At 44.7% G+C, this 123,413-nt stretch overlaps 1 protein-coding gene and 1 pseudogene across 2 annotated transcripts; both read left to right on the top strand.

The window, feature by feature from the left end:
• Positions 1–1,890: 1,890 nt before the first annotated feature.
• Positions 1,891–16,761, top strand: LOC136506013 (achilleol B synthase-like). 2 transcript variants are annotated; one of them, XM_066501141.1, is made up of 11 exons: positions 1,891–2,000; positions 2,580–2,702; positions 2,810–2,932; positions 5,592–5,612; positions 6,671–6,727; positions 12,531–12,577; positions 12,670–12,813; positions 12,901–13,078; positions 14,410–14,484; positions 14,801–14,884; positions 16,395–16,761. In XM_066501141.1, the coding sequence occupies exons 1-11, from the start codon at positions 1,896–1,898 to the stop codon at positions 16,509–16,511; spliced, it is 1,074 nt and encodes a 357-aa protein (XP_066357238.1). In that variant the 5' UTR covers positions 1,891–1,895; the 3' UTR covers positions 16,512–16,761. The 2 variants fall into 2 exon arrangements, with proteins under 2 accessions (XP_066357238.1, XP_066357237.1); XM_066501140.1 differs by having other exon boundaries at positions 5,592–5,690.
• An 11,212-nt stretch (positions 16,762–27,973) lies between these two features.
• Positions 27,974–116,849, top strand: LOC136504565 (achilleol B synthase-like; annotated as a pseudogene).
• The last annotated feature ends 6,564 nt before the right edge of the window (positions 116,850–123,413 follow it).

The raw sequence follows: 123,413 nt of genomic DNA, 5'->3' as shown, positions 1-123,413 counted from the left end.
GCTACGTTTAGAACAACTAGGATTATAAGCTGGCCCTCACCCTCCTAAACTTCCATGGTGGTACTAAACCCACGAACCACAACTCCGTTGTGCCACTTGGGCCACATGGGCAAACTTCACCACTACTACATGCTACTAACGGGCAAGGGTGTTACACCACTGCTTTGACTTCACTAGTGGGCACCCTTCCTGGTGTCTATCATACAATCCACTACTACAACTAGTCATCACTTTGGGAGATACCATGGGCAATATTCCTCCAGCGTCTCAACATTAGTGATTGTTCGGTTAAGACTTTATTGTCTGGCGTGTTCTATTAGACTATCTGGCGTGTGCGGTTTCTGCACAGTACACTTCATTGTTTGACTATGTTTATTCATGAGTCTTTGTGCTACTTCTTCTCTTGCACCCCTAGGACCTATTATATTCTTTCTACTACCTTTTAATACATATGTTAGTCCTAGTGCTCATGTTGTTATCTCAATCACCAGGACCATTCATGATCATGCAATGACCACATGATTCTTACATAAGGAGATGAGCAAGAGGGTGAAAACATGGGATAAGCAATTTTCCATGGTATTGGCTGGCTAACTACAACCACTAGTATACATAGGAAATCAACAATGGATATGCTTGTGATCACCAAGGCTCTATTGCCCCTTGGCTCTTGGGCTACAACCACAAAGGTGGGCGCACCTAGCTAGACTACCTACTTGCAAACCAACTATGATTCTCATAAGTCATCACTAGCCTCTCTCCTTGTCACCTGATATCTTCTTCACTTGAGCTTGGTGTCATCAAGATAAGGGTCTCTACATCCCCTCACAAGCTTCTTGGTGCCGCTCTACAAAAATCAAGGGGGCCAATAGTCTTGAGGGGTTCAAGTCCCCAGGCACTAGTGCACTAATATCATATGATTATATTGGATTAATCCTAGACAACTGTTAGTTTCTACCTTGACTAAAACCATTTGTGTTGGTGAAAGGAGCAAATGGCCTCGAGAGGGTGGAGGTGAATTGAGACCCATAAAATTCAAAGCAACAACCTTAAATTAATTAAACTACTGCAACAACTAGCAAGAACCAGCCCAAGAACTAAGCAAAGATCACACTAAGATGTGTCGACAGGGCATAATGTAAGCCAAGTCCTTAGTCCATGAACATTGCAATAGGTCCTTAGATTGTGGAAATTAAATCTAGCTAATATATCACACTAACACAAAATCAAGTTGAAGGGATCATGACACCTAAGAGGGGTATGAATTTGGCAACATAAACTAATGGCCTCAAAAACCTACTTATCAAAATCTATGCAAAATACTATCTAGATATGTACTAAAGTTTTGCTAAGTGTTGCTAAGAACACCAAGGGATGGCTGTAAATCCTCATCAATATCAGTAGATTCTTCATGACCACGAGCCAAATTACTTGCAAAGACTTTCGGGGCAGTTACCTCTAATGAAACTTCATGAAACTCTACTCCCTTTGTACTATAATATAATGCATTCAAAAAAATTTAAGACAAGTTGAGGGGAATACTTAAATGACGAATGTATTCATGGATTGAACCCAATTATGGAGTTTCAACTCAAATTGGTTTCCTTTTTAACAAACTTTGCCAAATCTAAACATAGACACCATGTATCATGCATTATATTCCAGTACAAATTTTAAAAGTCATAATGCACTATATTTCAGGACAGAGAGAGTACTTAAGTGGTAGATTAGGAAGGGCATATTTTTCAGTGGCACATGCACAACTACTTCATTGTTCTCCACTATAATATGGTTTCTTTAAGAGCAATAGTCTATAACTTTCTCTGTATTTTTCTTTTCCATACCAAAACTGATGAAATCTAACATTCTACTTCATTTATGATTAGGCACTAAACATGATTTGTCGTTGGGCTGAAAACCCAAATTCAGATGCGCTCAAGCGACATATTCCAAGGATACATGATTATTTGTGGATTGCTGAAGATGGAATGAAAACCAAAGTATTGTATATTTTATTCCAACTATTCTTGTAGTTTCATGCATTTGCCCTAGATCCCCTTTCTCTCTACTTTTAGAACGGATAAATCGGATATTAAATAACTGGCATGTGATTGGACGTCTCATCATTAACTGTTCTAAGCTAATTAAATCCCATCTAAATACAACCTTATATGATAGGACAAACCTCATGTTCCTTTAATTATTATTTCATAATAACAATTTGGTATAGTCCTCTACAACAAAAGTGTTATCAAAGGTACATGCATTAAATTTCCATTTCACATTAAAGCATTCTTTCATATTTAGATTTTAAAACAACCACAAAAACAAGAAAATTACTGACTCAGACTTCTTTATTCTTACGAAAAAGTGTCTTAAAGGTGGAGAGGTGGATTGTTGTAAATAGTTGTCCTTTCCTTTCTTTGATTGTATTGTGGATGGCAGAAAAAATAATTTATTTAGATTGCTTAATAATTTCTTACTTTTTTCTCTAGATTTATTCCTCGTCGTGGAAGATGTTGTATTACTTGTATTCAGGAGTTCTTTAATAAAACTTTGATGTGCCATTCTGATTGTAGATATACAATGGCACCCATAACTGGGAGTTAGCACTTATAATCCAGGCCTTGTTATCAGCAGATGCTGCCAATGAATATGGTCCAACCATTGAGAGGGCTATGGCATACATAAAGAGAGCACAAGTCTGTTGCTTACCACATCTTCTCGGTTTATCCTACAAAATAACAATTAATTAGATACAAAATTATTTTTTTCTTCATGGATATTTATACTGTTCTTTAACAAACAGGTTACTACAAACCCTCCAGGGAACCCAAGTTATTGGTTCCGGCATAGATCAAAAGGATCATGGCCACTTTCAACTGTAGACAATGGCTGGGCTTCATCGGACACTAGTGCTGAAGCAACTAAGGTCAGCACAAGAAGCTTAATTATAGTTTAGTATTTTGTTTTGATATAGATATAGATAGATAGATAGATAGATAGAGAGAGAGAGAGGGGGGGGGGGGGGGAGAGAGAAGTTAGGAGGGTTGCCAACCCGCGCCATTCAATTGTCCTGGTGGTACGTAGTTGTAACACAATGTGTCCAAAATCTGCTTATATGGCCCATCTCCGCAGTAGAACGGGCCTGCATACCGTAGCACATCTCTTACACTTTTGTCCTCGTTTTGCATAAAAAGGTTAATCCGAATGTGCTAAGTTTGGAATGACAAGGATTATAAGCTGGACCTCACCTTTCTGAACTTTCAAGGTGGTACTAAACCCACCAACTACAACTCCTCATGTGCCATGGGCCAACTTCACAACTACTACAAGCTTTTAATGGACAGCTTTGTTACATTCATCCCCTTTAAGGGTTGACGCCCTCGACAGCTCACCACATACATAGCAGATTTTCAGGACCACCTTTTATACACCCCTCGATGGGCACATGCATTAAGGGTTGATGCTCTGATAACATCTGTAACATCCTGTGTCTAAAATCTTCTTATATGGCCTAGCTCCGCATGTGGAACGGGTGCGTAGCATCTCTTTTGCACTTTCGTCCTCGCTTCGTGTAAAAGAGTTAACCTGGATGTACTACATTTAGAACGACAGGGATTATAAGCTAGAATGACAAGGATTATAAGCTGGCCCTTACCCTCCTAAACTTTTAAGATGATACTAAATTCACTAACTATAGGTTCTCATGTGCCACATGGGCCATGCATGAGCTAACAACACAACTACTATAGGGTAGTAACGGACCGGGGTGTCGCTGTAGTGCTTCACGCCTCCTGCTTGGGTACTAAGGACTGAAGCCAGTGTGGCAGTGACAGGGCCATCTTCATCTTGTTGCATTGTGTTGGTGGCCGACGAGTCGACGAAGGTCAACAGCCTTGTGCGATGCCATGGCGGCCCGATGCTTGCCGGATTGGCGTGTCGTTGCATGACAATCGTATGCGGGTACAAGACTAACATGTCCTGTTGTCATTTGTCAGCCTGTTAAAAAATATCCGTACTGTGCCAGAACGGCTGCTGGATTCACTGCCTCCATGCCTTTCTGGATTCCTAGTCTCACGTCCACCTCTTTGTTCGAGCTGGGCCGCGCAGGTACTCTGTCCGAAAAAAAAGAATATAATTATAAGTTACGGTACCCGTTAAAGTGGTTCAGGTTTGATCAAGTTTCTAATGATAATATCTATATTTGTGGCTTTAAATTAATTTATTATAAAAATATATTTTAGAATTAATCTAATAATATTTATTTGATATCATAAATATTAATATTTTTATCTATAATATAATTGATTAAAATTAAGATACTATGTATGACGTTACATTCATTCTGGGGATGGAGGGAGAACTGCTAAAGTCTTTGCTTTGTCCTCGTCCCATGTTGCTTGGTTGTGCGTGGCTGCTAATTTCTGCAGCCTTCCCTATGCATTGGAAGGCCCGATCGGTTGGAAGGCGTCGAACAAGTGGCAACATGACTGCCAGTTCCTGCAGACCATGAGGGTATAGCCATGAGGGTGGGCCAATATGTTTCTTCTCTTGTCCAAAGACGGCTTAGCGAGACCTATATATCTTGTCTTGGATCTCTCTCGTTCTGTTCGTGACAAGAGTAGTGGCGAACGAACGGCCAGGGTGTGCCCAGTTGTCATGCACCCTAGTTTGATGAAGACATACGTTGAGATCACAGACATTCAGCACTAATCGGGCAAGCAGAGATTTAGTGGTTTGGTGGTCAACAACTTGCGTTTTCAAGACTGCGCATGGCCATATGCCCGTCTCGACTGTTTGCCTGGACGTTTTTGCCTGGTTCGTATGAGCTCGGCCAGGGTAGGTAGAGGCTGGTCTAGTAGGTGCAGTTTGCTGCGTTTGGTAGACTAGACAGGGATCTTACTTGTTTGCCTGCGCAGCGGTATGTGGTCACCTTGGAGTAGGATGTGGTACCCAATTCTTTCCCTTCTCTTCTTGCAGACATTTGTACGAACAGGTTGAAGGCACACAGCCGTTCATGGCTGCAGCCATACCGCCGCCGTCCATGGCAACCACCTGCTCGTCCATGTCGTTGGCCGCGGCGCTCGTCTTCGCGCCTATCTCACTGTCGACCCCTGTGCGCCTATAAATATGTACGGCAGCCGATTGAGACAACCAGTTAATCAAAGACACAGTTACTACAACATTTTCCATTTGCAAAACCTAGTCTCAATTCAAATTTCTATCATCTCTCTGTCTCGACAATGACTTGAGAAGTTCTAAGTGGCATTGCCAACTTTAGAGCAACCCTTGGTGTGCGCTAACCTCGATGCGTTCCACCCGGCCAAAAGCGTCGCTAGATTTTTATGGTTCCGTCGGAAATTTGGGTGGACCGGTCTCTAGAACCAAGTGATCTTGTTTTTGCTGGCAGAGCCACGAGTTCATCTTTTTATGATCTACATGTTCTAGTGTTTTGTTTTGTGGTTATCCTTTGAGGGAACACTAAAACAAAAACATAAAGCAAACGAAACATAGAACGAAATTCACAGTTTATACACACCACCATATATATACATGACTTGACAAATTTGTTTCTTTTCTTGAAATAGGCAATGCTGTTGCTCTCCAAGGTATATCCCAAACTCGTTGAAAATTCAAACGGAGATGGATGGATGTTTAATGCTGTTGATTGCCTACTTTCATTTATGGTATGATTCTATAAAGCATTTATTTAGACTGAAATATTTATTTGTCAAGATCGTACAAAAAAAATACTGATCGAGTCTTGCATCAACCCCATGGTAAGTGAACACATTAGAATATTTTTTATTGGTAATCGATATTTGTTAAGGATATGAATGTTGACGCATAACCAAATCTTCTATCCATATTATTTATGCCGTGCTAACTGTAAGGATACGTTAGCAAAGGAATATGAAAACAGATAAATATTTTTTATCTACCAGGGTGAACTGTTAGACATGCATAAGTCATATCCCCATTTGAAACAAAATATCTACCATTCTCATGGGCATCAAAATTTTCTCCTCTATCACAACTTTGTTTAAGTTTATTTAACAAATCACAATCATATTGTTATCATGAAATGCCCTTAGAGTCATGAGAATGTTGTTTCCAACAAATCAGTACTTTCCGTGAATATGTACCTACCTATAATTTGATTCGCAATACTTATTTTGTCAGTGGGATAATGAAAGAAAAAGAATGTCATCCTCGGTTTGAACTAATTCAAACTTTTGCAAGTTTGACTGAATTTATAGCAAATAATATCAAGATCTGTATCTCCAAAGAGGTTTCTCGTGAAAATATATTTGATTATCCATCTATAATACTCATTATGCATCATAAATATTACTAATTTTTTTTTATAAATAATTGGTCATAGTTGCGATGGATTGACTCCTCGAAAACCAAGAATGACATTCTTTTTGGGAGCATATTATTACTAAAAATTCTTTATAAAATGTAGCTTTCATTTATTGCCTATTTTCATTTATAGTTGGACTTTATGCACATCAATCTATGGTTAGTTTGACTTCTCTATTAACACAATTTATATTCAGCTTATTTTGTGGATGAGACTTTAGGATTTAATACAATTACATTAGTAGTTTTATTTATTCGAATGCAATATTTCACTAATAAAAGGCTCTGTTTTCATCTACAGAACAAAGATGGTTCAGTTTGTACATTTGAATGCCAAAGAACTTATTCTTGGCTAGAGGTGAGTATGTTTTGCGAAGTTGCATGCTGTTGAAAAAACAAAAATAGGACTTTGTAAGAATGTTTACATCTATGTGCAATAATGAAAATCAGTAGCATATCATCTTCTAAAATGTCTCCAAGTGAGAACATGGAGTTTATGAACAACTTGATTTGCTTATTGTTTTGGAAAGAAAAGTAGCACATAACCTCTTCAAAAACAAGATAAAAATATTCGATAGTTATTTTGCAATATTGGACTCGACCGGTTGGGAAAATCAACATAATGTTTTATCTCTAGAGCTCATGAATACACATTTTGATGCAAAAAAAACTTGGTAAGCAAACACCTGTAGGTCGGATCAAGCAGTTTATGAGCATCTGATAAATAATCCAAACTACCCAACAATATTGTTCATAAAAGTTGTCATTGCATTTTGATAGAGGTCTGGTCATGCCACTACTACAAAAAGCATATGTAGCAATGCCTCCTTTTTTCTTAGGGGCGGCTCAGTTTAAAACCGCCCCTACAAATGGTTCCCAAAACGAGCCACCCCTACAAATGCATTTGTAGGGGTTGCTAATATTTTCAGCCGCCCTTAGAAATGGCCCGCACCGAATAGTAAAAATTATATATTGAAATTTGAATTTTTCAAATATCCTCGGATGGAGAAATGCCGAAACAAAAGTTATAGATCTCAAAAAGTTATACAACTTTGTAGTTGATAACTTTTTCATTTGAACTCATCTTGCCAAGGAAAACTACGTTTGAATTTCTCAGATTTGAATTTGAATTTTTTAAACGACCTCAGATGGAGAAACAACCAAAACAAGAGTTGTAGATCTCGAATAGTTATACAATTTTATAGTTGATAATTTTTTCATTTGAAATCATCTACCTAAGGAAAACTACTTTTGAGTTTTCTAAATTTAAAATTTGAATTTCAAACGACTTCGGATGGACAAACAAGGAAGTAGTAGTTCTCGAAAAGTTATACAACTTTGTAGTTGATAAGGTTTTCATTTGAAAGCATCTAGCTAAGGATAATTATGTCTAAATTTCCTACATTTAAAATTTGTATTTTTCGAATGACATCGGATGGAGAAACGACCAAAACCAAAGTTGTAGATCCCAAAAAGGTATACAACTTTGTAGTTGATAATATTTTCATTTAAATTCGTTTAGAGTCTCAAACACTCATTTTGAATTCGGTTGAGTATAATATGAGGAGAAAGAATATCTGGTATAGACACAAGTGAGTGTGAGGTGCAGTGGTTAGAGGAGTAATGTGCGGTGCAGTTGCCACGAAAAATCATGCAAGGCACGGGAGTGTGGCTGCCCGGTGTGGTCTTGATTTTTTTTAAATAGATTTGTAAGGGTGACTCATTTTTCAGCCACCCTACAAACCAATTTGTAAGGGTGGCTGGCCAACCACCACCGATGGTGGGTAGGGGCGGTTAGCCTAGCCGCCCCTACAAACCATCTAGAACTGCCCCTGCAGTGCCTCCCTGGCGTAGTGTGCCATTCTAGATTATGTCTTATTAAAACCAAGATTACATAAAAAATACTTCCTCCAATAATTGTAAACATAAGTCCATTTAGGTTTATCTTAAGTTAAACTCTTTTAGAACTGACTATAGATATTTAAAATTTTACATAGATTAACATACATATGATTGGTAGTAAATTCATTAAGAAAAATACTTTCATTAATATGCATCTCTATTCTATCATATTTTTATATATATTCTTAATCAAAGTTTGAAATTTTGAGTTAGGAGATACCTAGATGGAATTATATTTGTGAATGTAGGAAACAATAGGAAGGTTGATTATGATATTCTTGTTACCTTCCTAAATTTCAAATTTACGAAGATCAATTTTACAATGCTAGCAAAGTTGTCATCCCAACTTAAAGGTGCATTCATAAACAAAAAGAAAATGATCATTGATTGAGATAAATATTTTGTAACTAGTGAAATGTCTCTGTATTTCTATTGGCAAACAAAATCATTTGTATTAGTCAAAATTGTTCGGATCACAATTTTACATCTAATTGTGAAATGTCGATAACTTTTGCAATAAGTAATTTAGCAATTATTTGTTCTTCTATCTGAACAATACTAAATTACATTTATTTTGCTTAGTAAGTGATTTCAAATTGAGAATGAACGGGCCATCAATCAAAAGTAGCAGTGAAGGGCCTGAGTCAAGGAAATTTGTGTAACATTTATATGTGTTAGCATTGGACTCAAAGGATACATTATTTTTCAACATTTTGTTGACACATAAATGTGACAAACACTGAGAACTGAACGTGCATCTGCAATGGCGAATTTTGTGTCCTTTCTTTAGAAACTAGATGGTTCTAGTTTTAGGAAACCCGATGGTCTAGTATTCTTGGTTTAGCTGAGGATGGGTGTATCATTATTTTATTGCAAAGAACAACGAGTTATATAGAAAACAAGCAAATGATACCTACCATACTTACATAATATATGAAAGCCTAATTCCCCAAGTAAACTAGCAAAGACCATTCACTACCAAAATGGTGAAGTTCTCCTAGTGTTTTTAAGTAGTAGTAAAACACTACCACTAGTCATAGCACATAGTAATCCTCACTAGGAGGCATTTGGTAGAGAAAGTTTATACTAAATGTTGAATGCTAAAACACTAGGAGAACACCACATCACTAGGAGAAGTTTTAAATTCTGGTTGTGATTAAAGCTCTCGCCCGGGAGGCTAGACACAAAGCAACATATGTGCACCATCTATGGTAATTTATGATTACGAAAACTGTTTGAACAAATGTTTTCGGTTGCGGGACTACTCAACTTGAGAGATCAAACTAACTTGGGTTTTACAGTTGAGGGATACACCCAAACCAATGATTTAATGGTTGAGGGAGAGAACGAACCTGGGTTTTAGTGTTTAGGTTATGAGTTTTAGAGTTAGGGTTTGCAGTTTAGGGATTAGGGTTTAGCAAGGTTGTGATTTTTGGGCTGGGAGTTTGGAGTTTTGGTTTGGTGTCTTCATAATAACTAATTTACTATCGCAACTTATTGGTACTAAAACACTTTTTAGTTTATGATAATTTGGGTTATGAAATTCCTTTGATTTATTGTTGCAACTTATGCTACAAAAATAATCAATATAGATTATTCCAAATAGCATTTAATGTTACTTGTCAACTTTAAACTACACACGTGGACCTAGCCGTGCACATTGTAATGAATAGATTAATATTTCTTTATAATAACAAATTTACAAATGCATCATGAGTGATTAAACTTGTTTGTATTTATACTATTACTACTAGTAGAAAATGGTATATTACTCCTGAACTCCACCATATGCACATGCACCTACCCTTGCACGTTGCGTTGAAATACCATTACATCTTCACAGAAAAATTTACTAGCAAACTTTTCCAAAAAAATCCTTTAAATTTATAATATTGTTCCTTATAATATGTGATATTACTTAAGTGCTCCTTAAATCCAGCCCATACACATGCACCTTGCCTTGTACATCATAAATTAATCACAATAATTAATGTACTACTATAACATCTGCTTCTAAAACACCTTTTAATTTATAATATTTTCCATGTAGTATGTGATACTGCACCTTAACTCTAACTTTTCATATGCACCCTGCCTTGCACATTCCACCAAAAATACTATTACTACTCGGTTAAGGGTTTTAGGATTTTGGTCTAGGGTTTTGGGTTCAAGTTCATAGTTTTGCATGTTGGGTTTAGGGTTTAAAGTCTTGTATTTAAATTGTGCGGTTTCACGGTTTAGAGTTTATGGTTTACGGTGGTGTTTTGGAATTAGTGTTTAGAGTTTATTCAGGGTTCTAAGTATGGTATTGGAGTCTAGTGTGGTAATGTTTTGTGGTTTCAAGTTTGGTATTTGGGTTCTATGGTTTATTGTTTAGAGTTTAGGTGGCACATATCGCAGTAGTAAATATTTTCAACATAAAATATTGGTGGCATGTAGCTATGTGAATTATAGATAATATAGTAGAGAAAATTAGTTATTATAATGCCAATAGTAAAATTTTAAATGACAAGAGTAATTTTAAAAGTGTAAATGACCAAAACCAATGAAAATTGCAGATAGAAGTGAGTTGCAACATCACTACCTTAAACACAATTATCTATTAGTTCAAAATATTAAATTTTTATCAACTAACTGTAAGAAAATAAACTATAACGACTAAGCCATCTTATGATTACTACTACCTCTATCACCCAAGATTCTTTGGAACACATACTACTCTAATTATTTTCCAACATAGTGATAAATTCCAATTTTTAAGAATCTACAACTACTATTCATATTTCAGTTAAATTTCTCCAACATTTCTCCTCAAACATATTATTTTCATTCAAATAAAACATCATCAAATTATGAGAAAAATATTTCTAGAGAACAGAACTCTATACAACTGAACTCCCTTATTTATTTGCTTTGCACATAATATAATTCATTTCTCTTCTAATCATGGAATATTCCTTTTTCATTACATTAAAAACTCGAGAAAGTATTATTTTCCATCATATTTTTTTTGCCAGACACATGGCCATGACAGTATTAGGAATTTTCAACAAATGACAATGAACAAATCACACATCTAATCTTTAAATGGATCATGGAATTTACTACCATAAATCTCTTGCACACCTGATTGTCATTTAGCTTTGCAACAATATTAAATGATTCAACATTACTAGAATCTTCCTTATTGACACCACTCCACATTTCCATGCCACCATGTATCTTGAAACAACTAATGAAATAATGGGTGCAAGTTTGACCTAGCTTCCTTTGCCTTGGAATCTCATTTTAAGGTTCCATGCATACATTTCTCCCTGAAGTCTTTCCCATGCTATCCTGCATTCATGCATGCCATAATTGAGCCCTCGAATTCCTCGTTGATTGCTTGCACACATGTCCCACTTTGGAGTGATCCAAACTTAGGTGCTGAACTTGCCTCAAACTATAATAAGTTACTCAAACGTAATCAGTTACAAATGCACACCTCTAGCAAACTCAAAGTTACTACTCCAAAATCAAAGATTATGGTTGTCTATAACATAGCTTCATTGTTAAAAACACTAGATAAAAATCATGGTTTGAGATGAAAAAATTGTCAGGATGAATCCAATCCAACGATAAATTGTTTTGAGGCACAATGTGATCAAATTTCACTGCTTGGAGATTCAAATGCCATAAGATTTCTTGTGTTAAGGAAAGAAGAAGGGTTGCCACCAGAATTTACTACTTGGCGATACAAACCAGTGGATTTACTCCATATGTGATGATTTACAGCTGCCCATATAGGTTTATACAGTTGTAGAGGTTAATTTTTACGTTGTGAGATGAGCGACTTTATGGATGGGGATGCCGAGGTGGTATATAGCTATATATGAACATAGTTATATGAATATAGGCCACTGGTGAATTCAGAAGTTAATTGGGACATCATGAAAAGGTGAAACATATATTCAGACTAGGGGTAATATTAATGGATCACAATTTTACTAGGTCAATGGGTATTGTTGCTTAGCAAAAAAATTATTTTGTTACTCTATCACCTTATTTTACGGAGTCCATATATAGCACAAGTTATCAATAAAACCACAACGTATAGCATTGTTAATAAATATTCAAAATTATCACGATGTTAGCCACTAATAACGATATTGAAAATAACAAAGAAAAAAATACTTTTTTAGGAAACAGGAATGAGTACTTTATATATTCTGATAATATAGCTCCATGTAGACTGACATTTGTTTCATTTGGCATCCTAGATTCTGAATCCTTTGGAGAGTTTTCGAAATATTGTCGCCGATTACCCGTAAGAACAATGATGACTCTTCTAAATATGAATCTCATGTTGCCATTTCAATTTGTTTTGAAAACTATATCACTCAATTCATCCATTGGCAGAACGGTTGAATGCACATCCTCAGTGTTGCAGTCTTTGATATTATTTGGGGATTTTAATTCAGAGTACCGCAGCAATGAAATAAAAGAAAATGTTAACAAAGCTGCCGTATTTATTGAGAGCAATCAAAACAAGGATGGATCCTGGTTTGTATGAAAGCATCTTCTATTTTGTATGAATTATCTTTTTTTGCTCTATGTCTAATAATGACTAAATAAACAATTACCTGCAAGGTACGGCACTTGGGGAATATGTTTTGTCTATGGGACCCTCTATGCGATAAAAGGCTTAGTTGCTGCTGGAAGAAATTATGAGAACAATATTTGCATTAGGAAAGCATGTAATTTTTTGCTCTCAATACAACTCAAAACTGGTGGCTGGGCAGAGAGCTATCATTCCTGTGAAAGACAGGTGAAGAACAATATTTCATTTTACATAGATCATGTCATCAGTTACTTAGCAACAGCCATGAACTCATATGTATAGAGAGCACCCTATCAAAGAAAGAGCCTAAGACATATGCGTGTCTATTCACAAAGTTTTGGTTTCAATTTGCATAGACATATTCATTTCGTTACTACAAATTACAAAAAGATGAGTACTCAATTGTCATTAGGTCTGTTTGGAGACGTGTCACACACACACACACACCGCATGGGAAAGGTCCAACTAGGAATGGGTGGGCCGAGCCTGCTGAGGAAGAGACTCAAACTGGACGAGGTACATGGACTACTTCGAAGACAAGATATCGACTAGATAGCCTTGGGAGCCAAGAAAATTGTATTGGTCCACTCAACCCGATAGGATTTTCCTTAACAAACTAGGAAACCATATGTTGTTGACGGAGAACAACTTAAATACAAACCATTTTAAACTGAATTAACTAAAACAAACAGTAAAATAGGAAGCAATGAGATGAGAATATGTGCGAAACCAGCCTTCTGTCGTTTCGCACGCGTATGTAGAAACGGTGAAACTTTTTGGTTATAAATCACTTGCTGGAAAGACCATTTGGAAGTGATTAAGCTGATTCTCACCAGAAACTAAAACGTTTCTTCTATCCAAACGCACCCTAAATATGTTTCGTGTTTTACCCCCTCTAATTCCTTGCACACAAAAAATTGATCTACTTGTCGGACAGAAAATCCTATCACACGCGCACGCACACACACACAGACACACACACACACAAGCCAGCCACAATAAATTATTCTATAGCCACTTTGAATTACCATAAAAGACTGTACTAAGTAACAAGATTACTATAACTCCTCCTAAATGATTTACTATAATATATGCTAAATATCACCATGAGTTATAGTAACACATGTATTGTAAATATGTAGTCACATTATCGTAAAACTAGTCCTCCCCCCCGTTCCAATTTATAAGTCGCTTTGACATTTTTTATACACCCATTTTGCTATGCATCTAGATATAATAATATGTCTAGATACATAGCTAAATTGACGAACCAAAAAGTCAAAGCGACTTATAATTTGAAACGAAGGGAGTACAAACATTATCGTAAATTGAGGTGGCCATAGAATAAGTTATTCTATGGCCAGCAATAGATTAGCCTGAAAGAGTTCTAAGTGCAACCATCGAAGGCATTGAACTAAGTTACCTAGCATTTTCAAAGTTTGTTAACTCATTTACATGGTTTTTTCAGAATACTATCAATTTCCTTATAGCTAGTAGTGATCCTAATCCTAGAAAACACTTGTTTTGATGATGCGCAGGTCTATGTAGAGGGTCTTAGCACTCATGCTGTACAGACTGCTTGGGCGATGCTAGCTTTGATTTATGCTGGACAGGTTTTATTTCTTGATCACATATATGTCATTTAGTGCATAGGACTACTCCCTTGTTACAAAAAACAATGCAATGTATTTATATGTAATCAATCATCACAACATTTACGAATTGCAAATACCTCGATGTGTTAGGTTCATCTCAAAAATATTTTCGTAATGATATTGGTTTACTAGATTCATCAAATAAAAATATGTTTGTGTTTTATATCATCTTGGTATCCAAAGCATCACTGTCGACTACTAGTTGGAGTACCATTAATTATTTATAAATACATGTTGATTGCATCCACCTTTCTATTCTAATTTGTACAATTAGATGGAAAGGGACCCAACGCCATTACATCGAGCAGCAAAAGTATTGATTAATATGCAACTGGAGACAGGAGACTATCCTCAACAAGTGAGTTTTCCAAACATTGTTACGATGCAAAAGAAAAAATGTACTCTCTCTCATCATGAATATAAGTCTGTTTTAGTTTTTCCTAAGGTCAAAGTTTTCTAACTTTGACCAGCAATGCATAAAAGTTTGTATGATCATGATTGCAGAAATATTGCGCTGCAAAAATCATGTAATTTCACAATGTATAATGCTTTTCATTTAATGTTATTTATTTTTGTAGACATACTAGATGGACTTATATTTATGATCATCGGTAGTATGAGCAATCTATTTGTTATGTCTGAGCCCAACTATGTGCCCCTCTTGATTTTGAGAGAACTCTACTTAGGACCTGTTTGGCAGGGCTCCAGCTTTGAAAACATAGCTCCAGAGCAGGTGCTCCACCATTGGAGCAGCTCTACGGTGGAGCTGAGCTCCCACCAAACCGTCGGATAGAGCTCCAACTTTGAGATGGATTCATTTGTAATTTTTGAAACACAAATAAGGACTAAAATAAAAAAGCATCTCCTTCTTCCCTCTAGCATGCGGCAGACCGAGGGAGGGGCCGTGCCCGAGGACGCCGGGGCCAGCGCGGCATGGGGAGGGGCGCGGCCAGGCCCGAGGCTGCCACGGCCGTCGCGAGGGCATGCAGCCATGCCTGAGGCCGGCGCGACCTGGTGTGAGCTCAGCGCTCAAGCATGAGGCGGGGTGGGGCCGGGGTCGAGATGTAGGGTGCAAGGCGAGGCGGGGCTGGGTCGCCACAGCCAGCGCTACCGGCGGCATGGCTAGCGCGGCCGACGGCGGCCATGTTTGCCTGAGCGAGCACGCGCTGAGGGCGCAGGGACGGGGCCAGCGAGCGAGGTGTCGGAGGAAAAATAAAGAAAGAAGCATGGAATGTTTATTTTCCACTAATTAGTGGCAGTGGTAGGTAATTTCCACCAACTTCACAAAATTAGAGTTTTAAGAGCACCCCTTGAGGTGCTCCATGGATTTGGTGGATCTGGGATCTAGATCCATGTTTTTGGCAGATCTGGAGTTCGCGGAGCTGGGGCGATTGGCTGAAAAAAATGGGAGAGAGCTGTTTTTTAGGATCTGGAGCTGCGTGGAGCTCTGCCAAACACCCCCTTACTGATTCCCTATGGCCTAGACAAGGGGGTGTTTACTCTTATTTTGGTGATCCTATGCAGAAGCTAGGTATTTTCATGTTTATTATTCAATTATTCTACTATCACATTCCTAGGTAATGGCCTCTTAGATAGCTGTATTGGTTAAGTTTCAATGATGGGTGCCTTTGAGATTTCAATCAATTGCATTGTGTGTTCTGCATATATATAGTAGACAGGTCATATATATACTATTATATGTTTAGCTAGTTAGTTCCTACATTGCATGTTCATAGTTTTATTTTGTGCCTATAACTTATTGGAGATATCTCACCCTAGAATTATTACCTTGTAAGAGAAAAAAGTGTCGCCATTACATTTCCCATAACCTACCATCACTGACCATTTCTTTTGCATTTTGATTATAGGAACATGTTGGCAACACCAACTCCTCTGTTTACTTCAACTACCCCAACTACCGTATTTTGTTCCCTGTTTGGGCTCTTGGAGAGTATCACCGCAAAGTACTTGCCAAGAGTAATTGAAGGGACCCCATGCAATGCAAAAATATCATATGTAGTATTATGTCACATATTAAAGGAAAATTATATTGGAATCAATAAAACCACTTGTATTTTCTATCATGAAATGTAATTGGGTAGCCACATACAAGATTGCAGTGGGCCATGTAATCATGTATAAGTATTGATTATGATGTATGCATACTATTCTGAACACCCTGATCACAAATAAGTAAATTCGATTTGTGTACAATCAAATTATCTAGACTTTGTAATTTCAGAACAACATATATTTTATATACTTCATAAACATGGTGCCACATGCATGTAATACTTTGGCCCATTAGTGTCCTGGATTCGGGTCGTTATTATGGAAAAGTGTAAATATGCAGTAAATCCTAATAATCTATTAATTGCTTCATGGTTTCTGTTCCATGTAGAATAAATTGATAGCCTTAAGACAGAGATTATATTATTAAGCACTGCATCCTTCATAAAAGCAGCAGGAAAAATGTTGTAACAACAACAACTGCAGGACTACTAAACAGTTGGTGCTTCCAGTCTATAACTCTATATTGATTTCAGATTTTGGTCTCGTGCAACTCTTTGTCATGATTTGTATAGAGCAAACTCTGCTTCTAGCTTTCTTTTTCCAAGAACCGGCAATCACACATTAGTAGAGAGTTCATTTTTACGTGGCATCATAACCACACTACCTCTTTCTTTGTCAAACACTCAACCTATAAGTTCAAATTTGCATACAAATTACAAATCAAAGGCGACATCACCAGAATATTATCTCTTTCAATAAAGTATAATCTAGTAGATAAGCCATAAATATTGGCCATAAGCTGGATGTCATGGGAAAGTTTTAGGTTTAAAATGTTTTATGAACCCCACAACTGCCTACCATAACCATATGCCGTGATATTAGGTTAGGGCATGTTTGTTCTAGCTTTTTGTTGGCTTCTTCCAACCAGAAGCAAGAAACTGAAACAAACATCCTAGCTGTTTGAGCTAGATTTTGAAAACTTGTAAATCTAGCTTCTGAGGAAACATACTAAAAGCTAAAAACCACACTAAGAGGAACTTTTTTGGCTTTTGGGTGTGCTGAGAAGCTTTAAAAAAATATTATAAAATTCAATAGCAAAAAGCTAGCAGCCAAAATCCCAAAGTTCGAAAGCCAGCTTCTAAGCCAAAAGCCCAAAAACTGTAGCTCAAACAAAAAGACCCTTAAGGTGCTAGCGGACTTTGCATGAGTAGGATAGCGGGCCAAACCCCATGGTAAAAGGGGTGACGGGTGCCTAGTTAAGTTAGGGTGGACTTGATTTTATAGAGGGTGTTCAATTGGCTAGCTAATGATGTCACTTGTGCTTTGTTTTCTTGTCCTTTCTCTATAATTTCTACTAGTATCTCATATAATTAAGAATTGGGTCTTTTTGCTATATCTCCATCTCTTTTGTTCTTTTTATTATTGCCTACTAAACATTTAGTTCATCCCCAAATTATGCCATACAAATACCGAGTTAATTGTAAGAGTTTTGCTCCAGTAGACCTCCTAAAAAAGTTTGCACGAATCCCATTTGGATCCATTCATTTTGGAGGAATTGGAATCTACTTAATGGACTAGGCTATTTGGCTTGGAATTTGACATTCTACAACTTTCCAAAGTTCACATATAAGTCTGTCTCAAATTCATAGGGTGGGAGATGGAAGTTGATTCTGTAGATCACCAACGCTATGTTTCTACTCTGCAAATTATAGCACGTTGTTTGGCTCACTCCCCTACAACAGAAATACAACACATAAGTATCTCCCTTGTATGGCCAATACTAGTATACAAATATATTCCACATACAACCATATTAACTTAATTAATTTGTACCTAAATTAATTGTTGGCCGCATGAGAATGATGGAATTAGCAAGAGATTGGAATATCCATATTGTGCTTTATTTTGGCTCAAACGTCTACTATTAGCATTGAGTATCTTGATACCATTTACATGATAGTTGAATGTAACTCATTTTACACTATAGTTGAATGTAACTGATTAACAAATAGTATGATCCATAGTTGAATGTAACTGATTAACAAATAGTATGATCCATAGTTGAATGTAACTGATTAACAAGTATTTTTGGCACTACCTTGTGTTTTAGTACAATATTTTTTTTTGCGACTTGTGTTTTACTACAATATATATGTGAAGTCTGCATACAGAAGCTTAGACTGGTAGAAATGACCCATTGTTTTGTAAGGTATACACATGCATTTTTGTCATATCTTGCAACGCACGAGCATTCACCTATCGAATGAATTAAAGGTGTTCATATAGGTGATGATTTGGCATCAATGGCTATAAATGGTTGTATGCAGAATCAGAAATCAGTAAGTGGTAACAGTACAACACACATTTAAACTCAAACTATTGTGGCATTACTTTTTCCAATGCAAGTTGCAACACGTTTAAACATGAATTATTGTGATATTGTTTTTTTTTGTTGCAACGCACGGGCATGACCTAGTGTTTTAAAAACATGAGCCATGTAAATATCTTATTCTCTTATGTTTGTTTAGGCCACCTTTTGTTGAGATTGTCAGATTCCATGTAACTTATGAAAAGTTTCATGAGGCCCTGAAGCCTAGAGGGAAAATGATAACAATGTCATGACATTGTGGACAAATGAATTCAATCATGTCTGCTTTGAAGCTTCCATACATGGCATCAATGTTTTAAAGAAATTTGCCTTCAACGTTGTGTACACGGTAAGCTTTGTAGGGCCAAGATGGTGGACTAGAGGGGGTGAATAGTCCTTTCTAAAGCTAATTGTGCTGGCTAACCGAAACAAATGTGGAATTAAACTAATCGGTCTAGCCAAGCCTACACCCCTCTATCTATCTATCACAGAAGCACCTTATAAAAGATCCTAACTGAACAACTAAGGTGCCAAGCTAGTGGGAGCTCACCTACACAATTCTAGTTAGCAAGGTCACATAAATCTATGCAACTAGCTAGTCAACTAAGCACACCGTGAGCTCCTACACGTACCAATGAGCACAAGCACAAGCACAAAGCAAACAACACTAGCACTACTCACCTAGCTAAGCTATGTGCAAAAGCTAAACTAGAGAGTAAACTACTTAGCTACACAAGCTAAGGGAGCCACTAGTTAACTACACAAGAAAACTAGCTACACAAGAGTAACAACACAAGCACAAAGTATGAACAAGTAAATACAAGCTTGTGTTAGGGAATTGCAAACCAACGGGAAGATGGTGACACAATAATTTTTATTCTAAGGTTCGATGGTTTGCCAACCACTTAATCCCCATTGAGGACAGCCCAAGGTTGTCACCGAGCCTCTTGCTATTGGTGGCCCGCAAGCCTACTCTCACCTCTTAATGTGTGCTCACACAAGAGCTCTATCACTTTGATCTGGCCGGTCCACTTGATGCTTTTCACACCTCGCTTTTAGTACAGTTGCTCTTCGCGATCTCCCGCTGGGCAAGCACAACACCCCTAACAATGCAGTCACTTCTAGCACACCGCACAACCTTTGTGTGTGCTACGGCAGAGCCCTCAAGCCTCCAAGCCATCTATGAGGTTGCAACCTCCAAGAGCAACAAGCCCTCAAGCTTGCTAACCAGCCCCTAGTGCCACTAGATGCTATCTCTCTCAAGCAAATGCACTAAATCATCACTCCAATCTCACATTGAATCACAATCTCAACTATGCAACAGAGTGGAGTAGTTAATTTTGGCACTCCTATGTGTGGGAGGGTTCACAAAGTCCCCAGCACCCTCAAACACCCAGCTACACACTCTATTTAAAAGCCACCAACCAAAACTACTCATTGCCAACTTGCTGCAGATTCTATGCCCGCACTAGACTACAGCACCAGACCTCCCCAATGGTCAATTTCCAATGGCTCCAAAAATAGCCATTGGCACTATTCCGCATCTGGTGCACCTATCCGGTGCTCACCAGACAGCACCGGAGAGTGCAATGCCTCAACTGCGTGCCAAACACATTCTCTGGCAGAATGGTGCGGTGTGAGCTCCGGTGCTCGCACTGGACACGTCTGGTGGGTGCTTTTGAACTTCCTACGCTCGACAGACACACACCAGACCTCTGCAGTCAGTATCCAGTGCACACCAGAGAGCATTATGTGTGCCTCTAAAACTCCTCGGCTCTCAACCCTTTAGCAGATGTTCGGTGGTCACTCCGGTGACCACATCGGACACCTCTGGTGCGGCAAAAGTTAGCACAATGAGCTTTGTTTCAAACCCCTTTTTTAAATGTGCTAACTCCTCAAGAGTACCACCAACTTGTCCATGTGAGTTAGCCCTTCACAAGCATTTTCAAAGGGTTTTCACTTGCACCTTTCCACGCCACTCAGTCTAAATGCATCGCAAGTTAGACCGACCTAGTGGCACTAGATAACCATTTAGCTCACAGAAAACCTCTCTTGTTAGTACAACTATCTATCCTAAACTTGGTCAAGCACTTCTCTACTCAACCTTTGATTGGTTAAATGAAATGCCCTATAAATATACCTTTGCCTTGTGCATTCCATTTCATCTCCTCCGTCTGTTATGCCACACAAGCATCCAACCTCCATCTTCATCAAATGATGAACAATGATCAGCCATAGGTGTAGCCAACCATGCTACCTTTGATCGTTGCCCATAGCACGAAGTTCCTTCATCACTCTCCATCAAGCCACTTGATTATGAACACACATCAACACTTGGCTTGATCTCTTGTAGATGATATGATCCACTTCATGTCATCACATGGGGTTACTAGTTCATCGATCGCAAGTTCGCTTGCTCTTCACCGCTACAACCTGTCCATCAGTGCCAAGTCCTTGCTCTAGCTTCATCGCCACACGGTTCGTCGCACCTGAGCCTCTGACTTGCCCTTCACACTAGCAACCCGATCCTTCATAGCCAATCCATGTCTCTTGATGTTCTCTACCTAGCCACATGGCACCGCCTTTGCAAACAGAGACCCTCGCCCATGCCCTTCACCGCGAAACCCTCACTTCAAGATGCCACTTTTATATGTAGGGGCCCTCGTAGGCCCGGCTAAAGCTCGGGCAAGGTGACCCCTCTTAGAACCACTGAATCATCGGGGCCAGTCCCCGATACACCCTCGACTGGCCCTCGCCCGCGTGTCCCTTCGGACCTCCTCAGAACAAGTGCTTCGGCTTTTGTGTCTTGTAGGTCCCGAAGTTAGCTGTGTGACTGGCCAACGCCCGAGAACCCTCGAAGCCACCCCAGCAACGTCATTATGGAAGATGGCAACGGATGATCCCCCAAGCGGGAGACCCTAACAGCGTTAAGTGGGCAGTTGAAGTCGAGGCGTCAAATTACCAGAACGTCCCTAATCTTTGTAAGAGTTCCCCCATTCAAATCTGGGTAATCGTAGTTTTATCGTCCCTAGGTATGGCCCATAAATACCTGGCGGGGCTGACTATAGAGATGGTGATTTAATGGTCATTTACTCCTGAGTTTATTGCATTCCCCTTTGTGCAACCTTCGCTAGTCAACCTTTCTTTTCTCCTATGAGACACCCTTGGCCTCCACCTCGCGGATTCCCGATGAGAGTTTGGAGGCCAAGCGAAGCCCCCACACCCTAGCTTATTTAGTAATGTTGGAATTTGTTTTATGTTTTGTTGTGATTTATTTTGCTGATATGTTTTGCAATTGTTTTAAGCCATGTTTCATTATTTTAATATTGACCCATCTCTATTTAGTGTCTATTATTGATATCGGTTATCACTGCCGGGTGAAGTTATTAACCGGAAGTGATAATAGAGCATCAATGCTAGGTTAAGATGTGAACCGGCAGTGATATCTTTTTCAAACATATATTGGAAATTTCTATTGCCTGCCCTCCAGTCTTTGTCCATAGCGCCAACATTTCATCTCCCTCACGCAGCGTTCTCCGTGAGTGTGTTAATTTCAGTAGAGTTTGCCACCACTGTAGACGCCCTCTTTGCCGAGTGCTGGGGGCACTCGGCAAAGCCAGCCAAGCACTCGGCAAAGGCTTTGCCGAGTGCCGCACTCGGCAAAGGTCTCTCGGCAAAGATTTTATCGGCAAAAATTCCTTTGCCGAGTGCCAAAAATCGACACTCGGCAAAGTCTTTGCCGAGTGCCAAGCCCGCACTCGGCAAAAAAATAACTGCCGTCAACATTTGACGCCGGCTTTGCCGAGTGCCTAGGGACTAGCACTCGGCAAAATTTGAATTTTTGCCGAGAGCCAGGGCTCAGCACTCGGCAAAGAAACCATTTTTTTTAAAAAAAATCTTTTTAAAAATAGTCTTTGCCGAGTGGTACCACCTGGCACTCGGCAAAATTGACCTCTTTTGCCGAGTGCCAGGCTGTGGCACTCGGCAAAACTGGGGAAGTGGCTGTTTTTGCAGCATTTTTTTTCCAGCTTTGCCGAGTGCCACACCCCTGGCACTCGGCAAAGACTTCTTTGCCCAGTGTTGGCACTGGGCAAAGCTAGGAAATTTGCTATTTTTTTTGTTTGTTGCTTTCCTTCGAAAGCAAACACGCAAAACTCATATATAATATATGAGACAGCACATAGGCATTTAGCATCACACAAAATGCATACATAATCCATCACATACATCCATAATACATCACAAGCACATCCAACATCCATCACAAGCACATCCTCCTGCATAATCCATCACACGCACATCCAATGTGCAAATCCATGACAACATCTAAGAAGTCTTCATCCAACACAAGTCCTAGATCAAGAAAAGTCAATGAAACATGAAGGGGCACCACCTACTGCCACTGATCCCAATGGGAGCCTGAAGGGGCACCTCCGTGCGGTGGTGGACCTGTCCAGCCGGGGTGTGTGTGCTGAGACGAAGGAGTCGGGTTCGAACCCGACGACTGTTGCTGCACAAAGGAGAATTGAATTCATTAGTATCTACACAAGCTAAAGGACTTGATCAACCATATATATACTCACCGGAGTGCCTAGAGCCAGAGGAGTAGGAGGCACAACTGGAGCGAGCAGCGACTGGGGCACCACCACACCCGGGAGAGTGGTGCCGAGGCTCGACATGAATGAGAACATGTCCTGCATCCTCTGCGCCTCGGCCGCCCTCTGGGCCCTCAGGACCTCCCACTCGGCCCTCTCGGCCTCCCTCTGGGCCCTCTCCCTCTCCCTCTCGACCACATACATACTACTAACACTAAAACTATGAACAACAACTACAACTACTACTGTCACTACGACTTACTAACTAATACTAACACTACTAATTAACTACTACTACTAACACTACTACTTACTAACTAATACTAACATTAGGGCATACCTTGCCAGCGAGAATGCGAAGACCGAGGGCCGGCGACGACAACGGGGACGACCGCTACGGCGTGAGGGATCGACGAACTGAGGCGGCACCTTTCTTCTCATCTCTTCTCCTCTTCTCCTCTTCTCCCCTTCTCCTTCTCTCCTCCCCTCCTCCTCTCTTCTCCCCTGCCTCCTTCTCCCCCCTTCTCCTTCCTCTCCTCCTCCTCCTCCCTTCTCTTTCTTCTTCTTCCTCCTCCCCTTCTTCTCCTTCCTCCTTTCCTTCCTCCTCTTCCTCCTACCCTCCTCCTCCTTCCTACTGCGGGCGCGGCGGGCGCGGGGCCGGAGTAAAGGACTACATGGATGTGCAATGAAACCTTTTTTTTTGAATCGTGTATAGCAAAACCGTGGACCTCAAGACTCAACTAAAACTTGCACCGAACCGGAGACCGTTCTTTTGGCACGCCCACAGAGGCACAGACCACGGCCATGCGGCGGCACAGCCACAGCACTATCAGCGTTCAGCGGCAGGCCAAGCGGCGCGATGTGGACTGCTCTCTGGTCCCCCCCCTTCCGTCTCGTCTCCACAGCAACTGTGGCCCAAAAAGAACCCAGGCCCGCATGCAAGCCGTTCTGGGCCTACAGGAAGAACCGCCGTTTGCATGATGCGCTGGGCCGACCATGCGTCTTCTTCAGAGTATGGCGAGGTCCAATGAGATTGAATGGGCCGTCTTCTGCGCTTCATTCCAGGCAGGAAGGCACTGCGGCCTATGGAGCAGGCGGCGGCGGCGCACCGGTGAATCGGCTGCGCGAGCAGGGCCTGTGTGCCTGAACCTGAAGGCTTGGACTTGGACACCAATGTGACTGTGAAACAAGCTGAAGATCTGCGACCGATAGTGAACTTCATCTGCAACAGCTCCAGACCTTGTTTTCAGTTTACACGTCGCTTGAAAATTGCTTGAAAGTTTCTATGCCTTGCCTACCTGTGAATGCTATTATGAAATTTGCATACTTCGAACTCGCATGTTTTTTTTTACCATGGACTTTCGTCTGAACTGGTTTGAAACTTGTATTCCCGGCATCCAAACAGGTGATCAATCGTTCTCAGATGTCGAATCCTACAAACCGCTTAAGCTTTTCAAAGCCACGAGGCACGAGCCCTACAAAGCCACAGCCATAAATTCATATTTGAAGTTAAAATACGAGGCCACGTGTAGCGCGACATGTTATGCAAATGCTGAAAGGCGACAACTAGAGCGATGTATCAACCACTTCTGTATTTATTATTGGCTAGGTAGCGTACTCGTGCGTTGCTACGGGATAACTAACAATTTATATTAAAAACACACGGATCGTACGATAAGATAACAATACTGTAAAAATTAAATACCAACGTTAAAGTGACATTTAATCCAAAAAGTAAAGTTTATGAATTTAACACAGTCACGGAGTGCGCGGCGTCGCAGGCTCACAAACTCTACTTTATAGACCTTTCCGTGATGCGGCTAAGATAATATTTTATATTGGTAGAAAGAAATCTCCGATATCCATTTCTTTCATTGTAATCCATTTATCTGGACAATGTTTGAGGTGAGGGCACGGTTACAGTTTTTAGTAGATTTGCGATATTCTCCGAAGCTATGAGATGATTGATGTCTTGCAATGATCCTTTCATTAATTTAGTTTTCTATCTATGTTTAATTGTTTATTCAGTCTATTTTATAGGCACGCCGGTAGATAATGGATGACAAAATTCAAGCATCCATAATTTATCTCTTTGACTTTGAGCATGAGTTTTGTTTTTATTTTTAATTGATATATTGTCCTTTTGTTTTTACCGTAGCGTTAGCACGGGCATGCATGAAAAACGAAGATGTCTTTACACTGCAGAAATCTTTCAAGAAGATCATGCATAGATTATTCTTGTATTGATTATTATATATATACAATCACCTAAATATTCTAATTAAACTATAAAATTTTGAATTAGGATACGAGGTAAGACATGCAAACAGATATTTCAAAACTACCCGTAGAGTCCAAAGAACTTAATAAATAAATTCTTTTGGAGGCAATGCAAATTCTCTCTAATCTTTCATTTAGTGTAGTTAGTGTTATCATAGTACCCGCATGTATTCATGGGCAATAAATCATGGACAAAACGTGGATACTTTTTGGTGCGACATTCCAACATGGGTCCATCGTCCTGCCAATATTCTTGAGGCAGATCACATAAAGGATGAGAGTCCCTCTACGAGATTGCACACAAGAGACTCAAACTTATATCTGATCATGATAATGTTGAATTGCTTTGCATCAAAAGCATCGGCAATGATAAATGGGGACATAGGTTTTTAGTATGCATAGTGGAGGAAAACTCAACCTTGGTCTTCTCAGCAGCTTTTCTGAGCCTTTGCAGTGCTCACTTGTCCTTACTCAGATAGTCAAGAGGTGCATCAAGGTGTCACCATTAGTTGCCTTGACCTGAAAAATGTGTCGAAATTAAGAATTACAACACCTAATTCAACATCTTGGAACAAACACTTAAGTTGATACCTTATTCTACAATATATGTCTATGTGAAATAGTTCTAAAGGCACACATATTTATACAGTGAGTATAACATACTTTGTTTTAAAATTTTATGAGAGATTTTTTAAGACACGCAGTATTATCCATGTGACAGGCACTAATATTTACATATATACTCGAACCTGTGTGTACAGGATTATATGAAGATGCAGCGGAACTTATTCATGGATTTATTGGCGCATGAAAGAAATGGATATCGGAGAATTCTTTCTGCCGATATAAAATATTATCTTAGCCATATCACGAAAAAGTCTATACAGTAGAGTTTGTGAGCCTGCGACGCCGCGCTCTCCGTGACTGTGTTAATTTCATGAACTTTGCTTTTTGAATTAAATGCCACTTTAACGTCGGTATTTAATTTAACAGTATTATTATCTTATCGTGCGATCCGTGTGCTTTTAGTATAAAAGATTTAGTTGTCCCGTAGTAACGCATGGGCACGCTACCTAGTTGAATATAAAAGGAGGGAACTGGCTGCATTCGTACATATAATGTACGTTAGTTAAGGTTTTGTTTGAATTAACTCAGTTCGCGAACTAATAGTAATAACTAAACGTGGCATATATCGAATTCTTTTGGCCACTGCTTGTGTGCAGAAGCAAAAAACATCCCAACCGCGCTTGCCCAAATTTGAGTATTTGAAGTAATAAACCTTTGAAGAACATCAACGTACCTCCCTTCCAGAGATTGTGTCGAATCCAACCTAGAGCCTCGGAACCCAGCATCTTTTCCTGGACGGGCTTTACTTCGGATGCATCGGTAGCAATATCAACGATCTCCAATCGATGGACCAAGTCGTATGGATCCCCGTACAATGGCTCAGACATGTAGACTTTGTTCTCCTTATACTTAGATACACTTGTTCCACTGAAGCTTTTATTGAAATGTTTAGACACGAACAGTGTCTGATCACCGATGTCCCTCACCCTGGACCACTCCGACGTACGGTCGTGGAGGTTGCACTTGTAGATCGCGCTGCTGTAGGTGAAGCTCTGTGTCTCGTGGAACGTGCTCACCATGGCACCCACAATGTGCAGCTCACCGTTTGATTCCAGGTAGCTGCGGTGGTAGAGCCCCGCAGGTGGCGACAGCGATGGCAGCTGCGTCGTGGTTGGAGTAGCGCCGGCGGCGTTGCTGCTGCAGATGGAGATTTCTCCAGTATAGTTGATCGCCAAGAACTTGTCTTGGCAGTGGGCGATGGACGCCACGGAGAACTCCAGTTTGGTGTCGAGTAGCGTCCATGCGCTGTCGACTCCAACCCGGCAGAACGCAACCTCCGTGGAGCACCCAAGCATGGCCATGGCCACGCACTCGCGGCCGGCGGCGTCAGGCGGCACTGAGAGTACGATCTCACGGAAGAACACGTCAAACATCCGATATGATAGGGACTAAAAATTAGGAGGGGAAACCAAACACCCCCTAACTATATATATATATATATATATATATATATATATATATATATATATATATATATATATATATAAATGTGTCCCTCTACATACATGTATAAATTCGGTGCGAGGAAGCACACAGATGATATCATATCGGTAGTCTCATAACAACCGTGTTTAAGCTTGTCCAGAAGGAGGTTTCGTTGAGGCGAGGTAGAGGACCCCGCCGGCCATGTGGAGGCTAAAGTTCGAAGAGGGAGGAGGGCCATGGATGCAGACGGTGAGTGACTTCCATGGCCGGCAGGTATGGGAGTTCGACCCGGACGCCGGCACCGACGAGAGGAGCGCAGCAAGGTGGAGCAGCTTCGCCGGACGTTCACGGAGAACCGCTTCCGAAGGAGGGAATCGCAGGACCTCCTCATGCGTATGCAGGTTTAAATATAAATAAAGAATGTATTTTATAAAAGCTAAGTAGGCTCACCTTACGCTACGTATGAAGGTATGATACAGTTGTTAGACTGTTGTTGATGCTGCTTCTATATTGCGGTACGTGTGATTTGATGGGCAGTTGACTGGAAACAAACATCTGCATGCGGATATGCCCGCCGCCACCAAGATAGAGTATGGCGACGAGGTGACGGAAGAAACTTTGCAGGAGTCGCTGAGACGAGCGCTCGGTTGGATGTCTGCTCTCCAAGCCGAAGATGGTCACTGGCCTGGTGACTTCAGTGGGATTATGTACCTGCTGCCGTTCTGGGTTCGTATTAATTCCTGTGTCTCGTCGACGATTGCACTTGCTCAGTTAGTTGGCTCCTAGTAGTACATGCATGCCGACCTTCTTCGGCTGTGATTGCTGCAGCAGCATTCACTCAGAACTTCAACAGTTTTTCATGTACAAAATAAAAAACTGCAGCCAAATTCACTCGTGCTACCTACCTGTCGTAATAATAACGTCATCTTTTGTTTTACAGATTTTCGCACTGCACATCACAGGATCGGTCGATGCTGTCCTGTCGAAAGAGCATATACGTGAGATATGCCGCCATATCTACAACCATCAGGTACCTACGACCACTATTTTTGACAATATTGTTACTCATGTATACTTCCTCCGTTCTAAATTATAAGTCGTTTTGATTTTTTTCGATAAATCTATTTTATTATGCATCTAGATATAATAATATGTCTAGGTACATGGTAAAATGGATGTACCAGAAAAGTTACAGTGAATTATAATTTGGAACAGAGAGTATAATACAATAAAAAGACGCACGCGAGCACGTCCTGTCCTCCCATCACACCAACTCCACCAAGCATATTAATTTTTTTCACGACCATACCCAAGCACGTTTTTAACTCACCATGCATATTTATGCTCAGAACGAGGACGGCGGATGGGGCTTCAATATTTTGGACGAGAGCGCTATGTTTTCCACGTGCTTAAACTACACCACCTTGAGGCTTCTCGGCGAGGTACAAAAGGACGAAAACGATGGACTAGCTAAAGGTCGAGCATGGATCCTATCCCATGGAACTGCAACTGCAGCATCACAGTGGGGAAAGATATTACTCTCGGTATGACTCACAGGCAAAGTAAATAATAATAACATGCTTTTATATTTGTGTTATTCTAATATGAGTACCTAGGCAGTCCTGTTAGAGAGTAAACCGGCCCGTGGGCCTGCCGACCCAGGCTCACCACCTTGAGTAATACATCTAGTATTCTCTCATTCACACTCTCTCCCATGGTATGAGAGACCTCTGTGGTCAGCAGCGTATCGCTCGCCCGCTCTGCCGCAGCCGCGCGTGACCACTGACCCGCGCTCGCTCCACCACGCGCGCTCGTCTGCCCGATCCTGGCGCGGCTTCTTCCCTCCCAGCCGCACGTGGTCAAAGCCGCGCCCAATCCTCTCCCAGCGCACCGCACGATCCCCGCGTGCCCCCCGCGCGCGAGTCGTCGCTTGCTCCTCCCCGCTCCCCTTCCTGCGCAGCCCATTCCACTCACGCCCATCGCGCGGAGCGCCCCCCACCCTAGCCAGCCCGCGCGCACCATCTCCTGCGCTACCTGAGCCGCTCGCGATCCCCCACCCGCGCCCTCCTGATCCGCATGTGGACCTCCGCTCCTACCATCCCGCATGGCCCTGCTCCACTCGCCACTCTCCCACCCAATCGCCGTCGCTGAGTTTGTCTCCCTCGCCGGCCCCTGATAGTAGTCGTGCACAACTACCAGTGCCGCTCCGCCTGCGCTCATCATGTGCGAGACCGACGCCGAGCGCGCCCTCCGCCTCCAGCGCGAGCGCGAGGCCGCGTAGGTCGCCGCTCGTGAGGCCGAGGCTGCCCGCAAGGCTGCCACGAATCGTGTCCCTGCCCTCGACGCCTACGAGGCCCAGCACGCCGCCGTCCACGCCCAAGCCCTTGCTGTCCTCAACATCAAAGTGCTGGTTCCCGTGGTGTTGGATCGTGCCGCGAACAACTACAGTTGATGGCACACCCTCTTCCTTATCGTCTTTGACAAGTATGCCCTGTTAGTTGATCTCCACCAATAGCCCCAATGGCCTATTGGGCCCTTGCCTCTGCTCCCTGACTGGGGGAGCCCAACCCTAACTGGTTGGTGGGCTCCTGTCGCATAGCACATATATAGAGGAGTGGGGAACTGGGCTCGGGTCACGAGGTTGAACGGAGCCGCCACCCACCTACACAGAAAACACTAATCCGATCCTAAAGAGGTGCTGCCAGCGACGGGATGTGCCCGACCACCGCCGTCGGCCCACTGCAGGGTCACCACCGGACCACCGTCTCTCCACCAGCGCCACTGGACTTCACCGCCACCACGCTGGACGTCTTCTACACTGCGGCACCGGCATCCACTCGCTACGGTGCATCTACCGAGAAGACAAGGAGAGGCTTACCGGATCTACGGTTACACACACAGAGGTAATCACTGATTCTAACAATGGTACCAGAGCTAGGTTGCCTCTGTGTAACCTTAACCCTAATCGGGTAAAAGAAGAAAGAAAGAGTGACCGGGGTGGCGGAAGTCACTGTCTACCGGTCGCCACCGCCACCGCGCGGGGAAGAGATGCCGCACCGCCGTTCTCACCGGCGCACGGCAAGAACAGAACAGATCCAGTTTGGATCTAAAGAAAGAAGAAGAAGAGTGGGTTCGGATTTGGCCGAACCCTAAGACCTAACCCTAATTTTAACCACATCCCAAATCGGGTTAATCCCAAAAGAAGAAAGGGAAGAGGGAAGAAGGGGAAGGAATCAGTCTCGGGAAAAAGAACAGTGAACCCAATTCGGATGAACCATCCTCATCCCAATCGGAATCAAATCCGAAAAGAAAAGAAATCAAAGAAAAGAAAAATCCAAAGAAAGAATAAGAACAAGGGTCGGAACCCTAACCCTAACCCTAGTTTCCCATTTGGATGAACAAGCGAAAAGAAAAGAAAGAAGATACGACCCACCCCAATCGGTCAAACAAAGAAAAGCAAACAAGATCTAGATCCGATTGGGAAACAAGGGAAAAAGAAAATAGTGAAACCCCATCCCCAAACCCTAACCCCGAACCGAAAAGAACTAGGGGAAGGTCGGATTCCAATCCCTAGATCTAAACCTTTGTTCGGATAAGAGAAAAGGAGATACAAATCCAAAAGGGGAAGGGGTGGATCTACCTCACCGTGCGTTGGGATGTCCCTTCGCCGACGTGGGAGAAGAAGCCGAGCCGGGGAAGCTAGATCGCTGGGCTCGGCTAAGGAAGCGCCGCGGCCAGGCCACTCGATGGCGGCGTGCTCACCCGTTGGGGAGCACGCGCGCCGGTGAGGGGGCCGGCGACGGTGCCATGGCCGCTCCATCGTCGTCGCTCTTGCTTCGCTGGCTCTCGGTGTCTCACTGTGGCGGCGCTGTTGCGCTGAGGTGGAGAGAGGAGAGAGCGGCGAAGAAGAGAGAGAAGCAGACGGAGAGAAATGAAGCTAGGGTTTTCCTCGGGGGCTCGCGGCGTCGCGTTTTATCCGAGCAAAATGCGCGCTCGGCCGTCGGATCTGGACGGACGGCCGAGATCGAACGGGCCACGTCGCCGGCCCAGGCGGGCGCGAGCGCGCCACGTCACTTTGCCGGCCCAGGCCCAGGTTGCGGCCTACGCGCGCGTGGACAGATGGGCCGAGTCGGTTTTGACCGGCTTGGGCCGACACAGGAATAGCAAGAGCCCAGTTTCGCTTTTTCTTTTTCTGGAAAATTGAAAATGCAAATTGGCTCAAAAGAAAAATAGAAAAAAGGTATTTTACCAGTGGGTAAAATTCAAGAAATTGAGTGAAAGTTTTCCGCTGCTAAAGAAAAAGTATATTCTCCAGTGATTTTGAACCGACGTGTTATTTAACTGGAGAAAAGAAAAGTTTTCCCAGTAAATCTTTATTTCCTGGAAATTGATTAATGGATTAAAGGAAATCAAAAATACAATTTTCCCTGTGGGTAAAATTCAAGGAAAAAAGAATTTTTCCACAGCTAAAGAAAAGTTGTTTATTCTCTAGTTATTTTGAACCAATGCGGTATTTAATTGGAGAAAAAGAAAGTTTTTCCGCTGCTAAAGAAATTGTTGATTCTCCAGTTGTTTTAAACCAACGTGGTATTTAATTGGAGAAAAGAGTTATGACATGATTATGATGTTGTTATTTTCTGACCAACGTTGTTAATAACAATATCATAATTTTAATGATTTATGCATTAATTCTACTTCTGCCCAACGGTGATGTAGAATTAGTGTATAAGAAGAGTTGTAAATTTTAATGATTTATGCATTAATTCTATTTCTGCCCAACGGTGATGTAGAATTAGTGTGTAAGAACAATTGTGAAAGTTAATGATTTATGCATTAATTCTATTTCTACCCAACGGTGATGTAGAATTATTGTATAAGAATACTTGTATGTTTTGATTTTGACCAACGTTGGAATCGAGGCATGAAAATGATGTTATTTTTATAATAAGAAAAGTTTTGACCTGGTTTTCATCTTGTCTAAGGTGGACTGGATAGTCACCTCACCGTGTTCCACTGAGTTTGTGGCACCGGTGAGGAAGACAAAAGAGAATGATGCCGATTAGGCAACTAAAGAGAGGGATTTTGAATCCCAAAAGATATCATATGCCCTTGAGCATAGGAAGTGTGTCACTGTCAACAAGAAATGTTTGGCTGTGATAAAGAACACGATTGACCCTACAATTGTGGGCTCAATCCCAGAGTATGACACGGTCACCGAGTACCTCAATAGAATAAAGAGTCAGTTCACTGGCTCTTCAAAGACATATGTTACCCAGCTGATAAAGCAGCTGGTAACAGAGTGTTACTCTGGAAATGGTGGCATAAGAGAGCTCACGATGCGTTGTCGAAATTATGGCACTGTCGTTTAGGCCATATTTCGAGGGGGAGAATAGAAAGACAAGTTAAGAATGATATTCTTCCTCCATTAGAGCTCTCAGATTAAGAACAATGCAGGGAATGCATAAAAGGAAAGTATGTAAAGAAGATTAAGAAAGATGACAAACGAAGCGTAGGAATTTTATGGATTATTCACACAAACATCTATGGTCATTTTCCTGTAAAGAGTGTGGATGGTTATGATTCGTTCATAACATTCACAAATGATTACTCCCATTATGGCTATATTTATCCAATCAAAGAAAGAACAGAAGCATTGGATAAATTTAAGATATTAAAGATTAAGATAGTCAGGTCTGACCGTGGGGGAGTACTACGGTCGGCATACCCTAAAAGAATGATATAGTAGCCCAGTATTTTATACTGGGTGAACCTTAGCAGAATAGAGTAGCTAAAAGAATCAATCGTACCCTGATGGATATGGTGGGCAGTATGATAAGTTACTCCACCTTACAGTTGAGCCTGTGGATGGAGGCGTTAAAAACCCCATTCATATTCTCAAAAGAGTACCAAGTAAGTTGGTGCCCAAAACACCGTATGAGTTGTGGACAGAAAGTGTACCCTCACTAAACCACTTGCGTGTGTGTGGGGGAGCCCTGCTGAGGCTAAAGTATTTAACCCAAACATTGGGAAGTTAGATCCCAAAACAGTAAGGTGCCATTTCTTTGGCTACCCAGAAAAGTCAAAAGGTTTTCGTTTCTACTGTCCAGAGTGACATACAAAGTTTGTGGAAACGAGACACGTTGTTTTCCTAGAGGATGAAAAGATAAGGGGGAGCATGGTAGATCAAGAAATTGTCCTTGAAGTGAAGCGGGTGTATGCGCCCACTCCAATGATTCATGAGCCAATTTTTCTCACTACATGCTGTCGCTGCACAGACAGTGCAAGATACTATGGTGTCAGCACCTGTTGTTATCCCACCTGTGGCAACAATGAATGACGATGAGGAACCTGTTCTTCAGGATTCTATAGAACCTATTGCCACATATGAGGGGGAGCAACAACAGCCTCAAACAGTAGATGTGCCAAATGTGGAGGCCCCTAGAAGGTCTCAAAGAGTTAGAAAATCAGCTATTTCTGCTGATTATGAAGTGTATAACACTAAGAAATTTGAAATGGAGGATGATCTCACCTCATTTGAAGAAGCCATGAGAAGTGATCATTCATCAAAGTGGCTTGAGGCCATGGAAGATGAAATGAAATCGATGAATGCCAATAAAGTTTGGGATTTGGAAATAATTCCTAAAGGAGCCAAAACAGTAGGCTGTAAATGGGTCTACAAAACAAAACTTGACTCTCAAGGGAATATAGAGAAATATAAAGCGCGACTTGTGGCAAAAGGCTATATGCAAAGAGAAGGGATTGATTACAATGAGACATTTTCTCCAGTCTCATGTAAAGTTTCCTTCAGAATCATAATGACATTAGTGACACATTACGATTAAGAATTACATCATATGGATGTAAAGACGGCATTTCTCAATAGAGACTTGGAGGAAAATGTTTACATGGCACAACCGAAAGGTTTGGTCATGGAAGGAAAAGAACGAATGGGATGCCGCCTAAAGAACTCCATTTATGGATTAAAGCAAGCTTCAAGACAGTGGTACTTGAAGTTTGATCAGTCAATAACGAATTTTGGGTTTTAAAGAGAATGTAGAGGACAATTGTGTCTATGCAAAGTTTAAGAATGGGAAGTTTATCTTCCTTGTCCTGTATGTGGATGATATCTTACTTGCTAGTAGTGATGTTAGTCTACTACAGGAGACAAAGAAGTTTTGTCCTCAAAACTTGATATGAAAGATCTTGGTGAAGTCTTGTTCGTTCTAGGGATCGAGATTCATCGAGATATAAGAAAAGGGGTATTAGGACTGTCACAAAAGGCATACATGGAAAAGATCTTAAAGAAATTTAGTATGCATAAATGTAGTCCCTCACCTGCTCCTATAGTCAAGGGCGACAGATATGGGGATTTTCAATGCCCCAGGAACCAATATGAGCTCAATCGATAAAGTGAAAGTGGTTCCATATGCTTCAGCTGTCGGAAGCTTGCAACATGCTCAAGTATGTACGCGCCCTAACTTGGCATTTGTTACCGGGTTTTTACTTGGCAGATTCTAGAGCAATTCTGGAACATAATACTGAAATTGATAAAGAAATTCTTGCGTTATTTGCAAGAAATGAAAGGCCTCATGATGACGTATAGAAGATCTGATTGACTCCACATAGTGGGATATTCAGATTCTGATTATGCGAGAGTGAATATATATCCAGACATGGATTTTCTATCATCTCGCAAAGGGGAGCTATTTCATGGGAAAAGCTCAAAGCAAACTGTCACTACATCATCCACAATGTATGACGATTTGTAGTGTGTTATGAGGCAACAGTGAAAGCTCTAGTTTGGTTTTGGTTAATTGATGAAACCCTAAGTGCTAACCTAGTTTATCAACATGATTATGAGATAGGTAGCACTACTCCAAGTGATGAAGCAATGGCGAAGATCATGACAATGGTGATGGCATGGTGATGGTCAAATGCTTAAACTTGGAAAAGAAGAAAGAGAAAAAAAAACAAAAGGCTCAAGGCAAAGGTATAAAATGTAGGAGCCATTTTGTTTTAGTGATCAAGACACTTAGTGAGTGTGATCACATTTAGGATAGATAGCCGTACTATTAAGAGGAGTGAAACTCATATCGGAATGTGGTTATCAAAGTGCCACTAGATGCTCTAACTCATTGCATATGCATTTAGGATCTAGTGGAGTGGTAACACCCTTGAAAATGTTTGTGAAAATATGCTAACACTTGTGCACAAGGTGATACACTTGGTGGTGTTGGCACATCTACAAAGGAGGTGGTGTTTGCAGGGTTGAGATGGATTCAGCGCTTTCGGGAAAATGGAATGCCTATTTTCTATTGCGCTGGATGCAAATTCTTGTGGTTGGCACATTGGAGCAAGGGTGAATAAGTTAGAAGTGAAAACGAGTTGATCGTGAAGACGCTGGCGTCGGTCAACTGACAGGACGCTGGGTCTGAAAGCACCGGACCCTGGCAGTGTGCGTCCAGTCAAACTGACGGGTCTACACAGTACCGAGGGTATTGCACTGGACGCTGGTCTGTGTCCGGTCAAGGTGGACCGGACGCGTCCGGTCGAAAAAATACGCCTCGGGGAGCTTACTGGAAACGACCAGACGCTGAGGATTCTACGTCCGGTCAGTTTTGCCGGAGCGTCCGGTCAGTTAATAGCCGTTGTGATCTGGCGGCTCAAGTTTAACTCAGAATGACACGTGGCTTACATCTGTGGACCGGACGCTGTGTCCAGCGTCCGGTCAGAGCACGATTTGCCCAGTGAAGGGGTATAACGGCTCTATTTGATGGGGGCTCTATTTATAGCCACATGGCCGGCTCAAGGGACAACTCTTGCACATTTTCATTGACATAGCAACCTTGTGAGCTTAGCCAAAGTCCTCCCACTCATCTCCATCACTGATTCATCATCTTTGTGAGATTGGGAGAGAATCCAAGTGCATTGCTTGAGTGATTGCATCTAGAGGCACTTGGTATTCGTGTTGCGCTATGGATTTCGCTTGTTACTCTTGGTGGTTGCCGCCACCTAGATGGTTGGAGCAGCGGTGGAGGATTGGCACGAGTTGATGATTGTTCGTGGCCATCTCTAGTGATTGTGAGGGGAGTTGTACCTTCCCCGGTGGAGCGCCGAAAGGTAACTCTAGTAAATTGCTCGTGTCATTGAGTTACCTCACTTGTGGGTCGGTTCTTGCGGTGTCCTATCGTGTGGATGAGGTTTGTGAAACACCTCTTAGCCGCCGAACCACCAAGTGTTGGTCGACACAACGGGGACATAGCGTGTTGGCAAGCACATGAACCTTGGGAGAAAATTGATTGTCTCTTGTCTTTTGGCATTCTCCCAGTGATTGGCTTAATCTTCATCTTGTGATTGGTTCATCCCCTATACGTCGGTATAATCACCCTACTCACCTATTTACATTCTTGCAAACTAGTTGATACAAGCTCTTTAGTGTAATTAGAATTGAGAGCTTGCTTTATTATTGTCATTCATCTAGTTGAGCTCTTTAGAGTAGCAAGGTTGAGAGCTCTTAGTGAGTAGTTATATAGCAAGTTTGTGTGCCTAAGTAATCATTGCAACTAGAATTGTTGGATAGGTGGCTTGCAACCCTTGTAGAGCTAGAGCAAGTTTGCATTACGCTATTTGTCACACTAATCAAATTGCTCTAGTTGATTTGTAGATTTTTAAATAGGCTATTCACCCCCCCTCTAGCCATATTAGGACCTTTCAAATGGGCAGGTGAACTGACTAAAGAAGTTCATACCCGGTTTGAAGGTGGTTGACGACATCTATAGACCACTAAAGTTATACTGCGATTGTAATCTGGCAGTACAGTATGCTCACAACATAAGTCAAGTGGTGCTGCCAAACACATTGACATAGAGTATTATGTTGTGATAGATAAAGTCCGGGATCAAGTCATAAGTCTTGAGCATATAAGTATAGAAATGATGCTCGTGGATCCGCTTAGAAAAGGCTTACCACCCAACATGTTCAGAGAACATGGTGTTCAGAGAACATGTAGCTAGCATCGGTTTAAGGGAAAGCCTAAAATTCCTGGACAAAAGAAGGCCCAAAGATAAGTATCTATTTCAGGACAGAGTAGTGTATTGTAGCTGTTAAGTCTATCGGCAATGGACCATGACGATGAGACATGCTCTTTGCGCTAATCTGTAATGGAATGAACAAAAGTAAATGATATGAAAGTGAAAGATGGAATGAGATCAAGGGGGAGAATGTTAGTTGATCTCCACCAATAGGCCCAATGGCCTATTGGGCCCTTGCCTCTGCTCCTTGATCGGGGGAGCCCAACCCTAACTAGTTGGTGGGCCCCTGTTGCATAGCACATATATAGAGGAGTGGGGAACTAGGCTCGGGTCATGAGGTTGAACGGAGCCGCCACCCACCTACAGAGAAAACACTAATCCGATCCTAAAGAGGTGCTGCCAGCGATGGGATGTGCCCGACCACCGCCGTCGGCCCACTGCGGGGTCACCACTAGACCGCCGTCTCTCCACCAGCGCCACTGGACTTCACCGCCACCACGCTGGAGGTCTTCTACACTACGGCACCAGCGTCCACTCACTATGGTGCATCTACCGAGAAGACAAGGAGAGGCTTACCGGATCTACAGTTACACACACAGAGGTAATCACCGATTTGAACATGCCCTGACCAACCACGTCCTCTCTGACATGGCCAACACGATCGCTCGGCGTGGGTGTAGATGGACTGGACCGTGCTCACCTGGATCTATGGCACCATCAACGGCAATCTCCAGCAATCGGTGATGCTACGCAACCCTAACACGCGTGTCACCTAGTCCTTCCTTGAGTCTGAGTTCCTCGACCAGCGCGAGTCACGTGCCCTGCTGCTCTCTGCCGAGTTTCACACAGCCAAACAAGGGTCGCTGTCAATCATTGACTTCTACCGAGTGCCGCCGCATCGAGACGATGGCCAGTGCCCTTGGCGAGTACGGGGACCCCATCGGCGACTATACTCTTGTCCTCACGCTGCTCCGTGGGTTCAATGGCAAGTTCCAGCACATGGTCTCCAACTTGAAGATGCAACGCCCCTTTCCCACCTTCGAGGAGGCCCGCACGCTGCTCCTTCTCGAGGAGATCGATATCGACGACGCTGCCATCGATGCCACTCCGCCTGCACCACCTGCCCTCATCGCTGCGCCCAACGCCGCCCCGTGCCCACTTGCTGCCAGCGGCGGCCAGGGCAGTGCCAACGCAGGACACGGTGCCCTGTCTTCCAAGTGCTCTAGTCATCGTCGTGGGCACAGCAGCAAATAGCAGGCCACGCCCTGCCAAGGCTCTGGCAGCCCTCACCCGCCTGTGCTATTTTCCAATCCATGGGCCAGCACAGTACAATTTTGGCCACACCGGTACGGCCCTGGTGGTGCACCGAGGGCGCCTACTCGGCCCCCGCTGGCCGCCTTCACCACCGTTCCATAGCAGCAGTACCCCTACATGACTGTGTCGTACTTCTACTTCGTGCCACCACCACCACTGCTTCAAGGTCCTGGCGCATCCGGTCTCGGCACCCCGCCAGGGTTTGGCTACGGGGGCATTCTGCCCGCCGCCTATGCCGTGCCCCCGCAATTGCAGCAATAGCGCCCCTGGACACCGATGCAAGGGGGGTCCTAGGACGCCTCATCCCTCGTCAACAACTTTAGCACCATGTCGTTGACGCCGCCGCCCTTGACCGAGTGGTATACGAACTCTAGAGCCGGCTCTCACATGGTCAACACCACTGATATTCTTTCTTCATCTCCCCATCCCCCATCATCTGGTCCTTCATCTATCATTGTCGGTAACGAAGCCCTGCTTCTTATTACCCCTATTGGGTCACACTCGTTCTCCACACCACGACGACCTTTGTTTCTTTCTAATGTTCTAGTCTCCCCTAGCATTATTAAGAACTTGATTTCTATCCGTCGTTTTACCACTGATAATAATTGTTCCATTGAGTTTGATCCTTTTGGCCTTTCTATGAAGGACCTACAGACACGAAGCGTGATCGCCAGGTGCAATAGCATGGGTGACCTCTACCCATTCTTCCCACCAGCCAGCACTCCTGCCCTCACCGCTGAAGGGTCTCTACCGCTGCATCCACGACCCTCTGGCATCGCCGCCTAGTCCACATTGGTCCTGAGGCTCTGTCCAAACTCATTAGTTCCAATGCTATTTCTTGTAATAAGTGCCACAATGATCATATTTGCCATGCCTGTCAGTGAGGCCGCCATGTGCATCTCCCCTTTAACATGTCAAACTCTCGAGCACTTCATCCGTTTGATTTAATACATTGTGATCTTTGGACATCTCCAATTGTTAGTGTATCTGGCTATAAATATTATCTCATCATTCTTGATGATTGCACTTACTACACCTGGACTTTTCCCCTTCATCTCAAGTCTGATACTCTTGGTGTTCTATCTAATTTTTTCTCTTATGTGCACGCACAGTTTGACTCCCCTATCAAGGCAGTTTAGTGCGACAATGGTCGTGAGTTCAATCACTCCTTGGCCCGCACGTTCTTCCTAACCCACGGTGTAGACCTTCGCATGTGGTTCCCATACACCTCACAGCAGAATGGTCGCACCAAACTCGCCCTTCGCACGATCAACAACATTGTGCGTTCCCTTCTGTTTCAGGCCAGTCCCCCTGGTCTATTGGGCTGAGTCTCTTCACACTACCACTTACCTCCTCAATCCTCATCCCACCAAGACTCTCGACGGCCTCACTCCTTTTTTGCCCTTTACGGCACTCAACCTTCCTATGTTCACCTTTGAGTTTTTGGCTGCGTTTGCTACCCAAACATGTCTTCCATAGCTCCACATAAATTATCACCTCACTCCTCCTTGTGTGTCTTCCTTGGCTACTCTACCGATTACAAAGGGTATAGATGTCTTGACCTCCATTCCAATCGGATCATCATCTCGCGACATGTTGTGTTCGATGAGTCGCTTTGCCCATTTTCTAAGATGTCCACCTCCCCTTTGGATCCAACCACATTGGATTTTCTGAGCGATGATGACTGTTCCACTTTGCTCGTTGGGCCTGGTGCTGTGCATGCAGGGACTCATCTTCCCAGCAGTGCGGCTGCCGCTCCTGGCCCTATGTGTGTGCCTGCTACCACCTCAGTGCAACTACCCGCCTTGCTCGCTGGTTCCGGTGCACCACTAGCTGGTTCGCCGTCGGCCGCCTCACCAGCGTTAGCAACGCCACCGTCGCCTGCTGTGCGCAGTGCCGCTACCCCTACGGACTCATCGTCCCAGGCTGTTGCCAGCAGCGCTGGGCACACCATTGGCTGGACATCTTCCATGACCTCACAGGCCATCGTGCCGGTGACAAATGCGCACAACATGCGCACCTATGGCAAAGCTGGCATTCGTGCCGCTCTTTCTAACCCGCACTGGCGTGTTGCTATGCAGGCCGAGTTCAATGCGCTGCAAGCTAATAACACTTGGACCTTGGTTCCTCGCCCGTCTAGTGTTAATGTTGTTATAGGGAAATGGATCTTCCATTACAAGTTCCTGTCTGATGGCTCACTTGACCGCTACAAAGCTCGGTGGGTTCTTCGCGGATTTACTCAGCGTCTAGGAATTGATTATGATGAGACTTTCAGCCCTATTATCAAGCCTGCTACTATTTAGGTGGTACTCACGTTGGCACTGTCTCGCTCTTGGCCCATTCACCAGCTAGATGTCAACAATGCATTCTTACATGGGACATTGACAGAGATAGTATACTGTGTTTAGCGATCCGGGTTTGTTGATTCCTTTAGACCCGACCATGTCTGCCGATTGAACAAGTCTCTCTATGGATTGAAGCAAGCTCCTCATGCCTGGCATAGTCGCTTCGCTGCTCATATCACCTCCCTCGGTTTTGTTGAAGCTAAGTCTGACACTTCCCTGTTTATTTTCTACTGAGGCGCTGATATGGCCTTCTTGCTCCTATATGTTGATGACATTATTCTTACGGCTTCGTCTATGAGTTTTCTCCAGCACATTATTTCAGCTCTTCACCGGGAATTCTCTATGATAGACATATGGTCGACAAAATATGGTCAGTAGTCTACCGAGGGGTGTGCCCACGGTAGTAGATGAATCGGTAGAGGTGCGCGTGATAGGAACCGGATGGTGACACAAGCGCAGAGATAGCGATTTAGACAGGTTTGGGCCGTCTGATCGACGTAATACCCTACGTCCTGTGTCTTTGGTGTATTATATTGTATATGAGATGATTTCAAGGAGGGTCCCTAACCGCCTTATATAGTCTGAGAGGTAGGGTTATAAGTCGGTTTAGGCCTAGATCTATTCGGCTATATGATAAGTATTTACAAGGAATACGGTATCTAGCATATCCAAATAGATCTTTCTTCATCGTCAAGATGTCTTCTGATTGCCTTGTGGTGCACGCCGATCAGAACTGGGCACTGTAGGCCTTGATTTTATGGGCTGGACCTCCCCTGGCAGTGCGGCCCATGTCCATTGCTGTGGGTACCTATGGTTATACCCCCCACAGCTAGTCCCCGAGCGCCTTGTATCCACTGAGCAACGCCATCTTGAGCAAGTCCGAGCAGTTTAACTTGGAGTCAGCTAGCAAATCTGGCAATCTAATCTCGGGCTTGGCCAAGTAAGGCTTGCTAGAAGGATGTAAGGAGCTCAAGTTTAAAATTTCTCCACCTTAGGTGAAGTGTACACACTTAGGCTTCGTTGGTGAAGTCAGATGATCATCATCCATGACTTAGGCAAAGAGGATATTAGTACTGATATATGTGCTGCAAGGTGCAATATATACATTGTAGTCCCCGAGCTTGACAGTAGGTGAAGAAGACACCTGGTGTCAGGATCAAAGAATTTCAACGATTACTTAGTCAAAATGACCAATTCCTAGCTTAGCCGAGCACATAGCTACTCCCCAGCTTAGTTGAAAAACTAGTAAGAAGAAAAAAAACAGTACATTCATCGCAAGGTGAAGTGTACACACTTAGTCCCCGAGCCTACTGTAAGATAGAAAACATCTTGTAGTAGGATCAAAGAATTAAGTATAAAGGACGAATTCCCCGCACTTAGCACTGGACATCTGGAGTAAAACTTGATAATATCGAGCAGTAAAACGTGGAGAAAATGGAATGTGCTTAGCACTGGATTGCTGCGATAGATATACTTATCAAAGCCCCTGACATGCTGCTCAAGATCAACACCCTGATCTGGACAACATGGAAAATGTTGATACAACACATTACATCTAGCGTCGGCAAAACGTAGTAAGCCAACAAGCGAATCGGCAGACGAAGTCCCCAGCTTAGCTGGTGAGCCCCCAGCGTAACTGACGATGAAGCGACAGACAATCTGACCAGTTGGTTGGCGAAGAATCAAGTACCGAGCAGCCCAACCAACTGGTCGGCGACGAAGTGAGCGACGAGTAGAAGTGAATGTCGAACGGTCCGACCAACTGGTCAGCGACGAAGTCATGAACCTAGTGGTCCGACCAGTTGATCGGTGGAGAAATCCGAAGGCCAAATGGTGCGACCACCCAGACAATGATCCTGCAATACAAATATGTTGGACTGGTAGTACATGATTTAAAAATAAAATATATGAACTCGGTGATGAAGAAAATAGAGCAGAGTAGTTTATGTTTATTTGGAGTTTATTCATATTTGTATAAAGGACGAAATCTCCGTGCTTAGCACTGGACGTAGGAGTAAAATTTGGAGAGTGCGGAGCACTTAAAAATGGAGAGAGTATTTAGCAATTAACCCTGGCAAATTTTGGAGAGTGCTTAGCACTATACCATGGCGAAATTGGAGAACATGGAGAAATTTGGAGAACATGGAGAGTGCTTAACACTATACCATGGTGAACATTGGAGAACGTGGTGAAATTTGGAAAACATGGAGGAATTTGGAGAACATGGAGAGTGCTTAGCACTATACCGTGGCGAACATTGGAGAACATGGCAAAATTTGAAGAACATGGAGAGTGCTTAGCACTATACCATGGTGAAATCGGAGAACATGGAGAAATTGGAGAACATGGAGAGTGCTTAGCACTATACAATGGTGAAATTGGAGAACATGGAGAAATTGGAGAACCTGGAGAGTGCTTAGCACTATACCATGACAAAATCGGAGAACATGGAGAAATTGGAGAACCTGGAGAGTGCTTAGCACTATACTGTGGCGAAATCGGAGAACATGGAGAGGTAAACCGATGAGACATGGGGGGAATTCTATCCCAAGATTCTTGTGCACGCTTAGGTATATAGGCATCACCAAGGAGCCACTACCGACCACCCATGATGCAGAGCGCTACTGCTCGTGCACATTTAAGTATATAGGCATCGCCAAGGAGCCACTGATTTGAACACCAAGAAATAGGGGGAGACTCCAGTATTGTGACTGGGCTAGGTCCTAAGTCCCCAGACCACAGCTGGTAGTTCTTTGAGTCATTTGCCTAGATGTTTCTGATCCTTCTCATATAACCTCTTCTTCAGGGCGTCTAAAATCATGCAGTTCACTCGCTCAACCTGGCCATTGGTCCTGGGGTGTGTGACCGATACATACTTAACGGATATGCACCAATCCTCATAGAAATCCTAGAAGTCACTGCCGGTAAATGTAGAACCAAGGTCAGTGATGATACTATTCGGCAACCCAAACCTATGGATGATGTCGTTGAAGAGTTCCGCTGCTTTCTTTGCTGTAGACTGGACGAGCGGCCTATACTCGATCCACTTGGAGAATTTGTCAATAATGACATAAACCCATAGGAATCCACTGGGGGCTTTCTTGAATGGCCCAATCATGTCCAGTCCCCAACATGCGAATGGCCAAGAGGTGGGAATCATTTGCAGAGCCTGAGCTAGAACATGGATCTATTTTGGTGAAAAATTGGCAACCCTTACACTATCAAACGAGTGTTTCGGCGTCTGCTACCGCTGAAGGCCAGTAGAAACCTGCTCAAAAGGCTTTACCGACCAGACTTCTAGTGGCGGCGTGGTTGCCGCAGGATCCAGCGTGGATTTCTTGAAGCAATACCACTCCTTCTTCCTAAGATATGCACTTTTGAAGCAATTCCTCCTTTGCATTCTTCCGCATTAGCTTGCCATCAACTAGCACGTAATGCTTGCTGCGGTGAATTAGGCATTCCATTTTGGTCTTGTTAGTCGGTACATTTGCAGTGGTCAAGTACTTGATAAAAGGCTCTCGCCAATCACTGCTCGGAGCGGGAATTACTAGGACCAATTGCTCGGTAGAGGAAGATTCATGAACTGCTTGCTCCTACTTAATGGATGGAGTTTGAAGATCCTGGCGAAAGACACAAGCTAGGACCTCGGCTCTAGTCGACCCTAGCTTAGATAACTGGTCGGCTACTTGGTTCTGATCTCGTACGACGTGGTGGTATTCAATACCGTTGAACTTGCCCTCCAACTTTCTAATTTCCGAGCAATAAGCATCCATCTTATCACTGGTATAAGACCAATCTTTGTTGACCTGATTAATGACAAGCGTGGAGTCACCGTATACCAAGAGGCGTTTAACACCAAGTTTGACAGCAATACGGAGACCATGGAGACAAGCTTCATACTCAGCGACATTATTGGAGGCTGGAAAATGAATTCAGAGGACATATTAGAGGTGATCCCTGAATGGAGAAATAAAAAAGATACCTACTCCAGCACCGTCAAGGTTGAGGGAGCCATCGAAGTACATGACCCAGTGCTCGGGTCGATCGGCTAAGATAGAAGCTTGCATGTTGGTCCATTTGGCGATGAAATCGATGAGCACTGGAGACTTTATTGTCTGGCTGCCCCTAAAATCAATGGAGTACGTGTCGAGCTCTACCTCCCATTTAATGATGCGGCCATTGGCTTCCTTATTACATAGGATGTTGCCCAGTGGATACTCAGTAGCCACTGCTACTTGATACGTCTCAAAGTAATGGCTGAGCTTCCTGGATGTAATAAGGATAGCATACAATAGTTCTGGACCTGAGGATACCGAGCCTTAGACTCATTTAGGACTTCACTGATGAAGTATATAGTGCGCTGAACCTTGTAGGCGTGCCTAGCTTCTTCTTGTTCAAAGGTAATGGCCATACTGACGACATGGTTGGTTGTGGCGATGTAGACCAATAAGGTTTCACTAGGTTGTGGTGCTGTCATAACTGGAGGCGTCGTGAGGAATTGTTTGAGCTCGTCAAAGGCCTTGTTGGCTTTAGGCATGCAGGTGAACTTCACCGAAGCTTTTAGCAGCTTAAAGAAAGGTAAACCCTTTTCCCCCAATCAGGATATGAAACGGCTTAAAGCCGCCATGCATCCCATTGGCTTCTAGACATCCTTTACCTAGGTCGGCAGTTTCATCTTGGTGACCACTTCTATCTTCTCTGGGTTTGCTTCGATGCTGTGGCGGTTGACAACGTTGCCTAGGAGTATACCAGATGGAACACCCAATATGCACTTAGTGGGATTCAGCTTCCATTGGAATTTCTTCAGGTTCTAGAAGGTTTCTTCAAGGTCGGCAATGAGGTTATCAGTAGTCTTAGACTTAACCACCACATCGTCGATGTAGGCCTCGATGTTCTTCCCAATTTGCTCTTGGAGGCATCGTTGGATAGCCCTCTGGTAGGTGGCGCTAACACTCTTTAGCCCAAAGGACATGGTGGTGTAGCAATAGGCACTGAAGGGTGTGATGAATGAAATCTTGATCTGGTCTTCCTCCTTTAAGGAGATCTGGTGATAACCATAATAGCAATCGAGAAAGCACAAGAGCTCACAACTGGCTGTTGAATCTATGACCTTATCAATGCGAGGCAAGCCGAAGGGGTCTTTAGGGCAGTGCTTGTTGAGATCGGTGTAATCAACGCACATTCTCCATTCATTATTCTTTTTTCATATAAGGACCGGATTGGCGAGCCACTCTGGGTGATACACCTCTTTAATAAAACTGGCTGCTAAGAGCTGTGTTATTTCTGCCCTAATGGCCTCCTTTTTGTCTTGCGTGAATCATCGTAGCTTTTGCTTGATCGGTTTGGCGGTCGGCGACACGTTTAAGGAGTGCTCGATCAGCTCCCGAGGAACGCTGGGCATGTCAGCAGGTTTCCATGCAAACACGTCGATGTTTCTGTGAAGGAAGCTAATGAGCGTGTCTTCCTATTTGGAGTCGAGATGCGCCCTGATCTAGGTCGTCCTACTTCTATCGCTGATCATGAGCTCAACCTCCTTTGTGTCTTTGAACTTAGTCATAGACCAAGGTGGCTCCTGAGTCAGGATCGCCTGCTCCTCCGCTAGGGTCTCCTTAGAGTCAGTGATGCAAATCTTTATTCTAGCTGAGAGGTCCATTGCTTCGGCGATGGTGATTCCTTCTCATTCGCAGTCATAGGCGGTGGAGACGTTAGCGCACAGGGTGAGAACGCTTTGCTCCGTCAGGATCTTCAACACCATATAAACATAATGGGGCACAACCATGAAATTGGTGAGAGCTGGTCGGCCAAGGATGGCATGGTTGGCGGTGTCGAAGTCTACCACGAAGAAGTTCACGTACTCTGTACGGAAGTGGTCGGTGGTGCCAAACTGGACTAGCAAGGTAATCTGCCCCAAAGGTTGGGATGCTCTGCCAGGTACAATACCCCAAAATGGAGAATCAACAGGGACAAGATCATCCTTTGTGAGGCCTAACTCAGTTAGGGCTCCGGCGAAGAGGATATTGATGGCACTCCCACCGTCGATGAGGACCTTCTTGAACCGCACATTGCGAATGGTTGGATCCAGCACGAGTGGGAAACGGCCAGGGTATGGGATATCTGCCCACTGGTCGGCCCTACTGAATGTGATAGGATGCTCTGACCAGTCCTGATATTTGGGATCGGCGACCATGTCATACTTGGTGACTGACATGACCTGCCGAGCAGTGAGCTTCTGCTAGCATTTTCTCTTGGAGGCAGTGCATCCTCCGAAGATTGTGGTGATGGTCTTGTTGGCATCTTGGGTAGTAGGTCATGCGCCCTTAGGATGCTTCTCCCCTTTGCCATCGTCTGACTTGTCGTCCTTACGCATTCGCCATTTCTGCTCCTCATCGCAGAAAGCTTTGGCCATGCCATGGCATTGCCGCATGGTGTGCTTGCTGTTCTTGTGAATTAAGCATGGACCATCAAGGAGTTCTTTGTAGGTAGCATTGAAATTTCACTTAGCGCATGGCTGCTCTATGTTGTTGATGGAGTTTTCTGGTCAGCGGCGATGTGGCTGTGGAGCCCTTGATCCCTCTGGCCGATCAGCTTCTTCAGAGTATGCGTATGAGTTTGCAACCTTGAGGAGTTCACTGATGGTCTAGGACCTCTTGCGGTAAATTTTGGAGCACAACTCTTGACAGTGATGGAGTCCTTTGGTAAAAGCGGAGACAGCCTCACTGCCTAGCCAATTCGTGGGTGGCCACATCTAATTCTAGATGTCATTGACCTTGGCCTGAGCTGCTTTGAGCAGTGCTTGAATCTTGAGTATCTCTGGCGTTTGTGGGAGTCTAGCCAACTCGTGGGTGGCCATAGCCAGATTGGTGCTCGGTGTTTGCTCCACTCACTGATTGTCCACCATGAGGAACTCTTGTTGGAGATTACGGGCGAGAGGCGACGGGCCACCTCTAGCTGCTTGGGTGGTGTTTTCTGCTTCTTCATTGCAACATCGTTGGTGATTAGTGTTCTTGGCTTCGCGCTCACGGTGCTGGACACTAGTCTCTCCATCGATAGCAATACTGTCGTGGCTAACCATGAAAAGCTCTCTCCCCAAACCTAGATGGAAAGATGGGTAGATGTTGGCAGAGGCCTCGGAGTACGGCTTTGGACTTTCCTCTAGGATGGTGTGGAGCATTTCATCTGGAAGATCTGTTCGGATTTACACCATGTTTACCATTAGCACAGGCTGGTTGGCCTCAAGGAAGTTGTTCTAATAGAGGTCGTCGATGCGGCTGCACTCGGCATGGTCAGCAAAAAGATCATGCACGGTGTCCTGACATATCGAACGTGCACCCACTAGCCCAAAAGAATAGGGCTTTGGCATGCTCTCCGTTGGGGCGGGGAGTGGTCGGCGTTGAACAGTACGCCCTTCTAGAGTTGCCGTAATCACTAGATCGGAATATGGCTGCCTTGAATGAAGTGGCCGAGCAGGTCTCTTGGTTGTAGCGGCTTGGTGATCTTGGAGTATGGGAAATTCGTCGCTCGCTCTAGATTGATCTAAGACCGAAACCACGAGGAGCTGACATTTTGCTAAGCAGTCTGTGACCCGATCGATGGATGCGATCAGATCATCATTGCTGATGGATCTCCTAACCCAGCGATGGGGCATCGAGATCGGAGATGTCGTTGCAAGTGTTAACGCGATCTGCGTAGGGTGATCCTGCACCGCTTCCACGATCTCCCCGTTGCTGTCGAGGCCGATGATCCAAGTCATAGAACCGACCATGAAGATCTGGCCCAGCTCGGGAAAGGCCATGGAGCTCGGGAAAGTGACCATCTAGTTGTCCATGGAATCAGCACGCACACCCCCTACCTAGCGTGCCACTATCAATAAAATATGGTCGACAGTCTACCGAGGGGTATGCCCATGGTAGTAGATGAATCGGTAGAGGTGCACATGATAGGAACCAGATGGTGACACAAGCTCAGAGACAACGATTTAGACAGGTTCGGGCTGTCTGATCGACGTAATACCCTACGTCATGTGTCTTTGGTGTATTGTATTGTATATGAGATGATTTCGAGGGGGGTCCCTACCCGCCTTATATAGTCTAGAAGGTAGGGTTACAAGTCGGTTTAGGCCTAGATCTATTCGGCTCTATGGTAAATATTTACAAGGAATACGATATCTAGCATATCCGAATAGATCTTTCTTCATCGCCAAGATGTCTTCTGATTGCCTTGTGGTACACGCCGACCAAAACTAGGCACCGTAGGCCTTGATCTTATGGGCTGGACCTCTCCTGGCGGTGCGGCCCATGTCCATTGCCATGGGTACCTGGGGTTATACCCCCCCCACAAACTCTGACACTTCCCTGTTTATTTTCTGCTGAGGCGCTGATATGGCTTCGTCTACGAGTTTTCTCTAGCACAGTATTTTAGCACTTCGCCGGGAATTCTCTATGATAGACATGGGGCCTCTTCATCATTTTTTGGGTGTCACTATTTAGCGCCCAGATGACAATTTGTTCCTCTCACAGAGACAATATATGCTGGATTGGGCAGGCTATCCTGACACCCGCAAATCCACATCAGGTTATGCGGTGTTTCTCGGGACAACCTCATTTCCTGGCCGTCCAAGCATCAGCCTATAGTGTCCTGGTCCAGTGCAGAGGTCGAATATCGCGCCGTTGCGAATGGAGTCGGTGAGGCCTGCTGGTTGCGCCACCTTTTGCAAGAACTTCGTTGTCCTCTTCACCGCACCATGGTTGTCTATTGTGACAACATCAGTGCTGTCTACCTCTCCACCAACCCTATTCAGCACCAGTGCACCAAGCATATCGAGATTGACTTGCACTTCGTTCGAGAATAAGTCGCCATCGGTGAAGCCCGTGTACTACACGTTCCCACTTTGTCCCAGTACGCCGACATCTTCACCAAAGGTCTGCTCACGTTCATCTTCACGGAGTTTAGGTCCAATCTAAAGTTCGCTGTGCTTCCAGTTCCGATTGCGGGGGCGTGTTAGAGAGTAAACCGGCCCGTGGGCCTGCTGACCCAGGCTCCCCACCGTGCCTATATATATGCACTGATTTCCCTTGAGTAATACATCGAGTATTCCCTCATTGACACTCTCTCAAGTCCTATCCTAGAAACTACGAGATAGTTTTCATACTTGTCAAGCCACACAAAGAAATCATATTTTCAATAGACTGTTTCTTCAAAAGATATTTTTTATCCAATCATACTATTACATCTCCTATCTTGTTCTCATGTAGATTCCTCATTGGGAGTTTCACTTGCATTTCATAAGCTGCCACATAATCGTTTTCAATGACATGGCAACGTTTTCAAGGAGAGAAAGAAATTAAGTTTTATGGAGACGAAACTCTCTTGGCTCAGTTACCAACTTAAGATGAGGCATAGAATTAAATGTCCATGAAATAAAAGGATAAAATTATGCATTGAAAGTGATCATTTCATCCATGTTTGATTGCATGATGTTCTTGAAAATAACGTTACGAAACTCTCCTCACAAACCATGACATTCTCTCTCTTCCTTAATTGTAATAATACATCACTATTTTGTTTTAGTTGACATCTTAATTAATATTAATGGCTATAGAAACCATTCTAGTTTTTGGTATCGGACTGTCCTTAAAAGTTCAAGTTCACGGTACAGCTTAGTGGAAATTACTCACTAACATTGGACAAGTTACGGAAATCGAAAACTAAAAAACATGCATGCCACACATTCGAATGGCATCAACAGGGGCCCCACTTGTCATCTCCATGTCGCATACTATGCGCTTAATTTCCATTTCTCAGAGAACAGCAAACTTTTTCAGTTTCTTTTTCATACTTGTATTTTCTCTAGACAATATATGTACTCCGTCCGTTCTAGAATTATCGTTAAAGTATAAGTGAACTGTTGATCTTTCCATTATCTTAAGCTTTTTAGTTGAACTGGTCGATATATGCAACTCAATAATAATATAAGCATATTTTGATCAAGAAAAGGTCAAACAAAATATAATTTGATTGTTAATTTCTCTTACTCTATGTTGACCTTTGCTAAAGACTCAATATTATCTCAGACGCAATATATATCAATATAAATCTATACAAGTTTTATGTCCTAAAGTTATCATATATAATTTGAATAAATATCCATCAAGATCTGTAAAATTTGGCTGTTCTCTTGACAAAGTATAATGGCGACCACTGTGGAACGGAGGGAGTACATTATAGAATAGGTTAGATAATGTTTTGATTATATTAAATAGAAAAGGTAACATTGAACGAGGGACGTTCTATTTGATAATACAATACACATTTAAACTGCAGCACGGTGGTAACTATTATTGATGCATGCTTCCGTATTTTCATAACTGAAGGTTATTGGTGTATATGATTGGCGTGGCAATAATCCAGTTGTGCCTGAACTATGGTTGGTGCCACGTTTCCTCCCAATTCATCCAGGTATATTCTTTTCTTAGTTCCACCAAATGTCTAAGGATATTCCCTGCAAAAGAGTTTCTAGCAGTCTAGACAACTAAACATTTGCAGAGTTCCATAATATCCCATTGACTACAGCAAAATCTGTTTTACTGCTTCAAACAGTCTCGTTTGTCGGCCAATTTTCCATCTCGCTATACTGTACAACAATAAAACAGGATCCAAGGTGCTGATATGGCTTCAAAAGAAAGCTAGCCTGATTTAGAGATTCTGCTGTGGACCGTACATATTTTGAGTGTCTAAATAGTTTTAGAGAGCCAATTTAGAGATCTAAATTTACATATACTCATGGAGTTGCTCTAATAGTAGTTTTTTAAGGGCACTCCCTAGTAATAGTTGTCCTTTTCATTCTTCATTTATATGTTGATTTGATCAATCTGACATTTGTGGCGTGATTGATGAAATCATACCATATTTTGCAAACAATTCACTACTCCGTAAGATTGAAAGACTTGTGAAAACAGAGAAATTCCATTAACGGTGGGTCATGCGACTACAAGTAGAAATATGTTTGTGACGGTTTGGTCAAGTCAACTGCCAGTGTAAACAGATTTTCATAAGCTTCTTAAGCAACCTCCAGTAGAAACAATTTCATTAAAAAATAGCACAAAAATAGGAATTTTTTTTGCCACACCATCAAAGAACCCCACAGTCACATGTTGCGCGTCACAAGTCACAATTTTCTAAGCGTGTGCGTTTTCTAGGATTCAAACTCACAAACTCTCCGACACGAGCCTTCAATACCATCCCAGAATATCGTTGATAGCAATAAGAGAGCCATTCCTTCCAAACATTTGGCGAAAATGATTTTTTTGACATTTTTTAAGGCAACACTAACAAAAATAATTTACAGAGATGGATGGCTTAAGCAACCCGCTCTAAAATTATTCTAAAAGGTGTCTGTTGGGACCATGATGCCTAGGGAGGGGGATTGAATTAGGTTTTCTAAAATTATACTCTAAACTATAGCCTCTAATTTTCACTTAACAAAACCTATACAAGAAAGTAATTTATTTAGATATGCGTCTAAGCAGGTTGTGCTAAGTGTATTGCTATCTCTACCGTAAAAGAGGTATGCAACCTAGCTTACAATTCTATCAACTAGCCTAGCAAGCTAAACTAGAATAGTAAGCACACAACCTAGATACAAAATATAAATATGGAAGCTTAATGGAGATAGAGATCCAAACTCTCGTCGATGACTATGGAATGGTGTTGATAAGCTCACGCTCCCCCTAGTCCTTGTTGTAGCCCCTCGCAAGGATGCCCCTGCAAGGGTCAAGCTCCCAGTGAGTTAACTCCATTAGTAGCCCCCGGGTCTTCCCCACACACAAGTGGGTCTCTGAGATGGCTTCTCCTAGACCCCTCCCCACCATCTTTGCTATCGAGCTTCTGGCCAAATTGCCGCGAGCCTCGTTCCCTCTTGTACACGGTGGCGCGGCTGCACCACAAACACGGTTGGTGTGATCTCACGAGACTACATGTCCCTCCGAATACAAAAATGAAGCGCTCAAGCATCGAGTGAGAAAGAGGTATGCAAACCTCACAACACTAGGCCTAAAACTAGAGCAAACGCATAAGCAGTGGTCTAACTAGTCTAAGCACTAATGCTAATCATCTAATCTTCTCTTAAGCGCATATGGTGGCTAGAACACTTGAGAGTGTTTACACTCCTGCTTCTTCAATACACTCCAACCTTCACAAATAAGCCGGCCAAGGGGGTATTAATAGCCCCCACAAAGAAATTAGCCATTGGGTAATGCACAACACATTTTGTGCTCACACCGGAGATTTCGATGACCCCATCGGAGATTTTGGTGACCGCCGCATGTACTAGCAGCTGGATTCGACCATTGGATCATATGTCGACTGTTGCCCCTTTCTCCTGTGCAACCTTTCCGGTGCACACCGGATAATTTCGGTGGCACTGTTCTGCCTTTGGGTTCCCATTGTGAGCTTCACCGGAGAAGCCCTTTTATTTGGTGCCTTGCATCAAACATTTCCAGTGATAGAAATTCCTTTCTACAACCTCTCTGGGTGTGACCCTATCTTCCGGCGCTGTCTTCATTGATCTCCGGTGATGGCGTCTGCATAGTGTTGTCTTCACAGTCTTTTCTCTGGTGCTCTCTCAGCTGTTACACCGGACTTTTCTAGTGAGTCTTGTTGACACTGTTTGACTCTGTTGTACCTCCCTATCTTCCGGGTGCCATTACCTGGTCAGCTCCATAGTTATCCGGTGATTGCAGACAACCTGCAGTGAGCTTCTTTTCTTCATGTCTTTGCATCTGGGTTTTTTTCTAACTTGTGTCCTGGACTTGTAGCACATCTTATAAGTCTTCAACACTGCTTCTAATGTCTTTCTTGTGGTGTTGATCATCCCAAACTTTACATTGCCTAAGTCCAAGTCAAACCTTACATCCATTCGAACTTTTCTTATATACTAGAAAACAATATTAGTAAAAAAGGTCATGTTGTTCATCAAACACCAAAATCAATTTAATGGCCCATGTTGAGTGCCATTTTCCTTACAATGGCCCCTTTTTTAGCGATCGATGACAACACGACCAAAGCAAGCAAATAATATATACCATATGTAGAAAATTCAACTACAACCTATCTACTTGCTTGGATGCAATGCAAGAGCAATATCATATGAAGTTAATTGAGATATGAATGTACCACATCTATATATTACTTACATTGCTCTTACCATATTTAATATGTCCTCTTATGTGGCATTATGGACTTAAGTCTCCCCTAACTCCATAATCCACTTCCTCCCTTTCAAGGACCAACTCCCCCTTGATCAGGTTCTCCCCCATTCAATACCACTTCAAATTTTTTAAACTGATTTTGGTATTGATTATGGGTTGAGGTTGTTTGTTGTCGCTCAAATTCTCCCCCTTTGGAATCAAACACTGAAAAGGAAGACATTAGTAGCACAAGAGAGGGTCAAATTTTGTGATCCTTTGTATGTGGAATAGAGTTGGTCACAAAACTTGACTCTCACATTACATAGACTAAGCTCCACCTAAGTGTATGCATACATACAGTGGATGACAAAGCATATGCATAGACCAACAATTAAGCACAAAAGATAGTTCAATCTATATAATGCATGGAGAAATCACACATAATAAAAGATACCAATTGAAAAAGAACAAATTGATGCTGATTCAAAGATTGATACCAATTGTACAATTCCAATTGAACTTGATTCCAATTTGTAGGATACATCATGCCACTTGAAGAGTATGAAATACGACTTGCAACATTAGGATCTATGCTTAACTCTGGGGACTCAATTTTCCTTACAATGAGACTACTACACACATGATGAGCTTGAAAATAGTGTTAGTCTCAAAGCTACTAGCCATGATAAGCTTGAAATAGTGTTAGTCTCAAAGATACCAGCCATGATAAGCTTGAAATAGTGTTAGTCTCAAAGATACCAGCTTGTAGAATATTAACCTCTCCCTCAAAATGTGCATAAGTGTTGAATACTGGTAGGAGACGTGCACTAGACTTTTAAGGTCAAAATATCACTTGTAAGATGATATCATATGAAAGTGAATACTTTTAAAATTTATTCAACTAGTTATGATAAAGAAATATGAAAATATTTCATAGTATCAAATATGTACTTACATATTATACTAAAAAATATAATTGGACACACAAGCTTTATTTGAGAACAAAATGAAAAATGTGATTGGTGGGTGAAGTGACTTATTTATGTAGTTAAAAGGAGAGAATGAAATGAAATTTTGTTTAGAGTGTCATTAACTAAAAAATTTAATTAAATGGTAGTAAACAAAATACTTTTTTGCTTACCACTTTTTTTTTTTTGCTTATTTCATCATGTCACGTGAAGGTTCGGTCCTTTATTTATATATGCTGTAGGAGCAGGGACCTTTAAGATTTATAGGGATGAAATCAGTACTAGACCTTGGCATGTACTTTTTCTTGTATAAGTTATGCGTTATGTAAAAAAAGAACTCTTGCTGTTATTAACTTAATCAAACTGAGCATATGGCAGAGACGACAACGATGGAGATAAAGAATTAATTTAAGAAGTATGGGTATACAAAGGAAGGTTGAAGTATTCAGTGATAAATTGTAGATTACATGTAGTTATAGAGAATTATGTGATCATAGTAGTGTGTTGTAAGTTATTAGAAACAGAACTCACAAGCTATATTTGGTCTACAACTGCTATTTACTTAAATATATAATGCACTGAAGTGAGCTTTCTCTTATACACAGGGCGGTTCTGGTGCTTCACTAGGATTACTTACATGTCAATAGCTTTCCTTTATGGCAAAAAAATTGTTGGTCCCATTACACCAACTATATTAGCACTAAGAGATGAACTCTACAGTTCGCCTTATGATCAAATTGATTGGAGTAAAGCTCGTAATTCTTGTGCCAAGGTTTGTCACTGTCCTTCCTTGAGTCTTAATCATTATTATACCCATAAATATTTAATTGTGCAATGTCACTTGTACAAATTGGTTACTTCGGGGACATGAAATATGTGCAATGTTAGGGTGACACTGTTTCTATTACTTCGGAGACACGATATTTACCCTAGGACTCTGCGAATTTATGGTTTTGTCCGTAGCGTGTTAAAGGATGGAGAAAGTACCATTATTCTCGGTCTTCTTCAGAGAATCTAAACTGTCAATAGATTATCGTTCCTACTGAATAATGTTCGCAGATCCACTGTTCTACATACAGTATCGACGCCATTTTTTAAACATTTTTCACAAAGAAAATACAAAATCAAGCTAAAGGCCAAATGTTTTTTTTCTTGAGAGATTTTCTTACAGAAACTCTACCAGTAGAGCCCCTAACTGAGCCTTCAAAACTAAAATTTGAGGGATTTGACCAAAAAAATGAGCTCTAACAGGGTCGCTATTAGAGCCATCAAATCTCCCCCTCCCACCTCTCATTCTAGGGACCCTCTTCCATGCCCCCAAACGATAGTTGGGGTCATTTCCTTCGACGTGCACGACAAATCACGCCTGCCCGGGTGCTGCGCCACCTGCTCCATGGTCCGCGAGGTCCTTCCACCTGCGCAGCACCTCACCCGACGGTGCAGCTCCCCTCCATTGACCTTCCTGGCGAATCTCCCTCCCCGAGGCGTCCCTGCCACGCTGGATCTGCCCCCGACAACTTCTGTGCAACCCCGGCCGTGCGGCCTCTCCTCCCGAGCGAGGGCAAGGTCGTCGGCTTGCGACCTCTCCTTCTGGACAAAGGCAAATGTCCTGACGAGTTGGTGGCTCCTCCTGCGACTTTGGCCGTTCAGCGTCTCTTCCTGAGTGAGGTCCCCGACAAGCGGTCTCTCTTCCAAGGCGAGGGCAAGATTAAGGCGGGTCCTAGATGTGTGGCCTCTATTCTCATGGCTCCTCTCCCTCCAACACGACGAGAGAGATCTGCTTGTTGCGTCCCTTTTCCCTCTAGCATGACTAGCAAGATGGAAGGGCGATATGCGGGTGACTGGGCGAGTCCCCTCCTCTCGTCAAGATGGACAAGTAGCTCAGTTGAAAGGAGTAAGGAGAAGGGAATGACGAGTGGGTTCCATATGTTACTGTTTCTTGGGATGGATTTATTGAAAAGTATTGATGGTCATATGGCCTGAGGCCCATGGGCGTGGCCCATGGCCTGCAATTTTGGCCTAGCCTAGGAACGACATGACCCGATGGCTGCCTTGCCGGTGCCGGGCTGACCCAATAGCAGGGCTATGCCTGGGCCGGTTCCTTGGCACGGCATGCCGGCCCGGCACGACTCAATTAGGCCGCTTCCCATATATAATAGACTCAAAACCCTAACTCCTTCCTCCAGCAGACTCCTATTCTTATCTCAGTCGACTGTTTTCCCGATGCCGCGTCCCTTCCTAATTCTGATATTGCATTCCCTCCCTTCCTTGATCTGCCCGATGCCGCATCCCCTCGCTTCCGGCCTCCACCGATCTCCCGCATCGACTGCTCCCCAACCTTGATCTCCGCATCAACTGCTCCCAAATCTCGCTCTCGTCTGATGGGCTCCCTCGGGTAGCGAGCAGGGATGTAGGGTAGAGGTGTGCTCATCCATGGCGGCTGGTGAGCAGGGCAGAGGCGCGCTCATCCGTGATGGCCGGTGCACAGGGCGGAGGCCCACTCTCGCAGCAACTGGTGCACACGGGGCTAGCGCAGTAGCACGTGACGGCGATGGTGGAGTAGCGCATGGGGATACCACGTGGGCCTAGGCGGGCTCGATGGGTAGATGGGCCGGCACGACATGACTTGAGCCTTTTTTCTTGAATTACACAAGTATAGACGCAAACACTCAACATGCACGCACACTCACCCCTATGGACACACGTACACAAACCCTACCCCATTGAGCACCTCCGAAAGACTATGCCGGCACATATCAAGAATCTCGAGATTGACGAAGTCACCATAGGCACCTCACTATTGACGAAAACGTCGCTTACTACTGAAGGCACAACGCCGTTAAATTCTAGAATAAATCTAGGAAAATATGAGCACCCATGCCAAGCCGAGGACTTAAACTCGGGTAGGCAGGTTACACCACAAGAAACCTAACCAACTGAGCTAGGCTCAGTTCGCCACAACCCGAGCCTTATAGGGCCGTGCCTGGGCCATAGGTGCATCCCATGGGCAGGCATGGCACAACCCAATGAGCTAGGCATGCCGTGTCGGACCGAGTCCGATTGGGCCGTGCCCTTTGCGAGCCTGTGCCGTGCTAGGCCAGGCGGCCCATTTGGCCATCTATTATCAAAAGTAAGGACCCTGTTTGGAGAGCAGCAAGTGCCACTACGCCGCAAAGGCACTACGGGTGTGGCTCGACACCATTTGTAGGGACGGTTTGCCCAGCCGCCCTTACACGCGGTTCCCAAGCCGTCCCTACAAATCAATTCGTAAGGGTGGCTGAGGATTTGTATGGGCGGCTCGTTTTCCAGAATTCTCAAATCTGGGCAAAAAAATAGCAAATTTTTTTAAATCCCGAAAGGCCCCATCGGGTAGCCACACTCCCGCGTCGTCGCAAGCCACACGAATTTTTCGTGTGAGAAACACAAGCTTCATGGCCACTGGGATTCAAACCCACGACTTCAGCATCACACGTTACTCCCTCTAACCATTCCACCCCACACTCACTTGTGTCAATATCAGATATTCTTTCTTCTCATATTATGCTCAACCGAATTTAAAATGAGTGTTTGGGACTCTAAACGATTTCAAATGAAAATGTCGTCAACTACAAAGTTGTATAATCTACAACTTTGGTTTTGGTCGTTTCTCCATCTGATGTCATTTGAAAAATTTGAATTTTAAATGTAGCAAATTTGGACGTAATTATCCTTAGCTAGATGATTACAAATGGAAAAGTTGTCAACTACAAAGTTGTTTAACATTTTGAGATCTACAACTTTCGTTTTTGCTGTTTCTCCATCCGAAATCATTTCAAAAATTCAAATTTCAAATTTAAAAATTTCCAAAGTAGTTATCCTTAGCTAGATGATTTCAAATGAAAAAGTTGTCAACTATAAAGTTGTATAACTTTTCAAAATCTACAACTTTTGTTTTATTTGTTTCTCCATCTGAGGTCATTTGAAAAATTCAAATTTCAAATTTGATAAATTCAAACGTAGTTTTACTTGACAAAATGATTTCAAATGAAAAAGTTGTCAACTACAAAGTTGTATAACTTTTCGAGATCTACAAGTTTTGTTTTAGTTGTTTCTCCATCCGAAGTCATTTCAAAAATTCGGATTTCAATACGTCATTTTTATAGTACCATCTCTGCCACCGCTAGAATGTTAACTCGGTTGCCCATTTATCCACTTCCAAGATTTACAGTACCGGTTCACTTACACTACGCCAGTGCAGGTGTATCTGCACGGTTCATAGCCATGGGCCCATATGTTATTTCTACGGGCATTGGCTCTTTATGAACCGTCTATGAAAAAAATCCAAGCGTTAGCTTCAACCATTTTTGTACCAGTGAACTTCCATGCCTTCCTTGCTGTGAACGTAACGGTGTGAAATGGTATCAGAAAATCATACTTTCCCCTTCCATGCCAAGTAGTTGATCGGATCCAAAAAAAATTGTTAGAGCATGATCAATATAGTCCTCACTAGTTAAGCTCACGTTTGGTACAACTCTGCTTTACTGGTGTGGTAGTTTTTTTTCGTCAACTCCACAAGCAGTTTTGCTAGTGAAGCTGATTCTATTTTAGAAAAACGTTTGAGAAACTACCTTTCCATAGTATATCAAGGAGAGGGAGTTGGTAGAAGCTACTCTTTTTAGCTTCACCTACCACCCTTTTTAGCTTAATTTATATCCTAGCAGCAAAAATAATAATCTACAAGGGTGTGGTTCAACTAGAACCAACTACTACACATCATATCTCCTCGAAGGCCTAATCTATGCCATGGATCAATCACTTAGCACTTTGGTAGCTTATTTTATCTCAAGTGTTTAACCTAGCCTCTAATCTTTACAATCCTAGAAACCCTAAACCAACTAGAGGCTCAACAACAACAAAAAAGTTTTGCAAAATGGCTAGCTAAAAATGCACACACTAGACCCGTTTTCGATGCATGTAGATCATCCTATGTGTGCAAATTTTCCGACTAGCCATTGCAACCCTTTGTTGGAACCACTATGTAATACTCTGGTGTTTGCAATACTAGCACTAAAGCTTCTGGCCTTCACATTTGAAGTTAGCCATGACATATTCTGGATATTGGAGTACTGTGCCATATTCTTGTGCTTTCTCTTTTGCATTCACTAGATCACACGGTCCATTGAATTTCTTCTGATTGCAACTTCTTCATCTCTCTGGAACAATACTCCTATGCTCTCTTTTATGTTGTCACTGGACCCTCTCATGCCAGCATTTTCTTCTAGTATATGACTTGATGCTATGTACGTAGATTCACTCTACAATAATTTGGTGCCCACATTTGTTCTCTCACTAGATCTTATAGACCTTGTTTCTTCTTCTTTAGTGTAGCACAAAAATACTCTAGCGCTTCCAAACTTAAAAACCACCGGGTCATCTGGAAGTTGTTTTTTTTTCCTGCTGTCCACCCTTTTTTGCCTCCTATCTAAGATTCATGTGAGTTCATCTTCCAAGGTACAAAATCTCCTGATCTTTCAGATTTCTTCTGAATCTTCTCTCATTTTGTTTCTTCCTACTATTCTTCATGTCTCCTACTTTTGATCCTTAAGACTTATAAACCTTCTAAGTAGCATTCTTGACAAACACGTTAGTCCTTAGAATTATGTTGCCACTCGATTACCAAAAATCACAAAGTTTATTGTTCAGGGGTCATGTTCATTACATCCATAGTGTTACCTCAATATAGAATTTAGTTGGAGGACTTGTTTGGTGGAAGAAAGATGTGAATGAGATGGAGGACAAAGTAATTTGAGTATAGTGTGGATGGGTAGATGAGGTAAGATGGGGACAAGTAAAGAGATGTGATCAATGTATGGAGTTTTATGGACCAGATGATAGAGTCATGGATGATACTGGAAGTTATAATAAACTCAAGTATTTTCAGTGGCAAATAAGGACACCAAATTAACTCCAAATGGCACATAAGAAATAATTTCATTTATTCCTAACCCTCCTAGTGTCTTATTGATAAACCACCATTTTCTAGTGTGACAAGGCCAGCATAAAATATCTACCACACACAATGGCATGTTATTTAACATCATTGGAGATAGATCAATAAACTTTTGAATTAATTTGGTGGAAGAATGAGCTTGCTCGGTAGCGACAGTGCCTCTACCTTCAAACATTGTACACCTCTTCTGAACCTGTACAAACATATACATACATTTCCAATCATTATCACAAATTGTTCTTACAAAGTGACTCTGAATATTCAATTATCTCTTAAAATTTGAAGTCTAAATTTATCTATTTTGTTATATGAGTATAAATTCAAATTCTAAGAAAATAAATTTAAATTCTTTGTGAAAGGAAAATACTAACATAGTACTTCCGATTCAATTAATTTTTTCATTTGTTTAATTACAATACATCATGTTTTGAGCTCAGAAATTTAGAGATACTTAAAACCCCTTAAGTCGTCAAAACTGTAGCTTTGTGTTAATTTTATTAACATGACAATCCCACATGAGGTAATTAGGATGTATGGATGCATTCCATATTTAATTACATGCTTTCTCTTCGGTACTTGTTCAGCACTCTAGCACTCATGCAGAAACAAAGCTTACAAATGCCAAATAATGCATGGGATTAAGAACGATAAACATGTACTAATTTCACTCTTGCCATTTCATTAGGAGGACATGCGCTATAAACCTTCAGGAATATTCAAATTTATTTCAACTTGTTTGAACATGTTTGTGGAGCCGGTGTTGAACTATTGGCCACTTAACAAGTTAAGAGAGAGAGCTTTGAACCACATCCTAGAACATATCCACTATGAAGATGAAACTACTCAATATATTGGCTTATGTCCAGTTACAAAGGTATTGTCTACTATCATCATTCTCCCATAGTTATTTCTTTGGAGTAATGCAGCTAATCATATTATTTTGTTATAAGACACAAAATGTGTCATCTGATACTATCTTATATGTATTAAATATTCTCACTAGCACAAAAACACTATTCACAATCGGCTTAGAACTTGATCCTTGCAAAAAAAAGAACATGAGGTTGTAGTTTGATTTCAGTAGCTAAATACGAAAACCATTTGTAATTGTCATAGATAATGGACGGAAATAATTTTCTAGTATTTGAGACATACGAGATATCAAATATTTTATATCTAATTCATGTCTAAATAGAAAGAAATAAGTGGTTTTTTCTATCTATACATAGGTGCAGCCAACACAAACTACTCTAAGAAATGTAACACAAGAACAACATTGCAAGAACATAATTTGGAAACATAACGCGGCACGGTGTATGTGCATGTGAGCCCAAGAGATGGATGGACTTGGTCACTTAAAAACTTACTCCTAGGGCTATTCTTGATCTACACTAGAACACTACAAAAACCTTATACTACTCTTAGCATGATGTGCACCTTAAGTTTTTCTAGTGTCCTCTCTAGGAGGTCACTGAGCCCTCAAGTGCTCCAACTCACCAACAAGGGCACAGGCACACAGCTGTGCAAACTCTCAAAGCACTCAAGTTCTAAGGGAGACCTATCCTTGCCTTGGATGTGATCTCTATAGACTTGAGAGGGTGGATGGAGTGTAGATTCACGTGCTCTAGCTTCTAGCAGCCTCAGGGCACTCCAACAGCACTAGAAAAGTGATGTAGAACACATATGTATAGTGCAACCACCCTAAATATATGTTAGCCAAAGTCTACAAAAAAGTGGTACTAGCTGCATGGTCTGGCATGGTTAATTTTCTCCTAGCCTGACAATTACTAACTGTTGAAGTAGCCCGTGCAAACCCTACTGACATCATTTGTGTGACAGTCTCTTTTCTTCTCACTAGACTGTCCATCCTATGATTATGCACCCTGTCACAATACATATTGCCGGACAGACGAACTTTAGATTATCCGACGTGGTCATTCCTTCCATCCACTGCCTTGACTTGAATAGTCTCCACCGGATGAATTGTTCATCATGTCAGGTGATATGGTGGAGAATATTCTCTAGGCATCTTGGCATCGTTGATTGTCCAAGTGAGGCTTGATTGTCTTGTGCATTCTTTGTTACACCTACCAGATTGTCCGTGGTGTGTAGTTTTTGCACCACTTGGCATCCCTAGGACCTATTAGAGCGTATCTAATACATCTCAGGACACATGTTAGTCTTAGTGTGTAGTGGTCCTTGCCGAGGCCACCCGACTAGGGCCGGCCAGGGGTGGTGGAGAGGCGGCGGCATTGGGCGTTGGCGCTGGCGCGCCGGTTGGAAGGGGGCGGCGGCATGGCGGCAGGCCGCGGCGGGAGCGGTGCCCTAGGGCAGGGCGGCTTTCGGTAACCATCGTATCATGCCCCTTTTGCGCCTTTCGGTAACCACTAACAAGCTAGAAAAGGTCCTCATACTTGACTAAAGCCAGAGCACTAAAGCCAGAGCCATATAGCACTCATGGTTGTACTATAAGTCCTGGGTCATCACTTACAGATAAGTCCTTAGGGAGGACAAGAGCATAATGTATAAAGCCAAATGCTCTCACCCTTTAATTCACGTTGCTCAAAAGCGTCTTTTATTTTTCATTGCATATTCCATTAATAAAGTTACAGTTCATGATCATAATTAATTGAGCACTAGCATCAGCTACCCATATGCAAAAAATCCCACAGGTGACAAGGAATCAGGATATCAAATAACTAGGAAAAGTATCTGCGGGTATCAAGGTAGACACATGCATATGATTAAATGTTATTAAGGTGAATAGGACAACAAGGATAATCCCATTCTATACTTGTCTTGCTCAAAGTTTTCCTGCTGGTCCAGGTCTTCAAAGTATTGATCCTGCTCACCAATGTACTGCTCACCGTCTATACTCGACCACAACATAGCACCACACAAGCATTCGGAGCCAATCATGCATAGCAAACAAGAACTATAATTAGAACAGTACACCAACAGTGGGGAAAACAAGTGGAAAACTTTATAAAACTATTTTACATGTCGCTACGAACATACATACGTGAAAATCACTGAAATCAGATTTAAAATGGAGAAGATATGGCGAATTAAAGTTCTGGATGGCAGTTTTGTAAATACCACAAACTATTACCGAATTAAAATAAATAAAATCTGATTTTAAACTTAAGACAGGAACTGCAGGTTAGATATTTTAGAAAGCTGGGGGCTCTTTTGCAAAATAGTCGCAAAGGGGTATCTTCTGTTTAAGTTCGTCCGATCTGAATCGGCCGACTGTGGTGGGTTGGGGCAAACTGCCGGCTGGAACTGGGTGGCCGGCGCGGCGGCAGCCATTGCCGGCGGTAGATTTATCGCCGGCTAGCATGGAAAGGGGCCCTCAGGCCACGATTGCGCGATGCGAGAGCATAGGAAGAAAGAGCGGGCGGCGACGAGCTCACCCAGGGCGTTCTCGCAGACAGAGACGGGGCGGAGACCGCGTGTGGTGGCTGGTGGCATTGGAGAGGGTTAGAGCGGCCAGGTGGAGTGGGGTGGATGCGGAGTGTTCACACGTCACTCTGGACACCATCTAAATAGGGAGAGAGGGGTCGAGGGAGGAAGGGAAAGGCTGGTCAAGGAGCTCGGCTCCATGCCGACAATGGCGGGTGGCGGATCAGCCATGGGAGCACCGGAACGAGAGCGGACCGTGCTCGGCGAGTGGGGGACACGGGATGAGGGGCGGCTGGGTCCGCGTGGGGTGCTCGGACACAGGGAGGGTAGGGCTCGATCCGCGCGGCTTGCTCGATGGAGACCCGGCCATTGCGGACCAGGTGGAGGTGGGAGATGGCTGATAGGTGGGGACAAGGCGTCATCGAGGGAGAAGGTGGGCTCAGGCCATCAGCCAGAGAGAGAAAAGGGCAGCGGGCGCGTTGGGCTTCGGCCCCAATTGGGCCGGCTCGGCTGGATCGGCCAATGGCCAGGGAAGCAGGCCAAATGGCCGAGAAGGGAGGGTTGGAGAGAAGTAAAAACCTTTTCCTTTTTCTTCTCTGAAATCAATTTACAAATACATTTTCAAAACAGATTTTGAATCGAGATAGAATTGGAATAAAAACCAGACAGTACATAAAATCAATGCACCAGCATGAATGCAACAGCATGTGTCTAGCCTTATGATTGATTTTAATTTGGCAAAAAATATTATTTTCCTATATTTAAATGCTCACATAAAGGCATAATTAACTCAATTTCGTCTATTTCAAAAGATGCAAAATTTAGGGTGTTACATGCTGGATCCCATCTATTCGTCAGTCGTCATGATGATCTTGTGCCGATGATCGATCTGATCTCTGGATACCAGGTGTAGTGGTCCTTGCCGGGGCAACCTGACAAGGGCCGGCTAGGGGCGATGGAGAGGCGGTGGCATGGGGTGTTGGCGCTGGCGAGCCGGCTAGAAGGAGGGGTGGTGGCGCCCTAGGGCAGGGCGGTGGCGTGTGACAGGGAAGGGGCGCGGGCACGTGTGAAGCAGGAGGGGGCGGTGGCAGGGAGAGAGGAGGAGATAGGGAATAGATTATTTCTTTATTGCTTAAGATTGAATGGTTATAGGGCCCCCTTTTTTATAGTCCTAAGAGACTTGGTCCTTAAGCAATCTAATTTTATGGAAAGGCCTCTTATAGATTTGGGCTGCTTTCAAAACAAATTACTTTTTATCATTTCTAACAAAATCTCAATCTATTATACCTAAGAAATACCCTATTTATTATTTCTACGTCTCTGATTTATTTGGAACCTCATAGAAAGCTGGGTGGTTTAGGGAGCGACGGTGGCTCGCCCCCTGGTCGTGCGCCTCCATCGACGTGTGCCTGGTTGGCGCCTGGGTCGTCTAGGGCTAGGTCACGGGCTCCTCCCGGCCCGCTTAGCCTGCTGTTGGGTCCTTGATCTAGGACCATGACATAGTGTTTGTGTTGTCATCTGGATCACCAAAATCATTCATGATCATGCATTAGGACATGATCCTTATAATATTCACATTTTGTGATGAAGACACATCTATAGAAAGTATAAATTACATAGAATTTGCACAATTGAAGTACACATGCATTAAGCTTAACACAAGCTTGCTTACGTGCCTTACCATTCATCAAACTTATCCAAAACCTTGCCTAACTTAACAACGATTTTGACCAATTGTAGAACTTGGGCTTTCGTACTTGAATCCCTCAGCATGACACTAGTTGTAAGTCAACCATTGGTGTGATACCAATTGTGGACTTACTTGAAATGCTTTAACTAAAGATTGAGGATTGTCCTCGGCCTATCTATAACACCCTACATCCTAAATCTACTTATATGGCCTAGCTCCGCACGTGGAACGGGCCTAGATACGTGTAGCACCTCTGTTACAGTTTCATCCTCGCTTCGTGTAAAAGGGTTAACCCAGAGGTGCTACATTTGGAACGACAAGGATTATAAGCTGGCCCTCACCCTCCTAAACTTCCATGGTGGTAGTAAACCCACCAACCACAATTCCAGATGTGCCACTTGGGCCACATGGGCCAACTTCACTACTACTACAGGCTACAAATGGGCTAGGGTGTTACATTCACCACCTTAAGGGCTGATGCCCTCGGCTGCTCACCACATACGTAATAGATGCCTAGAACCACCCCTTGGTACACCCCTCCATGGGCACATGTAGCAAGGGTTGATGTTTTGATACCATCTGTAACACCTCGTGCCCAAAATTGCTTGTATGGCCTAGCTCCGCATGTGGAACGGGCCTACATACATGTAGCACCTCTCTTACACTTTCATCCTTGCTTCATGTAAAAGGGTTAATCCGGAGGTGCTACGTTTAGAACAACTAAGATTATAAGCTGGCCCTCACCCTCCTAAACTTCCATGGTGGTACTAAACCTACGAACCACAACTCCTTTCTGCCACTTGGGCCACATGGGCCAACTTCACCACTACTACATGCTACTAACGGGCTAGGGTGTTACACCACTGCTTTGACTTCACTAGTGGGCACCCTTCCTGGTGTCTATCATACAATCCACTGCTACAACTAGTCATCACTTTGGGAGATACCATGGGCAATATTCCTCCAGCGTCTCAACATTGGTGATTGTTCGGTTAAGACTTTATTGTCTGGCGTGTTCTATTAGACTATCTGGCGTGTGCGGTTTCTGCACAGTACACTTCATTGTTTGACTATGTTTCTTCATGAGTCTTTGTTCTACTTCTTCTCTTGCACCCCTAGGACCTATTATATTCTTTCTACTACCTCTTAACACATATGTTAGTCCTAGTGCTCGTGTTGTTATCTCAATCACCAGGACCATTCATGATCATGCAATGGCCACATGATTCTTACATAAGGAGATGAGCAAGAGGGTGAAAACATGGGATAAGAAATTTTTCCATGGTATTGGCTGGCTAACTACAACCACTAGTATACATAGGAAATCGACAATGGATATGCTTGTGATCACCAAGGCTCTATTGCCCTTGGTTCTTGGGCTACAACCACAAAGGTGGGCGCACCTAGCTAGACTAGCTACTTGCAAACCAACTATGATTCTCATAAGTCATCACTAGCCTCTCTCCTTGTCACCTGATATCTTCTTCACTTGAGCTTGGTGTCATCAAGATAAGGGTCTCTACATCCCCTCACAAGCTTCTTGGTGCCGCTCTACAAAAATCAAGAGGGCCAATAGTCTTGAGGGGTTCAAGTCCTTAGGCGCTAGTGCACTAATATTATATGATTATATTGGATTAATCCTAGACAACTGTTAGTTTCTACCTTGACTAAAACCATTTGTGTTCGTGAAAGGAGCAAATGGCCTCGAGAGGGTGGAGGTGAATAGAGACCCATAAAATTCAAAGCAACAACCTTAAATTAATTAAACTACTGCAACAACTAGGAAGAACCAGCCCAAGAACTAAGCAAAGATCACACTAAGATGTGTCCACAGGGCCATAATGTAAGCCAAGTCCTTAGTCCATGAACAATATCAATAGGTCATTAGATTGTGGGAATTAAATCTAGCTAGTATATCACACTAACACAAAATCAAGTTGAAGGGATCATGACACCTAAGAGGGGTATGAATTAGGCAACATAAAACTAATGGCCTCAAAAACCTACTTATCAAAACCTATTATCGGGAACCTAATACTGGGGTACCCAATGAGGTGGAGCTAATAAACATCAAATGTTGATGCTCTCAAGCAGACAAGAACGCAACTGCGCTTCTTGTCCATATGACCGGAGGTTGGCCGCGCCTCGCCCGACCCCCGAGGGCTAGACTCTTCCTTGCCCGACCCTCGAGGGCAGACTCTGCCTCGCCCGATGGCTGAGGGCTAGATCCGCCTCGCCCGACGACTAAGGGCTGGCTCTGCCTTGCCTGATGACTGAGGGCTGGCTCTGCCTCGCCCGATGGCTAAGGGTTGGCTCTGCCTCACCCGATAGCTAAGGGCTGGCTCCGCCTCTCCTGACAACCAGGGACAGGCCTCGCCTCGCCTGACCCCCGGGGCTGGCTCCACCTCGCCCGGCGACTGAGGGCTGGCTCTGCCTCACCCGACGGCTGAGGGCTGGCTCTGCCCCGCTCGACGTCCTAGGGCTCGGGCTGGCTCCGCCTCACCCAATGGTTGAGGGCTGGCTCCGCCCCGCTCGACGTCCCGAGATAGGCTCTGCCTCACCCAACGTCCCGGGGCTGGCTCCACCTCGCCCGACGACTGCACCCTACTCCTTCATAATGACAGATATAGGGTAAGACAGGACATTCGAGTCAACCGTAGTACCAAGGACCATGCCCTGCACGCCTGTAGGAAAGTACTATCAGGATACGACGGGACGAGCGCTTTAAGCTCTTCTAGGCATGGCAGAGCCTGAATAGTGTTGTAGGCACCGACTTTTGTCTTACAGTGTTGTGGGCGCCGCCATCAGCCCTCAGACGTGGATCCTGACATAAGCATACGACAACCACTACAATTCAAGAGAGAACTCGCATCATCTACAGTTACGGACGTATAGTCACTTCAGCGTCTGCTCTCCGTAGGATCATGGCTCAGCACCTCGGCACGCCGCACCATCCACTAGAGTGGGATGGGACGTAACCACTTGCTAAAACGAAGCCAGAACACGGCCATGTCAGAATCAGCGAATGTGCTATCCCTAGCATGGTCTACCATATCAGTAGGGCAGGCTCAAGGGAAAAGGGAGACCTGGCGCCTTCGAAGGATCGTCTCTACCTTTGGTTTTTTCCTCTTTCTCCCATCTGTAACCCCTGCTCCCCCTTAGTCTATAAAAGGGAGGGCAGGACACCCCACTAAGGGGATGGATCAAATTTTTTTGCACAACACATCACACAACACACAGCCAAGCAGCAACCGAGCTCTTGGCATCCTTTCAACCCTTCCATCAGAGACTTGGGACCTGTCCCTCTCTCGACCGTTTGTACCCCCTACTATGAACCTTTTTCGGTGCTAATAACATGAGCAGCAGCAGACTAGACGTAGGGACATTCTGCCCAAACCAGTATAAACCTTGTGTCCTTTAGCACACCATCTGGGCCTAACACACAACAAATATAAATTTACTAGTTGGTGTTTATTTGAAACACCAACAGTTGGCGCGCCAGGTAGGGGACCTTTGCACGTTCCACATCAGGCCATGGATGGCTAACCACAGCATCAATTGGGTCCTAGGCACACACGTGTGCTTTGGGAGCCTAGACTTCATCATCACGGCAGGGGGAGAGTTGGCATTGGCTCATGCCGCCATCCAATCTCTCCCCTCCATTGGCCTCAACCACGAGAGGTTTGAGCGCCAGCTTGGTGTCTCCCTTGGACCCCATCAGTCCAGGGAGGACCAGCGCCGCCTCACCCTTTTCGACAACAATGACATGGCGTGGTTTTCTGGAGGAGGATCCCTCTCTTCAAAACACCACATATGGAGCGCCCCGACAACGTTCCATTCAGTCTCCGCAACGCTACGGCGACCGTTAGCCACCTTGTGGCACAACGCATAGTTCTACCGCCCATGAACAACGAGTTCATGGGGGTAATCGAACACGTCATGGAGTCTCTCCACAACCTCCTCACAGAGGAGCTGGGGTCATCCTCTGGCTCTGACTCCAGCAGGGGGAGCCATCACCCCTCCCAGGACTGCTTCATGATGGGTACCCCCGAGGGGCACATCAAAAGCATCTCCACGGAGGAGGCTACCTCGGCGGGCAACCTCGGTGGCAAAACCGAAGGGGAGACAGCGGCCCCACCTTGCATAGGGGTGGAGCAACTAAGAGCCCAAAAGCAGGAGATCGAGGAAACTGGAATCTAGCTTGTACGAGAATGCACAGAGGTCGATCGGGAGATCGAACACCGTGGAGACGGTGGGCGCACACGCGCTAGGGCCCATGACGTGAACTAAAGGATCATCACTGATGATGAAGCCCTTCCTTGCTTCGCCCAGGTGAGCCAAAACATTGCCGCCACAATGGCTTTGCTCCATGGCCTTCCAGAGGCCGCGATGCCCGAGGATCGTCAGGCCCACCGTGAGATTTGCACGCTACTTGAGCGTGTGGCGGCGCAGCAGGCTGAGAGCTCGCTGTCTCGATGATGCAAGCTCGACGCCAGCCAGCGCACAACCTTGGTGTGCCCTGCCAGGGATGCGTCAGTCCACCAGGCACCACAAGATGATAGGCAGCGTGCCGTAGTCCTAGTGCATCAACACCTTAGCCGCAACCGCGATGCACGCAGCACCCTCGACGCCCGCAGATGCACCTACAGCGATCCAAGAGAAGGAGCCCATCGTGGCTATCGCCCTCATCATGGTGGACGCTACGACAGCAGCGAGGACTAGAGCCTAACCCCCGGCCTACCAGGCCCTCAGGCCTTTGGCTGGCACATCCTCAACACTGCTTTCCCTCCAAGGTGCCGACCACCTACCAATATCCCTAAGTACTCTGGGTAGACAAACCCCGGACTTTGGCTCGAAGACTATCGGCTTGCCTGTCAAGCTGGTGGTGCGAATAATGATGACTTCATTATCTGCAACCTTCCACTGTTCTTAGCCGATTCGGCACGAGCATGGTTGGAACACCTATCGTCCAACGCCATCTAGAGTTGGGCGGATCTGAAGGAGATCTTAGTGGGGAACTTCTAGGGCACATACAAGCGCCCTGGGAACCCATGGGACCTCAAGAACTGCCGGCAGAAGGCCGGTGAAACCCTCCGTGGGTACATCTGGCGCTTCTCCCAGCAGTGCAATGAGCTCCCTAACATCGTCAATGCCAACGTGATAGGAGCCTTCCTGTTTGGGACTACCTGCGAGTCTTTGGTTCATAAGCTAGGATGCAAGGGCCCACGAATCACCAAGGAACTCTTGGACATCACCACCAGCCATGCCTCAGGAGAAGAGGCGGTCGGAGCGATCTTCGATTGTCTCGAGGGCAATGCAAGGCGGGACGAGGGCGCCGACGAAGGCACCTCCAACCGTTCTGCCAAAAGGAAGAATAAGAAGCAATGGCGCGAGGACTCGCTCATGGCCGCCGCTGACCACAAGGGTGGTCAGAAGCCCACGGATGGCACCCCGAACCACCTCGAAAAATTACTCGAGGGGCCATGCCCGAACCATGCCTTCTCGGCAAAACATCTACTCAAGGACTGTAGCCTCATGCGACGGTTCCTATCTGGAGGCTCCAACAAAGGGGAGCAAGGAAAGGACCTTGCCCCCACCATGGACAACGCCGAGGAGAAGGACGACGGATTTCTAACACCGAATGGCTGCCTTATGATCTTCGGAGGATCAGCGACCTATGACTCCAAACGCCGCCTGAAGATCGCATGCCGCGAGGTCTATATGACCGAACCAGCCATGCCTGCCTTCCTCTGGTGGTCTGAGTCTACCATAACCTTCGACTGGACCGACCATCCGAATAGCGTCCCACACCTAGGGAGATATCCGCTTATAGTCGACCCGATCGTCGACCCAAAGCAACTCACCAAAGTACTGATGGATGGAGCCAGTGGCCTCAACATCATGTACGCCAAAATGCTCAATGAGATGGTCGTCAACCGGACACGCCTCCGCCCAACCTGAGTGCCTATCCATAGCATCGTGTCTGGGAAGCAGGTCATTCCACTCGAGCAGATCGATCTGCCCATTACCTTCGGGGATTAGTTCAATTATAGGACTAAAACCCTCGGCTTCGAGGTGGTTGGGTTCCCTAGAACTTTCCACGCCATCCTAGGACGTCCATGCTACGCGAAGTTCATAGCCATCCCCAACTATACATACCTCATGCTAAAGATGCTCGGCCCCCATGGGGTCATCACCGTCGACACCTCCTTCCAGCGCGCCTATGAGTGCGAGGTCGAGTGCTATGGTCACGCCACAGCAATCGTTGCCTCAGGGGAGCTCGCCACCCTTAGGGAGGAGGTCACCGAAGAAGCGCCCGATGCCAAGAAGTCGACCAGGTCGTTCAAGCCAGCAGAGGGCTCTAAGGAGGTCCTCATAGATCCCGACAGCTCTGAGGGCAAAATGGTACGCATTGGTACCACGCTTTTCTCCGAATAGGAAAGCGCGCTCATCGACTTCCTCCACGACAACAAAGATATCTTTGCATGGAAACCCTCGGATATGCTAGGCATTCTAAGGGAGGTTGCCGAGCATACCTTGAAAATCCACACAGGCTCCAAGCTGGTGAAGCAACACCTACGTCGCTTTGATGAGGAGAAATGTAGGGCCATCGGTGAGGAGATAGCCAAACTTTCGGCGGTTAGATTCATCAAAGAAGTGTACCACCCAGAGTGGTTAGCTAATCCTGTTCTTGTATGAAAGAAGAGTGGGAGATGGAGGATGTGTGTTGACTATACGGGTCTCAACAAGGCATGCCCAAAGGATCTGTTTCCTTTGCAGCGCATAGACCAAATAGTCGACTCTACCTCAGGGTGCGAAACCCTCTCCTTCCTTGATGTGTACTCCGGCTACCATCAAATCACGATGAAAGAGTCCGACTAGCTCACGATGTCTTTCATCACCCCCTTCGGATCATTCTGCTATGTTTCAATGCCATTCGGACTAAAGAACACTAGGGCTACATACTAGCACTGTATGCTCAAATGCTTCGGGGACCTCATCGTGCTGATCGTTGAGGCCTATGTCGATGACATCGTAATTAAGTCCAAATGGGCTGACCACCTCATTACCGATCTTGAGCAGACCTTTGCAAAACTCCAAGCAAATAGCATCAAACTCAATCCTGAGAAGTGTGTTTTTAGGGTCCTGAGGGGCATGTTGCTCGGCTTCATCGTCTTTGAGCGTGGCATCGAAGCCAACCTGGAGAAAATCTCAGCCATCACAAAAATGGGCCCAATTCAGAACATAAAGGGGGTTCAGCGAATCATAGGGTGCCTTGCCACACTCAGCCGATTCATCTCATGCCTTGGCGAACGAGGTCTCCCCCTTTATCAACTCTTGAAGAAAGCCGACCGCTTTGAGTGGACATCTGAGGCCCAGAAGGCACTTGACATGGTCAAACTACTTCTGACAAGGGCCCCAATCCTAGTTCCTCCAAGCAACGGAGAATCCCTCCTGCTATACATAGCGGCCACCACGCAAGTGGTCAGTGCCGCCCTGGTAGTAGAGTGGGAGGAAGAGGGGCACACCCTCAAGGTGTAGTGCCTTGTGTACTTCATCAGCGAGGTACTGTCTGACTCTAAGACCCACTACTCCCAAATCCAGAAGCTCCTGTACGCTGTCCTCATCACCAAGAGGAAACTACGTCACTACTTCGAGTCACACCCCATGACGGTCATGAGGTCATCTAGAGCTAGGACATCACGGGAAGAACTGCAAAGTGGGCACTCGAGTTGATGGATCAAGGCATCACGTATTCCCCCCAAACGGCGATCAAGTACCAGGTGTTGGCTGACATCATCATGGAATGGACCGAGGTCCAAACACCCCTAGCAGTCATCGATCGAGAGTACTGGACGACATACTTCGATGGATCGCTCATGAAGAAGGGCGCCGACACAGGGCTGGTGTTCGTATCACCCCTCGGGGTTCGCATGAGGTACATGGTTCATCTCCATTTCCCCTCATCCAATAATGTGTCTGAGTATTAAGCACTCATGAATGGCTTATGCATAGCCATCGAGTTGGGCATCCGACGCCTTGACATCCAGGGCGACTCCCAGCTGGTCGTCAACCAAGTCATGAAGGAGTCGAGCTGTCATGACTCCAAGATGGCTATGTACTGCCAAGAAGTCCAACGACTGGAGGACAAATTCGACGGCCTCGAACTCAATCACATCCTAAGGCGCCTCAATGAGGCGGCCGACGCGCTTGCAAAAGCGGTGTCTGGTCGAGAGCCAGTGCCAACGGGTGTCTTCGCCAGTGACCAACACAAACCCTTGGTGTGCTATGAAGGGTTAGAATGGGTCGATGATGGCCCGTCTGATCTAGCCTCGGGGGCTAACCAACCGACGGCTCTATCCGGCCTCGAGGTCATGGAGCTTGAAGAGGATCCAACGATAGAACCTGACCCTCTGATCGACTGGAGAACGCTCTACCTCGACTACCTCCTCCGTGACATGCTGCCAACAGACAAGATGGAAGCTCGACGGCTCGCACATCGCGCCAAATCCTTCATTCTTGTAGAAGGCAAACTCTACAAACGAAGCCACACAGGGATCCTGTAGCTCTGCATCCCATTGAACAGGGGAAGCTTTTACTGAGCGATATCCATGGTGGGGTCTGCGGTCACCACACCGTGCCTAGAACCTTGGTTGGAAACGCATTCTGACAGAGGTTCTACTGGCCCACTACAGTAGCCGATGCTGAGCAGATCGTACGCACCAACGAAGGGTGCCAGTACTACGCTCAGCAAACTCACCTCCCGGCCTAGGCACTCTAGATGATCCCCATCACATGGCCCTTCACGGTCTAGGGGCTCAATCTGGTTGGGCCTCTCAAAAAGGCGCCGGGGGCTACACCCACTTACTTGTCACCATAGACAAGTTCACAAAATGGATCGAAGCTCGGCCAATCTCCGTGATCAAGTCCGAGCAAGCTATGCTGTTCTTCCTCGACATCATCCATTGTTTTGGAGTACCAAACTCCATCATCATGGACAATGGCACATAGTTTGCTAGCAAGAAATTCCTTTGATTATGTGATGAACACCACATTTGGGTCGATTGGGCCACCGTCGCGCACCCCCGAACGAACGGGTAGGTCGAGCGCGCAAATGGCATGCTCCTATAGGGCTTCAAGCCTAGGATCTTCAACTAGTTGAATAAATTTGGCGCACGCTGGGTCGCTGAACTCCCTGCGGTGCTCTAGAGCCTAAGGACAACTCCCAGCTGGGCCACCGGCTACACACCTTTCTTCATGGTCTACGGTTCCAAGGCCGTCCTCCCAACCAACCTCTACTATGGAGCGCCAAGAATCAGAGCATATGATGAACAGGGAGCCGAGGCATCCCACAAAGATGCCATGGACCAGCTAGACGAAGCTCACGATGTCGCCCTCCTCTGTTAGGCCAAGTACCAGCAGGTGCTGTGATGGTACCACAGCCGACGGGTGCGGGACCGAGCCTTCAGCGTCGAGGACCTAGTTCTCTGCCTCATGTAGAGAAATAAGGACCGCCACAAGCTCTCCCCACCCTGGGAGGGACCGTATGTCATCATGGAAATACTCTAGCCAGGCGCCTACAAGTTGAAAACAATCGACGACGAGGTCTTCACCAACGCCTGGAACATTGAGCAGCTACATCGCTTTTACCCCTAAATAAACGCATACTTTCTCTTATCAGTTTTGTCATCAAAATCCCCAATCTTTCATCACATCCGACCCCTGCAAGTGCGAGGGATTAGACCTCACTCAGGGGCAGGTATGAGTACATTTATCTTGCAAACAGTCTCTATGTTATCTTGCAAACATTCTCTGTGTGTTCCCTCTTTTCTCATGGTAAGTCCTAAGAGCTAGGATTTTGGGAACAAAATCTGAGTATAACTGGTAGGACTGCGGAAAACCCATGCCCCAGCGACTACGGTCTCTTTGCTCACCAGCGTGATCAGAATTGGCTCGCCCGCACTCTGAGTCTTTTGTGACCTTAACTACGGGAAGGGTCAGAAGGCACTAGACCTCTTTTACAAAAAGGGGGAGAAGAGCTGAAAAGCTATTTGCTGTAACAAAATTTGAGAACTAGTTCATTTTTTGCACAAATTCATCGCTTACAAAAGTAATTTCATCACAAAAAGGGACTGATGTATTCATGAATACATAAAATAGTTCACATGGGGGCTCCCCCACAAATTAAACGATTACATCTGCTGACCATTTCTACTCTAAGTACTACTATGGTTGACGTGCCACGCTCTCCATCGGTGACATCCTACCGCTCCACATGATCCCCGAGGATGCCGTCGTCTGTAACATCGAGCACCACACCGGTGACCGTGGAACCTTCGCCGGGGCATCCAGGGACTACGCCATCATGATCAGCCACAACCCTGACAACGGCACCTGGACGGGGGCGCTGCCCGTGGGAGAATGGCTGCTATGGCTGATGGATGTCTCTGACATCTCATCAAGCTTTATGAACGGCCAATCTGAGCAGCTGCAAGGGCGAAGCCACCCATCGACACAGTCTTGGGCGGCTTCCCCACCAACAAGACTTGCCCGGAGAAGATTCGCCGGAAGAGCTTCCATACGGCTCCATCCCGACGAAGGCCTCGCGGACGGTGACAAAACCAACGATGGTCGGCACCCTCCAGTGTGCCTCCTCCTTTGGCGGAAGTGGCCCCTTCTCAATGAAGGTAGCTGACACCATCTCATCTACATTGGATGACCTCCAGCTTGACATCACGCTCCGAATTCACGAGCGGATCTGTGAGTTTTTCTCTCCCTGGCATTACCCTCTCTCACTTAGGAACCGCTGCGACGCACGAACGCATTCGGTGAAAAGGAAGAAGGAGAGGAGGTAGCAGCTCAAGAACAAGTGAAGGAATGGGGACGAGAACCTCCTCCCTCCCCCTATTTAAGGAGGAGATGCAACAGCGGAAGAAAGGCAAAAGGTTGGGACAAAAAACCCTCTCCCTTCCCCTATTCAATTCAGAGGGGAAATCAATGCTGACGAGAATTCAAGGGGATGCGCCTAGACCGACGAGACATGCTCTGATCGACTAGACATCGCCTGGTCAAATAGGATGTTGCCTAGGCATTGCCCACCACTACCGCACACCGAGCGTGAGAATCAGGGCGCACCATCATATAGGCGACTCTCCGCTTCCCCAGGCAGGACCTAGAACGACCCAGCGATAGGACTTCCATCAAGGGGAGCCCAACGGGCCTCCTGGGTCGATCAAATGGCCCTGGGGAATGCTGAATGAATGGCCGCCAAAACATAAGCACCTTTGTTTATTTACTTTGCATGTCATTTTTACTATCGAGCCTCCGACCCCAGCAACAGCAGGGGCACGGAAATCGCTCTGGGGCTGCCGAGAGTGTCTACTTGTTTTAGACATTCTCTTTGCCTGACCCCTCCTTATGTTTAAAAACCGGAGGATCGATGTGCGGGTGTAATCTGTGAGTAAAAACTGGATGGACCGCCAGACCCTACGCCCCGGTGGCTACGACGTCTTTTGTTCACTAGCATAATCGAATTCACAGTTCCCCGCACCCTGAGCTTTAGCATCTGCCTTCTCAAGAAGGGTTCAGAGGGGTCAGCTTGAGGAATCTCCTTCAAGGAGAAACCGCCAGGCTGCCTAAATCAATCGAACGGCTCGGATCATCACCGAGAGACAGAAACAAAAAATTGTGATACTCGTGCAGGTCATGCCGGCCCCGTCGCAAACATCAGACCCAAACCCCACATGGACATGTCCGGTAAGGGCCTCTCGTCGCTCATACCACTAAGGTAACATCACCAACCCCCGCTTTTGTTTCAATTAAATCATACATTAAACCCATACATCCAAACGTTGCATATGCAATTGCCACATCTCAACGCTTAGTGTCGCATCACAAAGTGGTAGTCGCCCCATTCGATATGAGCACCAACTGACCGAGGTTCAAAGGCCAGCCCACGAAGGGCTCGAGGCTGCCTCGCAAAAAAAAGCCAGGGGAGAAAAACCAAGATGAGCCCCAGCGGCCTTGCCCAGCCCCGCTCAGAAGTGGACAGGGACATCTCGACCTTTCTTGTTCGATTCTAACCTCGAGCCAAACCCACAGAATCTCTGTCGAGGAGAGGCCAACGGGCCACCTGAGCCTACCGAATGGCTCGGGCATCTGCCAAGAGGCGGGTTAAGAAGTAGTGGAATGCCACATGAGGGCTCTACCTACCCCATCAGTGAATGATGGACCTGGATTCCACACGAACGTGCCTGTTAGCGAGATCATTGAGCATGACACTCGAGCCATCGAGGCAAGTGTCATTAGCTCAGCCCCTCTGGTTGCGGAAGCCGAGGACGGGGTGACGCGTGAAACACGACCGACCCCTATCAGACCCCAAGGGGCTCGAGGGCTCGAGCCGCTCGATTCGAGATCAAGACATCAAGGTTCGAAGGCTAGCCCGCGAAGGGTCCAAGGCCGCCTCACGTCGAACAAGAGCCAGGGGAGAAAACACAGATGAGCCTCAGCGGCCTTCGCCCAACCCGCATAAAGGCGGATTGGGTCATCTCAACCTTCTAGTTCAATCCAGCCTTTAGCCGAGCCCATAGAATCCCCATTGAGGGGGGAATCTATTGGAAGGCAGGTCAAGGAGCAACAGAATGCCACCCAGGGGCTTTGCTGACCCTATCGCAAAGCAACGGGATCAGATTCCGTTCAAACATCCTCGTTAGCAAGCTCATTGAGCATGTCACTCGAGCCGTCATGGCAAGTGACGTTGCCTCAACCCCTCCGGGTGCGAAAACCTCGAATGAAGTGACAGTCACAAAATGAGCCGACCCTTGACCGAATCCCTGCCACGCGCGAGGCTCGGGGAAGGTCGGGCCAGCAATGAGACCAAACGCACGGTCATGAAACGATCGTTAAAATCCTAAGTAAGGGGTACGTGCCAATACAAGAGTAAGTTCGCTACCCTCACTTCGGTCTCCAGTAACATCCGGCCCCAGTGACCACAAGGGGTCGGATCTCACTCGGGGGCTGATAAAGATATAAATACCTCCTTTTTTTAAAACAGTCATTGCGTCAGACCTCTTCCTCGCGTTAAGGTTAGTGGCAAGGTTTGTGGGAACAGATAAATGAGCATGCCTGGTAAGACTGCAAAAAACCCACGCCCTAATGGCTATGGTAACATTGCTCACCAGCATAATCAAAATTTCCCCCTTATACACCTCGGGCCTAATGGTCTTAACGAACAGAAGGGTCGGATCGCATAAACCTTTTTTCTCGAATGCAAAAGGGAAGAAAACAAGTTTAGACAAATGAAACAAAATTACGAAACGAAATTACGAATCTATTTTCGGACACAAAAGTGCCGACACTTATCCACAGATTACAGATAAATGTTTATCAGACTCATTTGACTAACTACCTCCTCAGGGGGAGAACTATGTCTTTCATCCTATCCACCAGGTTCTGCGCAATAGGAGTCACCGCCTTCTCAATCGCATCCAACTCGGAGGCTTCATAGCCAGGCGTGAAGCCGAGGCTCATTATCTCCAAGTCAATTTCCTGATCATAATGAGAGCAGGCAACAACAAAGGCTTGGGTGATCCCGGTGTGAAAAGCATTCTCCTCAAGCTAGCGCACCTGCGCCGTAATATCTACGGCATCGGCCGCAAGTGAGCCAGTTTCCTCCGGCCGCGCCACCCCTAGGTCATCGAAAACCACCCCGACGGCAGCGCACAAGAGATTATGCTCATCACTCTTGGCCTAAAGAATCTCCCGCACCTTGGCGAGCTCCATGCCTAGCCCGGCAGAGACGCTCTCGGCCTCCAACCCACGGGCCACCGCGACTCTAAGATCCGCACGGAGGGAGCTGACCCCCTAACGCGCCTCATCGTGCTCTCAGACGGCTAGGTCGCGCTCCTTGCGGGCCATGCTATGCACTGAGTGAAGTCTTTCTGTAGTTTGCCGCAGCTCGTCTCGCTCCCTACGTAGCTGGGCAACCACCTTGGCATCTAGATTCGCCTTCTGTTGCAGGGCCACGGACCTCTCCTAGGCCTCTAGCTTGAGATCCCGCTCCCTCTCCAGCTCAGCTAGGAGGTCGATGGCCCACTGGCAGGCCTCAACATCCTTCTAGAGTAGCTCGTCCTGCTCCTTTCAGACCCTGGCAGCCGCCTCCTCGTCCTACCGCACCCTCACCGATAGATCCTAGAACATCCCATGGGCCTCCTCGGCTTCTCGACGTGCCTCGGCTTCCCACTGTTGGGCGGCAGCAAGCTAGGTGCTCACATCTCCACATAGCTGGACCTCCTCGGTGAGCTAGTCCCATTCCACCTTCTGCTCATGGAGGAACCAGGATTTCTCCTGGCTACGAGCAATGAGGGACTGAAAAGAAGACCAGTGTCAAAAATACAAAAAAAAACATGAAGAAAGAAGAAAGCGAGAGGGAAGATCAAGCAGATACCCAGCCAGTGGGAATGATGATGTCACATAGGATGCCCCTGACCTAGTTCAGGACTTCCATCATAGCCAAGATCCATCAGTCGAGACTCTCCCGCTCTATGCTCTCGGTAGCATCATCGAGCGAGAAGAGAATCGACATTGGGTCTTGAGGATCCATCCACTGGAGCAGTGGCTCACCCCGCGTGGGCTAGTGGCTGCCACCTGACATCAGGGCCAAGGGTGACTCCCTGCTGGTCCTCTCCACCACCGCCATGATGCCCGGGAACCCTCTAGCCATGCCCCCCTCTGTCCGGCCTGCCTTGGGCATCAGCGCCTGGGCCGTCGGTGGCACGGATCGTGCCGCTCCCTCGGACACCACCGTGGCTGTGTCCAGCTATGCCTGGCTTGTCACGGTCATGGCCACCTCCGCTTGCGACGCCAGGGCCTCGGCTTGCGGCGCCGCACCCACCACAGAGGGCGCCACAAGCATGAGCGGCAGCTCCGTCCGCTCTGATGTAGGCGGCGGAATCACCTCCACCGCCATGTGCTCGGTGACCCCTGAGGGCACTTCTTCAGCCCTGGCATCTGCTTGACCCGCCGAGGGCACGGGCACCACCGTAGGTGGCACCTGACCGGCCGACGTTGGGCGATGGCGCCCGTCCCGCCTGAACAGCAACGCTCTTCTTGGGTGCCAGCGCCAAAGAGCGGCCCCATCTCAAGACTCTACAAGAGTTAAAAGGCATAGGTCACACTAAAAAATAGAAAAAATAGAGGAATCGGTGACTTACGTTGGCGCAGTTGGGCGGTAGGGACGTTTTGGGGTCGAACCCCCAAATTCCTGCTCCAATTCATCTAGGCGGGACCGTTTTGAGCCTGCCCCTTGCTCCCGGGCAGAGGGGCTTGTCTCCCTTGCCTATGAGGGTGCGGCGGTGGAGCCACCCCTCTCTGTCAGCACCTTGTCCTTCAGTAGTGGAGCCGGGCAATCCATAAAGACAAGTTTCTTTGGCTGGTCCCGCTATCCCAATGTCAGCACCAAGGGATCGGGAGTTCAATTAAAAAGGAAGCATGGGAAAAGAGAACTTACGAAGTCAGTGTACCCTAATTACGGCCGCTTTGGGGGATGCCTCGGCACTGGGTACACAAAATCAAGAGCGGCGCCGGCACCGTCCTTCAAGGGCTCCATCGCATCCTTGTTGCGCTGCGCCACTTCAGAGGGGGAAGCGCTCCTTCGGCAAGCACCGTCCCTATGAGTGACGCTCCAGGCACCATCAGGTGCAGGGGAAGCGTGTGAGCCATCAGCGGTGCCACCCTCCTAATGTGGTAGGCGCCAATGATCCCCGACCCCTTTATGCCCCTCTCCTTTAGAATTTGGAGGGCGGCGAGATGTTCCTTGATCTTCTTCTTGTCTTTGTCCGAGACACCCCACTTCCATGACTCTAGGACCTCTTCGATGATGCACCTGGAGAACACTGGCAGGGGACGGCAATGTCGTCCTTGACGTAAAACCAATGCGAATGCCACCCCTTCTTGGAGGTCGACAGATGCATCGACGGGTATTCGTTCACCCGGTTGTTGCGGAGATGAATGCTAGCACATCCCACCGGCATGCTCAGCTCTTGCTTCCCGACCCACTTCTTCAAAAGGTTGACGGCGAAGAGATACCACCACATTTTGAAGTGGGGACTAATCCCCAAGAACCCCTCACACAGGGCGACGAACGCCGCAATGTGCTGGACCCCATTGGGAGTAAGGTGCTGCAACTCCACCTTGTAGTAATCCAGCAGCCCCCGAAGGAACTTGCGGGCGGGGGTGGTGAATCCCCTCTCATGAAAGCGAGCAAATGACACAACATAACGTTTGGGCGGTGATGGCTCGTCCTCATTGCTGGGCAGCCGCTACTCCTCGGCGGCGGTCAGCGGGCAAAGGAGGCCACGGCAGACAAGGCCCTCCAGGCGCTGAAGGGTGATGTTGGATCTGCACCATGGCTCCATTGGACAATTGGGAGGGGGTGGATGCGGGCTTGACGGCGGCTGCGATGCGGGTACGGGAGGCTCAGGCAATTGGTGGCGGAAGTTGTAGATGCAAAGGCGAGAAGGCAAAGTACGGAACCCTAGGGGCGATGGATGCGAGAAGGGCAACTATCCTCCTAGATCTCCGTGCCTGCCATGATACACCACCATGTCACGTCGCGGGATACGCGCCCGCAATCCCTATCCTTTCCCACCAAAGTCACGCTGGACGTTTCGCCTTCGTAGGCAGACTAGGACTCTTTTCCCACAGAGGGGATATGGGTCAAGAACCATTTCTCTGGCCCGTCCGGGCCCAGGAGTTCAAGGGCTAGCCCCGTAGTTTCGATGGACGTCCCAACAAGGGATGGGCCCGTAAGTGGCTAGAACTCAGGCTCACGAACCTCAAGGGAGTCTCGATCCATGATTGAGTCTCAACCAGGCTAACCCTGGATGAATCCCCATGAATGGGATACCAGGGTTCCCTTTAAGCTATCCAGTTGTCAAAATACCAAATCTCATAGCTATACCCATGAAGGGTCCAAAATACCCCCTAGACTATTCTATCCGAATCACCCAGGTGCACAGGGGCTACACCCGATAGGTGCACTCATGCGTACCCTCTGGCAAATCGGAAAACCCCCCGGGCGATTCTATCCAAATCACCCAGGGGCTCGGGGGCTACACCCGTCGGGTGCGCTCGCGCGCACCCTCTGGCAAGTCAAATCACCCCCGGGCGATTCTATCCGAATCACTCGGGGGCTCGGAGGCTACTGTCGGGGACCTAAAACTGGGGTACCCAATGAGGTGGAGCTAATAAACATCAAACGTTGATGCTCTCAAGCAGATAATAACGCAACTACGCTTCTTGTCCATACGACCGAAGGTTGGCCGCGCCTCGCCTGACCCCCGAGAGCTGGACTTTGCCTCGCCCAACCCCCGAGGGCAGACTCCGCCTCGCCCGACGGCTGAGGCCTGGCTCCGCCTTGCCCGATGGCTAAGGGCTGGCTCTGCCTCGCCCGACAGCTAAGGGCTAGCTCTGCCTTGCCCGACGACTAAGGGCTGGCTTCGCCTCGCCCGATGTCGGAGGGCTAGCTCTGCCTCGCCTAATGGCTAAGGGCTGGCTCGGCCTCGCCCGATGACCAGGGATGGGCCTCACCTCGCCCGACCTCCGAGGGCTAGCTACGTCTCGCCCGGCGACTCAGGGCTAGCTCCGCCTCGCCCGACGGCTGAGGGCTGGCTCCGCCCTGCCCGATGTCCTGGGACAGGCTCCATCTCGCCCGACGTCCTGGGGCTAGGGCTGGCTCCGCCTCTCTCGATGGCTGAGGGCTAGCTCTGCCCCGCCCGATGTCCCGGGACAGGCTCCGTCTCGCCCAACGTCCTAGGGCTGGCTCCGCCTCGCCCGGCGACTGCACCCTGCTCCTTCATAATGACAGGTATAGGGTAAGACATGACATTTGAGTCAACCGCAGTACCGAGGACCATGCCCTACACGCCTGCAGGAAAGTACCATCAGGATACGACGGGACGGGCGCTTTAAGCCCTTCCAGGCATGGCAGAGCCTGAACAGTGTTGTAGGCACCGACTTTTGTCTTACAGTGTTGTGGGCGCCGCCATCAGCCCTCGGACATGGATCCTGACATAAGCATACGACAACCACTACAATCCAAGTGAGAACTCGCATCATCTATAGTTACGGACGTATAGTCACTTCAGCGTCTGCTCTCCGTAGGATCACGGCTCAGCACCTCGGCACGCTGCACCGTCCGCCAGAGTGGGATGGGACGTAACCACTTGCTGAAACAAAGCCAGAACATGGCCATGTCAGAATCAGCAAACGTGCTATCCCTGGCATGGTCTGCCATGTCAGCAGGGCAGGCTCAAGGGAAAAGGAAGACCCGGCGCCTTCGAAGGACCGTCTCTACCTTTGGTTTTTTCCTCTTTCTCCCATCTGTAACCCCTGCTCCCCTTGGTCTATAAAAGGGAGGGCAGGACACCGCACTAAGGGGACGGATCAATTTTTTTTACACAACACACAACCAAGCAGCAACCGAGGTCTTGGCATCCTTTCGACCCTTCTATCAGAGACTTGGGACCTGTCCCTCTCTCGACCGTTTGTACCCCCTACTACGAACCTTTTTCGGTGCTAATAACACGAGCAGCAGCAGACTAGACGTAGGGACATTCTGCCCGAACCAGTATAAACCTTGTGTCCTTTAGCACACCATCCGGGCCTAACGCGCAACAAATATAAATTTACTAGTTGGTGTTTATTCGAAACACCGACACCTATGCAAAATACTATCTATATATGTACTAAAGTTTTGCTAAGTGTTGCTAAGAACACCAAGGGATGGCTGTAAATCCTCATCAATATCAGTAGATTCTTCATGACCACGAGCCAAATTACTTGCAAAGACTTTCGGGGCAGTTGCCTCTAATGAAACTTCATGCAACTCTACTCCCTTTGTACTATAATATAATGCATTCAAAAAAATTTAAGACAAGTTGAGGGAATACTTAAATGACGCATGTATTCATGGATTGAACCCAATTATGAAGTTTCTCCTCAAATTGGTTTCCTTTTTAACAAACTTTGCCAAATCTAAACATAGACACCATGTATCATGCATTATATTCTAGTACAAATTTTAAAAGTCATAATGCACTATATTTCAGGACAGAGAGAGTACTTAAGTGGTAGATTAGGAAGGGCATATTTCTCAGTGGCACATGCACAACTACTTAATTGTTCTCCACTATAATATGGTTTCTTTAAGAGCAATAGTCTATACCTTTCTCTGTATTTTTCTTTTGCATACCAAAAGTGATGAAATCTAACATTCTACTTCATCTATGATTAGGCACTAAACATGATTTGTCGTTGGGCTGAAAACCCAAATTCAGATGCGCTCAAGCGACATATTCCAAGGATACATGATTATTTGTGGATTGCTGAAGATGGAATGAAAACCAAAGTATTGTATATTTTATTCCAACTATTCTTGTAGTTCATGCATTTGCCCTATAGATCCCCTTTCTGTCTACTTTTAGAATGGATAAATCGGATATTAAATAACTGGCATGTGATTGGACGTCTCATCATTAACTGTTCTAAGCTAATTAAATCCCATTTAAATACAACCTTATATGATAGGACAAACCTCATGTTCCTTTAATTATTATTTCATAATAACAATTTGGTATAGTCCTCTACAACAAAAATGTTATCAAAGGTACATGCATTAAATTTCCATTTCACATTAAAGCATTCTTTCATATTTAGATTTTAAAGCAACCACAAAAACAAGAAAATTACTGACTCAGACTTCTTTATTCTTACGAAAAAGTGTCTTAAAGGTGGAGAGGTGGATTGTTGTAAATAGTTGTCCTTTCCTTTCTTTAATTGTATTGTTGATATTAAAAAAATTTGCAACAAAGTACTTCATATTGTGCATATACCATTTTACATGGGCCAATAGTTTTCAAGAGTAAATGGTCTTGGATGGCAGAAAAAAATAATTTATTTAGATTGCTTAATAATTTCTTACTTTTTTCTCTAGATTTATTCCTCATCGTGGAAGATGTCGTATTACTTGTATTCAGGAGTTCTTTAATAAAACTTTGATGTGCCATTCTGATTGTAGGTATACAATGGCACCCATAACTGGGAGTTAGCACTCATAATCCAGGCCTTGTTATCAGCAGATGCTGCCAATGAATATGGTCCAACCATTGAGAGGGCTATGGGATACATAAAGAGAGCACAAGTCTGTTGCTTACCACATCTTCTCGGTTTATCCTACAAAATAACAATTAATTAGATACAATTTTTTTTCTTCATGGATATTTATACTGTTCTTTAACAAACAGGTTACTACAAACCCTCCTGGGAACCCAAGTTATTGGTTCCGGCATAGATCAAAAGGATCATGGCCACTTTCAACTGTAGACAATGGCTGGGCTTCATCGGACACTGGTGCCGAAGCAACTAAGGTCAGCACAAGAAGCTTAATTATAGTTTAGTATTTTGTTTTGATATAGATATAGATAGATAGAGAGAGAGAGAGGGAGAGAGAAGTTAGGAGGTTGCCAACCCGCACCATTCAATTCTCCTGGTGGTACGTAGTTGTAACACAATGGGTCCAAAATCTACTTATATGGCCCAGCTGCGCACGTAGAACGGGCCTACATACCGTAACACATCTCTTACACTTTTATCCTCGTTTTGCATAAAAAGGTTAATCCAAATGTGCTAAGTTTGGAATGACAAGGATTATAAGCTGAACCTCACCTTCCTGAACTTCCAAGGTGGTACTAAACCCACCAACTACAACTCCTCATGTGCCATGGGCCAACTTCACAACTACTATAAGGTTCTAATGGACAGTGGTGTTACATTCACCCCCTTTAAGGGTTGACGCCCTCGGTAGCTCACCACATACGTAGCAGATTTTCAGGACCACCTTTTATACACCCCTCCACGGGCACATGCATTAAGGGTCGATGCTTTGATAACATCTGTAACATCTTGTGTCTAAAATCTTCTTATATGGCCTAGCTCCGGATGTGGAACGGGTGTGTAGCACCTCTCTTGCACTTTCGTCATCACTTCGTATAAAAGGGTTAACCTGGATGTACTACATTTAGAACGACATGGATTATAAGCTGGAATGACAAGGATTATGAGCTGGCCCTTACCCTCCTAAACTTTCAAGATGATACTAAATTCACTAACTATAGCTTCTCATGTGCCACATGGGCCATATATGAGCTAACAACACAACTACTATAGCGTACTAACGGACTGGGGTGTCGCTGTAGTGCTTCACGCCTTCTGCTTCGGGTACTAAGGACTGAAGCCAGTGTGGCAGTGACAGGGCCATCTTCATCTTGTTGCATTGTGTTGGTGGCCACGACGAGTCGACGAAGGTCAACAGCCTTGTGCGATGCCATGGCGGCCCGATGCTTGCCGGATTGGCGTGTACTAGTATGTCGCTGCTCTCCGGCCTACTTGCTCCTAGCAAGGAGTGTACTAGTACATGGCAGGCATCCAGTCATCCACTGCCTCCATGGGCCTTTCTGGATTCCTAGTCTCACGTCCACCTCTTTGTTCGAGCTGGGCCGCAGATTTGATCAAGTTTCTAATGATAATATCTATATTTATGGCTTTAAATCAATTTATTATAAAAAATATATTTTAGAATTAATCTAATAATATTTATTTGATACGATAAATATTAATATTTTTTATCTATAATATAATTGATTAAAATTAAGATACTATGATATGACGTTACATTCATTCTGGGGATGGAGGGAGAACTGCCAAGCTCTTTGCTTTGTCCTCGTCCCATGTTGCTTGGTTGTGCGTGGCTGCTAATTTCTGCAGCCTTCCCTATGCATTGGAAGGCCCGATCGGTTGGAAGGCGTCGAACAAGTGGCAACATGACTGCCAGTTCCTGCAGACTAATGTGGGCGGTCATCATCTACCACGTTCGACTGAATAATAGCTCAGTTTATTGTTTTTTGGTTGTTCTGAAGGGTATAGCCATGAGGGTGGGCCAATATATATATGTTTCTTCTCTTGTCCAAAGACGGCTTAGCGAGACCTATATATCTTGTCTTGGATCTCTCTCGTTCTGTTCGTGACAAGAGTAGTGGCGAACGAACGGCCAGGGTGTGCCCAGTTGTCATGCACCCTAGTTTGATGAAGACATGCGTTGAGATCACAGACATCCAGCACTAGTTGGGCAAGCAGAGATTTAGTGGTGTGGAATTTGGTGGTCAGCAACTTGCGTTTTCAAGACTGCGCATGGCCATATGCCCGTCTCGACTGTTTGCCTGGTTCGTACGAGCTCGGCCACGGTAGGTAGAGGCTGGTCCAGTAGGTGCAGTTTATAGGCCCATAAACGGCCACGGTAGGGAGGAGCCGACCCAGCCGGTCCCCGATAGGCCCATAAACGGCCGCGACCGTCAGCTCATGGCGAAACCATTGGAGCAACTGGCGGGGCATCTCCCCGTTGGGGTCACGCACACGCGTCGACCCCGAAGACGTAGGGGAACGATCACGTCCCCCCGACCGACCGGCGTGCTCCGCCACACTCGGAGCAAGGGGAGCATGAAGCCGACGACGCCTCCGATGGGTACGACGCCCGCGCCCGCTTCGCCTTTCGTTCGAGGGAGGTGTCTTCTCGGCTCTCGCTCCGACTCAGCTCCGCCTCCACGTCGCTCCGGCTCTCGCCCCCCGGGACCCGCCGGTTGATTTCATTCTCCTTATCGAACCTCCTCCAGGCCTTCTCGGCTTTCTTCTTCTTCTTGGCAAGCGCGGCTGTCACACCCAATTTTAAGGATAAAATTGAATGCACAAAACTCGTGTGTGCCCAGGAATCAATCACACACACAAGCTGACAAATTACATATAGTATCATCACGGTGTCATCATACATCAGAGTTATAGTAAAACGTAGTCTTATACATCACAGCGGAATAGTAAAAAGATAATAAACCCTCGAGGCCATCATCACAGGGAAGGTCAACTGGTTGACCACAAGCCTAATAATCCTCCGGGAAATCCTCATACCTGTTGTCATCTGTTACCCATCCGGGATTTTTATCCAAGTAAAGAAAATAAGCAAGTGTAAGTACATTCCGTACTTAGCAAGCTAACATGGGGTTATGAAGCTCAAAAAGGATAGACTCTGGTTTACTGCAGTTAGCATTTTTAATAGGTCAAGCTTTTATTCTCAAGTATTATCAAGTTATGCTTAAGCTCCCATTTAATTCCCATAAGAACATATATCAAGGTCAGGTTTACCATATTTCATCATAGCACAACTTAAATGATCATCATCAAGTAATCAGTTATTCTGTGAGTTTTCCGGGCCGCTCGTAACCGTGAGCACGGCTGTTATAACAGTTTGTTACCCTCTGCAGAGGTGGTGCACATTCACCGCGAGTCGTGATCCCCATATGCCCGGGTTAATTACTCCCATGTCACTACCAAGGTGAGCGGGCAGGGTACACTATGAAGCCATTTCATAGGTTTCCCTAACAAGTTAGGGCCGCTAGGTTTCCTTGGCAGGCAGATGTAGGGACCCCCCTTTCCTATGGCACAAATCCATCGCGGCTATACTCATAGGAACAGAGGCAGTCCTATACCCAAAGTGGCAAGCCCCATTTGCGCCAAAAAGGTAACCTCTAACCAGCTAGGAAAGGTCCTATTACTGAGATAAAGTCAGAGCCATATGACTCTCCCGGTTGCACTATCAGTCCCAGCTTTTGCCGACAGATAAGTCCTTATGGAGGGCCGGGAGCAACATGAACAAAGGTCATTTGCACTTTCGCCCTATGGAACAGTTGTTATAATTCATGTTTCTCACTTTGTTCCATAGTATCATTCATCAATATGTATATCAAGTTCAGTTAGAGCACTAGCAATCTACCCATATGCATTTAACCCATAGGAGACAAGAAATATGATAACAATCACTAGGATGTCCTTACGGGTATCAAAATTAGACACATGCAAATGAGTAATTGATTAGAGTAAAATAGGACATCAAGGAAGGCCCATGTTATACTTGGCTTGGTTCACAAACTCGTGCTGATCCTGCTGGTCGTCGAAGAGTTCTTGGTCTCCAACGTTTTCCTCACCGTCTGAACGCGACCAACACGGCAACATACAACATTCCAATAGCATTCATACAAAGCAAACATTCCTATCATTAGAACAGTACACCAACAGTATTGAATTCAAGATAAAATGTCTGTAAAACTAATCCACGTTTCGCTACGATCACGTCAAAGCGAAGTTCACGAAAAACGGAGCTAAAATGCGATAGTAATGATTAAAACGGGTTTTCCTAAAGCCATATATTTAATTAAATCTAATCATGAAATTAAAAAGTTCCAAACTTGACTAACAGTAGCTCCAACATGTAGCTTATGAAATTACGAAGCTAACGCGATTTGAATGGATCAATTCGGAGCTAAAACGACAATTTTATAAGCGAAACAGTTCGAATGGCATTTCTGTAAATATTGAAAGCGTACTTTTGACTTAAACAGTGAAGTTTACGCTTTCCAAACGGGATTGCGCATTCGGGGAATTACGCCTTGGACTACGGGTTCAATTCGGTGAAACTAGGAGGGCTCTTTAGCAAATCTACCCGCGAAGGGGTATCGGCCTACGTGGGCCGTCGATCAAGCAACGGACGGCCTGAAATAGATGGGAGGGAGAGAGAAAGGGGCGCCGGCGGCCAGAACAGAAGCTTCCGCGGCGGGGCGCCATTACCGACGACGAGAAGCTCGTCGGCGCGCGTGGAACAAGGCCTACGGGCCACGGTGTTCCCAACCGAGGGCACCGGGGAGCTACGGGGGTTCATGCGACCTCGTTCAGGCCAAGAAGGTGGCTGGAGGAGAGGACCGAGGCGACGGTCGCCATGGCCGGCAGCGTGGAGCACAATGGCGCACGCAAAACAAGCCCTAGATGCCATGAAACACCGAATTGAAGGCATGGGGGGGGGGAAGAGGGGAGCACGGCGACGCTCACCATGGGGGAAATGGAGACGGAGGCGGCTCGGAGGAGGCTGTCCGCGCAGAGGGGTGGTCGGCGGAGCTCAGAGACCTCGGGGCGGCGGTTCTCTCGGGCACGGCGACGCGAGAGGGAGCGGGGAAAAACAGCAGCGGATGCGGGGACGGCCTCGGCTTCCTTTTGTAGAGGCAAGGGCACGGGGAGGACGCTCCCACGACGCGGAACGTGGGCACGGTGCGGTTGCGGCTGACCGGCGCAGGTGCGGGACGTGCGGGAGGAAGGGGCGGCTCTGACTGGCGGGCCCGGGATGGCAGCTGCTGGGCGCGGGACGGCGGCGGTTGTGCGTGGCCGGGCCAAGGGAACGACGGCGGTAGCTGGGCCGACTCCTTGCTGGGCCGCGCGAAGCTGGCAGTTGCGGTGCGCAAGGGAGGAGAGGGGAGCTGGGCCAGCGCCAGGAAGGGCCTGCGGGCCGAAACTGAGGAAGGGAAGGAATGGAAGGTGTTGATGCAAAAGTGATCTGCAAACACAAAGGGCTAATACCCGAATCGATATCCAAAGCGTGCCAGTCGATTTGACCTGCTAATCGACAAGGATGAAGATACGAACACTTTGGTCCTGACAACAGCGATACGCCCGGAAGTCACGGCCAAGAGGTGCTCACGCGGAACTCGAGAATCGCCGAAGATCGCACTGAAACGATGCAGCTCGCCGAATCAATGAGAACTCGTAAAAAAGGAAAAATATGCAAATTGACGAAGTCGCCGAAAAGTAAGTAGATGCAAATAGGAGTAAAAATTGGTTTTGATATTGATTGATATATCTATTACATTGCCCCTTACTCCATATTTATACCCTGATCTAAAGAGACACAACCAAACACAACTAGGACACCAATCCCATATCTAAGGAAACACGTGACTCTTACATGAATCATACCCTAACAAATATAGAAAAGGAAATCAACTCCTATCTATTTCCCTGTCCGCCTCAATTACGATGGAAATCTCACCGTCCTCCTTCCCATCGGCATACTCCCTATTTCATCGGCAGTAGTCTTCAAGTCTTCCTTCATCGGCATACTCCCTGTTTCATCGGCAGTAGTCTTCAAGCCTTCCTTCATCGGCATACTCCATGTTTCATCGGTAGTAGTCCTCAAGCCTCCCTTCATCGGCATCGACAATAACACCTCCAACCTCATCGGCAACGCCCGAGTCCAAATCAACCTTTCCATCGACCATCACCAGCTATCGGCAACCATCTTTACAAACTGGCTTTCATCGGCTATCAAAGTATTCAATAACTTTCCCCTTGCCGATTAGTCCACTCCGATTATTTTGACACGTGCAAAAAACGGTGTCAACACATGCCCCCCAATTTCGGAGTATAAAACCATTAATGCTCCGAAATTTACTCCAGATAACGCTTGCCTTTGCCCGATTACCGTAACTCATTCTCCAAGCCAAAACTTGATTTGTTATCAAATCCAATCAAATCTAATCTTGATTCACGCACTTCAGTAAATATCGCACAATCGCCAACCACTCTTGCCTTGATTATGGTTAAGATACCGAAACAATAACCCATCGGCAAGATCTTAACATGATAATGCTGCCATTTTCAGAATTAAAATATCATGTATCGATATCCCCTCCAAGTCATGATTACTTGTCATCAACTCATCTGTACAATCCCCTGATTATCGCGCGAACAGTTACCATATCCCTCTGAACCGCCTTGACCTATATGCGCGCGTCATAGAGATAAGTCCAAAATACCCTTATTCTGGGCGGCTTATAAATAGATTTCTCCGGAACCCTCATTTTCTACCTTCAGCCTCCAATCCTTGGCATTCTCTCTCTCCGGCGGCGACTCCGACGAACAACCGCGCGACCTCAACCAACAAGAACCCTTCTCCGGCGCTAACTTCAAGTTTCCGGCTCGTACCTCCACCTTCCTCAAGACAATGGCCATCAACTTCGACGTCCCCGCGGTTCGCTCCACTTCCATTACCTTTTACTTTGATCTTTTTGCAAATTCATTCAGTTGGTGATTTTTCCTTTCTTCTGTCTTCTGGATTCCATAACCTTAGGAACTGCGCAACAAATTAGTTATCCCAACCGATCAGCCGCACGTCCAATGCCTTGGACCAATGGGCAACCCAGATCCAACCGATCTGATCAATGCAGAGGTTAACAGAATCCCCTTTAGAGCCCAAAATTTCTCTCTAAATTTGTGGAAAGACACATTCCGATCTTGGCCCAAAACCACCAAAGGGTGGAAAGATTGGTACTTGAGGGTTAATAGATCGATGCAAGTATACTGGGCACAACGAAGGTTAGACCAATGCATTAGGCTCTCTATTGCCGATATGCAGAAAAATGAATCAATGATAATTGCAGCTGCTTATTTCTGGTCAGACACGACCAATACTTTTATGTTTGGACATGGCCCAGCTACTCCTACCCTTGCCGATATCCACATGCTTACTGGCTTGGACATCTCAACTGCCGATAAAGGCTCCATCTATGGTAGAAAGTCTGAATATAGGGTGAATACCCGTAACATCGGCGGTTGGACAGGATACATTCAAGAATACCAGAAAACCGGGACACTTAGCCAAAGGGAACATGCCACATTCCTGAATATGTGGTTAGAAAAATTTATCTTCTGTGGTCGATCAGTAGGACCAACCAACGCCTTCCTCCCTGCAGCTGAACTTTTGGCTAATGGCGTAAGGTTTCCTCTTGGCCGATACCTTCTGAGCTCCACTTATCATCTTCTTCATCAAGTGTCTCAGAAACTTTTGCTTGGCGAACCCATCGGCAACCTGGGAGGCCCGTGGTGGTTTATCAACATGTGGCTGAATGCCCATATGCACAAACGTTTGCAATGGGACTTTTTTGCTCAACAATTCCCACGAGAAATTGCTGAAGACTATGTGCTTGGGGATGATGAATCGGCAACACGCTCACCCCTCAATTTTGGTGAAGCCATAATTGTCCTTCCTGGAACAGAAGCCAACGAAGACCAAATCGGCAGATTCTTTCAAAGCTTCTACAATGGTCTTTCTCATGATCATAGGGCCTGGGTGCCTTATATTGACGAAGAAAACAGATTCCCCCTTCTTTTCAACTTTGCCGATGACACTCTGAATCAAGATAATGAGCTCATGATGGCTATCATCACTCCCAGGGCAATTCCAGTAAACACATTCGGCAGCGGGAAAAACACCAACATTACATATGAATTTTACAACCCATCGGCAGTATCCCGCCAATTGGCTTTTGGGCAACTGCCAATCAAACTCTGCTTTGCCGATGTGATCAAACCCAGGGAAACAATCACCTGCGGAACAGATTGGAACAAGGTAGTACAACTCTCCCCCGATGCCGATACTACAGATGTTGATATATCCACCTGGACACCAATATCTTTCATCACCGAGTCATATAAGCAATGGTGGCGAGAGTGGAAAGAACAACTGTTCGCAACTTCTGCTCACACATATCGGCACATGATCGACCCTGAATATGCCATCCCTGACGACGCGGTAAGTTTCCTTTAACTCCCTTCTGCTTTTCCCTTCATATATCAGTAACTGATTCTCTTGTAACAGGTTAACAACCCAGCACCATCGGTGAGCAAAAGTGGGAAACCCTTCAATCTCCGGCCTGTTTCCCCAACATCGCCCATCGGCTACAACGCTCCCACCTTAGCCGCTTTGACCCACCAGAAGATTCGTACCAAGACCATCACTTCTAAGTCCAAATTGGCTACATCCAGGGCTACTCCATCGGCCGCTGCTACAACCTTGGTCAAAGCATTTAAGGTAACAACCTTGTTTATTTTCACTTATGCCGATCACAAACTGTATTAACCTTAATCATCAGGGGGTAAGAACTGCTACTGGATCGTCATCGGCAATTCCGCCGATATCAAGCACCACTTCTTTCGATGAACCTTCAGAGGTAGCTTCTTGACTTTACATTTTATCTGTTAAATATCATATCTTACACTTGTTTTGCAGCAACAATTGGGTACATCGGCAAACGTACCAGATGTCCAAGCTTCACAACCAACAAGTGTCGATGCCCCCCAGCCAATCGTTGCCGATGCCCAAGCAAAGCGCAAAGCTTTAACAGATACTGAAGCACAGCCAAAACGACAAAGGTCTATGCCGATCCCTACATCTGCCCCAATGTCATCGGTCATCATACCTCAAGAGCCCACCACCGATGAAGTCACAGAGGATATCCCATCGGCAAGCTCAGCCGATCCCCCACACGACATACTCTAGGTTGCTTCCTCGAGTCAAGCACAGGAAATTGCCTTGAAACAGGTAAACCAATCAACCTAGCTGATTTTACAATACTCATACTTACCCCTAACTGATCTCCTTTTCTTTCTCTCAGGAACAAGATTCCCCGAACAGCCTATTTTCCTTTGCCATTGACATTTCTGACGACGATGGAGAGGAGACAAGTTCTTCCCTTGCACTGGGAACAATATCGGCAGAGACTAAATCCAAGTTGGAAACCCTCCTGAACTTGCTACAGCAAGGTACCGCCCAACTGGTAGATGACTCGGACCCCGCAAAGGCAATTTTCAAAACAATTCGTGGCCAGGTCCCTGCCGATGTTGAAGAAGTACTCTTCCCAGCAGCTCACTTAGAAAGCCGCCAACTGCAATATCAACGGGCTGCTCAGCGCATTGCCGATAGAGCAGCTCAAGCTCAACTCAAAGAAGAGATGCTACAACTGAAACAAATCGCTGACGAGAAGCACAAGGGCATCGTCAACTTGCAGACTTCGGGTGCTGCACTTAAGCAGAAAATCTTGGATCTATCAGCAAGGAAGATAGCTCTATTGGCTGAATTGAAAGAAATCGATGCAGCCTTAACTCATGCTCAACAAGAAGAAAGCCAGCTACCCAATGCCGTCAAAGCCCTTCAGCAAGAAAGAGATATCCAAGCTCGCAAAGCTTTAGCCATGAAGAAAAAACTCAAGCCTGTGGAGGGTGCTGCCGATGACAACATCAAAGAAATGGAGGAAGCCGACCAGATTCGCCTGCGTGCGATATTAGCTATCCAATCCTTGTTGAACGTGTAATCTTATTTATTGTATCGGCACTTTATGAGACATTGACATCCTTGCATAATTCTAGCCGATAGTACTGTTATCGGCACTTATACTTTTATGCATCTATCCAGATACTAGGGTAATATTTCTTTAAATATTTTCCATTTAACGCTCTGGGAAACACAACCCCTTCGAGGGTTTCTAAAATATATGCATTACCAGGAACAGACTGATTTATCCGATATGGACCTTCCCAATTAGGAGACCACTTTCCAAACTTTGAACTTTTAGTCCCAATCGGTAAAATCAATTTCCAGACCAGATCTCCATCGGTAAACTCTTTTACTTTCACCTTCTTGTCATACCATCTAGCTACTCTTTTGTTATTTTCTTCGATACTAACTAAAGCCCTTAACTGATGACCCGCCACATCTTCCAACTCATCCTTCATAAGAGTATTATAATCATCGGCTGTCAGCTGATTTTGAGAACGTATTCGTCTAGAGCCAACCTTAATTTCCCAAGGCAATACTGCATCATGTCCATATACTAACTGATAAGGTGTTACTTTGGTTGCACCATGACATGACATCCGATATGACCACAAGGCTTCATTTAATACTGTATGCCACCTCTTAGGATTTTCTTCAATTTTGCGCTTAATGAGTTTGATGATCCCTTTGTTAGAAGCCTCAGCTTGACCATTAGCTTGAGCATAATATGGAGAAGAATTTAAAATTTTAATTCCCATACCTACAACAAACTCATCAAATTCTCCTGATGTAAACATAGTGCCCTGATCGGTAGTGATAGTCTGAGGAATACCAAATCGGTAAACAATATGCTCTTTCACAAAATCAATCATATTGACCGATGTCACCTTTTTTAAAGGAATTGCCTCAACCCACTTTGTGAAATAATCGGTAGCAACCAGAATAAATTTATGTCCTTTACTCGATGGCGGATAAATCTGACCAATGAGATCAATAGCCCATCCCCGGAACGGCCATGGTTTGATTATAGGATTCATAGCCGATACAGGCGCTCTTTGAATATTACCAAACTTTTGACACCCCTAGCATCCCTTAAAATATTTAAAACAATCTTCAAGAATAGTTGGCCAATAGTACCCATTCCTTCTGATCATCCATTTCATCTTGAAAGCCGATTGATGTGCCCCACATACTCCTTCATGAATTTCACCCATCAAGCTTTTCGATTCATCATTGCTAACACATCTAAGTAAAACTCCATCTATAGTTCGATAATATAATTCATCATCGAGGAGCACATATTTGGTAGCTTGGAACCTTATACGTCTCTCAACCTTTCTATATGGATCCTTTAAATAATCGACAATCTCTTTCCTCCAGTCATCGGTATCAACTGCCGATGTTAGCACTTCCTGAATAGGCTGATACCCTGAAGCATGCTGAGCTAGTCGATTAGCTTCCTCATTATGCAATCGAGAGATATGTTCAAGACGAAAATCTCTAAATCCTTTCAACAATCGCAAACATCTTTCATAATACGAAATCAAAGCTTCACTTCGGCATTCATAAATTCCAGCCAATTGATTTATAACTAGCATAGAATCACCAAAGATTTCAACAACATCGGCACGTATCTCCTTTAACAATTCTAACCCTTTTATCAAGGCTTGGTATTCAGCTTGATTGTTTGTCGCTGTAGCAACAATCGGCAATGAAAACTCATACTTTCTTCCTTGAGGTGAAATTAACACAATGCCGATACCTGCTCCTTCACCACATGTGGACCCATCGAAGAAAAGTGTCCAGGGAGCAATCCCCAGAGAGTCCACTGTATTACAATGCTGAGTGACAAAATCAGCCATCACTTGCCCTTTAACTGCCTTAGTTGATTTGTAGCGTAGTTCAAATTCTGATAATGCTAAAATCCATTTGCCGATTCTACCACTTAATATCGGCATCGACAGCATATACTTGACCACATCGTCTTTGCATATGACCGTACATTCGGCAGATAACAAATAATGCCTTAATTTGACACAAGAAAAGTATAAACACAGACACAATTTTTCGATGGCCGAATACCTCGTCTCAGCATCCACTAATCTTCTGCTCAAATAATAAATAACACGTTCTTTCCCTTCAAATTCTTGAATAAGAGCTGAACCGATAACTGTATCATCAGCTGACAAATATAACCTGAAAGGCTTCCCATGTTGAGGTGGAACTAGCACTGGAGGATTTGATAAATACTTCTTAATTTCATCAAGGGCTAATTGCTGTTCAACTCCCCATACAAATTCCTGATCAGCTTTCAATTTAAGTAGTGGGCTGAAAGCCTTGATCTTACCCGACAGATTAGATATGAATCTTCTAATGAAATTAATCTTACCGATCAAAGATTGCAATTCAGTCTTATTGGCAGGAGCAATCACCTTGTTAATTGCATTAATAGACTTCCTACTGATTTCAATGCCCCGCTGATGCACCATAAAACCCAAGAATTGTCCTGCCGATACACCGAATGCACATTTATTAGGATTCATCTTCAATCCATGCTTCCTTGTGCACTCCAGTATCTTTCGCAGATCGGCTAAATGTGCTGTGATATCTCCAGACTTAATCACTACATCATCAATGTAGATCTCCACTAATGTGCCGATGTACTCATAAAAAATAAAGTTCATAGCCCTTTGATAAGTAGCACCGGCATTTTTCAAACCAAACGTCATGACTATCCACTCGAACAACCCCACATGACCTGGACATCTGAAAGCAGTCTTGGGAATATCTTCCTCAGCCATGAATATTTGATTGTAACCTGCATTACCATCCATGAAGCTGATAATTTGATGTCCAGCCGCAGCATCAATCAACAAATCAGCAATCGGCATTGGATAGCCATCCATCGGTGTGGCTTTGTTGAGATTCCTGAAATCAATACAGACACGAACTGGCTTCATCGGCAGTAGTCCTCAAGCCTCCCTTCATCGGCATCGACAATAACACCTCCAACCTCATCGGCAACGCCCGAGTCCAAATCAACCTTTCCATCGACCATCACCAGCTATCGGCAACCATCTTTACAAACTGGCTTTCATCGGCTATCAAAGTATTCAATAACTTTCCCCTTGCCGATTAGTCCACTCCGATTATTTTGACACGTGCAAAAAACGGTGTCAACAGAAGGAAATTTCCTTTTTCTTTTTATAAATAAAATTTTCCAACCTCATTTTCAAAAGGTTTTTAAAATCTTTTAGCACTTGAAACAAAACCACCCTTCACAGAAATAAATATACAACAGCATGAATGCATCAACATGTTTCTATCCTTATATTTATTTTTAAAAAATATTATTTCCTAAATTCAAATTCCCACAAAATGCCAAATTAATCACTTTTCTCCATTTTCAAAAATATGCAAAATTTAGGGTGTTACAATTCTACCCCCCTTAAGATGAATCTCGTCCTCGAGATTCGGACGACGTCGACTGAGAGATAGGGATACTCCGTCTTTAGATTCTCCTTTACTTCCTCGTGTAGTCCCATCGTCTTGATTAGGATCCCACTTTCTAATGAAAATTCCTTACTTTATTGGTCATAAGGAAATTCTTCCACCAATCTTCAAAACATGAATGATTCCGGTTAAGTTGCCCGAACTTGGAATACAATTCTTGATCCTTGGTGTCACCCGAACCTTCTTAGCACAACTCCCCATTGCTAAGGGCATCGGTCATGACTTTTGCTTCTCCAAGTGATAGCACTTTTCCAAGTCATAATCAATTTTCATTCCAACGAGGATATCACCAACTCAAGACCAACTTAGTGAAGATGTCCTGTAGATTCTTGATCCAAACTAACTTAAAAACTTCTCCAATAGCTCTACCAAAATCTTAATGATCTTGGATAAACCTTCGTTGAACCTTTAACCAAACCCCATTGAGACTCTGAGTTTCTCTCACATCTTTGGGTACCACCTCGCTTCCGCTGCGCAAACAAGAACGTAGGACACTTTAGCTTGCATATTCTTCCACTTGGCTACCCCCCTTAAGATAAGATAGACTAGGGGACACCAAAGTATAGCTTACATCTACTTCTTTTAGATGAGCTAACTTGTATCAAGATGTTCTGACATCCCGACGATACTCTTGTGTAAGGGCAAGAAACCTTCCACAACCTCCTTATATAACACTTTTCCAAAATCTGCAGTTAACTTGGTTGAAAACAGTACACAACAGAAACTACTCCAGATTCCAAACAGCATAGATGCATCGTCTTGTGATTTCCGTATCTCCATAATCAAAATAGCTATCAAGGTGATTCTTTCGCTCAGAGAAAGATATTGAAGTCTACTATTGTCCAGAATTTTCTCATGGTTTTTGGTCATCCAACATCAGAGATATAAGCCGAAGAGTGTAGACTGCTCTGAAAAGACAGGATGAAGAGAACAGAAGAAAACCATAACCTGACTATTTGTTTCACTAATCCTTATACCTTAGGCCTATAAACTAAATGAAATTGTGGGAACACCCAACAAGATCATTGCAATCATTACAAAGATTCGAAACAATCATAAGCATAATGACAACTCAACAAACAATAAAGATGCACAATTCAATCATTGACTCAACTTGCGATACTATCGTTCTCATTGCACCAGGGATAACAATCCTAAGACTTATATTCAGATTACGTAAGAAGGTGATGAAGAACAGTTCTAAAAGCATATCAAATCAAGGAGTAAAGATGAGAACAAGAACTTCAAAATAAGCAGCAAGGTAGAGATGAATAGCAAGGATATAGTAGAGAAGAAAATATCAAGGTTCATAGAGCAAGGGTTTTTGTAGCAACATCTAAACCCTAAAGCGACCAGTTTCTAACTAGGCTTGCGTCCTACAGTCAATACGGCTCTGATACCAATTTGTCACACCCAATTTTAAGGATAAAATTGAATGCATAAAACTCGTGTGTGCCCAGGAATCAATCACACACACAAGCTGACAAATTACATATAGTATCATCACGGTGTCATCATACATCAGAGTTATAGTAAAACTTAGTCTTATACATCACAGCAGAATAGTAAAAAGATAATAAACCCTCGAGGCCATCATCATAGGGAAGGTCAACTGGTTGACCACAAGCCTAATAATCCTCCGGGAAATCCTCATACCCGTTGTCATTTGTTACCCATCCGGGATTTTTATCCAAGTAAAGAAAATAAGCAAGTGTAAGTACATTCCGTACTTAGCAAGCTAACATGGGGTTATGAAGCTCAAAAAGGATAGACTCTGGTTTACTGCAGTTAGCATTTTTAATAGGTCAAGCTTTTATTCTCAAGTATTATCAAGTTATGCTTAAGCTCCCATTTAATTCCCATAAGAACATATATCAAGGTCAGGTTTACCATATTTCATCATAGCACAACTTAAATGATCATCATCAAGTAACCAGTTATTCTGTGAGTTTTCCGGGCCGCTCGTAACCGTGAGCACGGCTGTTATAATAGTTTGTTACCCTCTGCAGAGGTGGTGCACATTCACCGCGAGTCGTGATCCCCATATGCCCGGGTTAATTACTCCCATGTCACTACCAAGGTGAGCGGGCAGGGTACACTATGAAGCCATTTCATAGGTTTCCCTAACAAGTTAGGGCCGCTAGGTTTCCTTGGCAGCCAGATGTAGGGACCCCCCTTTCCTATGGCACAAATCCATCGCGGCTATACTCATAGGAACAGAGGCAGCCCTATACCCAAAGTGGCAAGCCCCATTTGTGCCAAAAAGGTAACCTCTAACCAGCTAGGAAAGGTCCTATTACTGAGCTAAAGTCAGAGCCATATGACTCTCCCGGTTGCACTGTCAGTCCCAGCTTTTGCCGATAGATAAGTCCTTATGGAGGGCCGGGAGCAACATGAACAAAGGTCATTTGCACTTTTGCCCTATGGAACAGTTGTTATAATTCATGTTTCTCACTTTGTTCCATAGTATCATTCATCAATATGTATATCAAGTTCAGTTAGAGCACTAGCAATCTACCCATATGCATTTAACCCATAGGAGACAAGAAACAGGATAACAATCACTAGGATGTCCTTACGGGTATCAAAATTAGACACATGCAAATGAGTAATTGATTAGAGTGAAATAGGACATCAAGGAAGGCCCATGTTATACTTGCCTTGGTTCACAAACTTGTGCTGGTCCTGCTGGTCGTCGAAGAGTTCTTGGTCTCCAACGTTTTCCTCACCGTCTGAACGCGACCAATACGGCAACATACAACATTCCAATAGCATTCATACAAAGCAAACATTCCTATCATTAGAACAGTACACCAACAGTATTGAATTCAAGATAAAATGTCTGTAAAACTAATCCACATTTCGCTACGATCACGTCAAAGCGAAGTTCACGAAAAACGGAGCTAAAATGCGATAGTTATGATTAAAACGGGTTTTCCTAAAGCCATATATTTAATTAAATCTAATCATGAAATTAAAAAGTTCCAAACTTGACTAACAGTAGCTCCAACATGTAGCTTATGAAATTACGAAGCTAACGCGATTTGAATGGATCAATTCGGAGCTAAAACGACAATTTTATAAGCGAAACAGTTCGAATGGCATTTCTGTAAATATTGAAAGCGTACTTTTGACTTAAACAGTGAAGTTTACGCTTTCCAAACGGGATTGCGCATTCGGGGAATTACGCCTTGGACTGCGGGTTCAATTCGGTGAAACTAGGAGGGCTCTTTAGCAAATCTACCCGCGAAGGGGTATCGGCCTACGTGGGCCGTCGATCAAGCAACGGACGGCCTGAAATAGATGGGAGGGAGAGAGAAAGGGGCGTCGGTGGCCAGAACAGAAGCTTCCGCGGCGGGGCGCCATTACCGACGACGAGAAGCTCGTCGGCGCGCGTGGAACAAGGCCTACGGGCCACGGTGTTCCCAACCGAGGGCACCGGTGAGCTACGGGGGTTCATGCGACCTCGTTCAGGCCAAGAAGGTGGCCGGAGGAGAGGACCGAGGCGACGGTCGCCATGGCCGGCGGCGTGGAGCACAATGGCACACGCGAAACAAGCCCTAGATGCCATGAAACACCGAATTGAAGGCATGGGGGGGAAGAGGGGAGCACGACGACGCTCACCATGGGGGAAATGGAGACGGAGGCGGCTCGGAGGAGGCTGTCCGCGCAGAGGGGTGGTCGGCGGAGCTCGGAGACCTCGGGGCGGCGGTTCTCTCGGGCACGGCGACGCGAGAGGGAGCGGGGAAAAACAGCAGCGGATGCGGGGACGGCCTCGGCTTCCTTTTGTAGAGGCAAGGGCGCGGGGAGGACGCTCCCACGACGCGGAACATGGGCGCGGTGCGGTTGCGGCTGACCGGCGCGGGTGCGGGACGTGCGGGAGGAAGGGGGCGGCTCTGACTGGCGGGCCCGGGATGGCAGCTGCTGGGCGCGGGACGGCGGCGGTTGTGCGTGGCCGGGCCAAGGGAACGACGGCGGTAGCTGGGCCGACTCCTTGCTGGGCCGCGCGAAGCTGGCGGTTGCGGTGCGTAAGGGAGGAGAGGGGAGCTGGGCCAGCGCCAGGAAGGGCCTGCGGGCCGAAACTGAGGAAGGGAAGGAATGGAAGGAAATTTCCTTTTTCTTTTTATAAATAAAATTTTCCAACCTCATTTTCAAAAGGTTTTTAAAATCTTTTAGCACTTGAAACAAAACCACCCTTCACAGAAATAAATATACAACAGCATGAATGCATCAACATGTTTCTATCCTTATATTTATTTTAAAAAAATATTATTTCCTAAATTCAAATTCCCACAAAATGCCAAATTAATCACTTTTCTCCATTTTCAAAAATATGCAAAATTTAGGGTGTTACAGCGGCCTCCCTCTGGGCAGCTTGCCGATCCGCGCCTTCTGGCCCTCTCGGAAGATTTTTTCCGGGATTTATAGCCCGCGAGTCCCTTCGAAACGGGCAACTCGAAATCAATCAAAACATCAAAACAAGAAGGAAAATGTCACGAAAAAAAGAGGCATACCAAATTGGACAGCATCGCGGCATGAAGGGGACCGGGCGTCCCTTCGAGGGAGTCTTTATCCCTCAACTGCAGCACCCGATCGAGACAACTCCAGACTTCATCCTTTGGCAACTCCTCCAGCGACGCGCGGTCGGGATCCATCGGGCTGGAGTATTCCCACATCGGCCGTGTTCTCTCCGCCAACGGGGCGACCCGACGGCGGAAGAAGGTATGGAAGACCCACAACCCGTCGAGGCCACGCCGCATGAGCCTCCCAAGCTCCGTCTCGATAATCTCCAACTTGTTCTGCCGACCGGCAGGACCCCACGACCAGCTTTTCCTCCTCTCCGGCCTCTCCCCGGTGAACGTCGGGAATGATGCCTCCGTCGGGTTCCTGATGTAGAACCACTCACCATGCCACCCCCGATTGGAGTCACAGGGGGAGTACGCGGGGTAGGGGACCGACGGCTTCGGCCTCTTCTGCAAGGCAAATCCCCCAACCGGCGTGATTCTGGGCGGCTTCCCCTCGGGCAGGGCTTGCCCACTGAAAATCCGCCGGAAGAGGTCCAGGTGCGGCTCCATCCCGTGGAAGGCCTCGCTGACGGTGACGAAGCCGGCGATGTGCAGTACCCCAGTTGGGTTAAGGTGCTGCAACTCCAGGCCCCACTCGTTGAGGAGCCCACGCAGGAACCAGTGCGCGGGATACCCGAGCCTGTGCTCGTGGAAGGCAAGGAAGGAGACGACGTCGTCAGCCCAGGATTACAGAACAACCTCCCCCGGTGCAGGAGCCCTCCAATGCGCCACCTCCTTCGATGGGAGCAGCCCCTTCTCGGCGAAGGCGGTCAACACCTCCTTATCCACGTTGGAAGGCCTCTAGTTCGACATCGTACCTCGGATTTACGAATGAATTTGTGAGTTTTCTTCTCCCTCGCTCTACCCTCCTCTGAAACTGGACGTAGGCACGTTGCCTGAACTAGTATAAATCCTATGTCATTGAGTGCTAGGCCACATCCGATCACAGCGCACGGCAAAACTATAAATATTCACTTGTTGGTCACTTTTCGTACCGACAGTTTTGTTTTGTGGTTATCCTATGAGGGAACACTAAAACAAAAACATAAAGCAAACGAAACATAGAACGAAATTCACAGTTTATATACACCACCATATATATACATGACTTGACAAATTTGTTTCTTTTCTTGAAATAGGCAATGATGTTGCTTTCCAAGGTATATCCCAACCTCGTTGAAAATTCAAACGGAGATGGATGGATGTTTAATGCTGTTGATTGCCTACTTTCATTTATGGTATGATTCTATAAAGCATTTATTTAGACTGAAATATTTATTTGTCAAGATCATACAAAAAAAAATTACTGATCGAGTCTTGCATCAACCCCATGGTAAGTGAACACATTAGAATATTTTTTTATTCGTAATCGATATTTGTTAAGGATATGAATGTTGACGCATAACCAAATCTTCTATCCATATTATTTATGCCGTGCTAACTGTAAGGATACGTTAGCAAACGAATATGAAAACAGTTGATTTTTTATCTACCAGGGTGAACTGTTAGACATGCATAAGTCATATCCCCATTTGAAACAAAATATCTACCATTCTCATGGGCATCAAAATTTTCTCCTCTATCACAACTTTGTTTAAGTTTATTTAACAAATCACAATCATATTGTTATCATGAAATGCCCTAGAGTCATGAGAATGTTGTTTCCAACAAATCAGTACTTTCCTTGAATACGTACCTACCTATAATTTGATTCGCAATACTTATTTTGTCAGTGGGATCATGAATGAAAAAGAATTTCATCCTTGGTTTGAACTAAGTCAAACTTTTGTAAGTTTGACTGAATTTATAGCAAATAATATCAAGATCTGTATCTCCAAAGAGGTTTCTCATGAAAATATATTTGATTATCCATCTATAATACTCATTATGCATCATAAATATTACTATTTTTTTATATATAATTGATCAAAGTTGCGATGGATTGACTCCTCAAAAAGCAAGAATGACATTCTTTTTGGGAGCATATTATTACTAAAAATTCTTTATAAAATGTAGCTTTCATTTATTGCCTATTTTCATTTATAGTTGGACTTTATGCACATCAATCTATGGTTAGTTTGACTTCTCTATTAACACAATTTATATTCAGCTTATTTTGTGGTAGAGACTTTAGGATTTAATACAATTACATTAGTAGTTTTATTTTTTCGAATGCAATATTTCACTAATAAAAGGCTCTGTTTTCATCTACAGAACAAAGATGGTTCAGTTTGTACATTTGAATGCCAAAGAACTTATTCTTGGCTAGAGGTGAGTATGTTTTGCGAAGTTGCATGCTGTTGAAAAAACAAAAATAGGACTTTGTAAGAATGTTTACATCTATGTGCAATAATGAAAATCAGTAGCGTATCATCTTCTTCTAAAATGTCTCCAAGTGAGAGCACGGAGTTTATGACCAACTTGATTTGCTTATTGTTTTGGAAAGAAAAGTAGCACATAACCTCTTCAAAAACAAGATAAAAATATTCGATAGTTATTTTGCAATATTGGACTCGACCGGTTGGGAAAATCAACATAATGTTTTATCTCTAGAGCTCATCAATACACATTTTGATGCGAAAAAACTTGGTAAGCAAACACCTGTAGGTCGGATCAAGCAGTTTATGAGCATCTCATAAATAATACAAACTACCCAACAATATTGTTCGTAAAAGTTGTCATTGCATTTTGATAGAGGTCTGGTCATGCCACTACTACAAAAAGCATCGGTAGCAATGCCACTTTTTTCTTAGGGGCGGCTCAGTTTAAAACCGCCCCTACAAATGGTTCCCAAAACGAGCCGCCCCTACAAATGCATTTGTAGGGGTTGCTAATATTTTCGGCCGCCCCTAGAAATGGCCTGCGCTGAATAGTAAAAATTACGTATTGAAATTCAAAATTTTCAAATATCCTCGGATGGAGAAACGCCAAAACAAAAGTTATAGATCTCAAAATGTTATACAACTTTATAGTTGATAACTTTTTCATTTAAAATCATCTTGTCAAGGAAAACTACGTTTGAATTTCTCACATTTGAAATTTGAATTTTTCAAACGACCTCGGATGGAGAAACAACCAAAACAAAAGTTGTAGATCTCGAATAGTTATACAACTTTATAGTTGATAATTTTTTCATTTGAAATCATCTACCTAAGGCAAACTACTTTTGAGTTTTCTAAATTTAAAATTTGAATTTCAAACGACTTCGGATGGACAAATAAGGAAGTTGTAGATCTCGTAAAGTTATACAACTTTGTAGTTGACAAGGTTTTCATTTGAAATCATCTAGCTAAGGATGATTAAGTCTAAATTTCCTACATTTAAAATTTGTATTTTTTGAATGACATCGGATGGAGTAACGATCAAAACCAAAGTTGTAGATCCCAAAAAGGTATACAACTTTGTAGTCGATGATATTTTCATTTAAATTCGTTTAGAGCCTTGGGTAGGTGCGGTGTCAGCCGGTGGTGTCCCCGGGACCTCCTCCAGCACGAGAATCTCCTCCTCGTACTCCTCGACGATCTCCTCGAACTCACGATCGTTTGTGGTCTCTATCTCCACCAACTCGTTCTCTACATGCATGCGACGATGATGCAACACTTAGCATCTAGGCAACAGCAACTCTTAAAATAACAATACGCATACTAAGCTATTAAACTAGCTCTAATGACTAAGGTACTAAGCTAACTATCAGCTCTATCAAATCAAGTGTCAAGCTTACCATAACAAGTGCTTAATTTCCTAAATCAATGTTACGCTCTTATTCATTTTAAAGGTTTAATGGATATGTAGCTACCCTAATAAACAGCTATATTAGGGACACAAAAATTACAGTAAGCACATAATAATACAATGAAGCTACTGTAAAAATTTCAAGATTAAACCTATCACCAATTTACCACAAATATTTCTACAATAATTACCCTAATAAAATTAAGCACTTTCAAACGATTTAATAGCCCTTAGTATCAACACAGATATGCATGATCTATCTATACTACTAGGTAGATCATAATTTTAGGAACCTAACAAAATTTATTTCATAATTTTTGGACACCTACACGAATTTATATCAATTATACAAATCTATCTCAGAAATTGAAATGAAAAAACTATTACTAATTCCTAAGAAAAAGAAAAGGCGGATTCAACTGCACGGCCCACCTATGCGTGGCCCGCGCGACGTAGCGCGCGCAGCGGCCTGCTGAAGCGGCCCACGCGACGCTAGCCCACGGCAGGGGAACCCCGCGCGTGTTGGCGCTTTTGCAAAATAGACCTCGCACTTCTCCTGAATTACAACTAACTATTTCCCCCTCTCTCAAACCTTCTCACTTAACCCCCTGGCTTTCCTAGAATTCCCTCGCACGCACCCTCGGTGACTCAGCGCACGGTGGCGCGGCAGGCGGTGACACAGCGCTGCCGCGTCGACTACCTAGGACCTGCACCAACCCTCCTAACGGGTCGGTCACCATCTCCAACCCGAGCGACTACGCTAAGTGGCAGTGCGGGGTAACATGACTTGCTAGGGAAGGCAGCAGTGGCGCGCGGCCATCCACGATGGTGGCGCCACTGTTTCGGCGAGCTGGGGCAGCTACAGACCTAATTGGTTGGCGCGCGAGCATCAGGAGGCTACCGTGGACCAGGCCGAGGTGACGGTTGGAGCGGAGGATGACGGAGAAGGGCTGGCCACGTGCGGCCGAGCCATGCGGTGGCGCACCGCGGTGGCACGGTCGCGTAAGCGACGACGGGGAGGCGGTAGAGGTTCGGCTATGGCGCGCAGGGCGAAGAGGGGATGAAGGCGAATCTAGTGGTGCACAGGAATTGGTTCGGGGTGAAGCGATGGAGGGCTGCCCTCGGCCATGGCCGAGCGTGGCCTTATCGGCATGGCGGCGGGGAAAGTTCCAAATTGGAGCTTGTCCGTGCATGATTCAAGGCTGGGTGGGGTCAGGCAGCGAGAGAACTTGATGATGAAGCCATGGATGCGCTGAATTGAATAGAAGTGATCGCTCGATGCTTAATTTGACGGCGACAGAGAGAGACGGGGCGCGATAGGTGGGCTCCGCTCAGGCTCGCCTTGGTGGGACATGGTCAGCGTGATCGTGGAGGCACGCGCAGACGGTACGGACAAGCGCGCGCGTCCACGATCGGCGCAGCACCATAAATGACAAGGCGACGGCGAGCTCGGCCACGTGAAAACGGCAGTGGTGGCCTCGAACCAGGCCAGCAGCAGCACAGAGGTGTAGAGAGAAGCGCGGACATGACGGTGAGGTGACGGCACCAGTAGAGGCTGCGTCGCGGCACGGGGCGGGTCGGCAGTGCGGCAGCGTGGCGGGGTCGGTGGCAGTACCGCTTGGCTACGCAAGCAGCAGCAGCGGCTCCGCGCGCCAGAGGCTAGTGGTGGCCAGGCCATAGCCAGGCCAGAGCAGCCGTGGCCAGCCACGCGTGGCAGCGCGCGCACGACCAGCGCATGACGCCGTGCGGCTGGGCGTGGTGATCGCGCTCACCCGGCGAATAAGCCCAAGAACGTGTCATGCATGAATTTTAAAGCGTCTATAAAAATTAAATCATTGTTTTAGGAATCAAACCACCTTCACCATGCTCAAGAGGGCTTATCAGGCTACCAACTCGAGCTGAAACATGACACCACTTCTTAACTCGATTTCACAAAATAAATTGCCAAACATGGCATTGTCTTGCTGTCTTGAATTTTGATTCCAAGTTCCATTTCAAGGATGTAAAAAATGTTAGCTAACGATGTTATTTTTCTACAGCAAGGATTTCATTACCATCTACAAAGTTCATATTCCAAACTTTATTTAAGTGCCACATATATGTTCTATAGTATTTTTGTTCAATAAAAATTGGTTTTAAACCCTACTTGATACATATGAATCATGGAATAGCTTATCATTTAACATTTTTATTGATCATCTAAAGTTACAAAAATGTTATCTACACATTCCATCACATGCATTATCACATAAACATGATGCTCATGACATAGTTTAGTAGTTTGTTTAGGGCGTAACACCGAGGGTGTTATAGCATGTAGCTATGTGAATTATAGATAATATAGTAGAGAAAATTAGTTATTATAATGCCAATAGTAAAATTATAAATGACAAGAGTAATTTTAAAAGTGTAAATGACCAAAACCTATGAAAATTGCATACATAAGTGAGTTGCAACATCACTACCTTAAACACAATTATCTATTAGTTCAAAATATTAAATTTTTATCAACTAACTATAAGAAAATAAACTATAACGACTAAGCTATCTTATGATTACTACTACCTCTATCTCCCAAGATTCTTTGGAACACATACTACACTAATTATTTTCCAACATAGCGATAAATTCCCATTTTTAAGAATCTACAACTACTATTCATATTTCAGTTAAATTTCTCCAACATTTCTCCTCAAACATATTATTTTCATTGAAATAAAACATCATCAAATTATGAGAAAAATATTTCTAGAGAACAGAACTCTGTACAACTGAACTCCCTTATTTATTTGCTTTGCACATAATATAATTCATTTCTCTTCTAATCATGGAATATTCCTTTTTCATTACATTAAAAACTCTAGAAAGTATTATTTTCCATCATATATTTTTTTGGCCAGACACGTGGCCATGACATTATGAGGAATTTTCAACAAATGACAATGAACAAATCACACATCTATCTAATCTTTAAATGGATCATGGAATTTACTACCATAAATCTCTTGCACACCTGATTGTCATTTAGCTTTACAACAATATTAAATGATTCAACATTACTAGAATCTTCCTTATTAACACCACTCACATTTCCATACCACCATGTATCTTGAAACAACTAATGAAATAATGGGTGCCAGTTTGACCTAGCTTCCTTTGCCTTGGAATCTCATTTTAAGGTTCTGTGCATACAGGGGGCGGATCCAACGGTGGGGCGGGGGGGGGGGGGGGGGGGGGGGGGGGGGCTCGAGCCCCCCTACCCATACCGGAGCAGTGGAACCCCCTGTGGAGTACCCATGAATTTTTAGGCAAAGTTCTATAGTGCAGGGGGCTGAGACTTAAGATCGAGCAGTAGTGTTGTTCAGCCCCCCTGAAATATTTCCTGTATCCGCCGCTGCATGCATACATTTCTCCCTGAAATCTTTCCCATGCTATCCTGCATTCATGCATGCCATAATTGAGCCCTCGAATTCCTCTCTGATTGCTTGCACACATGTCCCACTTTGGAGTGATCCAAACTTAGGTGCTGAACTTACTCAAACTATAATAAGTTACTCAAATGTAATCAGTTACAAATGCACACCTCTAGCAAACTCAAAGTTACTACTCCAAAATCAAAGATTATGGTTGTCTATAACATAGTTTCATTGTTAAAAACACTAGATAAAAATCATGGTTTGAGATGAAAAAATTGTCAGGATGAATCCAATCCAACGATAAATTTTTTTGAGGCACAATGTGATCAAATTTCACTGCTTGGAGATTCAAATGCCATAAGATTTCTTGTGTTAAGGAAAGAAGAAGGGTTGCCACCAGAATTTACTACTTGGCGATACAAACCAGTGGATTTACTCCATATGTGATGATTTACAGCTGCCCATATAGGTTTATACAGTTGTAGAGGTTAATTTTTACGGTTGAGATGAGTGACTTTATGGATGGGGATGCCGAGGTGGTATATAGCTATATATGAACATAGTTATATGAATATAGGCCACAGGTGAATTCAGAAGCTAATTGGGACATCATGAAAAGTTGAAACATATATTCAGACTAGGGGTAAAATTAATGGATCACAATTTTACTAGGTCAATGGGTATTGTTGCTTAGCAAAAAAAAAATATTTTGTTACTCTATCACCTTATTTTATGGAGTCCATATATAGCACAAGTTATCAATAAAACCACAACGTATAGCATTGTTAATAAATATTCAAAATTATCACGATGTTAGCCACTAATAATGATATTGAAAATAACAAAGAAAAAGTACTTTTTTAGGAAACAGGAATGAGTACTTTATATATGCTGATAATATAGCTCCATGTAGACTGACATTTGTTTCATTTGGCATCCTAGATTCTGAATCCTTTGGAGAGTTTTCGAAATATTGTCGCCGATTACCCGTAAGAACAATGACGACTCTTCTAAATATGAATCTCATGTTCCATTTCAATTTGTTTTGAAAACTAAATCACTCAATTCATCCATTGGCAGAACGGTTGAATGCACATCCTCAGTGTTGCAGGCTTTGATATTATTTGGGGATTTTAATTCAGAGTACCGCAGTAAAGAAATAAAAGAAAATGTTAACAAAGCTGCCATATTTATTGAGAGCAATCAAAACAAGGATGGATCCTGGTTTGTATGAAAGCATCTTCTATTTTGTATGAATTATCTTTTTTTTGCTCTATGTCTAATAATGACTAAATAAGCAATTACCTGCAAGGTACGGCACTTGGGGAATATGTTTTGTCTATGGGACCCTCTATGCGATAAAAGGCTTAGTTGCTGCTGGAAGAAATTATGAGAACAATATTTGCATTAGGAAAGCATGTAATTTTTTGCTCTCAATACAACTCAAAACTGGTGGCTGGGCAGAGAGCTATCATTCCTGTGAAAGACAGGTGAAGAACAATATTTCATTTTACATAGATCTTGTCATCAGTTACTTAGCAACAGCCATGAACTCATATGTATAGAGAGCACCCTATCAAAGAAAGAGCCTAAGACATATGCGTGTCTATTCACAAGTTTTGGTTTCAATATGCATAGACATATTCATTTCGTTACTACAAATTACAAAAAGATGAGTATTCAATTGTCATTAGGTCTGTTTGGAGACGTGTCACACACACACACACACACACACACACACACACACACACACACACCCCGCATGGGAAAGGTCCCAACTAGGAATGGGTGGGCCGAGCCTGCTGAGGAAGAGACTCAAACTGGACGAGGTACATGGACTACTTCGAAGACAAGATATCGACTAGATAGCCTTGGGAGCCAAGAAAATTGTATTGGTCCACTCAATCTGATAGGATTTTCCGTAACAAACTAGGAAACCATATGTTGTTGATGGAGAACAACTTAAATACAAACCATTTTAACTGAATTAACTAAAAATGAACAGTAAAATAGGAAGCAATGAGATGAGAATCTATGCGAAACCAGCCTTCTGTCGTTTCACACGCGTTTGTAGAAACGGTGAAACTTTTTGGTTACAAATCACTTGCTGGAAAGACCATTTGGATGTGATTCAGCTGATTCTCACTAGAAACTAAAACGTTTCTTCTTTCCAAACGCACCCTAAATATGTCTCGTGTTTTACCCACACAAAAAATTGATCTACTTGTCGGACAGAAAATCCTATAACACACGCGCACGCACACACACAGAGACACACACACAAGCCAGCCACAATAAATTATTCTATAGCCACTTTGAGTTACCATAACAGACTGTAGTAATTAACAAGATTACTATAACTCCTCCTAAATGATTTACTATAATATATGCTAAATATCACCATGAGTTATAGTAACACATGTATTGTAAATATGTAATCAAATTATTGTAAAACTAGTACTCCCTCCGTTCCAAATTAATTATAAGTCGCTTTGACATTTTTTATACATCCATTTTGCTATACATCTAGATATAATAATATGTCTACATACATAGCAAAATTGACGAACCAAAAAAGTCAAAGCGACTTATAATTGAGGTGGCCATAGAATAAGTTATTCTATGGCCGGCAACAGGTTAGCCTGAAAGAGTTCTAAGTGCAACCATCGAAGGCATTGAACTAAGTTACCTAGCATTTTCAAAGTTTGTTAACTCATTTACATGGATTTTTCAAAATACTATCAATTTCCTTATAGCTAGCAGTGATCCTAATCCTAGAAAACACTTGTTTTGATGATGCGCAGGTCTATGTAGAGGGTCTTAGCACTCATGCTGTACAGACTGCTTGGGCGATGCTAGCTTTGATTTATGCTGGACAGGTTTTATTTCTTGATCACATATATGTCATTTAGTGCATAGGACTACTCCCTTGTTACAAAAACAATGCAATGTATTTATATGTAATCAATCATCACAACATTTACAATTTTGCAAATACCTCGATGTGTTAGGTTCATCTCCTCAAAAATATTTTCGTAATGATATTGGTTTACTAGATTCATCAAATAAAAATATGTTTGTGTTTTATATCATCTTGGTATCCAAAGCATCACTGTCGACTACTAGTTGGAGTACCATTAATTATTTATAAATACATGTTGATTGCATCCACCTTTCTATTCTAATTTGTACAATTAGATGGAAAGGGACCCAACGCCATTACATCGAGCAGCAAAAGTATTGATTAATATGCAACTGGAGACAGGAGACTATCCTCAACAAGTGAGTTTTCCAAACATTGTTATGATGCAAAAGAAAAAAATGTACTCTCTCTCATCATAAATATAAGTCTGTTTAGTTTTTCCTAAGGTCAAAGTTTTCTAACTTTGACCAGCAATGCATAAAAGTTTGTATGATCACGATTGCAGAAATATTGTGCTGCTAAAATCATGTAATTTCACAATGTATAATGCTTTTCATTTAATGTTATTTATTTTTGTAGACATACTAGATGAACTTATATTTATGATCATCGGTAGTATGAGCAATCTATTTGTTATGTCTGAGCCCAACTATGTGCCCCTCTTCATTTTGAGAGAACTCTACTTAGGACCTGTTTGGCAGGGCTCCAGCTTTGAAAACACAACTCCAGAGCAGGTGCTCCACCATGGAGCAGCTCTATGGTGGAGCTGAGCTCCCACCAAACCGTCCGATAGAGCTCCAACTCTGAGATGGATTCATTTGTAATTTTTGAAACACAAATAGGGACTAAAATAAAAAAGCATCTCCTTCTTCCTCTACCATGCGGCAGATCGAGGAAGGGGACGTGCTCGAGGATGCCGGGGCCAGCGCGGCATGGGGAGGGCCTCACCGCGGCCATGCGCGAGGCAGGCGCGGCTAGGCCCGAGGCTGCCACAGCTGGAGCGAGGGCGCGTGGCCGTGCCTGAGGCCGGCGAGACCAGTGTGAGCTCGGTGCCCGAGCGTGAGGCGGGGTGGGGCCGAGGTCGAGATGTAGAGTGCGAGGCGAGGCGGGGCTGGGGTCGCCACGGCCAGCGCTGCCGGCGGCATGGCTAGCGTGGCCGGTGGCGGCCATGTCTGCCTGGGCAAGCACGCGCTGAGGGTGCAGGGACGGGGCGAGCGAGCGAGGTGTCGGAGGAAAAAAAACAAAGAAGCATGGACTGTTCATTTTCCACTAATTAGTGGCAGTGGTAGTTAATTTCCACCAACTTCACAAAATTAGAGTTTTTAGAGCGCCGAATCCATGGAGCACCCCCTTACTGATTCCCTATGGCCTAGACAAGGTGGTGTTTAGTCTTATTTTGGTGATCCTATGCAGAAGCTAGGTATTTTCATGTTTATTATTCAATTAACCTACTATCACATTCCTAGGTAATGGCCTTTTAGATAGCTGTATTGGTTAAGTTTCAATGATGGGTGCCTTTGAGATTTCAATCAATTGCATTGTGTGTTCTGCATATATATAGTAGACAGGTCATATATACACTATTATATGTTTAGCTAGTTAGTTCCTACATTGCATGTTCATAGTTTCATTTTGTGCCTATATCTTATTGGAGATATCTCACTCTAGAATTATTACCTTCTAAGAGGAAAAAAGTGTCGCCATTACATTTCCCATAACCTACCATCACTGACCATTTCTTTTGCATTTTGATTATAGGAACATGTTGGCAACAACAACTCCTCTGTTTACTTCAACTACCCCAACTACCGTATTTTGTTCCCTGTTTGGGCTCTTGGAGAGTATCACCGCAAAGTACTTGCCAAGAGTAATTGAAGGGACCCCCATGCAATGCAAAAATATCATATGTAGTATTATGTCACATATTAAAGGAAAATTATATTGGAATCAATAAAACCACTTGTATTTTCTATCATGATATGTAATTGGGTAGCCACATACAAGATTGCAATGGGCCATGTAATCATGTATAAGTATTGATTATGATGTATGCATACTATTCTGAACACCCCGATCACAAATAAGTAACAATTCGATTTGTGTACAATCAAATTATCTAGACTTTGAAACGTTTTGGGTTTAGCATTTGCATGTGTAGCGTTTCCTCCACAAATAATTTCAGAACAACATATATTTTATATACTTCATAAACATGGTGCCACATGCATGTAATACTTTGGCCCATTAGTGTCCTGGATTTGGGTCGTTATTATGGAAAAGTGTAAATATGCAGTAGATCCTAATAATCTATTAATTGCTTCATGGTTTCTGTTCCATGTAGAATAAATTGATAGCCTTAAGACAGAGATTATATTATTAAGCACTGCATCCTTCATAAAAGCAGTAGGAACAATGTTGTAACAACAACAACTGCAGGACTACTAAACAGTTAGGTGCTTCCAGTCTATAACTCTATATTGATTTCAGATTTTGGTCTCGTGCAACTCTTTGTCATGATTTGTATAGAGCAAACTCTGCTTCTAGCTTTCTTTTTCCAAGAACCGGCAATTACACATCAGTAGAGAGTTCATTTTTACGTGGCATCATAACCACACTACCTCTTTCTTTGTCAAACACTCAACCTATAAGTTCAAATTTGCATGCAAATTACAAATCAAAGGCGACATCACCAGAATATTATCTCTTTCAATAAAGTGTAATCTAGTAGATAAGCCATAAATATTGGCCATAAGCTGGATGTCATGGGAAGTTTTAGGTTTAAAATGTTTTATGAACCCCACAACTGCCTACCATAACCATATGCCGTGATATTAGGTTAGGGCATGTTTGTTCTAGCTTTTTGTTGGCTTCTTCCAACCAGAAGCAAGAAACTGAAACAAACATCCTAGCTGTTTGAGCTAGATTTTGAAAACTTGTAAATCTAGCTTCTGAGGAAACATACTAAAAGCTAAAAACCACACTAAGAGGAACTTTTTTGGCTTTTGGGTGTTCTGAGAAGCTTTAAAAAATATTATAAAATTCAATAGCAAAAAGCTAGGAGCCAAAATCCCAAAGTTCGAAAGCCAGCTTCTAAGCCAAAAGCCCAAAAACTGTAGCTCAAACAAAAAGACCCTTAAGGTGCTTGCGGACTTTGCATGAGTAGGATAGCTCAAACAAAAAGACCCTTAAGGTGCTTGCGGACTTTGCATGAGTAGGATAGCAGGCCAAATCCCATGGTAAAAGGGGTGACGGGTGCTTAGTTAAGTTAGGGTGGACTTGATTTTATAGAGGGTGTTCAATTGGCTAGCTAATGATGTCACTTGTGCTTTGTTTTCTTGTCCTTTCTCTATAATTTCTACTAGTATCTCATATAATTAAGAATTGGGTCTTTTTGCTATATCTCCATCTCTTTTGTTCTTTTTATTATTGCCTACTAAACATTTAGTTCATCCCCAAAGTATGCCATACAAATACCTAGTTAATTGTAAGAGTTTTGCTCCAGTAGACCTCCTAAAAAAGTTTGCACGAATCCCATTTGGATCCAATCATTTTGGAGGAATTGGAATCTACTTAATGGACTAGGCTATTTGGCTTGGAATTTGACAATCTACAACTTTCCAAAGTTCACATATAAGTCTGTCTAAAATTCATAGGGTGGGAGATGGAAGTTGATTCTGTAGATCACCAATGCTATGTTTCAACTCTGCAAATTATAGCACGTTCTTTGGCTCGCTCCCCTACAACAGAAATACAACACATAAGTATCACGAACTTTGCTTTTTGAATTAAATATCACTTTAACGTCGGTATTTAATTTAACAGTATTGTTATCTTATCATGCGATCCGTGTGTTTTTAGTAAAAAAATTTAGTTGTCCCGTAGTAACGCATAGTCGAAGAGAAAAGAGAAAAACACGCCACCGGCCGGCAAGTTTATCTCCTAAGTACTGTCTTGTCGGCCTACACGTCCTGCCAATGAGTATGGCTAGGTGGCCGGACACCCGGAGACAGGAGTAAAGGACTACATGTGTAACACCCTAAAATTTGAATTCTTTTTAAAATAGTAAATTTGATTTAAATATGCAATTATATGTGCAATTCAAATTAGGAAATAATATTTCTTTTATGAAATTAAAAGAAAATACAAGAATAGAAACATGTTGATGCATTCATGCTATTGCATATTTATTTCTGTGACGGGTGGTTTTGTTCAAATGCTAAAAGATTTTAAAAACCTTTTGAAAATGAGTTTGAAAATTTTATTTATAAAAAGAAAAAGGAAATTTCCTTCCATTCCCTCCCTTCCTCAGTTTCGGCCCGCAGGCCTTTCTTTCCGCGGCCCAGCACTAGCCCCAGCCCAGCTCGCCTCCCTTTTTCCCGCTCGGCCCAGCTACGCGCCAGCAGCCCAACCGCGCCAGCCCAGCCGCGCGCTCCGCGCCGGCCCAGCTACGCGTGGCCTAGCAACGGCCGCGTCAGCCCCGCCAGCCCAGCTCGGGCAACTGCCGTCGCCGCGCGCCTTCGCCCCGCGCCCAGCCGCTGACCGCTTGGCCCCGGCCGTCAGAGCCTTCCCCCACCTCCGCGCGTCCCGCGCCTGCGCCCGAGTCCATGCCGCAACCGTTCCACGCACGATCCTCGCGTCGTGGGAGCGCCCCCGCTCCCCTGCCTCTACTAAAAGCAGCCGAGCCCCCGCGCGCCCCCCCCGCCCCCCCCCCCCCCCCCCCCCCGTTCTCGTTTTCACGCTTGCCAAGCACCGAGGAAGGCCGCAACCGCCGCACGGAAGAGCCCCGCCGACCACCATCCTCGCCGTCCGCGGAACGCCGTCCCCGAGTCGCGCTCGTCCCCGGTTGAAGTCGCGGTGAGCTCCGCCATGCTTCCCTCCTTCCCCCTATGCTTTCAATTTGGTATTTCGTGGCCGTTTGGGGCCCTATTCGCAAGCGTCCGCGAGCTTTGGCCGCCGGCCATGGCGTCCGCCGCCTTGGCTCACTCCTCCGGCCATCGTGATGGCCTGGGCGAGTACCCCTTCTCCCCAGCTAACTCCCGGTGCCCTCGGTTCTTCGAACCGTGGCCCGTAGCCACCGAACCGAGCTCGCCGATGTGTTTCTTGTCGCCGGCAATGGAGCGCCGCCGCTGGAGTTACTGTGCTTGGCCGGATTTCTTCTCTTTCCCTAGATCCGTTGCTGACCGTCCATTTCTAATCCGACGGCCATCGTTGGCCGATACCCCTTCGTGGGTCAAATTGCTAAAGAGCCCTCCTGTTTTCACGTAATAGAACCCGCCTTCCTTAGCGTATTTCCTCGAGTACGCATTCTCGTTTTGAAAGCGTATAGTTCACTGGTTTAGTCTAAAGTACGCTTTCAGTATTTACAGAAATGCCATTCGAACTGTTTCGCTTATAGAATTGTCGTTTTAACTCCGAATTGATCCATGGAAATCGCGTTAGCTTCGTAATTTCATAAGCTACATGTTGGAGCTACTGTTAGTCAAGTTTGGAACTTTTTAATTTCATGATTAGAATTAATTAAATATAGGGCGATAGGAAAACCCGTTTTAATCATAACTTTCGCATTTTAACTCCGTTTTTCGTGAACTTCACGTTGACGTGATCGTAGCGAAACGTAGGTTAGTTTTACAGACATTTTATCTTGATTTCAATACTGTTGGTGTACTGTTCTAATGATAGGAATGTTTGCTTTGCATGAATGCTTTTGGAATGTTGTATGTTGCCGTGTTGGTCGTGTTCAGACGGTGAGGAAAACGTTGGAGACCAAGAACTCTTCGACGACCAGCAGGAACAGCACGAGTTTGTGAACCAAGGCAAGTATAACATGGGCCTTCCTTGATGTCCTATTTCACTTTAATCAATTACTCATTTGCATGTGTCTAATTTTGATACCCGTAAGGACATCCTAGTGATTGTTATCCTGTTCCTTGTCTCCTATGGGTTAAATGCATATGGGTAGATTGCTAGTGCTCTAACTGAACTTGATATACATGTTGATGAATAATACTATGGAACAAAGTGAGTAACATGATTTATAACAACTGTTCCATAGGGCGAAAGTGCAAATGACCTTTGTTCATGTTGCTATCGGCCCTCCATAAGGACTTATCTGTCGGCAAAAGCTGGGACTAACAGTGCAACCGGGAGAGTCATATGGCTCTGACTTTAGCTCAGTAATAGGACCTTTCCTAGCTGGATAGAGGTTACCTTTTTGGCGCAAATGGGGCTTGCCACTTTGGGTATAGGGCTGCCTCTGTTCCTATGAGTATAGCCGTGATGGATTTGTGCCATAGGAAAGGGGGGGTCCCTACATCTGCCTGCCAAGGAAACCTAGCGGCCCTAACTTGTTAGGGAAACCTATGAAATGGCTTCATAGTGTACCCTGCCCGCTCACCTTGGTAGTGTCATGGGAGTAATTAACCCGGGCGTATGGAGATCACGACTCGCGGTGAATGTGCACCACCTCTGCAGAGGGTAACAAACTGTTATAACAGCCGTGCTCACGGTTACGAGCGGCCCGGAAAACTCACATAATAACTGGTTAATTGTTGATGATCATTTAAAGTTGTTCAATGATGATATATGGTACACTTGACCCCGATATATGTTCTTATGGGAATTAAATGGGAGCTTAAGCATAACTTGATAATACTTGAGAATAAAAGTTTGACCTATTAAAAATGCTAACTGCAGTAAACCAGAGTCTATCCTTTTTGAGCTTCATAATCCCCATGTTAGCTTGCTAAGTACGGAATGTACTTACACTTGTTTATTTTCTTTACTTGGATAAAAATCCCGGATGGGTAACAGATGACAACGGGTATGAGGATTTCCCGGAGGATTATTAGGCTTGTGGTCAACCAGTTGACCTTCCCTGTGATGACGGCCACGAGAGTTTATTATCTTTTTATTATTCCGCTGTGATGTATAAGACTAAGTTTTATTATAACTCTGATGTATGAGACACCGTGATGATACTATTGTAATTTGTCAGCTTGTGTGTGTGATTGATTCCTAGGCACACACGAGTCTTGTGCATTCAATTTTATCCTTAAAATTGGGTGTGACAAATTGGTATCAGAGCCATGTTGACTATAGGACGCAAGCCTAGTTAGAAAATGGTCGTTTTAGCAGCTTTGCTCCTCTGGTTTCTTGCTTACTGACTTATTCTTGTTATTTTATTAAAACATTTATGCTTTTCATACCTTAATCTATTATTTAAAATTGTTGATTCTAATTTCTATCTCACTTTAAATCTATAGATGTCTCATAATCCGAAGACTGCTCGACTCAGCACCGCCGGTTATCGTGCCATGTTCACCCCGCGTGCCCCACCGGCGGAGAGGGAGATTGTGATCATCTTCGACGACGAGGAGATGGCTACACCGACGCCTACACCTACTCCTACACCAGTCGTCGTGCCCGTCTACCCTATGGTAGCTACACCTGAGGAGTCGACGGCTACTTCCCCTACACCTGCACCCTCCCCAGCTGCCCCCGTGGAGGACGAGGAGATTGGCTGGAAGTGCAAGTACTACTTCAAGCCAGCTCCAGAGACAGCCTACTACCACACTCTCCTCACCCACGTGCTGGACGACTACTTCCCCGACTTGCACGCCTCCATCAGCTACCACTGCACCGAGTACAAGCACCCACTAGAGGCTACCTTCTAGAAGGTAGAGCTGGTGGTCACCGCATGGAATGATATCATCAATGGACATGAGGTGGAGACTGTCCATAGTGCCCCTACCAGGAGAGCCCATGCTTTGGATGGCATGGAGGATGCAGCATAGAATGCCTACATCCACTACCATGGTCGTCGCTTCGAGGCCATGAGGGAGGATCGCTTCAGGTTCCTTCCTCAAAATGATCATGAGGGTGTTTGGCAGGTTTTGGCTCCACCAGAGAATGACCCAACTCTGGAGGTAACGGTGCAGCATGTCCACGCTATGCAGGGAGTGGATGATGAGGTCAAAGGAGAACTGCGTGCATCTCAGAGGGCGCAGAGACGTCTGCAGAAACAAGTGGATGAACTTCGAGCACAACTGGGATAGCCTTCCATCTACAAGAAGAAGCGCCGTTCCTTCACCATGATTGACACCGCTCCATAGGTGTTAGGTGCCTTGATCTAGATTATCACGTCGTTAGTTCGTGTCCTTATTTAGTCTTGTTGGTCTTGTGAACTTGGTTGATTAGATGTTTGATTTGTTAACTTGGTTGATTTGGTATTTTGCTTGATTGTTGGAAGTTTGTGGGCATGTCCACAACTTCCTTAGATTGGAACTTTAAATTTAGAATCAAATCTTAATGCAGAAGTATCATTTTATCTTATCTCTGCTGTGCTGATTTCTGGAGCAGCCTGTGTTCTTTATCTGGTAAATCAAAATCTGGGATGGTAAAAATTCTGAAATTTTTGTGGAGATAACTAGACCACTGTATCTTTCTAGTGTCTTTGGAATCACGTCTA

The sequence above is a fragment of the Miscanthus floridulus genome, chromosome 14 (assembly GCF_019320115.1).
Source record: "Miscanthus floridulus cultivar M001 chromosome 14, ASM1932011v1, whole genome shotgun sequence".
In the NCBI taxonomy this organism is placed as follows: domain Eukaryota; kingdom Viridiplantae; phylum Streptophyta; class Magnoliopsida; order Poales; family Poaceae; genus Miscanthus; species Miscanthus floridulus.
The sequence above is the reverse complement of the archived record's forward strand: the minus strand, read 5'-3'. Positions and strand labels throughout refer to the sequence as shown.

Bases quoted from the DNA above. Each gene is read 5' to 3' on its own strand.
- LOC136506013 (XM_066501140.1), top strand. From the start codon at position 1,896: ATGATTTGTCGTTGGGCTGAAAACCCAAATTCAGATGCGCTCAAGCGA. The intron at 2,001-2,579 runs GTATTGTATATT...TTCTGATTGTAG, and splicing joins AAGATGGAATGAAAACCAAA to ATATACAATGGCACCCATAA. The intron at 14,885-16,394 runs GTGAGTTTTCCA...TTTTGATTATAG, and splicing joins CAGGAGACTATCCTCAACAA to GAACATGTTGGCAACACCAA.